The 144,179-nt window shown below is 38.9% G+C and overlaps 5 protein-coding genes, 4 long non-coding RNA genes and 1 other non-coding gene across 12 annotated transcripts; 5 read left to right on the forward strand and 5 right to left on the reverse strand.

Moving 5' to 3' along the window:
* Window positions 1-19,193: 19,193 nt before the first annotated feature.
* On the reverse strand, window positions 19,194-22,083 carry LOC113063016 (B2 bradykinin receptor-like). The gene is made up of 2 exons (XM_026233148.1): window positions 21,836-22,083; window positions 19,194-20,935 (listed from the first exon to the last, which is right to left on the reverse strand). The coding sequence occupies exon 2, from the start codon at window positions 20,926-20,928 to the stop codon at window positions 19,840-19,842; it is 1,089 nt and encodes a 362-aa protein (XP_026088933.1). The 5' UTR covers window positions 20,929-20,935; window positions 21,836-22,083; the 3' UTR covers window positions 19,194-19,839.
* Window positions 22,084-38,129: 16,046 nt separating this feature from the next.
* On the reverse strand, window positions 38,130-66,448 carry LOC113063018 (uncharacterized protein C14orf132-like). Its single transcript, XM_026233150.1, has 2 exons — window positions 66,158-66,448; window positions 38,130-41,194 (listed from the first exon to the last, which is right to left on the reverse strand). The coding sequence occupies exons 1-2, from the start codon at window positions 66,182-66,184 to the stop codon at window positions 40,964-40,966; spliced, it is 258 nt and encodes an 85-aa protein (XP_026088935.1). The 5' UTR covers window positions 66,185-66,448; the 3' UTR covers window positions 38,130-40,963.
* On the forward strand, window positions 54,408-56,224 carry LOC113063017 (uncharacterized). Its single transcript, XM_026233149.1, has 2 exons — window positions 54,408-55,875; window positions 55,928-56,224. The coding sequence occupies exons 1-2, from the start codon at window positions 54,718-54,720 to the stop codon at window positions 55,937-55,939; spliced, it is 1,170 nt and encodes a 389-aa protein (XP_026088934.1). The 5' UTR covers window positions 54,408-54,717; the 3' UTR covers window positions 55,940-56,224.
* Window positions 66,449-78,320: 11,872 nt separating the features above from the next.
* Window positions 78,321-80,731, reverse strand: LOC113062737 (uncharacterized). 2 transcript variants are annotated; one of them, XR_003278577.1, is made up of 3 exons: window positions 80,390-80,731; window positions 80,202-80,316; window positions 78,321-79,086 (listed from the first exon to the last, which is right to left on the reverse strand). It is a non-coding gene; the product is annotated as an uncharacterized LOC113062737 (long non-coding RNA). The 2 variants fall into 2 exon arrangements; XR_003278576.1 differs by having other exon boundaries at window positions 78,321-79,107.
* A 1,653-nt stretch (window positions 80,732-82,384) lies between these two features.
* Window positions 82,385-85,219, reverse strand: LOC113063019 (glutaredoxin-related protein 5, mitochondrial-like). Its single transcript, XM_026233151.1, has 2 exons — window positions 84,803-85,219; window positions 82,385-82,908 (listed from the first exon to the last, which is right to left on the reverse strand). Exons 1-2 carry the CDS (start codon window positions 85,092-85,094, stop codon window positions 82,736-82,738), a joined length of 465 nt encoding a protein of 154 aa, XP_026088936.1. The 5' UTR covers window positions 85,095-85,219; the 3' UTR covers window positions 82,385-82,735.
* Window positions 85,220-85,841: 622 nt separating this feature from the next.
* On the forward strand, window positions 85,842-86,098 carry LOC113063532 (small Cajal body-specific RNA 13). The gene has a single exon (XR_003278717.1).
* Window positions 86,099-98,795: 12,697 nt separating this feature from the next.
* LOC113063021 (uncharacterized) lies at window positions 98,796-101,131 on the forward strand. The gene is made up of 3 exons (XR_003278612.1): window positions 98,796-98,985; window positions 99,382-99,464; window positions 100,927-101,131. It is a non-coding gene; the product is annotated as an uncharacterized LOC113063021 (long non-coding RNA).
* A 4,509-nt stretch (window positions 101,132-105,640) lies between these two features.
* Window positions 105,641-107,723, forward strand: LOC113063022 (alpha-1-antitrypsin homolog). Its single transcript, XM_026233152.1, has 5 exons — window positions 105,641-105,795; window positions 105,961-106,641; window positions 106,753-107,023; window positions 107,158-107,305; window positions 107,411-107,723. Exons 2-5 carry the CDS (start codon window positions 105,969-105,971, stop codon window positions 107,597-107,599), a joined length of 1,281 nt encoding a protein of 426 aa, XP_026088937.1. The 5' UTR covers window positions 105,641-105,795; window positions 105,961-105,968; the 3' UTR covers window positions 107,600-107,723.
* Window positions 107,724-135,875: 28,152 nt separating this feature from the next.
* LOC113063023 (uncharacterized) lies at window positions 135,876-137,575 on the forward strand. The gene is made up of 4 exons (XR_003278613.1): window positions 135,876-135,935; window positions 136,772-136,872; window positions 137,004-137,157; window positions 137,392-137,575. It is a non-coding gene; the product is annotated as an uncharacterized LOC113063023 (long non-coding RNA).
* Window positions 137,576-137,585: 10 nt separating this feature from the next.
* On the reverse strand, window positions 137,586-139,019 carry LOC113063024 (uncharacterized). 2 transcript variants are annotated; one of them, XR_003278615.1, is made up of 3 exons: window positions 138,668-139,019; window positions 138,290-138,470; window positions 137,586-138,202 (listed from the first exon to the last, which is right to left on the reverse strand). It is a non-coding gene; the product is annotated as an uncharacterized LOC113063024 (long non-coding RNA). The 2 variants fall into 2 exon arrangements; XR_003278614.1 differs by having other exon boundaries at window positions 138,290-138,482; window positions 138,668-139,018.
* Between the last annotated feature and the right edge of the window lie 5,160 nt (window positions 139,020-144,179).

Raw genomic sequence — 144,179 nt, forward strand, 5'->3', positions numbered from 1 at the left:
ACAAATCACAACAGAACAGGTGGTAGAAAAAGATCAAAGTGAAACACAACACTTGAAATGAGATGAAAACAATAGAAACACAACGTGTTAGTGAGAATAAGGAGGCCTAAGCCTACTGCTAGGTTTTAAGATAGGGCCAACAGGTGAGTGGGCTATCTGGGTAGGAAACCTAGAAACATGGTGTGGCTTAAAGAAGCAAAAGGGTCAGAACACTTAAAATATATCCGGGGGAATATCTAATATTCTGTGGCTTATAATAAGCGGATAGGTTTTATCATTTTTGGTTCACCTGATTGAATTGAAGTCATTCAGGTGGGAACCAGTGGCTTGGTCAACCTCCCCGGTGCTCCCCAAACACTGAACCGCAGTGTCCCCGGTCCTCCGTTACTCTGGCGTGTCGCAGGAAAGCACGGCTTGTGACTTTTAGCACAACCTTTGGAGTGCCAAAATTGCTGATGTCTCTTGAGACAAGAGGGACCGAGTTTCACTCGCAGCCAGTATCGGTAACACCGGTCGGGCAGCCTTGCTCACTGGAAACCTGAGATGACTGTCCAATCACCAAGGGAGTTCTACAATCAAATACACAAAGGATGAACAAAGGAAACTTAAAGTTAATTAAGGTTTGGTTTGTTTAACATCAATTGAGTAACTATATGTAGAGAGGAAAGGTAACAGCTTTACCTAATCATGATAAAACAAAACAAAGGAATTTATGATAATAATGGTAATTATCAAAATAACCTAAGTCCAAAAGAGAGAAGAAAAATAATAACATCAAATTAAAAGACAGGAATGAAACAAGGGAGAAGGAGTAGCTGGTTTTCACCACAAGGGGGGAAAGTACTGCTTCTCTGTCTTTAACCTGCTGAGCAGAAAACTTAATTCAAATTAAAAATTCAAAACTGGTTTAAATCAAAATTTAAAATAAGCATGTAAGAATTAAAAGGAAAATCGGAATAATATCCTATAATAACCCATGATAGCTTGTAAGTTATCATTAATAATTATGAAATTAATCAAACAGGGTGAGATTAATTAAAAAGGGTAGAAGTGGGCATGCACTTCAAAACAGAATGGAAAAGACAGAGGTATGTTAGTCGATTTAACAGGAGACTGCCACTAGATGGCTTACCTTCTAAGTGGGTCAATCAGTGGTTGACCTGACACATCTAGATTTCCACTATTAACAATTACATTTTAATTCAAATCATGTTTGAACCAAACTCAAAGTAAATGTAAACAGTCAAAGGCAGGGAACATTCTTTTGTTTCCCTGTAATAATATTCGCACGAGCAAAGCTGTAAATGCAAATAATTATCGAGAATTTAGACATCCAATTCAAATATACATCACAGGGGATTATAAATTAGCAATCAGAGCGCATTATCTGAAATGGCCACAGGTTGACAGCTTTGCACTCATGCAAGCTGGAATCAGAAAGCAGGGTGTACCCTGAAATTTCTAACCCACACGTTCCCTCTAGTGTTTAGATAGAGGAATTACAATTTCAATAGGACTTAGAATTTATCTGATCGTTTGTCAGGCTGATTTTCTGCATCAAAAATCACAATTAACAAACCAAAGGTTTTAATCTCTGAGGTGCTATATTAACATAGGTTGAAGAAGGATCCGTTCACTTCCAAAACACAAATGTAACAAAAACAGGAATTTTCCAACTGTTGACTCCAATAAACATTTATCAAAATAGCACTTATGATTTAAATGTTTTAGGTTTAAATTTTAGACCAGGAGTTTTTATCGTTTATTTTTTTGAATATCATGTGGTTTACCATGAATTCAATAACGATATTTAATAAGAAGGCCTTTTTACTGAATCAGAGGAACATCGCTCATGTTCAGATTTACATGTTGCAACTAATAAAAGATTTCTTCATCTTTTAATTATTCATATTAAAATGTTCTCACTGTAAAAAGATTTTGGTCTTTCTTAACAGGATACTTTTAACATTATACTGCAGATTACTTTCATTAAAAATAACAGTGACTATACTGTTAAGTTTCTATGAGTACCTAGGTGCTACTGACCAGCTTTTTGCCTCAGTCAGTTAGGAGTGAGTTCGCGTCTTGCGACTTATCTCACAAGTAACGTTACATAATTTCATAGTGGACGTGCAGAAATTATTAAAAACCATATACACAGATTGATTGCTCACAAAACGAAGTTTGAAATAGCCGCGTTCCTCCACCAAAAAATATGTAACAACAATGAGTTTTACATAGTAATTAACTCAAATGATATATAGGGAATTTGAATAATTAATCAAGAATTTGATTAATATATATCTCAGATGACAGTTACATTTAATTTTATTGATTATGAAAAATAGCTCAATTGCCAATACCAATACTAATCACAGGGCACTGTAATTTACTCATTAATATGTCAATATTACATTCTTCATATCAATTATTGTGATATCTCTTACTGTAAATTATTGCAGATCAACCCGTGGTATGTCCAGCACACCACTATAGACCTATCAATTTTCAATAAAGTTATCACGCCTTATAATTCAAGGAAAAGTATTCTCTGGCCATGAAAATATTATCCTATCCTTATGATAAATTTAGTTTCTAAATTTAGAGCTTGTAGCTAAAGACCAAAACATTTCAGTGACTCGTAATGTGAGTGGGGTGGAGTCCAAATACAATCATTTTATATATGGGTTTTTAATAATTCAACTAGTAATACATCAAACTACAAATCACACAGAGTAAATATGCGTACGAAAATACAGACAATAAACATTTCATAGTCATAACGGAATCCAAATAAAAGAGAGAGAGAGAGAGAGAGAGAGAACGAGAGAGAGAGAGAGAGAGAGAGAAGTGTAGAAAGCGAGAGAGATCACAGAATGAGCTCAGGTATGAAAATCATAGTCAGTAACTTTTGGGAAGCCAACAACAAATCAGATCATAACAACACTTTAAAGCAGCATTTAAATCTCCATAGAGAAAGTGATACTTGCAAAAGGTGTCCCATGTGAGTGGCGTGAGATCGGCGTCGAGCTTGTGAGCTTTACGCACTGTTCCCGTTGAAACAGCCATGTGCCATGAAACGGAGGCCATGTGACGCGCGTGCACGCTGCGCTTGGCGTGAGCGTGGAGCACGTGGTCCTTTGTTCTGTCCTCGCGCGGTATTTGAAAGGTTCAACAAACATTGTTCCAGAGTTCGTCTTCCTTGCGTGGAGAGGCGAATAGTTTAATAAACTTAGTAAAGAAAAGAAAAGAAAACGAACGAAACGAAAGCTTCCAAAGGAGCCATTAAAATGGCTTTTCCTCTCAGCCCCTGTGCTGAGGGGGTTCGCGCTGGGAGCGCGGCCTATGGCCGCGCGGAAACAACGTTGGAGAGCAGCGTATCCGAGAACGGGGAAGAGGAAGAAGCAAAAAGAGAGGGGTGGACCTTGTTTGGTCAATTCTTATAGCTTGAAATAGTTCACGCCCATTTTCGAGGGAGCATCCAATGAATGTCCGCGATCTGAAGCGGAGGGAAAGTTCCTTTGTCTCGGTTGAGACAAACCCCTGATGATTTAGGGCCTGTCCGATTTCATCAGGAATATTAAAGCAACTTCATTATTCCAGATTAAATACATTTTTCATTACTTTGCTCTAGATAAATGGGTCTGTCAAAGCATGACGATTAGAACAAGACTAAACATAATAGGTATATGTGATCAAAACATGAAGTTACATTAAATATGTGTAATTCTACATCTGAAAGATTTGCTTAACACATGATAACACTGCAGATGTTGGGAAACATCTAAATGTACCAAAAGGGAATACGTAATACATTTATACAGCATAAAAACTAACAGGTAACAAATTCATTCCATAGAATGCATTGGGGAGAAGATTTGGCTTCTCTCCTCTCCAGTGTGGTCGTAAACTTTACGACCTGCAAAAGTGGGGGTTGCAGAGACATGGCTCTCTTTGAGGAAGTTAAAGTGAGGAAAGACATTTCCTAAAGTATAAGCTTGCAACTTATACTCTTCACATAACAAGGATTAACCATTTTATGCAATCCATAAACATAATTAAAATACATATTAATAATAAAATGAAAGTAAGGAACTTATACGAAAAGTTCCTTTGTCTCCAGTGTTGGAAGAATTTGGGTTGGGGGTTTTCGTTTCTTCTTTGAAGCTCGCATGGGCATCGTAAATAGTTTAAGTCCAGCCAGGCTGGCATTTAGTACCAACAGTCTGAATTTATAAAACAGAATTTAACCCATGAATCGCTGACCTGCATATCTGTTACAGTAACAACATTAAAAACATCAAACATTCAAGTCCCCTGAAGTAATATGATAGATTTGTGTGAGGAATAAACCAATATATAAACTGAAAATCTTTTTGTCTATGGCCAGGTTTGAGGACTCATGTCTGCATAAAAAAAGAAAGCCCAACCTGATCTCATGAGAAAACATGAAGGATTAGTTTGAGGAATTTCAACCAGCGTTTGTTTCAATATGTAAATGAACAGTGTTTATTCTTTCTCCACATTACTCAGAAATCCCTGTTCATTTGTCAACAAAAAAAGTGTCATTTTACATCATCCGGCAGACTTTTCACAGCTTTAGGGCTTTTTTTTAAACTAAAGATCTAACTTCCATATTTTTATATCCCCACCCAAAATTGGATTAACTTTGGCGAAACTGATTGCCCAAACCCCCTTATCTCCGTTTCAGCAGATTGTATGAAAACGTTTTAATAACATCATACAAGTTCATATTAATTTGAAACTAATTCAACAAAAATGTAAAATGATTACAAACTGCTTTGAAAGTTTCTTATAAAAGAAGTAAATTATAACAGAAGTTTAATTTGGGGGTAAACTATTCACATAATATATTGTATTCTTACTGTAATATCAAGAATCACACAAACTATCAGATATAAACTTTCCAAATGTAACAGGAAGCAGTCATGTGAATAACATATTCATTACAGGTTTAAATGTACTGTAAATAATATGCGCTATATTAATTTTATTTTATTTTATTTATTATAAATATTTTACATAACAGTTTTAATTCTAAAATTGGTATAACATTAAAGCCTTGTGTCTAAATAAATTATGTTATAAATTTGAAGTTGATATGAAAAGGAATTTAGGTTCCTGTGAGATTTTATTTAGGGCGTCATACGACACACAGCCACTGGGGGTCATCAAAACTATTTTGAATTTTGCATAATGATTTTTTCTCTAGATTTCTCTGTGAATTTTACTTCTATCTCAAAATAACCACCAAATATGAAATCCTGAGACTCGGACCTTTCCAATGATATGTTTGTTGCCAAGATTATAAAAAGTTTCGTTCTAGAAGACCGTAATGCATTATATTTTATGATACTTGGCCCTGCCCACTAAGGGGGAGGTTACCGCCATTAGATTTTAAAGTACCATTTCCATGGTAAAGCAATGTCCGATTTCAAGATGGTTTTCACAGGATGAATCTTGGGCTTCTAAGCTTTCAAATGATATATGATTCATGATGATAAAAATATTAAAACATTTCATAGAGAAAAAGACAATAACAAAAAAGAGTGCCAAGCGTCCCACAGGTGGGACGGTGACAGTTATGGGGTTAATGTAAACTCTCCCTTTAGGTAAGAGTTTAGATGTTGCTGTTGTTTTAAACACTTTCAATGTGTTACATCAACAAGTATGTAGATTCCCCACTGCTTCTACAGAGGAACATCCACGGTGTTGATTAGCCTTTTGGAAAACAGACTGTTTCATCAGCGCTTTTGTTGTCAACTTGTTTTTGATGCATTATTCCCATTACTGGAATACTAAGAGCCACTGACCCTGCGAGTGTTGTGAGGTTACGAGTTGTTCTCTCTTTCTGCTTGTTCTTTGCCAACTACATCCAGTGTCTTATGTTCCCAGCTGTCTCTGTCACTTAGGGGCTCCAAGAGTTCCTAAATGTGACTCACACTCTCTATCAGTAACAGTGAGACATATAAAAGCCAGGAATGAGAGCTGATTGGAAGAGTATTATTAACCTTGCATGAATCTAGATATGCAGTCCCTAGGGGAAGAATAAGAGTTCAGGGAACATCTACACCAAGCAGAGAGTGAAGAATGACAGGGAACAGAAACAGAAATCAAGCACACTGTTGCTCACTGTTTATCTTTGATCTCAGGGGAGGGGGTGATGGAGGCACTCATATTAAACATTTTACATTAGACAAATTATACAGTTTATCACTACTGATCCAACCTATATGCTGGAGTCTGGTTGGTTGGCAGTTATAGTAAATGTGAGCTGCGGACACATGAGTCAAACAAATTTCACAGTGAACTTCTGAACTGCTTCTTTTGTGATATAATTTTGCTATATTTTCGTGCAATGGAGAAATAATTCCTCAGTCCGAATTTCACTTCAATGTGAGCTGTGTTAGATATATATTGTTAGGGATGGTTTAAAACAAGAAGTTTATCCATTATAAACAGGCTCTAGCAGCACTGTGATGCACTGAGTCTCAGAAATGTTGACCACAATGTGTTATAATAGTATAATAACTAATAGGTATAAATGAGTTGTTATGAGTGAAACATCAGACAGAATCATTCCTCATAAATTACTTAAAACAAGAAGTCAGTGTTAATATCCAAATGTTTTACAGCAGTTGTAATTATCATAAAATGCCACCATTTGAATGGCATGCATAAGCAAGGTCACATGCAAAAAGTATTTTTGAGCACTAGGTGGTAGTATAAAAGCTGTAATATCAGGCTGAGTGTGATTACAGGAGAAAGGAAGGAATGACGTCAATGGCTCGACTGGAGTCAGACAGAGTAACTTACATCTCTTGTCTGATCCAAGACGATGGATGTAGCTTGCCGCTTTCTCAGGGCCAACTGCTGTTCTTTTACATGTAATTATCAATGAAGATTCGGGAGGAGCGCGTCAGATACTTAGCCTAATCATCACAGGTGGACCACAATCAAGTAATCAATCCCACAGTATAAATATCGCTGACTTACCTCTATCCATTGACGGTTTATCAGCATGCTGGTTCGCTTCGTCAGTCACCTTATCACAGACCCAATTTTCGTACCAACGAAGAGCGCTAAACAGGGGATTTATAAGACCTGCTGCTTTTGCCGGACCCGAGATCATTTCTACCCAGCCAAACACGGCCGTCGAGCAGCATTAAGCGTCATCGCGACAGCTGCTATCCTCGCCAAGCCACACATCGTGGCCAATAGACCGTGCAACTCCGAGCTCGTCTCGCTCGATATACGATCGTGCCGCCCGAGACCGAGCTCTCGTCGAGCGCTGGATTGCAGCAGAAAGAATCCAACCACGGCTCAGCCTTTCACCACGGCGTTCCGGCCGAGTGGCAGTTTGAGGCCGCTTCCTCTAGCGGCGCAGACTAATACATTTCCAGGCGAAGACGCTAAAAAACAGGTTCTTCTTTTTCTTCATTGGATCTTTACGGCAGTTTGCATTCAAAGTGTTGCATTTAAAAGCAGTTTTGCGGCTAAAGTTTTGTTAAACTACGTCTTGACGTAGTTCCGTCTTCTTCTAGTAGCGTTTTATGGCGGTTTTGGCAAACCAACGTAAAGGTGCATTACCGCCACCCGCTGATCCGGGGTGTTGATCCCGCATAGATTTGGACTACAGATACACCGTTCCGTCGGATGATGATGCCACTTTTTAACCACGAAGCCAAAGGCATTAGGATAGATTATTGTAATGCCTCGTTCTCAGGCCTTCCAGCTAAATCGTTGAGCAAGCTTCAGTATTCTGCCGCACGCTTGTACTTCTCCTCGCGAACACATTACACCGGTTCTTTCACAATTACACGGGCTTCCCGTAAACGTGAGAATTGATTTTAAAATTTCTATCTTAACATACTAGGCACTTCATGGGACTGCTCCTGAGTATCTTTGTGAACTCATCAGTCCTTATATTCCATCACGCTCTCTTCGCTCTCTCTTTCACTTCACCAGCCGTAATTTGAGCTAAAGACCATGGAGGAAAGAGCCTTTTCATATAAAGCCCCTAAGCTATGGAATGTACTTCTTCTACACGTTAGATATGCACCTATGTTGGGCGATTTTAAAAAGTTGATTAAGTCACATTTATCCAAGACTGTCTGTCTTTAATGAATTGTTGTATTGCTTTTGTTGTATTGTCTCTGGATAAAAGTGCCTGCTAAATGCTTAATTTAAAATTTTAATTTCCATGCAAGTCTTCTGGTAGGACCAAATCATTTAGGGACCTATTTTACCATTCACTGGCGTGATCACTCAAAATTAATCTAAAACGCATCTGCCCTCGTGTTTAGATGCAGGATAGCAAGCGTGAGTAAAATTACCATCGCCTTTTAAGGACCGTAATCCGAAAAAACCGGAAAGTAAATCTCTTTAGAAACCACTTGGAAGCGAATAGCACATAACTGCTGTTAACCCATTTGCTGCAAGCATCGCCAACGGCCCCAGTCTACGTTTCATTTTCACAGCACGTTAAACATCACTCTCTTACTTGATCTGGATAAACCGCGCATCAATTGAAGTCCAAAGACTTTGGCTTTTATATTTGACCAATATTTCGCTAAAACATAATTCCAGTGATTAATTTTCCATCATGTCAGGAAAACTATTCCTATTCCTGAACGGTAAACGTCAAAGTGTTAGCTCGTGGACAAATGTTGATCATGGATCTAGTCAGAAAGAATCATGAACAGAAACATCTTTATTTTGGGTATATAATTTCTGCCTCCATGCCAAAAATGGGGGGTGTCTGGTAAGGGGTTAACGTTACTGCTATAATCATGTCTTTCGGTACAACGCCTTACAAGACTAAAAAACATGCTCAATCGTTTCCAAAGGCCTCTGTTTCCACAGTCCATAATACAACGTGAAAACAGCGTTCCAAACGTATACGCTCGGGAGTCCGTCTAAAGAGCCCGGAGGCCAAATGAGAGGAAAGATGCTTTTCCAACAAGAACATAATAAGGTGGACAAGGCCTGAGGAATTGTCAAATCAGGCAACAAATTGCTAAGCTGGTAACACAGTAGGCTACCCATCCATTTTTAGCTTGCCCCATCAAATATTACTAACACTTTTTACTCTTCCCACAGCCAACATCTACAGCAGCCGAAGCAAGTAGCCTTTTATGTACCTCCTCACTGCCGCAGCGGTGTCTGCTCCCGCAGGAGCCTTTCCTTTATCTCCCCACTGCCGCTGCAGTGTCTGCTCCCGCAGGAGCCTTCCTGTATCTCCCCACTGCCGCTGCAGTGTCTGCTCCCGCAGGAGCCTTCCTGTATCTCCCCACTGCCGCAACAGTATCTGCTCCCGCAGGAGCCTTTCCCGTTCTCCCCACTGCCACAGCAGTGTCTGCTCCCGCAGGAGCCTTTCCTATACCTCCTCACTGCCGCGCAGTGTCTGCTCCCGCAGGAGCCTTCCTACACCTCCTCACTGCCGCGCAGTGTCTGCTCCCGCAGGAGCCTTTCCTATACCTCCTCACTGCCGCGCAGTGTCTGCTCCCGCAGGAGCCTTCCTACACCTCCTCACTGCCGCGCAGTGTCTGCTCCCGCAGGAGCCTTTCCCGTTCTCCCCACTGCCGTAGCAGCGTCTGCTCCTGCAGGAGCCTTTCCTACACCTAAATATATAAAAAAAAAAAAAAAAAAAAAAAAAAATACCACACATCACCTCCGCCTAAAGGCATGCCATGCATCCGAGGTTGCGGTGATAGCTTCATGTATCGACAATAGCCAAGACGATATTAGGCCCATTTTCCAACCAACGTTTTTTTTATAATAATCATTAGGTGGCCTACCTTAAATCGGCTATCAAACCGCTCCGTTATCCCATCTCAGCACTGCATTTCCCGCTCGCCCGTGCTCTCAAAGGATGATGTGAGCCCGTAGGTTTAAAAAAAAAAAAAAAAAAAAAAAAAAAAAAAAATTCACTGGACAAGCGAGATGACCGTAGTGCCGACTACATGAACTAGCAGTATTTAAATATAGTATTTATACTTAATACCAGCGTATCAGTACGTCTGAAAGTATATTTTTTGATTATTGGTGATTCCATAGGCTCTTTTCGTGCACCTGCATGGTCAAAATGGTAAATAGTAAGCTCAGACAGTATAAAGAATCTTTCTCTTACTCCACCCATGCACGATTACATCGTCGATATGTACCATCGATCTCACGTGCTGACAATGACCACATCGCCGATACATGGCACCTATTTGGGGTACACTGGCACAGGAAATCCAATTTATTTTTGCAAGCTTAATTTCGGATACTATGACTGCACCAAGATTTTTTCTGACTCATTATCGGAAGCAGCTCATTGGATTTGCTAAACAATTATTCAAGTAAGCCTCACAGCGTCTACCCTCGTAGACAAATAAATCATCTTTAGTATCGAACTCCCTGCCAGGCCCTGCAAGAGGGCTCCCGGTTGAACCAACCTTTGCCTTCTCCATTCAACTATCAGCAAAGCTTTCTCGTTTGACATCGCAAGTATTAAAATCCTGCCAGATGCTTTCCCACTTAAGCAATCTTGGACTTTCCATCCGACCACCAGCGAAGCTTACCCGATTAAAATAGGCCGATTAACCAAAAAAAAAAAAAAAAAAAAAAAAGACATTTACCTATCGAACACCAATGAGTACATTGCAGCCCAAACAAATTTTCCCTCCGATGGCAAGATGTACCCATCCAATACCGCAAGTTACGTTTCGCCAAACACTAACGGGCTCTTCGCAGATAAAACAATCTAAATTTTCCCTCCGATGGCTGGAGAGACTACCCATCTGGTGTCGCAAATTTTAATAAATATAATGAATAAAAATAAATATAGAAAATAAATAAATTAATAAATAAAAAGACACCGGATGCTGGCCATAGCCTCCCGACCAGATAACCTTACCTTTTTCAATCCTATGGCCGGCAAGGCTTCTCTCTTCGATGCCAAGAGCTTGAGCTCCCATCGGATGCTGACGAGAGCCTCCCGGCCAGACAACCTCACCTTTTCCATTCTGCGGCCAGCAAGGCTTACCCGTTCGTTGCCAGGAGCTCACACTCCATTCGGACGTAGGTGAAAGCCCCCGGCTACCTGCTTTGCCATTCTGTCTTACGTACGGAGAGGTTTACCCATCCAATGCACGGAGTCAGGGCTCCCATTGAATGTAGGTGAGAGCTTCCCGGCTAGACAACCTTACCTTTTCCGTCCTTTGGCCAGCGAGGCTTAACCGTTCTATCCGGGAGCTAAGCTCCTGTCGGACGAAGGTAAGAGCCTCCCGGCCGGACAACCTTTTCCGTCTTTCAGCCAGAGAGGTTTACCCGTTCGATTCCTGGAGCTAAGCTCCTATCGGACGTCGGTCCGAGCCTCCCGGCTAGACAACCTGACCTTTTCCACCCTCGGCCAGTGAGGCTTACCCGTCCGATGCGAGTGCTCCCATCGGACGCTGGCGACAGCCTCCTGGCCAGCCAACCACGACCTTACCGCGTGGTTTAGGTTACAAACCTACAAGCAAGCTGTTCAAATGCTGCAAGTACCAAACACACAATAAACTCTCCTTCCTTCCTATGGTCGCCAAGGCTAACCCGTCTCTTGCCGGGAGTAGCAAACTCCCTTAAAACGCCGACGACAGCCTAACGACCACACAAACTTACCTTTTCCATCCTACGGCCTGCGAGGCTCACCCAGTTTTGTCCCCGCCGGACGCTGGCAAGAGCCTCCTGGCCACCTATCGTTACCTTTTCTGTCCGCCATCCGGAGAGGCTTACCCGTTCGATGCGTGTGCTCCCTTCGGACGCCGGCGAGAGCCTCCCGGTTAGACAACCTTACCTTTTCCTTTTCTATGGTCAGCGAGGCTTACCCGTTCGATGTGTGTGCTCCCTTCGGACGCTGGCGAGAGCCTCCTGGACAGACTTGCTTTACGTTTCCACTCTACGGTCGGCGAGGCTTACCCGTTCGATGTGTGTGCTCCCTTCGGACGTCGGTAACAGTCTCTCGGCCATGCAACTTACCTTTCCATTTGACGGTAGGCGAGGCTTAACCGTCCGACGCTACGAGTCTCGTCCTCTCGCCAAATCCTGCAAAAAAAAAAAAAAAAAAAAAGCTACCCTCAGCTACTCTCACATCTTTTAACCCCGTCTGGCGAGGCTTACCCGTTCGATGTTCTGAGTTAGAGGCCCCATCGGATGCTGCGAGAGTCCTCCCAGTCGGGTTTTCCTTTCCAACCCTCCCCGTCTGCCGAGGCTTACCCGTCTGTCGCGTGTGCTCCCTTCAGACGTCTGGCGAGAGTCTCCCGGACGGGCCTATGCTTGCCAGCCGCAAGCGAGTCTCATCCATCCGATGCCGTGAGTCGGGATCTCCCTTCGGATGTTGCCAGAGTCCTCCTGGTCGGCTAGCCCAAAAGGCCAAAAAGCTCCAGTTGAGCATCGGCCCGAGCCCTACCGACCGGGCGCCAACAACCACGTAGTTCACTAGCTGCAGCCGGTAGGGCCTACTCTCCCAACTCCCATGTCGCTCCCTCCGGAGTACGTAGGCCCTTCCAGCCTGCCAACGAGATGACTTCTCAGAAACCAAATCAGCCCCCGCCAGTACTCTGCTTTTATGGGGGGGCATTCTTTAAACTGGCGGCTGTCCTCTTGTACATTTGCCTTTTTGGGGGGTACTCTAGTTTCGGGCAATTCCCGAGCTCGGAGCCCTTCCCCGGACAGCACGCCAAATACGCATACCATACCTCAGCTAATTATATGTAAGCGTGAACTAGTGAAATGTAATTATCAATGAAGATTCGGGAGGAGCGCGTCAGATACTTAGCCTAATCATCACAGGTGGACCACAATCAAGTAATCAATCCCACAGTATAAATATCGCTGACTTACCTCTATCCATTGACGGTTTATCAGCATCCCTCCTCCACCCCATCTCCTCACTTCAAGTTCACTTTACAATATACGGGGAAGGGGGGGTACCCTAGTTTCGGGCAATTCCCGAGCTCGGAGCCCTTCCCCGGACAGCACGCCAAATACGCATACCATACCTCAGCTAATTATATGTAAGCGTGAACTAGTGAATGAAAACACTCCCAAATTGGGTTACAATTGATTGGGCTCATGATGAATTTCAATGCAGTGTGTTTCCTCTAACAAATACAGTGGATACATATTAGTGAATGACTCAGTTTGACCAGTGACTGGAAAATAAAAGTGTTCTTGCATAAATTCAAGTAATACACCCTCAGCTAGAACTCTGTCCTCCCTTATCAGAATGTAATGAATGTATTTAATGAATGTATAGGTCTCATTAAAGATGTTTAGAAGTAATTTTGTCTTACCATTTCCCAGGTAAAATGAAATTTTGCCCATTAGAGGTCTTTTGTAAACAAATTGGTGTATTTAGCTTTATGATGTAATTTCAAGATGAGAGTGTATTGGCAAGTTTTGTTATTGCGTATGGTAATCTTGTTTTGTACTGATACAAAATGTAAAGTTTATATTATGTTCAGAATTTTCATGTTCATATTATAAAAGTACTTTGTATTCTCCAGATATATACACTACAGTTCAAAAGACTGGGGTCAGTCAGATTTTTTTAAAAAGGAATAGTTCACTTTTAGAATAAAAATTTACTCACCCTCCGTGACATATAAGAAGAAATTAGAGGTTCCTCTTCAGGAACTCGAGCTGCGTCGAAAAACACTATGGGGAACACCTTTTGCGTGAGTGACTCTGAATATTGTGTGCAATCTGTCCAATGGAACGGTGTGATGTCACAGGCGGGGTGATGTAGCGACCAGGAAGCTATAAAAGCACGTGCCGCACAGCTGGAATCAGCTTCAAATCTTTCAGCAAGCACTCTGTGTGTGCATGTCATTTTGTCTTGTCAGTCTTATTTATTAGTATTTTGTTGTTTTTCACTATTAGCTTTTTAGATTGTGTGTTCCTCCCTGCCTGCTTCATTTCGAACGGGGAAACACAGTCTGTGCATGGTCTGCCTGGGGTCGAAGCATGCTGAATCGGCTCTCGAGGGGGCAGACTGTCCGCAATGTGAAAGATTGTCAATGCGGGCACTTCGATCCCGGAGGATCCTTTTCGAGAAAGGAGCCTTCGCCAGCGTTCTCCACGGTGCTGGCCACGCTTCTGCCGAGGCAGAACGGCAGCTGCACTCGTGGAGTTCGCAGGTGGATCTGCTAGAGGGAATGGAGATGGGCGGGTCCCTATATTCGTCCTTATCTGCAAGATCATGCACACAATCCCTGGATTCAGAAGAAAACTCTTTCTTCCCCCTGGGGAGAGGGATTGACACTTCACCTCTCCTCTAAAGAGGAGGTTGATGTGGAGAGCGTCATTGGGGATTCGCTACCCCAATCTCAGGGTCTCAGATCTAATCTCACTCCTCAACGGCTCTCCATGGGAGATTCCGATCAGGACATATCTACTCTCACAGCCGCAGGGCATGATATTTCACCCTCGCCCAGAGTTTGGAAACTGTGGGTGTGACCCCTGAGGGGGTACAGCTCATAGCATCTGGTCTCTCAACCGAGGTTAAGACCATCCTCCAGTCCAGAGCTCCCTCAACGAGGACACTGTATGCCCTGACGTGGAAACTCTTCACCTCATGGTGCAGATTGACCCTGTTAACTGCCCAGTTGGTATAGTTCTGGAGTTTCTACAAGCTAGGTTCTCTGCAGGGTTAACCCACTACACCTTAAAAGTTTACGTGGCTGCAATTGCGGCCTACCCTTCGGTGGCCAGTCAGCGTTTTGTACTCCCTTTCGGGAGCCTGACCAGAAAAAAACTTAATTGTATGTGTCCAGTTCAAGTGCTGGACACATATGCCACTGAGCTGCCTTGTGGATAAAATCGGACCAATTGCTTGTGTGATATGGTCACCCCAAGAGGGGCTTTCCTGCATCTAAGCAGACCCTTAGTTGTTGGATAATCGAGGCTATAGACCTGACCTATGAGTCCTTTGGTCTCCCCTGGCTGATGGGAGTCAAGGCTCACTCTACACAGGGTATTACAGCCTCTAAGGCCTTCTTAGCAGGTGTGTCCATGCTGGACATCTGCAATGCTGCGGGGTGGTCCACGCCCTCCACCTTTGCAAGATTTTATGATCTAGATATGCGAGCCACTCCCAGCTCTTCTGTTCTCTCACCTTAGCTGTGCTATTCATACACACACTAGGTAGGAATTTGGAAGTCTGGCAGCATGGGCACCTCGTTCCCCATATCGTTTCGACGCAGCTCGAGTACCTGAAGAGGATGTAACTGTGGTTCCTCGAGGGAACGAGATGCTCCGTTGAAACGCTATGGGGAACAAGGTGCCCACGCCGCCAGACTTCATGTGTAATCTTGAGACGTTTTTGAGGAAAACATTCCAGGACTTTTCTCAGGATAATGGACTTCAATAGTGGCCAACAGGCTGGAGGTCCAAACTGCAGATTCAATGCAGCTTAAAGAGCTCTACACAATCCCGGCTGAGGAATCTTATCTAAGCCGAGGGTCTTATCTAGTGATATGATTGCTCATTTTCTTAAAAAAAAAAAAAAAAAAATTGTATATACTTTTTAACCACAAATGCTCGACTTCACACATTACATAATCACGTTGGAAATGTAACAGTAAAAACTGTGATATTATGAAATATTCTTACAATTAAAAATATCTTTTTCTATTTGAATATGTTATATAATGTAATTTGTTCCTGTGATGACAATGGAAGGTTTTTTATTTATTTATTTATTTATTTATTTATTATTATTATTATTATTATTACAATGTCACAGTGGATTTCAAAAGTTTTTACTGTAACAATGTGCGTTAACAGCATTCAAAGTTAATTACTTCCACGTATACTTCAATTTTAAATCCTAGATTTTCAATGTGACAGATCCGGCTTTAAAAATTTAAACAACCGAAATTTTCTCTAGAGATACTTTGATGCCATTTAAATCTAAGTTTATTGACATTAAACGATAAAACGTTTATGTTTTGCAGGAGAAAAGAAGTAGAAGTAGACATAGAATTTGTTGCCTAGCACTGACCTCTAGTGGTCAACAGCACACACCTCTCTTTCCAGTTTACAACCATTTAAATCAACAGAAATTGAATTATATATCATTCTCATATCAATTTAAGTTGCTTCTGTGGGTAGTTTGTCTTTTAATCTATTGATGCAATACAATTAGCATACAGACAAAAAAAGAGCAACGTTTAAACTTGATTACTGAAGCCTCCAGATGCCATTTACCCTTAGTGTAACATGGTTGAAAAGATATTATCAAGCCAACTGACCAAGCAACTACTCTGTCCTACGGGATTTCAGAGAGAGGACAAAGCTTTTGCCCTAACTGCTGAGAAAGTCTGGTTTCTGATTACCAATGCCTAACGCAGCTCAGTTTAGAATGAATAGTCATCTTTGTGTGTGTCATATACACACATATCATGTGGAAGAAAATCTGCTGGGTTTGTTTGGTGACCTTTTGGCTTGTTGACACTGCACAGATGGCTCTTTAGCATTGGGAAAATATCTTAAGATGAATTTGTCATCTAAAATTTTGTCTTGTGTCATTTTCAAAAGCTTTAAAAGTATCAGCTATCACAATGGAGTCAATCACCAGCTCTTTGCTCTCTCTCTAAGGTGGTTAAAGCAGAGGGACCATGTTGCCCTTTCGGCTTTGAAATCAGAGGGGAAATGCCCTTTACAATTACTCAGTGACCTTTATGTACTGGAGGCTAGATAGCTTTCATCACATTGACTATTGTAATCAATGTACACAACTCAAAGGTACAAACTCAACTGGACAATGTTGTAGACTCCCCAGTGGGTGTGACAGTAACACACAAATGCGAAAAATGTGTGCTTCTTGTAGTGTTCTTCAAGAAGTAAACTTTAACCAAACAGTCATGGGCATAAATTTAATCTGACAGTTGAGAGGGACAATAAACATCACATTTCTAAAGAACAATTTTTGAAGGGGACACAGAGATGCTTTGCCTTAAGGACAAATTGGCTTGATATGAGGACTTTTTGTACTTACTCAGTGTTTTGTTGCACTGAAAATCATCTTATGTCTGTTTTTCTTTTCTCTGTTATTTTATCTGGCCAACAACACAAAGTTGTTTAAATATGAGTTAGGTTGATAGGTTCACCAGATGGTCATATTATAATTATTCAATTATCTTGCATCCTCCACCTAGTATTTTAGGGCAACCCTCAGATGGGGTAGGTCCTGAATCCTCCAGGTAATTGCATTTCATATAAATTTAAACTATTATACTGTTTAATTTAATTAAATTAATTTAATTTAATTTAATTTAAACCGGTTGAACAGCTCTGGTGATCTTATCCAAAGTTAGTCAATTGTTTTGAGTGAATCCCAAACTGAAGCACAAGGTTTCCTTTTTGCTCATCTATCTGATTCAGCCAACATGTAAATCTCCAATCTCCCAAATTAATATATATGGTAGTCCAAAACTAATACATTTAATTTTCAGTTACTGTAATGAATTTAATTATTTCTGTAACATGTAAGTCTTTTTAAAAGTATGCTATAATGTGTACTTCACAAGTGTGTAACTAACACTCATGATAACTGCCTATGGGTGGTCAATGGGAGATTCATATGTTGAATGAATCAGATAGATGAGCAAAAAGGAAACCTTGTGCTTCAGTTTGGGATTCACTCTAAACAACTGACTCACTTCGGATAAGACCACCAGAGCTTCCCAAACTGGTTTTCTTCAGGATCTTATTTTTTTTTCACCATTTGAGCCAACACAGCACCACTAATGGAAATTTGTTGTAATTATGTTGTTGTAATTCATTAACCTAATACTACCCTACTGTGTCAGCTCATACTGCCATTATAAGACACAATCAAGATCAGACTCAATATCGAACCTTGCAGAAACAAGATATTTTATATCGTAATTTACTGAATATTTTTATACTCAGACGATACTCCAGGAATCCTTTATAGAACAGGAAACATGTCATACAATATAAATAAAATGACACCTAATTAACTAATTAAAAAATTATGAATTTCTAAGATAAGCATAACCAGAGGAAATCATTGTCTCTATTAGAGAAATGAATGGGGGGGGGGGGGTGGTGTCTTGTATTATATTTTTGGTTGTGCTTCTTGATGCTTATTTGCTTCCTCAATGCTCTTTCCTTCAAGACCTACAAATTGATCGAAGACCACCATCATGAAGGACATATTAATTTAGTAAACCTACTGTGAGGCAAGGAATGAGGAGAGAGAAAGCTTCCAGTGAAGACTGGAGTTGGGAAACACATGTATACTTCCTAGACTAATGTGTTCAATAATAATAGCACTTTATTTACAGCTCTGTTCCATGTGTAAATACTACTGTACTTATAGTAGTAATTATAGTAACTTGGTACTAGGTACTAACCCTGCACTACCCCTAAACCTTAACCCATGTACAGTAGTTACCTTATACTACCAGTACTTGCTTGGGTATGTACACTTTATGTACACTGTCAGTATATTTACTGTTAAAAAAAGTGTAACCAATAATTCTGTACACTACTGGCAAAAATAGAAATAACTTTTAATTTGCATCTTTGTTGTTTAAATCAACTGTAAATTGGTATATTTCAACAGCACATCTTGCTTTATTCTACATTTTTCACCAGCTACATACATACCTGTGCACAGTGAGGTATTTCAGCAGTGCAAAGTAATGGTTTATTGAATTTTTACATGATATATTACAGTATTTAATTGTATTATAATTTTTTTACAACACAATGTGTATATATATATATATATATATATATATATGTGTGTGTGTGTGTGTGTGTGTGTGTGTGTGTGTGTGTGTGTGTGTGTGTGTGTGTGTGTGTGTGTGTGTTATAAAACAGTGTTATAAGTTATATATATTATTATAAACAATATACATAACTGAAAAAAAAGAACAGACTAACTGTGTTTTGGAATCATTTTGAAATACTTTTTTTGGTTATTTAATTACTTTAGTGAAAATAAATTCAAGTCAAGTCACATTTATTTATATAGCACTTAAAAGAATACGGATTGTGTCAAAGCCACTGAACAACATTCATTAGGAAAACAGTATCTCAATAATGCAAAATGCCAGTTAAAGGCAGTTCATCATTGAATTCATTGATGTCATCTCTGTTCAGTTTAAATAGTGTCTGTGCATTTATTTGCAATCAAGTCAATGATATCGCTGTAGATAAAGTGACCCCAACTAAGCAAGCCAGAGGCGACAGCGGCAAGGAACCGAAACTCCATCGGTGACAGAATGGTGAAAAAAACCTTGGGAGAAACCAGGCTCAGTTTAGGGGGTCAGTTCTCCTTTGACCAGACAGAACCAGTAGTTCAATTCTAGACTGCAGCAAAGTCAGATTGTGCAGAAGAATCATCTGTTTCCTGTGGTCTTGTCCCGGTGGTCCTCTGAGACAAGGTCTTTATAATGTAAACAGTAACCGTAATACAATCAGTAATAAATACAAAACTATTTTTAAAACATTTTAGTGCAAAATCATCAGTAATCATTCACATGCCACACGAGCGAAAATATTCACCTCAGCTAAAACAAAAGGAGAAGGTGTGAGGAAAGGAAAACAGGATTGCACAATTGTAATCAAATGGGTATACTTTGTTTTGATGGTCAATTTTACACACTTGTTACTTTCTATCTTTGAAACTATATGTCAGCTCTGCTCTCATTAGAGTATTAGCAGGGTGTTAAGAAGTCTGTTGGGGGACCATCAAAATAAAGTGTTACCAATCAAACCCTCAACCTCAACCAGTCAAGCTTCTTTCCCTCTTCATAATGATCTACACATCATGTGAGGTTTGATGGGTGGATATACAGCTCCCAGTTCCACCGGTGTTATTCTGTTATCTTTAACACTGTTACTGCACTTGCTGATAACAGTAACATTTATGATCACCGAGGAGTTGCTCTTCCGTCTAGAATACAAGAGACCCTGAAAAACTCCTTGAGCTCTCTTCCTGAAGTGGCTCCCTACAATGACGTACAAGAAAGGGTTTATAGCGCTATTGCTATACCCTAAATAAGTAGCCAGCTGGTTGCCTATTTGCAATATGTCCTCCCAGAGACACCCAGAAAAGAGCTGAAAGTAGTGAAGAGTTTCTAGGAACCGGAACAACTGAAAGGGTGTCCAGCAGAGGAGAAACACGACGAGGACCGCCAGAACCAGCCGAGCGGCCTTCCTCTCCATTTGAACTCTCGGTTGAATCACCAGACCACGGTTTTTAAGCGCTTTGACCGTGTGAAAAGTACAAAGTGAAATAATTGGCATCGGAACCAGGAATCCAATCAAGTTTTTTGTTAGGTTCCATTGGAGCACCCAGGCTGGGTGAGGGTATTGTAGATAACAGGCATCCACCCCTATGAGTGGAAAGGAACCTACTCTTCGGAAGAGCAGAGTTGGGAGGCTAAACATGAATCCCACCACCCAAATCACCACACAGATACGCTTGGCCCATTTGGGGCTTCTGAGCTTACTGGGATTCATGGGTTTGGCCAAGGCGAGGTAGCGGTCCATGCTGACTAACACTAGGAAGAGTATGCTGCAGTAGTAGTTCATCGAAATGGCAGTGTTGATCACCTTGCAGAGCAGCTGACCAAAGTTCCACTGATAGCCATGGGCGATGGTGACCGTCCAGAAGGGCAAACACAGGACCATAATGAGGTCTGCAGCTGCCAGGTTGCCTAGATACACATCAGCTACGGTGCACGGCTTCCGCTGGAGGCAGAACACGCAGAGGACCAGAATGTTGCCCACCACTCCCAGGATGCTGATAAGAGCCAGGAACGGAGGCTGGAGAGACGACAGCCATATCCAGGCGACTGTGTCATTGCAGGGGAGGTTTGATGAATTTAGTTCCATTGGGACACTGTAAAATGTTCATTGATATTGTAGATTAGCATGCGATTTAAACTGATTTTAGACGTACACTGAAAAAAAAAATACTTCAGTCTTTTAAAGTATAGTTTACTTCAGTGTGTTGCTTGCTGTTTCTTTGTAATTAATAGTGAAATTCACTAGCAATTCAGAGTGAACATTATTTCTACATATTTTTTTTCCCCCAGTGAAGATCAAAAAGGCCAATAAAAATATACATGAGCAACTTGGTAAAAAAAAATAAAAAATAAACTTGATTTATAAGTATAAAATAAAGTGCAGGATTTACTTTGAAACCATTTTCACTTCAAATAAATTTTCATTTCTAATTCATTTCACAAATAGAAAGAAATAGCAATTGAATGCTTGACATTTTGAAATAGAAAGACTGATTTTATTGTAAAAGGTACAATAATCCTTATTTATTAATTCATTGATTCATTAATTGTATTATGTATTTATTGTAAATGTATTTATTCCAATCTTAAGCCTGTCCTTTCTTCCTAAATTGATGAAGTTTGACGTTTCCTTCATGTTTGGCAAGCAAAATCAACCGGACTGTGAAAGCAACTCAAAGAATGAATGGGAGTCATTTGTTGGAAGGGATCCATCTGGCGAAGCAAAACCTGGAAATTCCATGTTTGTAAAAGGCAGAATATTAACAAAATGTGTCGCGAAAAAGTTAATCTCAGTTTTGGATTCTGTTTTACACTTATGCACTTTGCAGATGTTTTTATCCCAAAAATAAAAGATTGAATAAAACCCAGAACTTTGGCCTTGCTAGCACCATGCTGTAATGTTCCAACAATTACTTTTATTGTTATTTAACATGTGCTGTTTGAAAATAACCATTATTATTAAAGTCACAATGACTTGTAAGAATCTCTCCTACCTTTCATGTTAAGTGGCAGCTCCAGATTATAGATCCAGATCTGTTTACTCCCGATGGGTTGTCTCGCTGAATCTTCTCCAACTAGACGCTGGTCAGATCAGACAGACTCTCTTATAAACGCATAATGAGGCTGTCGTCAGTGGATGCCTGGATCTGTTCTCATTTTCCGTTTGTCATGCTCTGGCTGTCTTTCGCCTGTGTAAAATACTTGCACTGTTACGAAGCGGATATGAAGATAAAGATTATGACTCAAGCGTGATGCTGGCTTTTTAACAAATCTTCAGCTCATGACACAGCAACTTTAGATAAGCCAAATATTCCAGAATGATTTCACAATATTCTGCCTTTTCTCAAATTACTTCTCGAATGCATCACTTTATAGACTGAATTTTTTTAATCAACATTTATGGAAATATTTGTAGTAAACCAAATAAACACACATGTTGAGTTGGCAACATTGTAAAAAAAAGTCTGAATGACACTTAATGAGTTGGCAAAGACAAGCATCATAGCAGCATACATGCGATTTCAGGTCTGACTGAGCAACTTGTATATCTGTGCTGCTTGTGCTGTAATTATTATTATTATTATTTATTATTTATTTCAGATTTGGTGAAAAGAACCCGTTTAAAACAATGATTTGTTCATGAACCAGACATCACTCCGGACCGTTTCCTGAGGCTCTGGATTAAAGGTTATAATGTTGAAAATAGTGTTTTGTTTTTTGCACAGACCAATTGTTTTACCGCATAGTTTTCTGGTACTTTCTAGTAGAGTTTGATAATAATAAAAATGATAAATAAAATATATAAATAAAATAACAACAACAGATATACTATATCTATGCTCAGCAAAATTGCAGAGTTACATTCTTCTTTCTACTTTTTATAAAAGCAGGTCATGCAGACAGTCTGTGCTGTAATCAGCACATCCAGCTCTCACCTGAGATGGATTGCTTAATTAAAGCTGGTGGCAACAACACTTTTGAGGGAGGCTCAGATGAGGTCATGGGTATGGGTGGTGGTGGGGGGGACAGGAAGCCATCGGTATGTTATCTGGATCCCTCATCAAGCCAGTTGCCACTGTTTGTTTCAAGCTCTTTATCTGAAATCATCACATTGTGCACTTGAAAGGAATTGCAGAAGAACAGGTGTTTCAGCTCTGTTTTGATTGTGAATGTCATTTAGACTCTTGATGAAAAGTCCCACTATCTCTCAAAAGCAAATAACATCACATCCAGGTCACCACCTGTTTAAACCTCCTTTAATCATCTGCTCTCTTGCAGATGGTACAGATCCTTAAGAACAAAGACCACAAGAGTAAAGGACAATTTCTTTCAGTTGCAATCCAGACTTTAAAATCAAAAATGCAATAATGCACTAAATTAATTAATGCTCTTTGTTGTGGTTATATGGTTATATATTTCAAACATCAGTCAGGAGAAGTGCTCTTAATTTGGTTGCATGCAAATCAAATGATAATAAATGCTCTCAATTAAATTTTCATTTAATCAATTTCAGAAATTAACATTTGATGATCCTGCTTCTGCTCAAGCACTGAAACATACAATGTTTGAGAATAGAGAAGAATACAGACAGAAATAGAAAAACCATGAGAGAGCAAAAGCCAAACTAAAACAGGCCGATTTCTTGCCATCAACAATCTAGGACTAGGTCAGGGGTAGGTAAATTCGGGTCTAGAGAGCCACAGTCCTGCAGTGTTCGGCTCCAACCTTGAAAAAAAAAAAAACCCTCACCTGCCTGTAGCCTGAAGACATCGATTTGGGGCTTGATTAGGGTTGAAGCTGAACTCTGCAGGACTGTGGCTCTCTAGGACCGATCTTGCCTACCCCCGGGACTAGGTCCTAACTATTACTGTAAATTATATATTTTTAACAATTTATATAGGAATGCAACAAGAGCAGATATAAATCATCCAGTTGTGTAAGTTTTCCTACTGCTTTAAACAATCTCTGGAGAGTTTCTGTGTAATGTCATGGGCGATTGCTTAATGTCTGGTATGTGGATAACACAGCTGGCGTCAGACAGTGAGAAACGGTGAACCTGAGTAACGAGGCCCACAGAAAGGCTGTTTTGCAAATCAATATTACTATGGTAATGTTATATATTATTATATAACAGCTAATTCCATGATAAATTTGACTGGCCTAATGATTTTGAAAGATAATTGTAAAACAGCACTGATATTCAGTTTCACTTCAGTTTCCTGGTTTGCAATTTTTGTATATTTGCTTGCTTCACTTACATAGGCAATGTAAGTTTTCAATTTACAGTCAAAAAATTGATAAAAAAATAAAAATAAACTAATCTTAGCAAATGTATTGGAGACTTGAACACTTTTAAATGAGATGTACACGTGCAGCTAAATAAATTAGAATGTCATGGAAAAGTTTATTTCAGTAATTCAACTAACAAATTGTGAAATTCAATGCACACAGACTGAAGTAGTTTAAGTATTTGGTTCTTTTAATTGTGATGACTTTGGCTCGCATTAAAAAAAAAAAAAAAAAAAAAAGTTTTGAATTACATTTGGAAACCAAGGTCCTAGAGTCTGGAGGAAGGGTGGAGAACCTCATAGTCCAAGTTGCTTGAAGTCCAGTGTTACGTTTCCACAGTCTGTGATGATTTGGGGTGCAATGTCATCTGCTGGTGTTGGTCTATTGTGTTTTTTAAAAACCAAAGTCAATTGGAGCACTTCATGCTTCCTTCTACTTACCAGCTTTTTGAAGATGCTGATTTAATTTTCCAGCAGGATTTGGCACCTGTCCACACTGCCAAAAGCACCAAAAGTTGGTTAAATGACAATGGTGTTGGTGTGCTTGACTGGCATCAAACTCACCAGACCTGAACCCCATTGAGAATCTATGGGCTACTGCTGAGAGGAAAGTGAGAAACAAGAGACCGAAAAATGCAGATGAGCTGAAGGCCACTGTCAAAGAAACCTGGACTTCCATACCACCTCAGCAGTGCCACAAACTGATCACCCCTGTTTGTTCTTGTGAGCTCAGGGTGTTTGTTTTTGTTTTTTACTTTTTCTTTTTCTTTTTTTTTTAATTGAATATGTGAAAATTCCTCATTACTGAGCTAAATCTTCCCCCAAGGCCCTTGACACAACCCTGAAAACAAAGTTACACACACAGACACATTCTCAACAATAATCCTCCTGGCTGTTTCAGTCTGAGCATTCTTTTTGTAGATACACAGACACACATCACTGACTCATGCACATAAAACATCAAAGGAACAAGAATGAATCCTCATGTTTTGTTGATATATATATATATATATATATATATATATATATATATATATATATATATATATATATATATATATATATGTGTGTAAGGAAGAAAAAAAATTCTGACTATTGCGATCAAAAACCAATATAAAACATAAAATAACACAGAGAATAGGAAATAACATTTGTTGTAAATAATACGCAAATGTTTTACAACCTCATCAACCAACATGAACACTAGGACTTAGGTCAGTGAATTAATATTTTATTATTATTATTATTAGTAGTAGTAGTAGTAGTAGTAGTAGTAGTTTTAACAAATGAATCACTTTTTTCTGTTATTAGTCGTAACTATTATTAAAATGTAGTCATGCATATATTTATATATTGAATCACAAAATGAATTAACAAATTTAGAAAATATGCTGTTTTCTATATATTTATATATCTGTCCAATGCTATTCTGCAATCTTTCTGAATTATTTATTTATTTTTATTCAGCAAAGTCACATCTCTTCATGTGATATGAATTCACAGCTGATAAAACAACAACAACAACAATAACAACTTAATATTCTTTAAGTAATCCACACGACTCGAGCCAATCTGTTATTTTTGTGAAGCAAACAATATGTTTATAATAATAATAATAATAATAATAATAATAATAATAATAATAATAATAATAATAATAATAATAATAATATGACATTAAGTCATTAAGTTCTTAAGTTGGGAAGTTGTGGCCTAATGGTTAGAGATTTGGACTCCCAATCGAAGGGTTGTGAGTTCGAGTCCTGGGCTGGCAGGAATTTTAGGTGTGGGGGAGTGCATGTACAGTTCTCTCTCCACCTTCAATACCACGACTTAGGTGCCCTTGAGCAAGGCACTGAACCCCCAACTGTTCCCCGGGCGCCGCAGCATAAATGGCTGCCTACTGCTCCGGGTGTGTGTTCACAGTGTGTGTGTGTGTGTGTGTGTTCACTGCTCTTTGTGTGTGCACTTCGGATGGGTTAAATGCAGAGCACAAATTCTGAGTATGGGTCACCATACTTGGCTGAATGTCATGTCAATTTCACTTTAAAAGTCCTTTCACATCAAAACCCAACATATTTGATTAAAGCTATTTTCGCCTGTAAATGGTGCTTGATCTGTGCATATTTCTCTCCTGATTCAGAAGAAATAACTTTTTTTTTAACTGGAGAAAGCAATGGACTGTTGCTTACAGCTGGAAGCAACAGCTGGAAGCAACAGTTTGATTTAAACACTTAAAGATGGGTCTGTTTATTACAAATATGCTGATTTTCACTTCAGTTGACTGGTGTGGATTATTGTGATGTTTTTATCATCTGTTTGGACTCTCATTCTGATGGCACCCACTCACTGCAGAGGATCCACTGGTGAGCAAGTGATGTAATGCAAAATTTCTCCAAACCTGTTCCCATGAAGAAACAAACTCATCTACATCTTGGATGGCCTGAGGATTAGCAGTATTTCATAAACTATTTCTCTAATTTCTCAGAGCCTTCTTTTCACAAGTTTTGTTTTCAGGGGTGTGAAGGCATATGTAAAGTGGTCACTGTTCTCACAGTGATGGCATGAGGCCAAAAAACAGATTCATCCAGAGTCCATTAGAGTTCCAAGAGGTGGGTGTCTTGACCCTTGAGACTCCACAGTCTCTTCTCCCAGCAGTTTGCTGGAAGGAGCATCTTGACCATCTTAAAGTTGAAGGAAATTAGATGCGGAAGAATTGCCATCTGAGTGTCTCTATGGTAACAGCCACACAGGAGACCAACTGCATGAGCGGCCCCACTTGTTTCCTGCCTCTCTGCAGCTGTGGACTAACGGATGTTGCTCTCGGTCAGCATCAAAGTGACGAGGCTTGTGTTGACGCATCCAAGGGTATACAACACCTTAAGGAAGTAGAGTGTTCCAGATGCGATATCTGACAGCGGCGTTTTGTCACGGAAGGTGCCGATGGACTCAGAAATGTTGTTTATGCAAAGTCCACATGCCTGCCAGAATTAAATTCTGGGGTGTGTTGATGGGAAAGAGTGTGCAATAAAAAAGTTATCCTGCAAACACAGACCATTAAAGTGTGTTTATGAGTTTAAAATTAGAACAGTTGCATAATTATTTCCATAAACTCTATTCTAGGTTAAAGTTCCAATAATAATACAGTTCCAGTAATATATTGTAGCCTTTTCCCATCTACATATTTTGGGAAGTTGACAGAAAATACTTATCCTTAAAGTACACACAGTTGAAGAAACTGACAAAAAAATTATAATTTATCACATACAATTCCCCATTCCATAAACAGTTAATTAAATAATATTAAATTAAAGGGAGACATTTTGGAATGTCATGCCAAATATTGGCTCATTTTGGATTTCATGAGAGCTACACATTCCAAAAAAGTTGGGACAGGTAGCAATAAGAGGCCGGAAAAGTTAAACTTACATATAAGGAACTACTGGAGGACCAATCTGCAACTTATTAGGTCAATTGGCAACATGATTGGATATAAAGAGAACCTCTCAGAAGTGGCAGTGTCTCTCAGAAGTCAAGATGGGCAGAGGATCACCAATTCCCCCAATGCTGCAGTGAAAAATAGTGGAGCAATATCAGAAAGGAGTTTCTCAGAGAAAAATTGCAAAGAGTTTGAAGTTATCATCATCTAGAGTGCATAATGTCATCCAAAGATTCAGAGAATCTGGAACAATCACTGTGCGTAAGGGTCAAGGTCGGAAAACCATACTGGATGCCCGTGATCTTCGTGCCCTTAGATGGCACTGCATCACATACAGGAATGCTACTGTAATGGAATTCATAACATGGGCTCAGGAATACTTCCAGAAAACATTGTTGGTGAACACAATCCACTGTGCCATTCGCCGCTGACGGCTTAAAACTCTATAGGTCAATAAAGAAGCCATATCTAAACATGATCCAGGTATTTTCTCAGTGCCATCAAAATTTGAAGTTCTTTTTGGAAAACTGGGATGCCATGTCATCCGGACTAAAGAGGACAAGGACAAACCAAGTTGTTATCAGCGCTCAGTTCAGAAGCCTGCATCTCTGATGGTATAGGGTTGCATGAGTATGTGTGGCATGAACAGCTTCTGGAAAATCTGGAACCTCTGGAAAGGCACCATCAATGCTGAAAGGTAAATCCAAGTTCTAGAACAACATCTGCTCCCATCCAGATGTCGTTTCTTTCAGGGAAGACCTTGCATTTTCCGACATGACAATGCCAGACCACATACTTCATCAATTACAACATCATGGCTCCGTAGAAGAAGGATTCAGGTGGGTACTGAAATGGCCAGCCTGCAGTCCAGATCTTTCACCCATAAAAAACATTTGGCGCATCATAAAGAGGGAGATGCGACAAAGAAGACCAAAGACAACTAGAGCAACTAGAAGTCTTTATTAGACAAGAATGGGACAACATTCCTATTCCTGAACTTGATGAACTTGTCTCTTCAGTCCCCAGATGTTTTGCAGACTGTTATAAAAAGAAGAGGGGGTGCCACACAGTGGTAAACATGGCCTTGTCCCAACTTTTTTGAGATGTGTTGATGCCATGAAATTTAAAATCAACTTATTTTTCCCTTAAAATGATACATATTTTTTTTTCTGTTTAAACATTTGATATGTCATCTATGTTGTATTCTGAATAAAAAATATTGAAATTTGAAATTTTCCACATCATTGCAGTCTGTTTTTATTCACAATTTGTCCCAACTTTTTTGGAATCGGGTTTGTACATATGCTAAATGTAAATATGTCAATGTAAATATATTTTTGATTATTTTCCATATTTTACTATGATGATTATATTAATATGGATAATTATGAAATCTATAGTGTTGAATGATTGATTGCTTTGTGGCTACCAGATTTCGTAATTTAATTTGTTTCTTGTTCCCATCGAATGTTACTGTGGATGAAACGTAAGTTATAATTTGAAAAGGGGCCCAAGCACATAGTTTATTTATTTATTTATTTACAAGTGTTAGCTACTATTTGACTGCCAGATAGTATGAACAGAAGTGTACATCTGTTCGTAAACTATTTTTAAAGGTCTTTGGTCAAATGTAATTTCTCCTTCAATTTGTAGCATCGTGTTGACCAGCTTGCTATAAACAATAAAACTAATGGTGTCAAACAGTCACTCTGTGTGTTTAGTGCTGTTTATAATCGCTCTTAAAAGTCATAGCGATAAATTAAACAGAAGACCCCCCCCCCACCTCCAGACTGCTTAATATAGCCCTAACAAAAGACTATTTTCATCTTAGATTCAGCATTGACAGTAATTTTCTCCAGATGTAGGCCTCATCCAGGAAACGGCCCAAACGTTACTTGGTTCCTGTAATCGTATATGACAAAAACAGAGACGAGTACTCAGCCAACATATCCTAATGAACAAACAGAAACCCACAGCCGCGTCCAATCAACTGCTTTTGCTCTCTTGCTAAATGAGTTTACCTGCCAGGTAATGTCAATGAGAAGTTGGGACCCATTCATCAACATGCAGCTGTTTTAAGATGTGTGGGATAATGGGAACCAGACTCCTCCAGTTCTCAGCTTTACAACCCGGCAACAGGCCATCAATCCCTCGCACATAGTATACGGGAGATTGATGGACCCGACACGCTGCAGGATCCACAGTCACAGGATTCATCAGAGAGAGCCTATCCAAGTCTGTCGCAAAGTAGATGGACGGCATCGGTGTGAATGCTCTTTCTCTGAAATCTTTCTGGTCATATAACACCCGAACATCAGCTGCAGGGTCGCTGCAAAACTGTTCGATTGCTGTCGCCATGGTGACGCTGCCATAGCAACAGAGTTTCTGCCGGTAATTTGCGAATAGTCTGCACAGAATTTGTGAGAGAGCTTCAGATGAGTGTTTTCCAAATGCACTCTCAACAAAACACAATCCCACATAAAGCTATTCATCTTAAAGGGACCAACGAATACTAATTCGGTTTCAGCGCAAACGTACATCCGCGAGATGGAAAGCTCAATATCGGGTTACCTTAGTCTGACCCCTGGCTTGGATGGAATATCTAATTTCATATCTCACAACATTGCAGGGATCGTCTTATGCCTGATTTGAAGTCGGGCAGTGAAGGGCTTTAAGGGAAAATCTGAAAATTCTTGAAACAGATATGGACAGATTGATGTAAATCATTAGTGAGTGACCTTCATTAAATTAGTGGTTGTAGTATTCTAAGCATTCAGCCTTCATGTAAGTGCCCTACATGTGTGTGACAACAGCCTGAGGCAGAGAAAAATGGGGCTTGCTGGCGGTGGAACATGGCATGTGTTACAAATCTCTGTTTGCTTGGAACAAACCATCAATAACAGTGAACAAATCAAGCACTGATGTGGAGGCTGAAAACAGTCATTTTTCACCTCCAACGAAAAGCATTCATGTGTATTAAGTATTAAGTATTAAGTTATCCATCAGTGATGTCACAAGAACTGACCTGTAAACAGGGATGAAATGGGACCTGTTCCAACCTGTCACAACCCAGTGCTTATAATTACTACATGGCTCTTCTGATTGGTCAGTCGTGACATTAAATGGGCAAATTTTTTGTTTATCACTAAACTGTCTGTCACAATTCACTTTTAAAAGGAAGATTACAATGATGCCATAGAAGAACAATTTTGGGTAAAGAACATAATCTAAAGAATCTTTTTTTTTTGTCTTCCCACTATAAAGAGTAATTAATAAAAATAAGTATTTCATAACAGTAGGCAGGTAATAAGTGGGATAATGTACAACAGCCATCTGGTCATTATTGTAAAGTCAGCCCCTTTAGGGTAACACATAACATGCCTTGATCACTCTGTCTGGTTTATTTTATGATAACTGTAACTATTATTCCTTATTTAATTTTAATTAACCTTAAATAATTTTATTTGTCTGCTGTGTTATCAGATTGATTTGTATTGCAAAAATGTACATTAGTCCACAACAAATGTCCTGGTGTTCCTTATTTCCAGTCCATACCTGCTGTAAACCTCACGGCGCTGTTATTTTAACTGTCAACCTTGTCAAAAGCATGCAGGGTTGTAGGCAGAAATGAATCCCCATGGAATTTAAAATGCTCTATGAGCATTACATTGTTCTAGTGCTCCATGCTTTTATATGCTCCCGCTTTTATGTTTTCAAGATTTACATTTATTATGCATTGCAGTTAATTTCAGAAAAGCCAAATGTTTTTAAACCTTTAAAGACTCTGAACACATTTTATATAGGCCTAGATGCAATTAAAGGGCAGATTTTTATATATTTTTGTTACTACGAAATAAGGTGTTATATAAGATGTTAAATAATAAGTTTCATTATAGAAGTTGCATTGCCCATTGAAAATAACTTGAAGAACATGAAGAATGTTAAAAAGAGAGACAAAGAGCGTGAGTAATAGCCATATTTGGGTTGGCTGAAATCAGAACTGAGTGTTTTGAGGGAGACACAGTGAGAGACGTGAGAGTTATGTTAAGTGTCGCTCTGAGCAGCACTGAGGCATCTGTAAAGCATGAGCTCTGAAACAGCAGATGTCTCTGCGGAGCCTGCCTCAGTCCGAGTCAACAAAGACCACACAGGCTCATAGAATATGTATCAGATCAAAGAGAACAGGTTGGATACTGGGATTTTTGTTCTTGTCAATTCAGTTCTAATTCCTGAGTAGCAGAAGGGTTTTTATTAGGATTAATGGACAAAATAGGCCTCATCATCACTTGGATCTGAGTGAATCAAGCTTTTATGATACTTCATTTGATTTTCCAGGCACTTCAACAAAAAGGAACTGGTTTTAAAATCTCAGGCAGCTAGTTGCTAGGTAGAAGTTTGTCTTTGACTTCATCATATTAAGAAAGACATCAGTAACCTAAAAACAACAAACATAAATAGATAAATACTACAGGTGCTGGTCATATAATTAGAATATAATCAAAAAGTTGATTTATTTCATTAATTCCATTCATAAAGTTAAACTTTTATATTCTATTCATTCATTACACACAGTCTGATATATTTCAACAAGGCCAACTAAAAAGTATAAAAATGAAAAGTATGAGCATGTACAGCACTCAATACTTAGTTGAGGCTCCTTTTGCCTGAATTAAGGCGGAGTTGATCAGTCTGTGGCACTGCTCAGGTGTTATGAGAGCCCAGGTTGCTCTGATAGTGGCCTTCAGCTCTTCTGCATTCTTGGGTCTGGCATATCGCATCTTCCTCTTTACAGTACCCCATTGTTAAGATCAGGCGAGTTTGCTGGCCAATTAAGAACAGGGATACCATGGTCCTTAAACCAGGTACTGGTAGCTTTGGCACTGTGTACAGGTGCCAAGTCCTGTTGGAAAATTAAATCTGCATCTCCATAAAGTTGGTCAGCAGCAGGAAGCATGACATGCTCTAAAACTTCCCGGTATATGGCTGTGTTGACCTTGGACCTCAGAAAACACAGTGGACCAACAACAGCAGATGACATGGCACCCCAAACCATCACTGACTGTGGAAACTTTACACTGGACCTCAAGCAGCGTGGATTGTGTGCCTCTCCTCTCTTCTTCCAGACTCTGGGACACTGATATCCAAAGGAAATACAAAATTTACTTTCATTAGAGCACATAACTTTGGACTACTCAGCAGCAGTCTAGTCCTTTTTGAAGCAAGATGCTTCTGATGCTGTCTGTTGTTCAAGAGTGAGTTGACACAAGGAACGTGACAGCTGAAACACATGTCTTGCATACGTCTGTGTGTAGTGATTCTTGAAGCACTGACTCCAGTTGCAGTCCACTCTTTGTGAATCTCCCCCACATTTTTGAATGGGTTTTGTTACACAATCCTCTCCAGGGTGCGGTTATCCCTATTGCTTGTACGCCTCTCTATTAATGTGCTTGGACACAGAACTCTGTGAACAGCCAGACTCCTTTACAATGACCTTTTGTGTCTTGTCCTCCTTGTGCAAGGTGTCAATAGTCGTCATTTGGACAACTGTCAATTCAGCAGTCTTCCCCATGATTGTGTAGTATACAGAACTAGACTGAGAGACCATTTAAAGGCTTGGTAGGTGTTTTGAGTTAATTAACTGATTAGAGTGTGGCACCAGGGATCTTCAATATCGAACCTTTTCACAATATTCTAATTTTCTTAGATATTGAATTTGGGATTTTCCTTAGTTGTCAGTTATAAACATCAAAATTAAAAGAAATAAACAATTGAAATATATCAGTCTGTGTGTAATGAATAAATATGATTAAAAGTTTAACTTTCTGAATGGAATCAGTGAAATAAATAAACTTTTTGATGATATTCTAATTATATGACCAGCACTATAAAAGATGTAAAATGCAATATATTTTTGAACAATGTCCAATGGCAAAGAGTGCTACTCAGGTGGGATATATATTGAAGATCCTCTATACAGTATATGGTCAATGGTTAAGTATAGTCCATTGAAAAATGCTGGATAACAATGGCACTGTGCAATATATATATATAAAGTTTATATCTATATCTAAAATGTGAAAAAAAGAAGGTGTTATGATTATAAAAGCTGGACATTTGGAGCACCAAAATGTACTTCAACATCTGCCTTGGCCAAACAAATTACCAGACTTGGATATTGTCGAATCACTGTGAACATGCAGTTTTGGAGAGTAATGTAAGAAGCCGATTCCCTGTTCAGCCATCTCTGAAGCAACTTTTAAAAACAACATTAAACTGGACACTTATCAGAAGTTGGAAGTTTTTTATTTTTATTTTTTTTTTACACAGATCTAATGTGTGCAAAAATATGCATATTAGTAAACAGCTTGTGATTTCCTCCATTAGCAGCAATAATGTGGTGTAAACATCTCCCATAGCCACTAATCAGTCTCTGACATCTGTTTTGGGGGATTTTTGCCCACTCTTCCATAACTATACATCAGAATTCATGGTTCCCTTTAACGATGTGTAGTGATCCAGGCAAAGAGGAGGAAATGCAGACAGTTCTTGACATTTAAACCACATTTAAAGGGTTAGTTCACCCAAAAATTTAAATCAGACCATAGATTACTCACCCTCAATGCATCCTATTTGTATATGACTTTCTTCTTTCAGATGAATCCAGTTGGAATTATATATAAAAATATATTTGATCTTTCATGTTGTTTAATTTCAGTCAAATGCACCCATTTGTGTGACCACGGGCATGCTGGTCTGAAAACGAGGTGTGTTCAGGTGCATTGCTGGCATGTTGCTATTTTGAGAGCAATAAAATACTGTCCCATTGACCAACAAAAACCTGGTCTAAAGTCTGGCATATATATATATATATATATATATATATATATATATATATATATATATATACACAGTGGGGATCGAAAGTTTGGGCACCCCTTGCAGAATCTGTGAAAATATGAGTAATTTTCAAAAAATAAGAGAGATCATACTAAATGCATGTTATTTTTTATTTAGTACTGTCCTGAGTAAGATATTGTACATAAAAGATATTAACATTTAGTCCACAAGACAAAAGAATTGCTGAAATTATTAAAATAACCCCACTCAAAAGTTTGGGAACCCTTGGTTCTTAGTACTGTGTTCTGTTACCTGATGATCCACGACTGTCTTTCTGTTTTGTGATGGTTGTGCATGAGTCCCTTGTTTGTTCTGAACAGTTAAACTGAGCAGCGCTCTTCAGAAAAATCTTTAAGGTCCTGCAGATTCTTCAGTTTTCCAGCATCTTTGCATATTTGAACCCTTTCCAGCAGTGACTGTATGATTTTGAGATACATCTTTTCAGACTGAGGACATTTGAAGGACTCAAACACAACTATTTAAAAAGATTCAAACATTCACTGATGCTCCAGAAGGAAACAAGATGCATTAAGAGCTGGGGGGTGAAAACTTTTGAAAACGATGAAGATGGCCAAATTTTTCTTATTTTGTTGAAATATAATTGTTTTCCATTTAGTTCTGCCCTTCGTAAGCAACAGAAGATACTTGTATGTTTCCCAGTCATTGCATGTTATCAGAATTATGCACACGAGCAGATCCGTTCCCTCACTAGAGAAGCATTAGCACCCCTCAACATACTGTGATGCCGTCTCCCGGCACTACGAGACAAAACCAATAAAACCCATTACAAACAAAGTATTTGTTGCATTCAGTGGGGACATAATTACTGATTATAATGATTTATACTGTGTTTTCACGCGTTGCATATCACACCGCATAAACATAAAACCATGTCTGCATTTGTCATCTGAGAAACGACAAAAAAACAATTGCTACTATACAGTGCTCAAAACTTGCGTTTTAATTATAAGTGGCAAATCCTTTAAATATAAGTTATGCACTTACAAGCTGTGAGTCAGAAGCGTCAGACAGTCCTTGCAAAGTTGCAACTGCTTCACTTGAGTAGCCTTTGATCACAGACCCATACAAGGCTAGGCTGCAGGTTCAGGAAACAATCCTCCATAAAATGCATCACACAGCGTCACACACTCAAGGCTTGAGCAAGGAATGGCCGGAGGGTTAGAGATTGGCGCGGCCATCAGATTCGACACAGGACACATGTGATGACCAGCACGGATCAGCTCTAGAAATGACTAAGCAGATATCATCCTCTTTGGAAAGGCCAAACAAAGTAATTTTGCTTTCACAATGAAACACACATCTCCACAACATGACGGCAACAACAATTATGCAGCGAGAATAAAAGTTACGCCTATTTGGGTGGTGTTATGCAAATCTTCCCATACAGTGACATAGACATGTGGGGGTGAGTTTAAATGAGGCATTTAAGGAGGTCATGGACAATTCTTAACTTTTATAGTTATACTCTTTGGATTTGAGACTTTACTCTTTACAACTCTACAGATTGTCTTTATGCACCAAGAGCTTGTAACACTCCCAAGAGAAAGGAACATTTTAAATTACATCATATGACCCCTTTAAAGGGAATGGGAGATTAGACTCTGATTGGTTTATGGAAATTTTTAATTGATTGGACCAGGGTAACATAGAGTTGACATCAGTGCCCATTTCAGAAAAATATTTTACAATAGCCTACATGAGATAAAAACATAAGGATGCAAATTCTGTGTTATTTTTGTGATCGGAACGACTGTCACAATCATCAGCTGGAGTGCCCATGAACTCCAGTAGAGGGCACTGCACTCAGGACTCTTGTTTTTGGTGTCCATTCCCAGTTCCAACTCCATTTCCAATAAACCCGTGCTTAGAGCTAATCACCACCAGGTGTTCCCCATTACCACTCCCCTATACTGTGTTTGTACTCACAATCATTGCGAAGTCTTGTTTAGCCCCGTCTAGCGTTTCCCTAGTGTTTGTTCTTTCCGTGTCTGATTCTCTGCCGCCTGCCCCGACCTCTTGTATCATGGCCACCATTCCAGAGTCTCATCATGACATGGTCATCCAGAGACTCGTCTCATCCTGTCTGTTTCAAGGATTCAGAGACCTTCGGATTCATTTGCAGAAATTATTATAGAATGGTATAAACAGGCAGTAATCAACCGACAGCATCAAGTGTGTAAAGGAATATCCAGAATCAATAACAGTAGCAGGCAAATGTCGGGGCAGGCGGCAGAGAATCAAAGGCAGTATACACAATCCAAAATCAGACAAGGAAAGAACAAACGCTGGGGAGCCCACTGGGGCAGAGCAGGCAGAACTGGAGACCACTGGGGCAGCGCAGGCGGAACTGGAGCCCACCAAGGTGGAGCGGAGGACCCCCCCCCCACCCCCACCCCTCCCCACAGCTGAGCAGACGAGACAGAACCACACCAGGGCAGAGTAGAGGACCACCACATCCAAGCAGCTGGCCCAGAAGCCCACCAAGGTGGAGCAGAGGACCACCACAGTGGTGTCGATGGCACAGGAGAGTAAGTCTGGTCAGCTAGGACTGAAACAAAGAACATAAACAGGTTAATGGCGGCCTCCATGGCCGTGATGAGGTGGTTAGAGAGTTCCCAAATGGCCTCCATAGCCGTGACAGGGCCGGCAGAGAGTTCACAGATGGTCTCCATAGCCATGACAGGGAAGGACGATAGTTCCTCCTGCTCCGCTCCGGTGGCCTCCAGTTCCAACTGCTCCACCCTGGCTTCCTGCTCTGTCGGCGCTGCCTCAGTCCCTGGCCAACCCACTTCCAAGTGGACCTGGCCCTCCATCAGTCCCCCTGTTCCACCTCCACTCCACCTCCCACCTGAACTTTGGACTGCTCTTAGTTAGGAGTGTCTGGAAGCCACTCCTTAAGGAAGGGGATATGTCACAATCATCAGCTGGAGTGCCCGTGAACTCCAGTAGAGGGCACTCCACTCAGGACTCTTGCTTTTGGAGTCAACAACGACTTTGTATATATGATGGCCAGTTTTTCCTTATTAATATACAATACTAATTCCATTCTTCACAGCGATAATTCAGAGTGACTTTGGGTTAAAATAGGAGATTTGAGTATCTGTAATTTTATTTGAAAAGACTGAGGAAATACTCACTTTTCATTAAATGACCTACTTAACTTTTCTCTGAAACAATGTTTCAAATAATTTACAAATTTATTTTAACCGCAAAATTTACAATGGTTAAAGTTGGGTTTAACATTTGAAACATTTGAAACAGTGTAGGCTAATCTGTTTAGAACTGCATTAACAACTGCATAAACAAAAAAAAAATATGTTTACTTTTATGAAGATACTCAAGACTGGACATACTGTGTATATACACTAAACTGATTAACCATAATTTCCATGTGTTCCAGATGTTTATATAAAACACCCTTTTTCAATAGTTAATATTTTATGATATTAAGTATTTCAGTGAGGCTTCTGAAGGATTTTCAAACTCAAAGCAAGTTTCAGGGATTTGTGGTACAGTAGTAGGCTATCTATATTGATAAGAAGAAAATCAGGTTATAAAGGGACAAGGTTTTGCTTTGTTCAGCATCACCGTCAGAAAAAGACAAGCATATTTGTTATCATAAGTGTATGACAGTCACACAGCTGGTGTTCAACGAGTCGTTTAATTCAACAGTAGTTTTTCAATACAAAAAGAAACAGGTTGCAGTGCAAGTGAAGCAGAATTGAGCTGAACACACCAGTGTTCATTTTCTACAATAGATTTTAGGCTTCTATAAATACCTCTCAACAACAACAGACAGCACTTTGACTAAGAATCTTAATATCAACATTGTTTGCTGAGCAGAAAATAGTTTGTTACTTCACAGCACACTTCTAAATGAAGGTTTACTGTGGTTTGAAGATTGTGATTTGAGCTAGTCTAAATAACAGATGTTCCTCTATTAGGAACTGCAATGGTACCAGCAAAATGCAGCTTATTTACTTAATCGAAAAGAGACTTTGAAAGACATTTCAATAGTATTTCTAATTAGAGTGTATTATAAACCAAAATTAACAATCAGCTCTTCATCAAACTTCATAGTGGCAGTTAAGAGTTTATCTGATAAGTATTTTTTACATACCGACATGAGACCTCCCAGTCCATAAATCATAGTCAATGATAAAGTGAAGGCCATTTTCCAGTTCAGCATATATTCAACTCCATTTCCTAGTGCAATCCACTGCAGAAAAGATGATTGATGATCATCTCGGCTTGGTCCCAGTGCATTTCATCCCACAGAACCATAGCTAAAACTGGTTCATTATACCAGTCAGCCTAATTAAGGTCTGAAGTCCACTGATCAGATCAACAGAGTGACCGTCACAGTCTGAAAACTTTCTGGTCAATATCGATTTAATTAGTAATTGTCCTTCAAGTTTTGCAGTGAAAAGTATTGGTTTGTAAAATTAATCTGGTATGAAATTACTTCTAAACCTTCTTGTTTTTAGTTGGTCAAACACCTTAAAGGACACCTGTCGACTTATAGAAGTCTTGTAAAACATTTGACAGTTTCATGATAAGAATTAAAACAGAACTGATTTAGTTCTTAAAATAATAAAATAAAAGGTGTTTCTGCTGTTCACTACTGAAAAGACCAGCATTATCATATGAAGGGACGCCAGTTTGAATTTTAGAGAAATTTAGCGCTACATCACTTGCTCACCAATGGATCCTCAGCAGTGAATGGGTGCCGTCAGAATGAGAGTTCAAACAGCTGATAACAACATCATCATCAAGTCATAAGTCCAAAGTAATGGATAAATTGCTTAAACATATTTGTTTGGAACAGTTTCAATTCATTTTTTTTTTTTTTGCTTGCTTGAGCTGTGCATATTACTCTCCTGATTCAGACGAGATGATTTTCCTGGAGAAAGCAACATTAGGAACCAAATTTTAGCTGGAAGCAACATTTTGAAGATGAAAATATTTTAATTATTAAAACATTTCTCAGAAACAAGATGTTAGTTGATGCACTGGACTGATGTGGATTACTTGTGGATAATTGTGATGTTTTATCAGCTGTTTGAACTCTCATTCTGACGGCACCCATTCACCACAGAGGATCCACTGGTAAGCATGTGATGTGATGTAAATTTCTAAAATCTGTTCTGATGAATTAATAAACTCATCTACATTTTGGATGGCCTGAGGGCGATTAGATTTTCAGCCAAATTACATTTTTGGGAGAACTTGGATTAACCTTGTCATCTAGTTTCTTTAGAAAGATCATGTTGGTTACCTTGCCAGACCAGCACTAACCTGCATAAGCAAACCTGGAGTGGTTAATTTAATTGGTTTATTTTAAGTAAAACTCTTGGTCTAGTCATATGTTTCATTGGTGTATTAAGGCTTTGAAACACTCCAAAAAAAGACAATTGAAAAGAAGAAGTAAAGACACAAATCTCTTCATACGTGTGTTTGTTTGGACAGTTGCTGTGTGCCAGCAGGCAGTAAAGATGTTTGCAGGTGTGTGATGTGGGAAGTCGTAGCCACTTTCTCCCAGACAGCATGAGACAGTCGCCATAGCAACCCCACCTTTTATGCTGAGCTCATTAAAAGCAAGGCTTTGACCTCTTCTAAATACAAGCTGGACCTGTCACCCTCAACTAAGGGAAAGAAATGATTTATTGGTATAAAACCATTCACTGGTGTGCAGGTTTTAATTAAAATCATTGTGTGGTGTATTTCTTAAATGTTAAACTGAACCTTTTCCTGAACTAAAGTGGTGGTTTTACCATGCAAAGAATTAAGAGAAGAGATTGTCTCCAAATGGTCATATGCTCGGGTGAAATAAAAAAACAAAAATAAACAAAAACAAACAACAACAACAAATAAATAAATAAATCAAACAATGAGTATAAATGCCCCATGAGTAAGTGCTTTCATCGCTTGTCATCTCTGATTCTGACCAAGGTTAAAATTCTTTAATAATAATAATAATAAAGTTTAATTTCCTGTTCTGGGCACTTCCTGTATTTACATTATTTTATGGTTACCTTTCCAAAATGGGTTTGGGATTCATTTCAACTTTCTAATCGCTGCTTTAAAAAGGTTGCTGGATGACTTTCAGAGAGTAGTGTTTGCCCTCTAGACATTTAAAGCGTAATAACAACATTTGTCATCACATACTAAAAGCAAAAACGTACAAATTATTTGGCAGAAGTCTGGCAGTATTAGTCATTCAGAGAAAAAAATAAATAATAATAATAATGAAATATGCCATTTTCCCTCACGTTACACTTGTTTAGCTATAAACAATCTAGTTAAAAAGTTTTCAACATGAAACTTACAATGAATCAAAAATCATTTCTGGAACCAAACAAATAAACAACAAAAAAAAGTGTAGATTTTATTTTTTTTTTCAGACACTGTTCGTCTGATGAGGGGCCCTCAAAGCCGAATATGTCTCCGAAGTTCAGCTGGTTTCGTTCCAGAGGTCAGAACGTGAAGGCGTAGACGACGCCCACCACTATGATGTTCCCGATGGTGGCGGTGATGGCGATCCACAGCCAGATGGCGTCCCGGGACATGGGCTGCTGCTCCTCCTGTTGGTTGTGAGCTGCCAGAGCGGCGGCGTGGACGCTAGCAGAGGAGTTGAAGAGAGAGTGATCCGTGCTGTAGTCATCGTGAGGCGAAGAGTCCATGAAGACTCCTGTCATCACGGGGATCTGATGATGGAGAAGAGAAGAGGTCAGACGGATGATCATGCAACCGAATGATTCCCTCTTCTACATCAGTAACACTCTGATGTGCATCCTGGTCTGGTTTTATAGACATCTGACAAGAGTCTCACTGAAATCACTGCTGGGCACAATTACAGCTCGAGATACAAGCAAGAAGTGCACTTAGACCGCTTTATCCTTAGACTGCACTCTTAATAATAAAAGATCCAAATGGGGTTCTCACAGCGATGCCATTGAAGAACCATCGACCGTGCAATGGACCTATACATTCTGTTTTGATTTATTGATTTATTTCCATTTAGATTTATTGCAAATAATAATATTACATTAATATGACACGCACACACACACAAACACAATACTTAGTAATATGACACCAAAAGTTTTACTTTTAATTGAATGTATATTTTGTTCAGAAAAAGGTCCTCAAATGGGTACAGTAAGTGCACTGACTTGCATTACTGATGTAGATGATAAACTATTATATAACTGAAAATATACTACTGATAAAGTATACATATTAAATGATTTGTAGGCTGCTTTGACTTCTGTCAAATTAATAAAAGTAGGTGCATTTTCTAAAGAAATGAAGAAAAAAAAGATCACGCTTTCAGTTATTGTTTATAATTTAATTTATTTGCCGTGGTGTCTAACTACCGAATGTAACTAAAACTCTTCATAAATCTACATAATTAGTTTTTATTAGTTTAATTTGAATACTTTTTATACTGAAAACTTTCAAATCAAAAGCAGGTTTATTATTTTTTTATTTTATTATATATTTTTTTACAGGTAAAATATGATTCATTAATTTACTTTCACTATTCACTGTTAATTTATTCCCTGTCTACTACTACAACTACTACTATGTCTACGGCTATGACTACTTTCATTATTATCATTATTATTATTATTATTAATAAATTGCTTGACAAGTGACAATGTAACTTGAAATCTTTCAAAAGCAAGAAATATACCAAATTATCTCCCTATGGCTATAAAAGCATCCCTGTGGCTTTCTATTTCTTTGTATGGAAGATTTGAGCCATAAACCTTGTTTTAAAAAACTGTTTTATATTTCCCACCTGTGTTAATAAATCAAACTGGACTATTCACTGAAAATTATTCAAAGTAAAAAAAAATAAAAATAAAAAATAAAAAAACTTTGTCCTTGGCCCTAAAAAAATTGTCCTTTTTAGTAGTTCACAAAGTAGAGCAGTCTTTGGATAACCTTCACAACAAAGTGTCTAACGGATTGCATGTTGACGATTAAAGTGAGAACATACACGGGGGTGAATAACAATTCTGGCTGTTTCCAGAGACGTGTCTGATCTGTTTCAGGGCTGATGAAAACCTGCATGGGCCAGTAAAGAGTCTGACAGCCTCCACTGAGTCGAGATGAAAAGGCTCTCGCCACCAGGGTAAAAATATCACAAAGAACCCAGTGATGGCCAATTCATCTCCTCTCTATTCAGTCTGACATGCACACCTGTCTATGCTGTGGTTTGAGGTGTTACAACCTTACAAGCTGCAAACTTCACACATACAAAGACAGATCCTTGTTCTGTTTCACTATAGAAACTACTGACAGAAGAGAACAAGGAAGGATTGAGGCAGAGACTCTGGGAATAAAGAAGGATGACAAACTTAACTGTGAATGAGTGGCTACCAGTGACCCGTCCTGAGTGTATATATATTTACATGCTGTATATATAGTGACATTTCAGTCATGACTGGACACTTTTTAATCTGTACATTACATATACAAACCATTTTCAGGAAGCACAAACTGCTCTTGTAAAAAAAAAAAAAAAAATACTTTTACTGAAGTATGTTTTAGAAGAAAACAACAAGCAGGACATAATTCTACTTAAATATTTCACATTTAAAGGTACAGTACAACCAAAAATAAAAATGTACTCATCCTCAAAGTAAGGCCATCCAAGTTGTAGATGAGTTTGTTTCCTCATCCGAACAGATTTGAAGAAATGTAGTATTACATCACTTGCTCACCAATGGATCCTCTGTAGTGAATGGGTGCCGTCAAAATGAGACTCCAAACAGTTGATAAAAACGTCAAAATAATTCATAAGTAATCCACACCTTAACTTTAAACCCTTCCTTCTATAGCCAATTGAATCTTAATGATGAATTTGTTTCTTACAAATGTTACTTTTCAAGATATTAGTTGATGTGAAGTGTGGATCACTTGTGGATCATTTGTGATGTTTTTATCAGTTGTTTGGACTCTTATTCTGATGGCACCCATTCACCACAGATGATCCACTGGTAAGCAAGGGATGTACTGCTAAATTTCTATTGATTTCTGTTGCTAAAAATCTGTTCTGATGAAGAAACAAACTCATCTACATTTTGGATGGTTTGAGGGTGAGTAAATGTTCTTTTCTGGTTGTTTCATTTTTGGTTGATCTGTTGTCCCTTTAATTCACTGTGTTACTTGCCATTACTTGTGAAGTTTACTAGCAATTTCTAAGTTTCTAAGTTAGTTGTTGTTTGTTTTCTGTGCCATACTACCACAAAAATGTGTAACATTCTATATGACAATTTATTTTACATTTGAATACATATTTATATTGAATAAACAATCAATAACTATGTATGTCATGCTGCTCTGCATTTTTTATATAAGCAATGTTTTCCATTTTGCTAAAGGCAACAGCATACTTGAACAGCTGAATTATGGCAAACTGCCAAGCTTACATAAAGACCAAGGAAGCAGAGCAGAATGCTAGTTTTTTTTTTTTTTTTCATATGACTTAAAATCAGAACTATTTTGAGATGTTAAGTTGATTTATGACTCAGAGGTCAGTGATTGGCTGATCAGTGAAGTCTGTGTAAAACAGGCAACGGAGCAGCAATCGATACAGCACTGCACCTGCTGCTCCTCTTCACGGAGAGAACAACTCCATAAATCTTTAAAGAGAAAAAACCTTCTCCCATCCTTTTGAAACATAAAACAGACATATAAATAACAGAACTATTCAATAAATCAGCACAAAACCTTTTCCACCTCAACCCCAATGTTATAAATTTCACACTCTTAGAAAAGGACATTGTCTGAGTGCAGATTTTTCTCAACAGTCCTCTTTGCAACACAGGCTGATATTTAAGTGTTGATCCAGCTAGTGTGTTCAATCAGAGAAGCTTTATCTGATTTGTGAACAAACGGTTCTTTTGATTTTAATTGTTTCAATGAATCAATTGATCCAGTGCACAACAGCCTGAATGTTTCGCTAATGAATCAGACTGATTCATCTCACAAATCTTACTTAAATCTTTTACAATCTTAAAAGACTGTCAGTGAATAAGAACTTACGTTTGTCACACGATTTGCTTTAGTCGATTGAAAAGACTTGGAATACAGTGCACAAAAATTTGTGTTTTTTTTTTTTTCACCATTTCTTGAAAGCTGCATTGAACTGCATTGTATTTTTTATTTTTTTTTATATTCGGAACAATTCTCCTTCACAATGACTAAGAAATACAATTTTACAAAAGTAATATATGAATTGGACACAATATATCATGAATCAAACACTGATCCCTATTAACTCTAAACCAAAGGGAGCACTCCACTGTCAAATGAAGCTGTTCTTCTGCATTTTTCCCTCTTAAATCAATCACATTCAAAGGTTCTCAATATTCTCATGACCTCGTTCTCGTCTAACGGTTTTTAACTTTTAATGACAGTCATGGATTTTACATCTTAAAAAATAAAATAAAAAATAAAAATAAATAGAAATTGTTATGTGAATATCAACCTTTAAGACTTTTATACAATGCAACTGTCACATGAACTCAGTATCTGTTCATTGCAAAGGCAATGGTTGAAATGAGTTGCCTGGAGCTTAATACCATTCAGAGAGCTGCATTAACTCTTAATGATTCCCATGCTTCCTGATGCCTCTCCTCTGAGCTCAATATGAAGGATTCAAAGGACAACTGCTAAGAGCCCAAAGGCTCACAGTAGCAAATAGACACTATGGGACACCTAATAAAAATGAAATAACGAATGCAAACAAATGCACACATACTTAAACAGTAAAATATCTGTAGCTGCCCAAGCTTTCTTATGCAATCTCCTTAGTCACATGGACCAAAAATAAACCACTACTATCCTGTCCTGATATTTTCAATCTCTGCCAAGTTTCTCCAACCTAAACATTCCAATCAGCTCTCTTACTTTTTGTAGGAGAACAAGAACGTAGAGGGAGAGCTTAATGTGTCAGTGTTAGAAAAAAATTAATTAAATAAATAAAAAAAATTCTACTTTGCATGTTGGTGAATTTCCGATGTAAAATCAATAAAAAAATATATTAAAAAAGACATAGCCGTGTGAGTAACTAATATTTATCATAAGCATTGCCTTCATCAAACAAACAAATGAATGACCAGCTTGGACTATTACAAATAATATTACAAAATGTTAACATTAAAATATTCTGAATATTCGGAATATACATAATTTAGAACAAAATAAAAATCAATAATCATCAAAAATAGAATATGTGTATGATTTACTATTTGCTTCTATTTTACATTATTTACATAATTATATTGTCAAAATGTATTTATTCAGATTGTTTAGAATCAGCAAAAATCCGTTCAATGTAAAAAAGTTACATGGTCACTGTGTATTTACACATTCACACATTTTGTACAATTACAGTAATGACCTGTTACTGTAACGGTCTCGGTTTCCTGGACTTTTAGTTTGAATTTACTTCCTTTGTCATGCGTTTAGCCTCTGTTTTCTGTGGATTTCTTTTCTTCTTTTTTCTTTGTCCTCAATAATTTTAATAGCTGCAAATAGGAGTTTATTCGTTCTTATTAAACTTAAATCATCCAAATGGAAGAATAGCCATTAGCTTGTTACTGGCCAATGGGGATCCAAATAAACAAACAAATAAAATGGATGGAAATTTCATTTGCAATTAATATATAACGCTTATTCAGTCCTTAATATGTTGGCAAGATGTATTTCTGGACCATATCTTCATGGAGACTTCATATTACGATAGCTGTATGTGTGTGTGTATGCATGCCTTCTTAAAAATTTTCCTCATCATCGTTTGTCATTGTTCACTGCCTGAAGGACAATTTAAAACTTGGCTTACCACACTCTCCCTTAATTGTGTAACACATCTATTTCAAATTTCTAGATTATTCTCAATTTTTGAATAATGTTAGATATGATAATACCAACGCATACACACCACGCTATACCGATAGAGGTTTATTGTACCGAGAACGGACCATTGTCAGTGTGATGAAGCTTCGATCTTCCAGATGCGTGTTATCGCTGTGCTCCTTGTACAGCAGGCCTCACAGCTATTTTTGCCCTCCTTCCATTCACATGTCACAACTTTAAGACAAAATCCTCTTTTGCTCTTCATAGCCGCACAGCTCTTTGTTCTTGATTCCAGTTTTGGAAAATCTCCTTCAGCAACTTCTTTATGAATCTCTGCTTTATTATTAGTTAAGGTAGTTCACTGGCACTTTGGCCTTCAAGGCACCCACAAATTAAAGAAAGGGGGAGAGAATAGTGAATCCTAGTCTAGAAGGAGGATATAGGGTTCAGGAAAACATTTGACTTTATAAACCTCTAGACCCACAGGACAATAGCCGATTTATTTATGAATTTTTTTTTTTATGTGTGGTAGTTTTGAATTCACTCACTGTGGTAATATATATCTTCTGCAGTGCTTTTGCCTGCCAGTCACTATCCAGTTGAATTGCAAACTGCTGGCAGTGTGAGATTTGATTAAGAGTGGCAATCCATCACTACCGATGACTGATTGCCATAGTGATTTATTCTTTCAAATAAACTTTGAATGAAAGTTCAGAATGATGAAGCACCTTTCTGGATGTTTCCTTTAAGCTTATGATTGGATACATAAGATATCCTCTACCAAAGGCATGACATGTGCATCTGCTGTCAATTAAACTTTAGAAATGATATACAAACCCCTGACAGAAACTTAGTGCAACTGTCTGTGAAACTCCTTTGTGTTCCGGTGATTTACAGCGATAGATGGCACTTAGCTTTATTGAAGCATTGTTGTTGTAGTTATTTGCTAAGACAAAACTGTTAGAACATTTTGACAAACTAACATAAAACTAATTTACTTTAAACAAATCATGTGTCTGTAACCAACCCTTAAAACCGAGGTTTTTTATTGTACTTTTTTTGTACAAATTATTTTCCAATGTATCCAGTTTTTACATATTCTGTTTAATATTATTCAGTGAACTGATCATTTAAAGTAATTGCAACTACCAAAAACATAACATTTATATAATATAACTACACTACTAGTATTTCCGAATTATAAAATAAACTAATATTCCTTAATTGAACAAATTCTAATAGTGAAAAAGAAGCACAATTTCATTCTATTTTCTCTGTTTGTACATGCTCAACACTGCTACTTTAGTTATTGTAAAAAAATAATAAAAAAACACTTTTATCTAGTTAGTTATTTGGATAGTATACGTTTATCAACTACAAACCAACATTTGGCCCCAAACTATACATTATAGCTTATGGTAATTTTGCAGTATTTATTATTAATCATTCTGTCGCAGATTTTTTTAATGTTAAATTGATTTGAATAAATTTGTAATACATTTGAATGTTTGTCTACTTAATTGTCATGTTCATTTAATGTTTATCAACAGAAAATAAAACGTTTAAATATATTTAGACACATATCTAGCATGGCTAGTTTTATTATTTCACATATACTTAACTTTTTAAGAGTTAAGTAAGTTCAGGAAAAGGAAAGTGTGGGTATTGATTTAACATTTTAATTCTGTCTTTATGACAAAGACTGCTGCCTTTCCCACTCTATTACTCTTGTGTCTCGTCCTATAAATCATACAGAAAGACAGACTCTAATTTAGCCTTATGCTACTGTAGTGGCATATGCTAAAAACTGTTTTACATTATGTGGCAAGACACAACACAGGCCTCATCTATCCAAGCCAAGGGCTGCACTCTCTTATTAAAGCTCTTCTTCCACAGAATAACAATTACTCTTCATATTACAGAGAGAGGATCGCAAAAAAACAAAACAAAAAACAAAACCCTTTACCAATTTCTAGAAGACCTAGTGTTGGTTTGGACTGATCTCATATTTAGCTAATAGGTTATTTAGACATTATGTCATTTTTGTGGCATGAAATGCTGTTGGAAGGCAGGAAGTGATTTTTCTATGCTAAATATTTATGTTTTGCGCTGTTTATTGAGGCTCAAATCAGTCAAACCCGAGAAACCACAAGGAGCTTTTATCGCATATGGAAATTCCCCCCACTTATTGTTCATAAGTGGGGGGAAGGCAATAAACTGAGTGAAAAACTTAGGGAAAAGTGGCTTGTAAACCTGCGTCTGCCGAGTCGGATAATGCTTGTTTGTGAAAATGGTTAATATCTACGATTAACAACTCTCATGAATTCAGCAACACAACGATTGATTATGATGCAAAATTGTGAGTTTGCGATAAATTGAAGTGCGTGACAGCTTTCTATTGATTATATGGAAGCTTTATTTGGTTGCTTTCTATGCTATAATCAGTTCAGAATTTGAATAAAAGTTTTGTTTTGCATGCTGCTAACAGGACCAGGAGACACATACCCTGTAACTTATATGGAGCAAAGTTTCAGGAGTGACTTCTATCCTGCATCCCTCATATAAATGCGAAATAGATTGTTTGCAATCAGGTTTAGTTGCTTAGCGTACATCCACCGTCTCAATGGTAGGCAGGTATTTTAATTGAGATGAAAAATTGCTCCTCTTCATAACATTAGGATCACATCCAGCATGTGTTGTGGATTTCTGTGTATACCTTTCTCTTATAATAGTGTCTAAACCAGTACAGTTGGGACTCTCATCCATCCTGCTTTTCACTTCTATCAAAATTTCGCGCTTCAGAATCACGTGATTGCAAACAAGCTATTCTACTATGTAAATGAATGCTCTGAATCTTAATGTAACATTTAATAGAAAAGACATTCTGCAGAGATGTTAATATATTCCAGTTGACAATACTCATATCTATTATAATAATCCACTTGAGATTGAGAATAGAGTTGTTGAAGAGGAAATGAAGTGTGACCACTTGACTTTCTGTTAACTTGAGCATCACAATTAAATTAGGAAACTAAACAAGATCAAAAACAGAAAAAATAACCTCAGTCATTCAGCCGTGCTGAGATAACATGAATTGATGTTGACTAATGAGTTTCTGCATGCTAAAAATGACATATTTTCAGAGGCCTCTGTGTCGCGAAAAGATAAAGGCATTTGCCACAAGTATCTCCTAGACACTGCATGAAGATAGAAAATGAGAAAAGCAAAGCTAAAGGTACCACTAAAAAGCTAAGTGATATTTATTAGAAAGATTAAATTAGCAAAGACCATCCAAATCTTATTTAGCATAACCAACGTGTGTTTGGAATATTTAATCTTTTGACCTCACATAAAAATGTGATGTATCCCAAATACTTCCTGTTGAAAACATGAGATTCCTCCAGCTCGAATTCAAATGCATTCATAACTGTGACAGCTTACATAAGGGTATTACCTCATGTAGGAATGCTGCTCACGAAACTCAAGATGGGAGAAAAATACCTTATGTGAGCCATCAGCTTGTGCCTTTGAGAGAAGGAATCCTCTGAATAGAGCAAATGAATTAGTGTGCAGTGAACTACACAGCATTATCTACATTGAAGTGCCATTTCCATTCATAGCAGGGATGAACAAGCTTCCGGCCCCCATCCCACTCCCTTCATCATGCTTATGGGCACACTTTTGCCCATGGCATCACTGTCCTCAGTTAGCAGGGAATGCCACTCGGGTCCCTGAGGAGGAGGTTCCAGATTGGTGATGTGGCATTTGTTCAGCTGGCTGAAACGCTAAGAACTTCCCCTTCAGCAGGTTGTGAACTTGTTTTGGTTCGCAATTTTAGTTGTCACAGACTGCACTTTTTAAATAACCTGAATTTACCTTAATTAAAAGATTATCACTGTCTTCTGTAGTAATTTCGCCTAAACAGTAAAACTACTACTGCTTTAATGTAATTCTGCAAATGTCCAGCAGAGTTTAGCTTCAACCAGCGCCAACAGACTTGCCTTTTTTTTCTAGTGAATCTGAAGACCTTCAATAGCTGGTCCAGGTGTTTAATTGGGGTCGATGTGAAACTCAACAGGGCAGGGAGTGTTTACACAACAGCATTTCAAACAAAAAAACAGAAGATATATCATCCATTTTGGCTGTTATTTTACATGACACGTGTTTTGGGGGCCTGACAATGCAAATGTTTGAAAATGGGTTACACAGATTTTGAAAGCAATATTGTTATCATCTCTGTGTGAACTATGAAAACACAAATTTGAGAAAATTGTGAAGTCATCTGCATGGGTAATTGCCTATGTGTGCAGGTGCATAGAGTTGCCAACTACTGGCCTGGCATGAATAATACAGTATTTTTAGTAGTTTTCATGAATCTGCATGACATCTTTGCCGTTTGTAAGTGAAACTTATATATATGCAAAGGAAAAACCCTTCTTTTTTAAGTACAAATGTTGTTGTGCAAATGTACCCTCAATGGCCTCCAGGAACAGGTTTGGACACCATGCTATAGACTATGAAAACAACAGTTCCCTTTCAAGAGTACTTCGAACTGCGTCCTCTAGGGGTTGTTATGGGGAAACACCTCATTGTGGCCTGCGTCTGAAGCATACATTAAAAAAAAACAACAACAACATGTTGGCCGGCGACAGCTCATGACGTCACTACCGGTGCGACTGTAGTTATCATATTCTTTGTCTTCACTGACTGTTTTCTTTGAAGCATACATCATTTAGGAGTGCATGTTTCTCACCAGAGGCTTTGCTCTGATACCTGCAGTTCACACAGCTCACATGCTGTGGTCGTGTGTGGTGAAGAGCAAGCTCTCGAGGGATTTGGATGCGCTCTGCTGTGCTCATTGTGATACATTCACGCAACTACTAAGGGGTATGTGAGTGTTTCACCATTTACCCAAGTTTGTAGACAGTGTTTGCGTGAGTGCATTCTTGCATGAATACTGATGCATTCGTGGCAGCAATTTTATTCACGCTTGATTTATTAGGTAATCTAGCAGTTGGGCGGAGCGTGTTTAAGCTCCCATCCCATGCAAGCTGTGCGTTGCATGGTGGTGAGAACATGGAAAGGACCTGACAGGAAATTTCTCCCTATTAGTAATTTCCTTTTGTTTATATAGGAAATGTATAGCGTGGACCTCTCTGCAGTGTTTGACAGATGGTTTATATAATGTTCTTCTCAGACAACCACATAATGCTACACTCCAGCTTAAAAAAGAATTCGTCCAGCGTCCACAGATTCCAGCAAACTAGTTAAGCCAACGTCAAGGGAATGCTTGAGCATGGTTATGAAAAGATGCTACTTGTTGAAGAGAAGCTGGCCTGCTATGTCTCCATGGGGGAGGCAAACTTCCTCCTTGCCATCTAAGCACTTTACTTCTCACTTAAATGACAGGGCATACCCAGCAGCAGCATGTCAGGCTGTTGCTTCATTGCACACAATGGCGGTGCTTCAGGCGTATCAGGCTGATCTGCTGAAAGACCTGGTTATAGGCAGGGGCCTTTAGGTACAGTAGCTAAGTTGTGCCGCACCACAGATCCTGCTCTCTGTGGTACTATTCGGGCTACCTCTGCTATGGCAGGTCAATGGCGGCTATGGTGGTAATGAAGAGTCATCTGTGGGTGAACCTGGCATATGTTGGGAAGAAAGAGAGCAGCTTTCTTCTCGATGCTCCGGTGTCACCTTTCAAACTTTTCAAAGCTCTGTTTAGACAGTGGTTGAGAAATTTAGGGAGGCGATGGGACGCTCAGTGGCCTTCTCTTACTCCGTTCCGTGAAGGTCCAGGTCTGAGCCCATACAAACCCAGGATACCTGGCTCATCTTAATTTGAGGATCAGAAATGGGCACAGAAGGCTGGTGTCAGGGCTTGCACTCCTCCACCGCCTGCAGGTAGGCGTAGGAGAAATCGCAGGTCAAAGGGAGGTAGGCAAGATAAGAGATGTGATCCATACAACGCGTTAGTGTTTTCATCTAGATTAGAGTGATACTTGAATATCTACTCATTTTACTCAGGGGGTTAACATCTGCTTTTATCTTCCCCTTCCTAATTCCCCTGTAACCACCATCTCTCCTGACCGAGGTTAGGCAGGAACTTTCTGCATCAGTCTCCTATGCTGGTTGCTGTGTGTATTCTATATGCAGGTTTCTTTGCAGTGTTTTCCGAGACCTGTGTGTTTCTGTTCTTTTCTAGGGTAGGTCCTCAGTGAGCACCCCCCCTCTGCTGGATTCAGAAACCGGATGCTCGACTTGCAGTGATTACCTTACTTGTTGATGCACAGTAAGACTTTCTAAAATCCTATATGGTAAGGGTTACGCGTTGATAGCCTGCTTCCCTTTCTCTGACTTGGCTTAAACTGGATTCCTCGCTCCCGGGCTGTTCTCTTGGTAATATTTAGCCGTTCTCCCATTTATCAAAGGGTTGCCTATGAGCATACCACTCATTTTCTGAATTCGGGGTTCTCCTCTCACATAAGAGTTAACATCTCTGTTTTCACAGAGCACCTGTAACCAGCAGCATCAGGTGAACTTGGCCCTTCATTTGCCTCCCTCATGCGCTGATTTTTTTGGCTAAGTGCAGTACACTTACTTTTTGATTTCTAATGATCATGCTGTAGGTTGAGCCCCTCTCTCGTTTGAGAGCTGGGTGTGTTGCTCCCTCTGCTAGGTATTTTATTGCTAACCAATCCACCAATGCACAATTTTCATCTACAGGCTGCTCTTTCTGAGTGCCACGAGAGACCCTTAGAATGGTATCGCTAAAATACATGTTAGGGTAAGTGTGCATGAGTAGTCTTTGTACATTATTTCTAAAACCCACACTGTGGTAAGTTTGCACGCTAGTACGTTGTGGTCTTTCTGAAACCCTGTATGGTGAGGGCTATGCGCAGCAGCTTTGTGCCTTTTCTTGGGTTGGTTAAAGCCCCGGTTCCACCTTGAGCAGCACTCATCCTATGTTCCCTATAGATACTTACTTTAACAGGTTGTTGCTACTGGGGATCTGTTGAAGCAGTTCCTTCAGCAAGCTCAAGGAGAGCAAGGAGTAGCCACTGTGTGACAGGCCAAGACTTGGCATGATGCTAGGCTCTTGGTCATATCCCCTCAAAGGAATTTATTCCTGATTCCAAGACTTGAGCTCTACCCCAGGGCCAAGGAGTATGGGACTTACAGGTACATTTTTGGGGTATGTAGCCTAGGCCTTTGGTAAGTGATAATGTCACAGACAGCCATCTAATGTCCCAGGAGCAACTCTCTTAAAGCTTTGGTTATTCTGGTATCCACTCCACTCAGCATGGTGGCATGGCTATACCATTCCCTATAGTGACCCCTAGAGGACACAGTTCGAAATTCCCGTGAAAGGAACGTCTCAGGTTACTTAAAACCCCTTTACGTGCAAACATCGCTGACGGCCCCAGTTTATTATTGTTTCACTTTCACAGCACATTAAACATCACTGTCTTACTTCATCTGGACAAACTATGCATCAATTGAAAGTTTAAAGACTCTAGCTTCGATATTTGACCATGTTTTTGATAAAACATTGTTGCAGTGACAGATATTTAGTGATTTATGTCAGGAGTGCAAAATAATAAATCCGTATTATGCCACATTTTGAATAGAAATTCACCACTCACTTATATTCAGTCACGTCAAAAGCGGTTTATTTGTGTTCACATAGACTCACTGAACAGCGTCAATAAGGATTTATAGACCAAAGATGCATATCTGCGGAGATATATGGATATATTTACTGATGTTTACTTCATATTTCTTCAGACAGAATCGTCATTTCTATTCATTTTCCAAGGATTTACGCGATCAGATGATAAACAGCCTCTCCCAGCGATCTGTGTATGTGTTTGCTGTGCCGGCAGCTCGTGCTGTGAGGCTCAGACTCTGATTCAGACTCCGGTCTGAGTGAACGCTGGCGTGTGTATCGGCCGCTGCTCTCCGGCATTTTTAGACTTTTTTAAAAGTTTTAAAAAGTTTTTTTTTTTTTTTTTTTTTTTTTTTTTTTTTTTTTTTTCCTGCAAATTTTTAAACTATTTTAACGAATTTAAAAGGATTTGAAAAAGGACTGTCCTCACAGGTTTGGAGACTAAACTCACATCCGTTCTGTTTATTCTGCTGTTTCCTGCGAAAGACGCGAAACAGGCTTATCTCAACTGGTTCTTGTCGTCTGTTCATGGTTTGGAAACTATGCAACTGACTTCTCTGCCGTTCTTGTCAAGATCTTCACGAAAGGACGCACACCAGGGTGATACCACCTGATTCCTGTGTTTTGTTCGTCCATGGTAGGATTGAATGTCCACTATTAACTCTGGATTGCGAGCGGAAAATGTAAATGTTATCCCTTTTGTTTTTCTTGATGTGTTTGACTCTCCCTGCTGATCATCGTCAATTTCAATCAGATTTTCTCTGTCTGCCTGCATACTCAGACCATTGTTTTATCTTCGATATGGCTTTATACTATTCATCATCCGACTTGCTACGTTTAAAATCCTCGTACCGCCTGCCAGTCGGAGTTTATAATCAATGTGCTGCCCTGGGAATTACGCGTCGACCACGGTATGTGCATCGTGGATCACGTCGCTGTTTTCAGATGGCTTCTTCTGACAGTCATGTTCCAGTCATCTGGTCTTCTCGTCGTCATCAACTGAATGATCTAAATGATGTAAAACGCGGTGTTAATGTAAACAATCTTAGCGTGTTAAAATACACTGCCAGTGTCCCGTTGGAAAAGACTGAAATCACCTCCATAAAAATGGGTCTCTTAAATGCACGATCTATATCTAACAAGGCCTTTATTTTGAATGATTTTATGATGTCATGTTCGCTTGACTTTTTCTTTATTACTGAGACTTGGTTGAATCCTGGTGATCAGATGGCTTTGGGTGAGTTGACACCACCAGGCTGTGACTCTTTGAACTCTCCTCGGACCGCAGGACGAGGAGGTGGGGTTGCCACTGTTTTCCGTAACACTTTTAAATGCAGACTACTATCCACACAAATCTATTCGAGTTTCGAGGTACAGCTACTAAAGATTGATACTCTGGATTCTTTTTTCTGTGCTTTGGTATATAGACCGCCCAAATGGAATAAGGATTTCATTCAGCAATTTTCTGATTTTCTCTCTGGTTTGATGTCTCGCTGTGATAAACTTTTGGTCCTTGGGGATTTTAATGTCCATTTATGCTGCCCATCAATGCCATTGGTTAATGAATTTCTTTCTCTTATTGAGACTTTTAATTTAACACAACATGTTTTTGGTTCTACTCATATGAAAGGTCACACATTAGATCTTGTGTTATCATTTGGTATTTCAGTATCAAATCTGGAGGTTTCAGATGTAGGTATTTCTGACCATTATTCAGTGGTATTCGATGCTGTTTGTTCTTATATCTATCCAATCTCTTCTCAGCCTTTACATTATGCTAGGTCCATCAATTCTACAACTGCAAACCTTTTTTCAGAATTTTATTTATCTCATGTTACAGACAAAATCGATGGAGAGGACATTGAGGTGCAGGTTGAGGTTTTTACTAAGTCTTGCACTTTTGCTTTAGATTGTGTTGCCCCTCTTAAACTAAAGAAACACAAGGGAATCTCTCAACCTTGGCTAAATAATGTAACACGCACTTTTAGAAAAGAATGTAGAAAAGCTGAACGCAAGTGGAAGAGAGATAAACTTCAAATTTCATCTGAAATGTTAAAAAATTCTTTGGCTAACTATCAGAAAGTAGTAAAGGAGGAAAAAATGAAATTTTTCTCTAAGGTAATTTCAGATAATGCAAACCGGCCAAAAGTACTGTTTAACACAATTGATTCCATTTTAAACCCCCCAAGGAATGTCATGATAGATGCCACACAAGAAACTTGTGAAGAATTTTTATTGTTTTTTACTCAAAAAATTGAGAAGATCAGAAGTGAAATTGTACCTTTACAATCCTGTTCATCAATTAATCCTGCGCTGTCTAATATTTTTTCAAACTTTGAACCGGTTTCCTCAGCGCAGTTAGCAGATATTGTCTGTAAAATGAACGGAGGTAGTTGCAGACTGGATGTTCTACCTACTCATCTTTTTAAAGATGTTTTCTCTACTGTGAGTTCTAGCCTAACAGCTATAATTAACAGCTCTTTGATGAGTGGAGTAGTACCTAAAAGTTTCAAACATGCAATTCTTCATCCCTTGTTAAAAAAACCTAATTTGGATCATACAGTCCATAACAACTTTAGGCCAATTTCTAAATTGCCTTTTATTTCCAAGATTTTAGAGAAAGTGGTCTATTCGCAGCTATATTCATATCTGAATACTTATGATATTTTAGATACATTCCAGTCGGGCTTTAGGACCTGTCATAGCACAGAATCTGCACTGCTCAAGGTCACTAATGATATTTTATTATCGTTGGACTCCGGATCACATGTTGTTCTGGTTTTATTGGATCTGAGTGCTGCCTTCGATACGATAGACCATGAAATTCTTCTCAATCGGCTGGAGTGTTGGGTTGGTGTCCAGGGTATAGCTCTACAGTGGTTTGCATCATATTTAAGAGACAGGACAGTTGCTGTGAATTTGGGAGACTTCTCTTCCACATTGGCCCCTTTAGTTTGTGGTGTCCCTCAGGGGTCGATTTTGGGACCGTTGCTGTTTTCTCTTTACATGCTTCCTCTAAGCGCTATTTTTCGGAAGTATAGTATTTCATATCACTGTTATGCAGACGATCTCCAGTTTTACCTTCCTGTGAGCTTAGATAAAACCTGTTCACTGAACAAAGCACAGGAATGTTACAGTGACATTAAACTCTGGCTATCTAGCAACTTTCTCCAATTAAATGAGAGTAAAACTGAGGTTTTGATTGTAGGCTCTCCCGTCTCACCTGCCTTTCCTGATCATTTAGGATCCTTATCCCTAAAGACTGCGAATCATGTAAAGAGTTTAGGGGTTATTATGGACTCATCACTTAACTTTAAGAAACAGATTGGTGCCGTTGTTAAAGGTAGCTTTTTTAACCTGAGATCAATTGCTAAAGTAAAGCATTTTTTATCCAGTAAGGATTTGGAAATTGTGGTTCACTCCTTTATCACATCTAAGCTTGACTATTGTAATTCTCTATATATTGGTCTTCCCCAGACTTTGCTTGCCCGCTTGCAGTTAGTGCAGAATGCAGCAGCAAGGCTGTTAATGGGGGTGAGAAAGAGAGACCATATTACTCCTGTACTACAATCCTTACATTGGCTTCCGGTCAAATTCAGGATTGATTTTAAAATTCTCTTGTTTGTCTACAAGGCGCTGTCAGGCCTTGCACCCCAGTACATCAGTGATCTTATTGTTCCTTACTCTCCTTCTAGAGTCCTTAGGTCTACCGATCAACGGCTTTTAAAGGTCCCTCGTTGTAGTCTAAAATCAAAAGGAGATCGAGCTTTTTCTGTAGTAGGTCCCAAACTCTGGAATAGTCTCCCATTCCATGTGAGGTCAGCTCCATCGGTAACAACTTTTAAGTCCTATTTAAAAACGTATTTGTTTTCTTTAGCTTTTGAATAAGTATGTTTATTTTATTGTATGATTTTAATTTTATTAATTTTGTAAAGCACTTTGGGGCAGCGTCTGTTGTTTAAAAATGTGCTATATAAATAAAGTTGCTTGCTTGCTTGCTTGCTTGCTGATTGGGCCATCCCAAAAGTCAATCTGAGAGTGTAATATCTGGACACCGCCCCATCGTGTCACATGCTTCCTGCACACTTCCTGGTAGTTATCTGGCCAAAACAACACTGAAACACCTCTGTACACACAAAATATCCGAACAATAAACCCGCGATTACGATAGTAAAGCTTGGTATGAGAATTTCTTGAGATCTGGGGCGTTTTTATAAAAAAAATCGAAAATGTACATCGGAAATGCTAACTTGTGCAGCGATGAAAAAGGCTACAAATAACATATTTTTACAACAGTAAACGACCAAATTCCACCCCTGATCGCTAAAGGAAGTTATTATAAACACTCGATCGGGGTTTAAAGTGAGTTTTTAGTAAAAGTGTACTAATAATTTCATAAATTGTCAGATGTAGCTTGATGCTAACGTTAGCACCAATGCTACTAATAGCAGGTGCTTTTCTTCTTCATGATGCATTTTTGTCTCAATAATTCACGTAAGGTCGTAAGAAAATGTTTTGTTGTATTTTAATAGTAAGACTTTTGATAAATAAGGGCTAAATGCAAACAGAGACTGAAGTGAGATTGCTGCTTTGTGTCTTTGTAAAGCCTGAAAAACCACAATCAAGGCTAATAAAGGTGGAATAAAAACAAAAGAATAATGATAAAAGAATAATGCGGATAATGTGTCATACCTGGCGGAGGTGTGAAAGACTCGTTTGGTGAGAACAATGGAATAACAGATAGGGATTAATCGGGCAGTTTTCACAGCCAAACAAACACAAAATACACAGGAGAGTTTACATGTGAGATCTCACAGAGATGACAAGGGCCATAAATCAATCTGATTAGCCTGCTCTAAAAACACACATGACATGGCCTTAGAAAATATTTCAAAAAATTCACCGTTTTACAGATTTGATTATGAAATTTTTTATGAAGGTTTGGAAGACTTGTGGCCTTAGCTACACTGTGTTTTCAAACTCATTTCCTACATCAACATTTTTTTAAATACATTTAAAACATATGTTTTTTATATTTTTATTTTTGTTTTTATGTTTGAGCTTATATATCTCTATTATCATAACAGTCTGAGTGATTCTGATTCCTTAACAGTAAACTTTAAAGTGTCAGCTTTGTGAACAAAGGTTGATTATGTATCTAGTCAGAAAGAATCATGAGCAGAAACCTTTTTATTTTGGGTATGTAATTTCGGTCTCCATGCCAAAAAAGGGGGGTTACTAGTAAGGGGTTAAATGACCATGGTTCCCTGAGTAGGGATCGAGACACTGTGTCCTCTAGTTTTCTTGCCATGCTTCGGACAAAGGCTCAGACGAAGAAGTGGATGATGTTTTCTCTCTGCGCCTATTTATACTATAATCGCACCAGTAGTGATGTCATTAGCTGTCACCGGCCAACATGTTGTTGGTGTTTTTTGAATGTATGCTTCCAACTCAGGAAAACATAGTTACATAAGTAACCAGAGACATTAAGTTTGGTTAAATTGGAAATACAACAACAAATATGGCCACTGTTTTACAACTGTTTCATTCTGCGAAATATTACAAATTATATTTTTCTAATAAGTATTTTTTTCTACCTTTCCAGAAAAACTAAACATATATATATATATATATATATATATATATATATATATATATATATATATATATATATATATATTCTTATTATTTTTGTTACAGCTTTTGTTCACCTTTTTTTGCTATATGGTAGTTTGCCCATTTGAATTTGCAGTTTTGGCAGGTTTCACATAACTGCAGTTAAGAGAAAGAATTCAAAAGAGCAAGTGAACCAATTCACTTAAACAATAGGTGATATATTGAGCATGAGAACTAACACACAAAAAATATCCATCAATGTCAAAGATGCTTTTAAAAATGCAAATGCAATGATTAACGAGATGGCTGAATATAACAAAAGGTGTCAAGAGCCAGGTAAAAAAATCTAAAGCATTTATTATTGCTGTAGAGTATTGCTAGTACAGAGTTGTCCCAAAGGAGAACTGCCCACAAACCTTTAGTGTACATTAGGGATTCACGCACTGTCAGAGTCTACAGTTAGACCCAAGGCTAGACCTCAGCAAAGCCATCACGCAAATGGGTAAAGAGTCAAAAAGCAGCCACGAGTCAGTGGGGAAATAAAATAAGCCAATATGCACGTGTTGAGGTTCAAAGACTGAATAAGAGGTGCACAGGCACAATGATGTTTTTTTCCACACTCGCAACACTGGAATGGATTCAGAAGCCACTGAATGCTGAGTGTATACAATAACATAAAAAAAATTACACTCTGTCACAGTCCGTAAAAAAAAAAAAAATCAGGATGTTGCACAGGAGTGTTTTTGCAGGCAGATCGGGGCGATTTCTTCAATAGTCCAAAACAGGGCGACACACCACCAAAGTGCAAAAGGGTGGGATTTTGCTTTATCAAATTCAACCACAGCTGTCACTGTCCTAGACAGTTTGTTCCGCCTCTGGATATATAGTCAAATCAGCGTCAGTCATGTTCTGTGTAGTACTTTCCAAACCCCACCCCCACACCATTTTTTTTCTTCGAACAGCAGAGTCAGAGAATGTCTTACTATAGGGAGATGAAAGGGTCTGTATTACTTACTATTGGAGAAAGCGTAATGGTCAACTTGAATCACGTGTGCCTTAATAACCAACCACATTACAGCCTTTACATCGTTCACTGTGGGAACCTTTTCATAGTACCAGAACTAACTGTGAAACTACCAAAAGCCAGAACTGGGTATGGTTTTAGTACCAGACTGCCTTTTTCAAGAACCAAATAAGCTCCTACTACGGAGCACGGTCTAACCAGCACAACTGGTAATGTCCGTGACGTAAGTATACATTGATTGGACAGACCTGTTCAAAAACACCCTCACCCGCCATGATTTAAAACGCTGTGTAAACATACTTTAAACACTGAGTCAACTTATTCTGCAGGTATGATAAACAGCGATAATTGTTGGAGATTTCTTCTTTCCATTCTTTCAATCAATTTAAGCTTTAGGTCGACATTCCATTTAAATTATTGTGAAACCTGTGAGACGCAACAAAAAACCCAGCTCCAATCACAGTGTCCTCCATCCTCTTGTTGTTAACGTTGTCCTTTGTTAACGTTGTCGAATACTACGCACAAATGACATCACTGTCAACCTGCTTGTACACACTGTTGGTGCGAATACAACCCTTTAATGGTACTGGGATATAGTTCACACAAAATCGACCCAGTTCTTTAGTGCTGTAACGAATTTCGCGTTTGGTAAATGCGATTCGCGTAAATCGCATTTACCATGTTTACTATGGTAAAGTTTATGGCTAGCTTGTATAGTCTTTTGCATCACTTATAAATATTTCTGCCTTGTATGGTGATTATAATCCACATCAGATCAAGTTATTTCAAACACTCGCTGCTGACTGAAAGTGAGTTTTGAGCTCAACTTATTTAAAAAGTCTTTAATGCTGGTGTTACAGCTGTTAGATTTATGAAATGATCCATGGCGCTGACGCTCTCCAGACGCAGCAAAACTTTGTTCATAACCACTCCTCTAGCCCCAGCTGGCCCACTTTGGCCCAAGGTTTTTGTAGGGTCAAAAAACCCAGGCATCTGGCCCAGAGGAAGCACCGACGAGGCACTCTGGACCTCTGGTCTCCTGTCCCACGTTCCGCCAAACCAGAAGCGTTAGCATTAGCCATTACACTTTTTTTGGCTAAAGGCTGCAGGCTTGCCTTGTAGTGGTTTTGGAAGGGTATGCAATGCAACCTATGTGTTCTGGTAGGGCTAGGACTTAAGTGCTTTCGTCATTATATAACCTTAACTTGTGCAGTGATTGGTGGGAACAAACATACCTCTGTTAAATATCTTTAAGCTGAAGTCAACTTTGTGGCCTGAATAAAGCAAACCAGTATCTTACTTTACCAGTAAAGTTGTGATGCTTGATGATTGTAATGGAGGTAAAGACAATTACAATGACATACAGGAATTGTACATTATTATAGACACTCGCAGGTCCACTAAAATTAGCGTGCAAATAAACAGACTGTGTATGTTCATTCTCTAATAGATTTTTTTTTTTTTTTTTTTTTTTTTGCAAAAGCACATTTCAGTATGTTTGCATATAATTATGTGCTTTGCTCTGTTTAATAATTTTTAATGGACCTGTGTATATCTATATACAAACAGGTTAAGGTGACTGGTATAGTGATCTGTTGGCATCTCTGTGTGGTCCTTTTTGATACTGCAGCTCGACTTGTAGTTATAGAGAATGCTCTGAACAAATGTGCCATTTATGTTTTTCTCACCATTTTTGCTGTTGCACTGTATACATAAATTGTGAATTATTAAAATACATTTTTTTAATTTATCTTAAATTATTGCAGAAAAGAAAGTTTTGTGAGAATTGTCCTCAAAATTAACTTGGTAAAACAATTATCTCTATTTAAAATGTTTAAAGTCTTTATATTTTTCATTTTGTTATACTAGGATAAATCATATTGAGATGCCTGCTAAAATTGTTGCTCAGGGCACTCTATCTAGAAAATTTTCCACTAACATCACTGAGGCAAATGGTGTATTTATTGTATTTCCAGATTAGCTGACCTTTGATAACCAGCCAAACTTTTACTGTGTTTAAGTATTCTAGTCATCTTATGAGTTTAGCATGCCCCACTTGGTCAATGCCATCCACAGAGGACAGGAGGGAGGATCCCAGAATGTGAACTCGACTGGTGAGCGACACCTTCCACGACTTCGATATCTCATCATTCACCTCAGGGAAAAAGGGACCAGGCATCTGGGGGGTGTCTGTTCAGCCACACTCTAACTGGATGAACCATTTGTCCAGACGGCTTCTGGCCATTCGGCAGGAGGTGCCCACTCTATAACAAGCTCATCAACCACCTTGGAGTATATGATGGAGGTCATCATACTGCCGTGAGGTGCAGTGTAATCCAACAGGCTTTGGACCATTCTTCCTTCACAGACGTTGCCACCAAAATGGCATCATCCTCAGAGCACTCCATAACATCAAAGGACACCACATCTTGTGTCTCAGGAGAGGGGCAAAGAACAGTGATCATGAAGCACACTGGAAGGGGACCTGTTGCAAGGGGGTGAGAAGCATGTGGGCACTTATCCGACTCAAGCTTGTAATCTTACCCTGACAGATCCACATCAGAAGCTCGCGGCACTTTCCTCCTTGGCTCGAAAGAGGCTGCAATGGAAGAGCACGGCAGGTCTAGTTGGGTGAGTTCCCAACTTGGATGATAGCCACATGGAGCCTGAGAGTCCGGAGGCTCATATCTCCGCAGTAGGGGAGTTGGACCACCTAAGTGCCACCTCTTCGTGGGCGTGACCCAGGCAGAAGACACACGACTCATGGCCAATAGAAGTTTCGATTGGCTCTGCACAGGAGAAGTTCCAGTGGGGTTCCACTCGTGCAGTGGATTCTACAATGTTGAAATTGGTCGGGTTCATGTCTTTTGGTCATGGTTCACATGTCTACTGAACCGAAAGACCCGTATGAAAATTTCCGGTACAAGTATGTGCGCTGTTAGACCCCACATAGGAGATTCAACATGCGATTGAGTTCAATAGTACCATGATAAGCATTAAGCATTAAGCATAATTAAGTTTTGACAACAATAGCGTATACAGTCTATTCCATTTGACAGCTATGGACACAGGTGGACAACACATGTGCTCTTGAAAGCTGACTAACATTTGCTCTATTTCTCTCCAGAAGTTATGACCAAAAAAAAAAAAAAAAAAAAATATATATATATATATATATATATATATATATATATATATTTGAAACTAGTTAAAAAATATCAATATACTAGTTCAAATTAAATGTTGATTTTCTCAAATAGTTTGCTGTTGTTCCATCGGCTCCATTTCTTTTTTACCTGTGAAACATTGGGTTCTTTGTAATTATTTGAGAAATTTGCATTAATAATAGTAAATCCATGATGCCTTAAAATGCTACTTCTAAAGCATTCGTGAAAGCCTGTTTTGAACATTTAATTCAATTAATTTTCTATCAGTTCATTCATTATCAGTACTATAAGTAGTTGCATAACTTTTTTGTAACACCACTGATATCATTTAGCTCGTTCCCAAAAAATAGGGTCACCGTTCCACACCATTTGAGCAAAATGGAGCAAATCAATTAAATCCTGAGAGACGAGGCTATATGAGATTAATGAGGGAAGTTGGACAATTAATAGAAATCTCGCCAGCAATCAGGGCCGTGGTGAGAAACCACTGCCATCTTTTAGCATCTGTCAAAACACATAAAGCCAAAGATTCATTTGCATCAAGGGCACAAATGAGGGATGAAACCGAACTAAAAAATATTTTAGCCTTGAACTGCCACTTATTATGAGTTGGCTCAACTCTACAACTCTCCACTGAGAGTCACAAGCATATAGAAACTAAGAACTCAGTCCAGTTTGCCTGTTTTGAAATAGATCAGACTTGGCATCAGAAATCAGTCAAACCAAAACGTACCTATTGGACCAGACTTTATGAGGGTAATGTCTATTCTAAGGGAGCAACACTGTTCTGGCAGGCAAATTTGAACCCTGGCTTGGCTCTAAGTTAGTTCAGCCATTAATATTAAAGCTTCTGCCTCCTGGCTGTCAGGAGAAATGACACTGAGAGAAGACAACACTAATGGAGAGATCACTCTTTGATGGCCTGTAACCTATCTCTGTCTGGCCTTGGATCAAATCCATATGCAGCACAATCTAGTCTGTGATACAAACCTAAAGTTATTTTTATAGCTCATCCAGTAAGAGGGGAAGGTTGTTTAGTTTCACCCCTGGCGGATGTTGCAATGATGTTGTTCACTTCGCTTTGCTACATCCATTTAAATGGCTCTGTCAGTGCAATTTTCTGATGTCGCTCCAAGCGGAACTTGTCTTGTTCGTCTGCCTACAAGAAAATCCCCATCCGAAACATTTTGGCTTATAAAAGAGCAATTTTTTATCGAACTCCAGGAAGTTGTTGCTATAGGTTGGAATTAAGATTTTCCTTTTCAGTAAGTTTCTTCTTCTGCAGAGCTGAAACAATTTATACTTTAGATTTTATTTGTATTTTTTTTTTCTCCGCCAAGAGAAACACGAGGAAATGAACATTACTATAACGCCTGAGCACTGCTGTTCTCTCGCATTAGCCCTTCCACCAATAATTGCTCTACAGCTCATTACAAAGGCTGCAGTTGCTCCTATCATTTCTTAATCTTTATTACTCTCTGAATCATGCACGCTGCATACACATTCCAACGGTCTAATAAATGCAATAATTTGTGATTATATTTAAGACTATCAGAACTGCATATAAATTTGTGTAGGGCGTATTTGATTGCAGTGAATTGAGACAGGTTGAAAGTGTGTGGATGAAGTAATAAACAAAGTATCTTTTGTACGTTATAATTACATATACGTAATTACTAGTCAATATTTTTTGGGGAATTTTTTATCCAAAAAGCTATATATATATATATATATATATATATATATATATATATATAAGTGTGTGTGTGTGTGTGTGTGTGTGTGTGTATATATATATATATATATATATATATATATATATATATATATATCAATTTGTTCATTATTTTTTAGGGTGACTAAGAAGACTGTCTTTGGCATTTGGCTTATCATGAACTCCACAGGTTTGTTAAAAAATGGTGATATACAGTATGTTCCCCAGCATGATTTGAGAAAGTGCCATGCAACCTTTTGCACAAAGCAGCTTGTGCACAAATGTAGCCTATACACACGTATTTGATTAGTGACATAAAATTGTGCAGAATGTGCATCCTAAAATCCTAAAACTTATTATTTTTATTTATTTGTATGTAGCCTATAAGCAGGATTTTGATTCCAGTATTCTGAATGTCGTCTGTATAGTTTTGGACCCCACGGTTTATATACAGTACTAGTATCTAAATTAGTTTTGCTGAAATTATTAAACTGGGATTTGTACATTCTGACTTCAACAAACAGTTCCACGTGAAGTTCAGAACGACTCTATCACTTCATGCACATCTGTATCTATAGCTCGAGACAAAAGCGGGAAATGTCTTACCTGCGCGGCCATAAACGACAGATCCATGATGATTTGTTTATCAGAACAATATCTAAAGCTCCAGGATGGTCGGGTAAGCTAGCTTTCCGTGTTGTCTCTGTCCACCGGGGTAACCTATTTACATCTAAATGACATCGTGTTCAGCTCCAGCCTCCAGATACATGAATCCTCAACATCTGATGTGCGTCTGCGATCATTTAGAGACGGATCAACAGCGAGACGAGAATGAGACAGACCCGAGGAGACGAAACAAGAGCAGAGAGAAAGAGAGAGAGGGGGAGAGTGCTTGTCTTATTCATATTCATTTATTTCGGTGACGTCTCGAAACCATTAGACAAGCTTTTGTAGATGCGCCACATTTATAAGCTCGTAATATTTAGTAAAAATCGCTCTTTTGAAGTCAGCTATGTCAGATTTATTGACACCACAAATATGTTATATATATAGAGAAAGAGAGAAAAAAACACACATAAAAAATTCATGATAATTTGTTTTTATTTTTGGATTTGCTGGAGATTTATACATTCCAAATCAACGTAGACGTTGTTGTTGTTGTTTTTTTTTTTTTTTTTTTTTTTTTTTTTTTGCATATCACTGAAACACATTATCTAGCATCAAGTGGCTAAACGAAACAGTTAACAATATGATCATAGTTTGAGATAAAGGAAAAGATGCTTGGAGAAGGGTAAACGTTGGCTTGCTGTCCATGATGGAGTGCTCAGGAACGAGACTTGAATAATATGAAGCCAAATGCACTAAAACCTTTTATAATTAATAAGGGAGCCAGAATGTGACAAATATTTAATGATTCCGGATTCATTATGTTACGAACAACAGGCTGCCATGAAACAAAATGTCGAAACCTGCAAAAGGTTTGCAAATAATCAGCAAGGGGCGAGATATTGCTGCTGTTATGAGTTATTAATCTGGCATCAATGTCAGCTGATGTTGGCACCTTCTAACTACTGCAGAACATGGAGTTATTGAACACACACATACTTGAGATCATCTGCCACCGTGCTCAGTTTCTGCTTCTCTTAGACCTTCACTGACAGTAAACAAAGGCAATATGGATTCAAGCTCAGAATACATCTATCTTTTTTGTAAACAAATCCTTTCTCAACTATAATCTCAATCCAACCTCTGTTAGAAGGTTGATATGTCACATGAATAAACAGCTCCTGATTCAAGATTCTAGTCGCAAACACTTTTGACAAGCTGATGGTGTGCAATACTTGAGACATGTATCCACAAACTGTTAATGGAAGATTATTATTGAACTGCCACACTCACTCTTTTGTGCAAGGCATGGCAGTAATCTGAATTGCAAATGCAAGAGGTAATCACCATTCTAGTCTGTGAGCACCAAATTTCCACTCTCCTGGCAGGTTAATGAGGTTTAGAGGACAGAATCACTGTACTTTTGATGAACCTTCACACATTTGACCACAGAGTTCAGGATGAGGTTAGCATTATTACCTTTCAACAATGCATTGATGTGTGATGAATAAACAAACATTAGATGTGCTTACTTGTGAAAAAGAAATGTGCTTGTTGAATAGTGTACTTCAAATCTTAAAAAAAAAGAAACTGTTTTAAAGAAACTGTGCTTGCATATAATGTAAATGGCTACTGTAAACTGTTTGGTTACCTCCGTTATAAACATTCCTCATGCTGAAGTACATCATTTTCATAGTAAGCACTTTTTTTAAGTATGCTAAAGTTTACTTTCAAGGGCTGTCCTCCCATTGAATGCATAATTTAACTTAATGGTTCCACATTTGTTATCAGACTGGGTTGTATGCTCAAATGTCTGAAAATCTGTCAAAATTAATTTCACCATTCATCCTTATTTAATACAAAAACGCCATTAGATGCCAACATCATTTTCTCTATTATGACAATGAATATTGATGGATGTTGGATCCTTGAGAGGAATTTTTGTTTAGCGCTACAGTAGAGATGGAGAATGTTTATCAAAGCAGACAGCTGTTGAACTCCCAGACAAACTCTGTCAGAACAACATGCTTGAAAAAAAAAAAAAAAAAAAAACTAAAGACAAAGATGAATCCACTTGCAAACCAGTTACATAATCCACCCTGAAGTCCAACTGCAGAAGAGGAGAGGTAGACGTATCTTTTCAGAGGAATAAATTCTTGAGCTGAAACATCTGAGCTGAGAGTCGGCGGCGCTGTGACGCCCACAGCAACTGTCCTCAGAATAACAGTTCACAGCGTATCAGTTATTCATGTATAAACCGGAAATCCCTTAAGCTATCAATAAAGGTTAGGCCACAATTTCTGGTTACATGTTTGTCTCATAGCAACAGACCTCCAAGAATGAAGTTTAAAGAAACCATTCTGCTCATTAGTGCTGACTGAGTGGGTGGGTAGATCGAAAACCACTGCAGGCCTGGAAAGTGAACACATTTATATTATATTATATTATATTATATTATATTATATTATATTATATTATATTATATTTAAAATACAAACTATTAGAAACCATTAAGAAAAGAAACAAATTATGTTGACTGCATCTTGTTTCTTGATAATGCTATCCAGTGTTTTCAATATCTATACTATTCACTCTCCAGTCATTTGTTGGTGTGACTGTGGTATAGGTCATATAGTTCTTAATGTGTATGATGACTATTAAGTGTGGAAATAATGCACAATGGCATGAGTGCTTATGAACAAATTCTGAATCCTGAGGCTATAGGAATAGCTGCTACCTTGTTTTGCACCTGTGTTCGAATAAATTTTATACACACTTGCATATAAATGTGATAGTTCTGTATGCACGGACTGGCTGTTAGATTCATTCTGATTTATGTCTTATATTATATGATTCCAAATTTACTTTTATATTACCCACAGCCCTGTTTTGTAAAGTGTAATCACTTCCACTGACAGTACTGGTAAAACCTCTTGACAGCCCGTATAACAAAATAAAATGATGCTGAGCAGATGATGCATAGTTAGGATGGTGGTGATGAGTTCTTGATCGACTCTAAACTCTTGAATATATACACATCATCCCTCTATTGTTTGTAAATGCTGCATCTCCATGACCCGATTTTAAACCGTCTTCAACTGGTTTATCACTTATTAATGGGAAAAGTGATGCAATGTGATTTTATTTCTCCCTGTTGTGACTTTGCTTCTCATAAACGCAAAACTTTTATCCAAAGCAACTTAAGGCCGATTAGCACTGCAGAGACAGATGACAGTCACCAGAATACCATTCGTCGATTCAATTAAAAGACTTTATATTGCACAGTGCGACAATGTGACTTTAAATCTAGCAGTTAGTGCACTATTAAGTGCAGCTTAATATCTCAATATTAGTTTAGGTCTTATTTTAACTACATCACATTTAGCTAAAAAAATAAATAAAATAAATAAATAAGGAGTGCTCTATGAGCCAAAATAAAACAATGAAACTAAGAAATAAACCTGACACAAAAAGCCCAGACACACAATACACATGCCCTCTGACCTTTTACTTATACTTTTCACCATAATATTTCATTTACATTACATTTACTATATATTTGCCTTTTGAGACACAATGATAGTCTACAGCAGATAAACTAATAAGATAGGATGATTCAACCTACTTTTTATGATCCTCCAACCCGATCTAGCGGCAATTCGTACATTTTTCACAAGGTGGCTTATTCATACGAATTCGTACGACCACAGTCGTACAAATTCATACGATTGTTGCCAAATCGTATGTATTTTAGGAGTTGCACAATTCGTATGAATTTGTACGAATGACCACCACCTAACCCCGCCCCTAAACCTAACCGGCACTGGGGTTTAGACAAATCGTATAAAATCGTACGAGTGAGGTAGTACAAATTCGTACGAATAAGCCACCTCGTAAAATACGTACGAATTGGCCGTGAGATAGCGTTGGATCCTCTGTGCATTTTCATGCATTTTCATGCATTACTGTGATATTGTGTGAGCATTAGAATTAAGCATGCTTTTAAAGCCACTTTTACTTAGAATTTATTGATCCCAGTAAGTGGAACCAAACATTTATTGTTGTTGTTCTATAATATAGAAAATTGTTATTTCTATATTATATTATATTATATTATATTATATTGTTCATAAATAAATGAATCAAATTAGTTTACATTTGTTGTATGTTCATTTGAAGGCCTTTATCTGCATGAAGGTTTTGCACAGATCTCTACAATTAAACTGCACACTATTGCATACAGTAGAGAACAAAAATAACCTTGAGGGGGTTTTAAAGATGTCTCAGATTTGTCTCTGTCACTGTGAGTAAGAAATAATCAGTATTTGACGGTTCCCATTTTAATGAGGACTTTAATGAGGAAGCATCCAGCACTTCACCTCACCGCAGCTGTGGCCTTTTATATCCATCGCCACGGCTTCAGCAAGCCAAATTACAAATCACTATAGCTAGAAGAAAGAAAACACGTCCCCAACTTAAACACACCTTAGAAAAAGTTATTTAATAAGGTTCAGGTTTACATCTGTAAGTATCAAGAACAAAATAACCCGTTTAAGAAAATTTGCAGCTTTTCTCAATAACGGAGAGCTTCAGATGGTAAATGCTCCTGCCACAGTGTATTATACTTAAATGGCTAATCACACAATGACTTGACCTTTAATGTTTCCTCTCAGTAGATACATGCAGATTTGAGTTTCCACGTGCGATTCAGTTGAATTTTGAGCAACTTAAGATATTCTGGGACGTACCATATGATCCATTATCCACAATTAGCTCTAACCATCAGGATTGATTCTCATTCTAAACCAAATTAATTAATGCAAATCAGCCATTTATTGAAATCTGAACTACATTAAGCGGTTTAAATAGTTAAACTAAATTTATAGAGTACTTATTACCCTTGTGTAAGATATTTATGTGTCAAGCTTTGCCTTCTGCGATGGTGGGAAGAATGGAGGTCAGTATGACCTGAGTCTGTCATAATATGGTCAAGTCCCTAAGGATAGTGAGACTTATTGAAGCTATAAACGCTAAATGTTAAAAGGCCTAGAAAACTGTCAACAGCAAATAACCACTAATTTGCTCCATATGCTGTGGGAAAACCTTGTCAACAAAATCTGCTGTGAAGCAACAAAATTTACGTGAAGAGGGCCAACAACTTACTTTTATCCATTAGAAAGCAGCATGTACCTGAATTATAGGAAATTATGTTGTTGTTTTTTTCTTCACAGAGAGGCTATGATTCAAAATGTAATAATAAATAAATAGATTTGCTAGCTGATATAAATGGGACCATTTGATTTGAGATGTACAGTATCCACTTTATTTTGCAGAGTTTAATAAAGCATGTAAGCTGCTATTGGTAAATGAGTGAGAAAAAAACAATCCACAAACTATTTGCAATTCAAACCAGTGTGTTCATGATAAATTTAAACAATATGATAACAAATTTGCAATATCAAGCAGCATAACTGACTGTTTTTGTACAGGAATAATAAGTGGAATCGAAAGACACCGGAAGTCTCACACATTTAAATTATAAATGCACACGCCCTCTCTTATGTTAAAAATAAGGTTGATCCCCATAATGCAAACTGAATTTTACAAGTTTGCTTCACAAAATTAAGAACAAAGGTTCAATGCATTAACTAGCATAAACTAATGGAAGTTTATCAATATTAGAAATAAGGTACTATGTGGTAAAATTAAATATGAAGTAAAATGCAGTGCTCTCTTTGCTACAGTAAGTCAAAGTTGTCACTGTGTCATTGTGTCAAAGTCATTGTGTTTCGGGGATCCAAAAAAGAAAGGCCTTAAAAGAGGCTTTTATTTATTTATTTATTTATTTACTTTTGTAAATTTGCTTTAAAACCAAATAAGTTATTGGCAGTTGTTCTTTCTCTCAAGGACAATATTTTCTCTGGATTACATGAAGCCTCTTCTTTCTCAAGTCCTCAAACGTTTTTAAAAACTAAAAGTCTCCAAATTGACAACTTAACACGCCATACAATTCCAAAGTCACATTAGAAGCTTTTAAGTTTAAAACTGAAGTGTGTTTTGCATCACTATTGGCAAATGTATAGCTGCATACACTGTGAACAGTGCCGTTGTCTGCCCTTGTCGGCCTGATCAGGATACTTCAATGATGTGCCGTGAAAAAAATACACACTTAACCTTCAAGTCACTGTGCCAAAGATCAAAACTACAGACTTTTATACCTTTCTTTTATATCCCTTTCATTACCATACACCAAAATGCACAGATACACACAATGTTGGCTGCTAATTGCATGCTATCATCTAGTCAAGATGTGATTTATAACTTGGCCTACAGATGAATCCTAATGCCAAAATCTCTTTTCCCAACAGATGGAGTCTACGTTGAGGACAGCACCAGGGAAGTAGGACAGGACAGGACAGGACAGGGGACAGAGCAGAGCTGTTGTGCACATTGTGGTAATTTGTGTGTGTGTGTGTGCGTGTCTGTGTGTTGGTGTGGGGGGGGGGGCGCATTTGACTTTGAGTGTTCATTTATTCTGTGCTGTAAAAATGAAAATGTGTATTTTTTTTTACATGGAAATGATCGCTGGAGTGGAAAATGTTGAGAATAATGAACACTATTCAGATACAGGGCCCTTCAGGGCTGGAGTTTTCGGTCCTAATTGAAAAAGATGAATACAGAATTCAGCACGTTCATAATGTGTGAAGAATTTGAATCAATAGTGTCTGGAGAATACTGTTTACTTTAAAGCACAAAATGTGACTGTTTAATATTATCCTTAGAATGAGATTGTCCAATTTTGTATTCAAAATGATATGTTAAAGAATGTTCAGGCACCTGCACAATCAAAGTGGATGGCGACCAAGGCTGTCATTTTGAATATGTTCTAATTTGATGTGTTGGAACTACATCGCAATGAAATGCATAATTCAAAATACAAGTAAAATATTTGTGAAATAAAATGTCATTAATATTATCCATAATTAAATAGTTTAAAGAATGTGCAAGCCTTGTATCCTGTTGATCCAGGAATGTGTTGTACTTGGTGAACTCAGCCTCTTCTGTGTCTCTCCATATCACTGTATGCTGCGTATGCTCTTCTGTGTCCGCCGCGCCACAATGATGTGATGTTTCTTCTTGTATTTATGCTTTGATTTTGAAAGAAAACAGCTCATCCTTGTGGCGCAGCTGACACAGAAGAGAGTACATAGTTTAAGTGATGTGGAGAGACACAGAGGAGACTGTTAAAAAGGAATTGTTGAATAAAGTTGTTATTTTTGTTTTGTTTGCGTACAAAGAGTATTCTTGTCACTTCATAATGTTACGGTTGAACCACTGATGGCAAATGGGACTATTCTGACGATGCTTTACTTACTTTTCTGGACCTTGACAGAGTAACTTACTTTGCAGTCTATGGGACAGTCTCAAGCCTCCCGGTTTTCATCCAAAATATCTTAAATTGTTCTTTGAAGATTAAGCTTTTACGGCTTTGGAATGACATGGGGGTCAAGTGATTACAGTTTTTCTCAGTCGCTTTGGTACATTTCTCGTACAAATAGCAAGACACCATGGAGTACCTGCAAAAGCCAGTCTCTTGCTCAAAATCCTTACTTCATCTCTCAAAAACAAATATCTGTGTCAATGAACATGTCAGTGCCATCAGAATGACAAGTCCTTGTGTCATACAGTAGTTTACGGACTGTCAAATTGCTTAGTCATGTTGTCAATATAACAGTGTACTCTGGAGGGATGTTCTGATGTAAACTATGGAAACATTTTGGATGACAGTTAATGTATTGAACAGTATGCCATATATCCATTTCAAAAGTACATATTTATACATTACTGTATGTGGATAGAATTCCCAGTTACACTTTTACTAGTGGTCTGATCAAATAAGAAATAAATAAATAAATAAATAAACCTTCACAATGCCTTTCTGATATAGAAAAGGAAAAAGAAATATGGGCACAAAGATGTTATCATTGGTTTATCTACATTCTCTTCATTAGTTCACTTGCAACCATTCACTTGCACAGTTCATTATGTATAAAATACAAACAATAATAACAACAACAACAAAAAACATTGCTTGACAGTTTATGACAACTAGATGAACCATTTTGAATTTAATTACTTATACGATGAACTAAAGACTAGATGTTTTGAGGGATAACTATTGCACAGAAAACGTTATAATGCATGTACTGTAGGAAACTGCAGATAAATGTACATAATCAATTGCATGAATGTACAAAAGCGACTTGTTCAAAAGAATGATAATCTGGTTTTATGATGTGTATAAATGACTAGATGATGTGGAGGTTGTACAAGTAGTTTTGAGAATGTCATTTCTGATTTGAGAAAAACTGTAATGACAATTTATTTGTATTTTTTTGGGGTGGAGTGTACCTTTAACACCTTGAGTAATCAGTGAAGTACAGACAATATGGCAATATTAAAGCATTCTCTCAGTGGAAGGCTAAACAGGCTTTGATGGATGACTCCCCACTATTAATCAGCACCTTCCATTTGATCTCCGTCACTGGGTAGGTATTGAGCTGAATAGCTTTCGGGTAATAACTCATTACATGTGCATTGGCTCAAGTTAGATCTGCCTTAATATGGTTATGTATCACTAGCTTCCCCAGCCGATATATTAATATTAACTTTGAGGTTTAAAAAAAAAAAAAAGACAGTGTATACCTTAGTTTTTAACATGGGAGTAAGCTGTTTTCCATCAATGTGCAATTCTATTATCCACCTTAATGAAATGACAAATAATATCAAAGTGTAATAAACAGTAAAACTTTATAGTAGTGTGTTTATAATTAAGAAAATACATTACAATAATATTGTAAAAGAAAATACCAGTTTGCAGTTACAAGCAACATAACTAATGCTATTTTCAGAAAGCTATTTGGATTCTTTTAGTTTCTTCATTCTTTCTGCGTAACACATGTATGCCTTTTGGGATTTATAGGTCAACTGATGGCAGGTGACCACACTGTAAACAAACAAAACAACAACAACAACAACAACAAAACACTACACATACAGTATGGATGCAGCTATAAAAAAGATAGTCACTTGCATTAGTCACTAAAATGCATAATGTTTTGTTCACATGTGGTTTCATTACACACACAAAACACTAAAAATAAACATTTCTTTCAGCATGATAAGAATTTATTTAAAGTATAATTAGATTTTTTTTTTTTTTTGCCTATAAATTTATGCATTTGCCAGAAATTTTTATCCATAGCGACTTACAGTGCTTTCAGACTAAAAAAATGTTTACCTAATGTGTTCCCTGCGAATTGAACCCACAACCTTTTGCGCTGCTAACACAATGCTCTACCACTGAGCCACAGGAACATAAAAACACACAACCAGTTCCCTTTCAAGGGAACTTTGAACTGCGTCCTCTAGGGGCCGCTATGGGGAACACCTCGTCGTGACCCGTGTCTGAAGCATACATTGACAAAACACCAACTTGTTGCCCGGCTACAGCCTCTGACGTCACTACCGGCGCGGCTATAAACAGGCACCGGGAGAACACGTCATTCTCTTCTTCGTCTTCACTGACTGACTGTTTGAAGAGTGTGAGCAATTTTTTTCAATGAAAAAAGCTCCGCTCTCATTCATCTCTCTTCCGAAAAAAAAAAGGCAGTCATCTACTTCCCGCGGTTCAGGACCTTGCGCTGCTGAGGCACGGAGGAGAATGAGCTCGTGAGAATTTTTTAAAGAGGGATTTTCCCTTTCACACTCGTAATGGCGGCGGACGAGAGAGAGCCTCGGGAGGATGATGTTATAGTATCTTTAACACTATCTGATACTGAGGTTAGTGCTCTGCTGGGTTTTTGCATTAGAGTATATCTGCCGACATCGAGGTGATGCGCGAAAGCGGCTATGAGGGGATGCCCCCTGTAGAAAGAGCTAAAAAATGTATTTCTGCGGGGGAGACATCCTATCTTAAGCTCCCTCCTTGCCATCTAAGCCCCTTCAGAAATTCATCTGGCTTAGATGGCAAGGCATACGCAGCAGCAGGTCAGGCTGTGGCTTTCTTACACACAATGGTGGTGCTTCAAACATATCAGGCTGATTTGCTAAGAGACCTGGATGGAGGCAAGGGCCTTTCTTCTGATCAGGTAGCTGCGCCGCACCACGGACCTCTCTCCATGCTACCAAGGAGGCCGCCTCCACCATTGGCGGGACTAGGGCAGCAGAGAGACGTCTGTGGATGAACCTGGCAGACACCGGGAAGAAAGAAAAGGCTTTCTTCTCGATACTCAGGTTTCGCCTTCTGAATTTAGGGTATTTCCGTTGAGACGGTGATTGAGAAGTTCATGGAGACGAAGGCGTGCTCTGCTGCTTTCAGATTCTTCGTTCCATGAAGGTCCAAGTCCGAGCCCGAACAACATAGGGGTCCTGGCCTGTCTCTATCTGAGGATCAAAGACAGGCACAGAAGGCTAGTGTCGCAACTCGTGGGTCACGTGTAGGTAAGCAGAACCTAAGGGATGTGATCCAGGGAGTGATACCGAGGAATCTACTCATTCCCTTTAGGGATTTTTTTTTTATACTTCTGCTTTTATCCTCCCCTTCCTAATCCCCCTGTAACCACCAGCTCTCCACCTGATCAAGGTTAGGTGGAAACTTCTTGCATAACAGTCTCCTATACTGGACCTATAATATTTTTTGTTGGTTTTATGTTCATAGCAACCAACTGACTGATGGTCCGGACTAAAACGAGGTGCCCCTTGAACGGTTTTAGTAAACACTCGCCAGCACCAGCCATCCGGCTTCATGTTCCAGTATTTTTGGCGGCTGACATCACAGGTTTCTGCGGGAGCCTTCTTGATCATCAGGCCTGGCACAGCGCTGCTGGGAATTTCATGGATGTCCGGCCAGGTCACCCTGAGGGGGTGAGTGCGGGATGAGTGCAGCACATTTGCTTGTGAGACAAAGCACATTTCCCATTTACAGTTAAATGAAATTTCATTTCATTAAATGTCACTGTCATAATTAGGCTACATACAGTAGCTGTACATGTGTATTTATTGCTACCATAAAGCAACCCGTCCTTTTCATGGAATTTTGTACCTGCTCACCAAACCTACAAACTCCCAATACAGACTTCTGGATAAAGAAACAGAAGCCATTTCTCAAGACAATATACTGTATAGTCAAGGCCAATTACTGGGCTGTGCTCATTATACATGTAGGCTTACTTTTGTATGAATTATCTCTTCATTTATGGAATAGCATTTTTCTTCTTCAAGTAGCCAGTTTGTTCCCCAAAAGTAATGGCAAATTAATGGGACTGTTAAGCAATTGGATTTGTTAAGAGGAATCAGAACCATAATTATTTAAATTCCCATGTCTAGTTGGCAACCCTGTTAAATGAGTACTTAATTATATAACAGCCATGCATATTAATCCAGATTATCATGTCATTGTTTTGCCTTTGTATTTTTGCAGTACAGTACAACACATAAGCCTAATGCTGTTTAAATAAAGTAATATGCCATGTCATTGTACAGTAACATCTGTAACATCACACATAATCACAAATGTTGATAAAATGATAATGATAAAGGCAGTTTTTGTTCTCTCTCTCCCACTCATTTTCTTTTTCTTCCTTCACCACCTCCTTCTCTCTCTGTTTGTGTTTCTCAGACTGTTGAAGGCTTGTCACCAGGCCTCTGTGTTTCCATCATTCAGCTCCTGGGCTTGATGCATCACAATGATAAGAGAGCAGTAGGGATACTTTAATGCAAAGATGGTGTCACATCCCTTTTAATTAACCCATTTGCACTGATACCCAGCTTCCTGACTCTCGAAGGGGAGGAACTTAATAGGAAACCCCTTCTCTCCTATTCTGTATATTTGAGATAACAGTTGCTCAGTGAAACATCAAGAAAGATTTACAGATTTTTAATCTTACTTTACCAATCACACAACCTCTGATAATGTAAACAATCTTGTACATTATTTGGAGTGGAGGTGGGTGGAATCAAAAAAAAAAAAAAAAAAAAAAAAATTGAAATCTGATTGAACCATACATCTGTGATTATAATATTAACTCACAGAACTTCTTTTTTAATTCTTCTGCTTTTATATGTAAATAAACAATGTCTGTTTACAAAAGTCTACTTATAATAGTTCATCGTTGTGCGAACTATCCCTTTAAATGAATTCAGTGAATATGGAGTCATAAAAGTGCATGTTTGTTTAATTTAGGATAAAAAGAGTAAAACGCCATAGTATTTCCCGAACAGACATGCACTGTTAAAAATATTTCATTTTTAATGCTTTTCAAAATTCTGTTTGTCTCTGTGGAAGTAAAGGAGATTGTACAAAGTACAACTGCAGTAAATGGACAATAAATTCAGTGAGCTTCACAAGTGATCAGTAAATAATAACCATTAAACTCCTTCACAACAATTTAGATTCTTTAGATACTACGGAAATAGGAAAACAGTCTTTTTACCTGAAACAACAGAGAAAACCTGCCTAACTGGGATGATCATTTACTTGTCTTAAAAGAGCTTAGGTTAGATGTCATATTGAATTTAACAGTAAGGTCCTATGTAACCAGCTCACTGAACAATCAGTTTGTGGTACAGCACTATCCATTAAACACGCTTTATTTGTATCCCACACAGCCTCCAAAAATAAAATATTGTACCAAACCAGACTAGGGTCTATCATATTTCATCCACATAATATAATATTCAACAGTCTTGTGTCAGATAGAGGTATAGATGTAGACAAAATAATGACAAGTAGGTTGAGGATGGTCCCAACAATTCCCAGAAAGGATGGACTCTTCCCTGCTCTCCCTCTTCTGTGGTCTTGGGGATTGATGGATGATCACATAGTTCAGCATTTTGGCCTGATGGGTCAGTGTCTTTCTGAAGCCAGTCTGCATGAGAATGACAGATCCCTTTTACACCGAGAGGAGAAGAAATGATGAAAGAGTGCTTTCATAAATTATGCCATAACAAAAGAACAATTTAGGACATCCCGAGTGCAATAGTTATAGACCTATTATGTCATGAAATCTTGTTTAAATTATGTCCTAAAATGAATGTATACTAGTTATACTAATGTATAACATTTGCATTCTCTGAATATTTGGTACTGTCATCTTGGTGAGACCCTATGTTAGCAAAAGGGGCACATAACAACTATTTCAACCGATCCAATAGTTTGTTAAATAAGTAAACAGCAATTCATACAAACAATGACATTGAATGCCCCTCTTCTATGATGAATATTAAGACCAATATACAGGACGTCCCAGCTAATAAGGGATGGTTGGCAACCACACAATGTACTTAATTCACATTATGTGCACGTCTTTGGATTGTGGGGGAGACTGAAAAGAACAATGGAGGAACCCACACCTGGACTCAAACTTCTTGGTGTGAGATAACTTTGTGCCAAACTACTGAAGAACCTTTTCAAGGAGGACAGTTCTATGAAAAGTGCTGCAAGACAAACTTTCAAAGGTTCATCTAATAACACCATAATAAGAAAAATATGTGATATGTATCTGAAGTTCCTTGAGCACAAAGATAAAAAAATAAAATAAATAATAATAATTCCTTAAAAGGGTTCCTCAAAAATAAAGGTTCTTTATTGGCAGCTATGGTTCCATTTAACATCGATGGAAGCTTTCCATTGCACAAAAGGTTAATTATAGTGGGAAAAGGTTCTTCGCATTATTAAAATGCCTTTTACACTAAGAAAAATGGTTATTTTAAGAACCGAAAGATTCTTTGATGTCAAAATTGCATTGCTGGCAAAATTCCCTTTTGAAACCCTTTATTAAAAAAAAAAAAAATATATATATATATTTTTTTTTCTTGGACATTAAATTGCAGTACACTAAAACAGTACATCTCTTGTTTACAAGGCCTGATTCTGCATAAACACTTCAATGTAAGGTAGACTGCTGACCTCTAGTGTCTAGTTCAACCAATTTGAGCTCAACTGCTTTAACTTTCTATGGTCATGTTCATGAGAGGTTCTTACCTGACACAGCATCTGGAAAAGTTCCTCAACTTAAATCACCTTATCTGGGAAAGACTGTGGGAAATTCTGTCTTACCATGTCCCAGGACTCCAAGGTTTGGTCTTCCCTAGCCCACCTACAGACAAAGGCTTATTTAAATCCATCTCCACACAGTATGTGTTGACTATGGCTATAACAGAGATGCTTACACCATTTCTTTCCCATCTTCGATTTCTTCCAGAAAATCATCTTCCAAAAATCAGATGAGCAGAGTCAACTGTGTGCCAGGTCTTCGAGCTAGGTCTTCGGTCTTGGACGTTCTGGCACCAGTGTTTATATTAACACCATGGACATTTGGAGTTTTTCCATTCCTGAGTGTTCTTGAAGATGTAGCTCTGACAGCTGCTGTGGTAACTTCTTCCTGCTCGCGTCTCAGCTGTCTACATCAAACCTACAGCAGAGGTTTCAGACACTCTTCAGGCACGGGCACTGATGACCTGATTCTGTTGGCAAACCAAATTCACCTGGAGAATATAGTGGCATTCACTGCTTCTTTATATAAGAAAACCTGGTGTTGCCTAGCAACCAGCTTAAAGGGAAGCAAAGGAGTTCTGGGATATGAAGGCTTTTGAGAGGACGGTGAATGCAGGAAGATTGTTGCAGCTAGTAAATCAGGCATGTTTTACTGATATATATATATATATATATATATATATATATATATATATATATAGTCTAAAACATTTCTACATTTCAATCTATTAAATCGTAACAAATATATTACAAATGTAATATAGATATAAAAACTGAATACACCACCTCTATGATGACTATATTTAACATTTTGATACTGGGGCATAATGTAATACAAATATCTGGTAATTTTATTTTACAGTGAGTGAGTGAGTGAGTGAGTGAGAGAGAGAGAGATATCCTTGATCCTGTAAAGGTCTCTAGCTTACCCTCATAACTTAAGTGTCAAGGCCAACAAGTCTCTAAAAATTGCATTTATTTTTACCTTTTTATGACAAGGAAAATTAGTTTATCGTGTGGTGCAACTCTCCGGAATAAATGTAATATGCAAAAATTAATCATTCATATTTTTCCCCCTTGAAGCTCCATTTATAAATTTCTCTTGGTTTTCAAAAACCAAATGAAACCAACATGAATGTATAATTAAAATAATAATAGTATCAATTGAAATACAATTGTTTACAATTTAAATACATTGAATTAAAATAATAAAACTAAATTCTTACTTAAATTCTTTGGATTCATTGACACTCACCAGTAATCTGTCGTTAATGACAGAGGTTTTGCTATTCTGTAATTCCCCTTAATGAAACAAAAATATATTGCAGTATATTGGAAAATATCATGTAATATATTAGGCATATTTTCTTATATTTATTTTTTCCAATATATTGCAATATATTGAAAGCGCCAATCATTTGTATATTCTGCAATATATTATATATGTATCCTCAATATATTATTAAATGTATTCAAATATATAAAATATTAGAAAATAAAAAGGGAAAATTACATATTACAATATATTTTAAGAAATATATTGGTAAATATATTTTCCTTTCATAAGGGTAATGAACATTTCAGAATTTCAAGATAATAGTCTGTAAAATCCTATTGCATCCTCTAGTGTACACATGTGAAATTACAATTAGCATTTTTTTTTTTACACAAAATTTAGTATTGCATATTATGCCTGAATGTGTATGTGTGTTTGTGTGCATAAATACAAACACCCATTATTTAACACCTGTTTCTTGATTAATGCCCTTATCAGACTCCAAATTTCGCAATGACACTGCTTTTAAAGATCTAGGGTTAGGAGTTGAAATACAAAACCTTTGAAACAATAAGATGAATCTCTTCACACTTCACATAGGTATAAAGTAGGAGCTGTTCATGTATTTTATCTCAGAAAACTGCATTTGCAAACCTCTTAAAAAATGCCCCACCATTAAGGTTAAATCGATACTGTTGCTCCACACGATTAAAACATCTTACACGAGTTACTGGCACACAAGTGTTGAGAATTACCCTCTCTCTCTTTCTCTGGAGGGACAAATTCGAATCATGTCTTTAGACAAGAAATAACACCTGACAAATATACCGTACATCTGAATCAAGAAGCATGTTCTTTGTAATAACATCAGATACACAGAATTCATACAGTAATCTTGTGACACACCCAGCAGCTTTAGTTTCAAACAAAGGGTGCTTTAAAATATTTTATTGACAGAAAAAAAAAAAATACATTGAATACTATAGTTGAAAATACAACATTTTAAATATGCAGTGGTCTAACATTCGAGTATCTGAAATAAAGATAATCATACTGCAATAGAAAATACAATTATTGTGTATAATACAGTAATTTATGTCAAGTGTTGTTACAGTGATTTTTCTGAATTCGGGAGGTTTGACATCAGTTCCTTCAGTAATCTGAAGAGAGTTTGGACTCGGCATGTAATGTCAAACATTTGGGAGGTTTACGTCAACGAACAATCATCCCAAAGCTGACTAGACTCCTACTTGGACTCTTTTTCTTGATCCAGGAGAGCGGATTTGATTCCCAGCTTCTGAAGTTCCTCCACCAGATCTCCGCTCTGATGCATCTGAAGAAGAATATCGCAGCCGCCTACAAACTCCCCGTTGAAGAACACTTGTGGAATCGTCGGCCAGTTGGACAAAGTCTTTATTCCTTTTAGGGAAAATTAAAGTCACATGTCAGTGGTGTTATTTAACATGACTGTTTCCTTCTCTTTTTAATTCCACTTAAGCACGTCAGAGTCTAGGCTATACTGTTTGGAAACTAACCTCAGTCATGCAGGGTTAACACCTCTTTCTTTCTGCTGCACAGGACTGATAAAGGCAATCAGAGCCGGCAGGACTGGACAGCTGGTGCCGTTAACCTACTACTGCTGTTCTGACCAAACTAACACATTTCAAAGTCACACTGAGTCTCACTCTACGTATAGAAACTGTGGAAGGCCATATCTGCTACAGTTAAGTTAAAAATCAGTAAATCAGAAACATCTCATAGTAACGAGAACATCTTTAATAATAATAATGAGAAACATTCTCATAAACTTAGTTTCTCAATTGTAACAATTCAATTGTAGGTCAATATTATGAGGAAAAAATATCAAGAGAAACTGTCAATTTATTGCCTTATTGATATCTTGCAATAATGGGAAACTTGCTTATTATAATGACTTTACATCTCAAAAATCAGAAACTTACTCATAATAACGGTTTCAAATTATTGTTAAATTATCGTTCAGTCATTACTATGATAAAACTTGTAATAATAACAAAACAGTATTACAATTAATAACTCAAAATTCTATGTTTCATTTTCTCATAACAATTACTAAAGGATATTATTTCTCGCAATATTATTATTTACAATTTGCATATTATAGCAAAAATTTACATATTATTATTAAAAAAACTCTTTATTCCTTATAAAGAGAAAGTTTCTGATTATCTATTTAGTCACCTTTATGAGATATTAATGAGAAACTAAGCTGTCCTTTTACAAAAGTATAGTTACAATGAGAAACATTGTGTGTGTGTGTGTGTGTGTGTGTGTGTACTGTATACACACACACACACACACACACACACACAGGTGTGGAGAAAGTTACTTTTAAAAGTAATGCATTACAATATTGCCTTACTCCATAAAAAAGTAAGTATTTAGATTACTTATTTACTTTTTATGGAAAGTAATGCCTTATGTTACTTTTACATTACTTTTTAAATCTGGATAGGGCTTGCTTTTTTGTTTTTAAAATAACATTTTTTGCCAAATTTAAAAGCCCTTTCACGCCAAAAGTAAAATGAATACACCTCTGGCTGAAGGGCAAGTAAATTTACATCCGTATAGTAGAATGCAGAAGAAGAAATTAAAACACACCTCAGCAATAATAATAATAATAATAATAATAATAATAATAACAATAATAATAATAATAATAATAATAAGACATGTTTGTCTAGAGTATTTTTTCTTCTTTGTATGGTTGAACTAGATCATCGAAGGTCAGAAGCAAAGACATTGGTTTATAGAAAGGGATTAAATGCATACAAGATATTTGTGTTGTTTTACATTTAATCATGGCCGGCTTACATCATATTCTGAATTGCATTATTTTTTATTGATTTTGAGGAATACTGAATCCGTGTTTATATTTTATTGTTTTGTGAGTGAGATGAATTAATGGATATTAATATTTATTTTAGAACTACAGTAACCGATTTCTACCAACATGGGGACAGGAGAGCTGTCAATCAATAAATAGTAACTTGCTACTTATTTTAAAAAGTTACTTGAAAAAGGTAATCTGATTACGTAACTAGCATTAATGTAATGCATTACCCCCAACAGTGTGTGTGTGTGTGTGTATATACAACTTTTAACTCATAATTGTTAGTTTTGCCGTTTTTTTTTCTTTTTCCTATAGGTTACAACATTATGAGAATTATGACAAAGGTTATCGTCATTATGAGATACTGTCATTCAAACCAGTATACAACTCCAGTTGGGTAAAAACTCAAAACCCTTCATGACACCATCACCAGGCACTGACCTTCTCTGATATCCTGATCATCCAGCACGTTATAAGCAGCATATCTGTCGACCCCGTGCATTCTCAGGATCTGGACGACGGCGTTGCTGAAGCCGCACATGGGCTGCGCAGGGGTCCCTTTAATGAAGACCACCACTTTGTCCTTCTTCACCATCTCCTCCAGGGTCTTCTGGGCCGCTGAAGAGGAGCACATGAGGCGAGCCCTACCAGACAGCAGCTCTACGTTATTCTGCGCGGTTCTGTACGCGCCCGATCGAAGACACCGTGCTGCCATTATCATAATGCTGTTCATAGTGCAAGTCTGAAAGGTTTGGTAGAGATTAAAACAGGTTTAAATACGTTTGACACTTCTCTTAACAAGCGCCACACAGCCCGCCGAAGTAACTCTCTGGACACAAGTTCCGCCCCTTCGAGTATAAACACTGAAGGATGGAAACTATTGGGTCTCGTTTTTGTCCTCCTCTCTGATTGGTTAAATACTCAGTCAGTCATGATTCTTACACCAGTTACTGTTTATATTGATCTCTAGCAGAGTAGAATATTTTATAAAATGTGTTACATTTATCGCCACTGTAATATAGAAACGTTTGTTGCTTTTTTTTTAAAGATGTAACAAAGAGTACAGAAAAACTCTTTGGAAGTAATTAGTGAAGGTTTTTTCTTCCGGTACATGCTCCTCCGACTCATTTCCGCGAATCGGTTCTTTCACACATTTTATTTCTAAAGATCCGGTTCAAATAAAAGACTCAGTGATTCCTCCTTTTTTTTTAAGTTCATCATGTTTCATTGAGTCAGCTCATTAAATACATTATATTTAGCATTTCCAACATTAGTAAAAAAATTAAACTAGGATTTAGTCCGATTCGTGGACGAATCATTTAGACCGTTTTATTGAAACGGTTCAACTGAATCCGTTTTTGAATCAAGACGAATGATTCATTCCCGAAACTCTGTTTCAGTGAATGTTTGGATTGGTGAAATCCTTGTGTATTTTGTTAGAATTTGTAAGAGGTAAGGCACGTTTAACTACCCGATAATAACAGCGCAGTCTCGAAGCAGTGGCTGGAGACTCAATGAGGCTGCACAGATAAAACCGAAGGAGCAAAAGTCGTGACTTCTCTAGACCTTGAAGTATTACGTGCGATATTCTTTCAACAAGTCATGACCTGTTTCCACGGAGGTGATGGTTTGTTATGTACCGTTACCAATCTCAAAACAGGCAGAGTAAAGCAGTGGCAGTCAGATGTTGTCTGGCAGGAGAAGTGCTCCTTTCAGATACTTTGAATTGCCATAATTAAACTGTGTGTTTTAAACTGAGAAAAGAACGGGGAAACCCCATCTCTGGTCAGTTCAGACTAACATGTTTTCTCTCTCTATTCGTCCCTCCTCACCCCTATCTGTAGTTTTTTCCGGATTCAGTTGGAAGCTTGACTCCACCGTTGCTCACCAGGAGCTCAATAGTGTGTGTGCCTGTGTTACTCTTGACTGATTGCACAATAGAGAGCTTAACTGGAAGATACCATCACTGAATCATCAATAAACTGACTTTAGCTGGAAAAACGACTCTTTGTTATTGTCCTCTTGCATTTTTGACAAACTATTTTCCTGTTTGACACTGTAAAGCTGCTTTGACACAATCAGTGATGTATATATTGCTAATCAAATAAAGGTGACTTGACTTGATACAGGATTCAGACATTTCTGAGGTATCTACATTTAGCCAATGCATTTAATTTAGTTACCAGGGGAAAGTGTGTTACTTAAGTAAAACCAGAACATGGTTATCATCATTGTGGTTTATTATTAGGCTGTGTTTTGCAAAAGAAGTGACTTTGTACAAAAGGTACTGCAGGACTCACGACCAGACAAGAGTGAATTATATATATATATATATATATATATATATATATATATATATATATATATATATATATATATATATATTATCATTTCATGTAAAGGAAAAGTAATAGAAATGTAAAGTGTGAATGTAGAAACTTCTGTAGAAACAGAAGACAAACGTCCTCATTTATTTAACTCTACATGTCTCTTAAAATGAAAGTGAACATGCTTATATATTCTCACCTGCGCTAAACCTGTTATATTGTTCTGAAATGACAGCATGTTACTTACACACTGTAATGTCAGGTAAAGCACACATTGTGTAATGGTGATGAAAGAGATGCATTGTTCTTGTGAGTGATTGATTTTGTGAGTTACTCTGGGCTAAATCATTTTCCCATTCCAAGATTAAACAGGTCACAGGAAGCCTCGAGAAGTTCCCATCCACCTTCAGTCTGCTGTCATTACCTTGTGGCAGAGGCTATTCAGGTCGTAGTTCTCCAGCATCACCTGGAGAGGACATTTTTGATATCAAAAGGCAAAAGGTCATCTCAAAATTTCAAGTACTGCAGTACAGCCATAAAGACTCTGCTTAGCTGGGCACAGAAAAGCATGGCAAAGTAAGTGAATTCAATTTACTGAGCCACAATAAATCAAAATTCAAAAATTTACGTAATGAACTTACATTAATGTAGTTTTTAACCTTTTTTTGTCTGTGGAAGACAAAATTAGACAGTTTACAGAATGTCCTGATTGCTCTTTTACATGAAATTTCAATTGGAGACTTAAGCTTCAAAAAGATGCAAAAGCACAACAAAAGTGTCATAGAAGTGATTGATATGACTCGTGTTTGATATTTTTACAAAGCTACACTGTAAAAAAAAATATATATATACAGTACACCTTCTCATTCAAAGAGTTTTCTTTATTTTCATGACTATGACCTGAACCCAGTCGAGATGGTTTAGGGGTGAGCTGGACCGCAGACAGAAGGCAAAAGGGCCAACAAGTGCTAAGCATCTCTCGGGGAACTCCTTCAAGGCTGTTAGAAGACCATTTCAGGTGACTACCTCTTGAAGCTCATCAAGAGAAAGCCAAGAGTGTGCAAAGCAGTAATCAAAGCAAAAGAAGAACCTAGAATATGACATATTTTCAGTTGTTTCACACTTTTTTGTTATGTCTATTATTCCATATATAATTCCACGTGTTCATTCAACTAAACATTTTGTTGTCACTGTCTCAACTAGTTTGGAAGTTGACTGTAATAGAGTATTTGCCCACTTAACTTAAAAAAACAAGTGAATCCACTTAATAACAATATCACTTATTACTAGATCTTATTGTGAAGACTGTTGCTGACAATCGTTTGCTTACAATCGTTAGCAATCTTGGTGACTTTCAATTCACAATTTTTGGAAATATACTCAATCTACAAATTTGGTAAGTAAATATTTGTATTTATTGATTTAATATGTGTAAAATTACGTATTGTTGTCTAAGAAGAGTATGTATATACACACTGAACAAAGTTATATATGCAACACTTTTGTTTTTGCCCCCTTTTTTCATGAGCTGAACTCAAAGATCTAAGACTTTTTCTATGTACACAAAAGGCCTATTTCTGTCAATTTTTTTTTCACAAATATGTTTAAATATGTGTTAGTGAGCACTTCTCCTTTGCCGAAATAATCCATCCACCTCACAGGTGTGGCATATCAAGATGCTGATTAGACAGCATGATTATTGCACAGGTGTGCCTTAGGCTGGCCACAATAAAAGGCCACTCTAAGGGTCCTTTCACATCTCTAGTTTGATTCATTTGGTCCGAACCAAGGGCAAACAATTAGACATTGTACAATGTCCTTTGGCCTATACCACGATAGTAGCTGAACAAATTCAGAGTTACGATTTGACAAAACCAAACCTCTCCAATCAGGTTTTGTTGGAACCATGATGCTGTTCATCAACTTTCATCAACTCAGGCTTTGATCCTTTGAATTTGTGGAGCATGTGCACATGAATGTGTGACATCACTGGCAAGCACACACAGGGTTGCCAGATTGCACAAATTAAAACACTGGACAGAAAGCGTATCCTTAAAGGAGAAAAGCTCTGTTTTGGGGCTTAAAGCTCTTAAAAAAAAGCTTAGAAGAGCAAGGATAATTTTTTATATAATCCGATTGGATTTGTTTAAAAGAAGAAAGTCATACACACATATGATGGCATGAGGGTGAGTAAAACATGCATTTTTGGGTTAACTAACCCTTTACTCTGGAACATGCAGTGCAACCGACTATTATTTAAAAGGAATACCTCTTTATACCAATATATTTTCAGATCATTATTAAAATAGTGGGATTAGAAAGTTAATATATATATGTTGCACTGGTTTGTCACATTTTATGAAATTCAGAAATCATGTAGAATACCAGTAAAGAAAATAACATGCAACATTTTCCCCCTGTCCGGGGGTGTATTTTCCTCTTATTTCTTTGTGTTCAGCAGAACAAATATATATGTATGTGTATATATATTAAGTGATGGGCCTTTATCGGCGTTAACGTGCTGCGTTAACGTGAGACTCTTATCAGGCGATAAAAAAAAATATATATATCACCGTTAATCTATTCTCATAGTTGGGGTGAGAGCTGGGTCTATACTAAGCAAGCTATGATGACTTTCACCTTGATATTTTATATAACTGACTCTAAAGAAAACTGGTATAACTAGACCAGTTGGGGTTGCCAGTGGGGGGACTAGTTCACCACAGATGTCCGGTAAGAGACATAAAGATGCAGGTTAAGTCTTTGATGCATTTATTTTCTTCACAACAATTCACAAATGTTGCAGACATAACATTGGTGTTTCCATCTGGGTGTGGTCTTTAACAAAAGATATAACAACAAATTAGTATAAACAAATCAATAAAGTAGGTAAATTCATACAAAGAAGGTAGCAATATACACTTAAATGAACAACCTACATAAGAATGTGTGATGACAACCAGTAATTGCATTTAAAATACCTTAAACAATGAATATCAACTAAAATTCAGAAGGGTCAAAGCTATCAAAAGCTGAAGTACATAAATAAACTTACTTGGTTCATCTAACATACGCACACAACGCCAACACTTGAGAAAGCCTCGAGTACATTTGCTTTCACCTACTCATGCAGGCTATTACTACCAAACACTAATCATTGCCACCTGCTGGAAATTGGCGGAGCATAGGGTCTTTACGTTGCTGCTACATCACATTCAAACACTGGCTGATCACCAGAAAAACTTAAAAATAAAAGCTTGTTTACAGCGGGCCTTTTTAACAGCCACCCCCAGATTTCTAAAGAATGTGGAAATCTGTACATTATAAAAAGGCAAGTCAATTTCAATCTGGTATCGCAGGTAGCTGTACAACCTTTGCCACAGGTCGCACATAAGACTTGTCCTTAACTTTCACTTCAAAAGTCCTGATTCTATTGTCAAACCCCGGGAATACTTGAGAGATCTGACCAATGGGCCATAGGGCCCTGGGAAATTGAGGGTCCACAATCATAACAGTAGTTCCCACCTTGATATCGGGTGACTCTCGCTGCGAGTCTGAAGACCAGGCAAATAGAACTTGATAAACCGCTTCCAAAAGTGATCTGCTATAATTTGGCTATGGCGCCAACGACGTCGACTCAACAGTTCACTTTGGGGGTACATCACTTGAGGAAGGGACGAATCAGGCCGCCCCATAAGAAGCGAATTAGGAGTAATAGGATCTGGATCAGAGGCATTGGATGATGTATAACCCAGGGGTTTAGAATTTAGAATCCCTTCAATCTCGATGAGCACAGTTTGAAGGGTTTCCTCTGGTATTGGTTGAGTTCCCAGAGTGACCTGTAGAGCCTGTTTCAGGGAACGAATTTCCCTTTCCCAACACCCACCGAAATGTGGGGCATGAGGCGGGTTGAATCGAAAGATAATTTGCTGACTGGCAAGTTGTTCCTGAAGCTCCGGAACTAGTTCAGCATATGTCTGATGCAACTCCCTTTCCCCTCCTTTAAAATTAGTACCTTGATCACATAAAACCTCAAAAGGTTTCCCACGTCTGGCTATAAATCGTCTGAGGGCCATCAGGAAGGAGTCAGTGTCAATTCTTGGGAGAAGATCAATATACACAGCATGTGTAGTCATGCACTTGAATAGAATACCCCAGCGCTTCTCACTTTTACGTCCAATCTTTATGGAATATGGCCCGAAACAGTCAATGCCAGTCGAATAGAAGGCAGGTTTAAATAGACGTAGTCTGGCAGGAAGTAGGTCTGCCATCCTGGGTATCTGTGGGGTTTTGTGAAACTTCTGACACACTGGACAATCTTTGCGCTGATAACGTTGAATTGCTTCCCTACCCTGAAGAATACAGTATTTCCTACGCATCTCCGCCAGTATTCTCTCAGGACCTGGGTGGAATAGCTTCGTGTCATATTCCTTAATGAGAAGGGTAGTGACTGGATGCCGGGGATCAAGGATAATAGGATGCATCGACTCGGGCTCAATCTCTTCACAGCGGTGAAGACGACCTCCTATCCTTAGGAGTTTGCTTGGAGTGTCAAGTTCGGGGGCGAGGCAAAGCAGTCGACTGTTGGTCTGTAGTGGTTTCCCTGCCGTAAGCTGTGCCATCTCAGAAGGAAAGCTTTCCCCTTGAGCTTGCTGAAGGATAGCCATTTCAGCCTGTTGAAAGTCCTCAGCTGATACATTGATCCCATATTCCCCAAGAGATTCTACTGTTGCAGTCAATAAATCTTGGAAGGTCAGAAATTGGCTTGGATCAGGGATAGACAAACGAAGTACAGTATTAGTCAGACCACAGAATGTAGAGTTTCTCAATTCATCACCAGTTATGGAACAGGATGGCGGTGGAACCGGCCACTGATCAGATGGGAGTTGAAGGTATGTTGGTCCCGTATTCCAACGGCTTTGTGGTCCAAGTTCTGCCAGCCTTTTACCTCGAGTGATGTCATCAGCAGGGTTACTTTCTGAATGCACATAGCGCCATTCCCAGCAGCTGGTAAGGTCCTGAATCTCTGTTATTTATGTACCAACGAAAACCTTGAATTGGCAGGATTCAGATTTAATCCAGGTCAAAATTGTGGTGGAATCAGACCAAAGAAAAACTTGATGAATGGGCAAAGTCAATTCATTTTGCAGGACCTTTGCTAACTGGGCCCCTGTCAGGGCTGCACATAGCTCTAAACGAGGTATTGACAGACGTTTCTTAGGAGCCACTCTTGATCTGGCCACTATGAAGGTGATCTCCACTTCTCCCTTTTGATCTACTGTTCGAAGATAGGCAACAGATCCATAGGCACTCTCGGATGCGTCACAAAAGATATGGATCTCACGCTGGCTTGAAACATCATCCTTTGGTGCACTGCAATAGCATCTGGGTAAGACTTTCTTTTGTAGACCACAGAGCTCTCATGCCCATCTGTTCCACTCATTGACTAAGTTCTCAGGTAGTTTAGGATCATCCCAGTCCCTCTTCTTTTCCCATAATCGCTGTACTATTACCTTTGCTCGTGTGGTATATGGGATAATGTAGCCGAGAGGATCATATTGGCTAGCAAGCACTTTATAGATGTTGCGCATGGTAACCTCTTGGCACTCTACAGCACGGAGCTTATAGGACAAGGTATCAGTTTCACAGTTCCACTGAAGTCCAAGCACTGATTCATGGTTGATGGCATTACCCTTTGCAATACATTGCTCAGCACTGTCAGATCTGGATGCCACTGGTAGATGACTAATGGTTGAGGGTGTATTGCTGGCCCATTGCCTGAGTTTGAATCCTCACCCTGCTAAAACACTTTGCAGCTGGTCTACCATGAGCCTTGCTTCATCTACGGAAGGACATCCAGTTGCCAGAGTCTTTCAACTTGTTCATGCAACATAGCAGAGGGTGACCAACTTGTTGTGAACAGACACTGTTGCTCTCTAAGAAGATGCTTTAATGCTTGAACTGGTCCTTGCATTGTCCATCCAAGGAGAGTTCTAATTGCAGCAGGACCCCCTGGTGGACCTAAGCGAACTGGCTCAACTGGGGTAATTAAATGAGGGCAGTCAGATCCGATGAGCAAAACTGGATGAGCAGCTTTAATTTCTTGGAGGGGAAGTCCTTTAAGATGACGGTACCTTTTCCGTAAAGCCTTGACAGGATAACAGTGCACTCCAAGCCCCAACTCCGCTGCAGTGAATGCTCCATTGATCCGATACATCTTGTTTGGCTGGCAGGCTGGTGAAATGTTAAAGGAAACAGCCGCCCCATGCAGGACCTTTAATTCTTGTCTGACAGTACGCAGGGGCAAGTCCTCTGGCTTACCTTCCAGTTTCACCCGGGTTGCTGCAGTATTTAACAAGATGGTTCTTTCGGAGCCATCATCCAGAATGGCATAAGAGGTCATCGATCGATCTCCATTTCTTAGAATCACTTTACATATCTTCAACAGTACCTTACGACTTCCTGGGGGCTTGTCAATGAATAACACCTCATTTGCAGCCTCCCCCAAGACAGGGCTAGTAGATGGATCTTCTCCTTCCACTACTTTCTCCTTGTTCCATATATTAACATCATGAAGAACAAGCAAGTGACGACCATTGCATGTTTTGCAGCGCATTTTAAGGTTACACTCTGATGATCTATGGCCCCGTCCACAGCACCAGCATCGATTGTGCCCCTTAATCCAATTCTGCCTCTGAGACTTGGAAAGTTGAGAGAAATTTACACAGTTATTCAAAGTGTGTTTGTTGTTATCACAATAAGGGCAGTAAGATTTCCTCATGGTGATCTTAGCAGTGACAGCTGAGGAATGTGGTGGTGATGAAGGGTATTTCTCTGTGCTAAGCAGAACCTCTGTGCCCTTGTTGAATGATGTCAACCTCCTTGACCTATCCCTGGGCAAACTGGTTGAGTATCCTCTGCCCGAACGGCTTACATACCTTGTGGAATCTTCTTGCACTTGGATTTCATATTCGAACCACTCTGCTAAGTTAAGGAGGGTTGGAATCTTCACATCTAATGGATAAATAAATCTTCTGAAACTGCTACGCAGATCATGTGGCAACTTACTCAGAAGTCTGGAGACATGCGAGCCACATCTTAATTCCATCATGCCAGGCTTACCTAGTTGTTTCAGCATTCCCACCAAGGATCTCACCCTCAGAGCATACATTCGAAAAGTTTTAATATCTCCAGTGCTGATGCTGGGCCCATCCATCAATTCCACTATGCGCTGTAATGCTAACTGATGTGGCTGGCCATACTGTTTATTGAGAGCATCCATAGTGTTGGTATAAGGATGACGTGAACTACTGTAAGATTCAGCAATTAACTGAGCCTCTTCAACCTTGAGATGTTCTAGCAGGATATGAAATTTAAAGCGTTCTATAGCATCAGCTGGTAGAATGTTTTCTAAAGCAATCTTAAGCCGTGTAAACTCTCTGGGGTTTGGGTAAATCAGGTCAGGAATTGTAGGAGTAGGGCCACAATATACTCTTTCCTGGTCAGTAGTTGGACTCAGAGAGTGGTGGTGCCGTCTCTTGCTCCTAGAAGACAAGCTGTGCCATCTGGAAGAAGATTGTGGAGATCCAGAGCGAACATAACTTCTTACATTCTCGGCTTGAGTTCCTCCACTCTTTCTCCGACAAATTTGTCTAACAATTGCTGGACTGATATTAACATTCTTCTTCCTGGATGAGCTCAGGGACAGATTTCTCATGCCCTCAACAGAAGAGGACAAACTTTCTTGACTGCTAGAACCCCCATAGCTCTCCACACTTTCTGCTGAACTACTATCTTGCGATGCATTGTAAGAGGCTTGGGCATTGTTTGAATTTGCTACAGGTTCAGCTACTCTTGGCTGTCTTGGGGCTGGAACTGGTTTAGGGCGGTCTTGGGCTTCGGACTGACAAGGTACAGAAAAGGTAGACAATGCCTGAGGAGGCTGTGACTGATTCTGCCAACTTAACAATTGTTTCACCTCCGCTTGTAGCTGAGACATCTGAGATGTAAACTTGGCGTTGGCCTGCTTAAGATCATCTCTTTCCTCCTTCAGCTGCTGAGCTGTAGTAATCAGGCCACTTTGTTGTCTCCTTAAATCAGCATTTTCTTCTCTCAAGGTTTCAACCTGCTGATCCCATCGATCTGCTACATACCACTGTTGAGGACTGTGATAGTCACTGTGATGTGCTGCTACATGTGGGGTGTCCATCCTGACATCCTCCTCAGGTGACACAGCACAGGGGGTTTCATGGGAATAGCTAGGTGGTGATAAGGATCTTTGTAGATTGTAGCCAGTCAAGTCATAATCCTGCAAGTGCGCAGGCAGAGATGATTGTCTCCTGGGCCGCTCAACAGGAACATCATCTGATGGATGCATCTCCATAACTGTGGAAAACTCTACCTCCGGCTCGAAGGACCATAAAGAAAACTGGTATAACTAGACCAGTTGGGGTTGCCAGTGGGGGGACTAGTTCACCACAGATGTCCGGTAAGAGACATAAAGATGCAGGTTAAGTCTTTGATGCATTTATTTTCTTCACAACAATTCACAAATGTTGAAGACATTACATTGGTGTTTCCATCTGGGTGTGGTCTTTAACAAAAGATATAACAACAAATTAGTATAAACAAATCAATAAAGTAGGTAAATTCATACAAAGAAGGTAGCAATATACACTACATTAGAATGTGTGATGACAACCAGTAATTGCATTTAAAGTACCTTAAACAATGAATATCAACTAAAATTCAGAAGGGTCACAGCTATCAAAAGCTGAAGTACATAAATAAACTTACTTGGTTCATCTAACATACGCACACAACACCAACACTTGAGAAAGCCTCGAGTACATTTGCTTTCACCTACTCGTGCAGGCTATTTCTACCAAACACTAACACTTGTTTACAGCGGGCCTTTTTAACAGACTCGCTGAGGACAGCCTAAATAGATGCTCAGGACAGTTGACGGGCCACTGCTGTGCATCGTCACGAAAGCTTATCTTTTTCACGTCTTTTTAAGCCGTACCGCTTGTCGATTTAAACATTAAAGCATCCAAACACAAGACGCGAAAAGGCTGGTCACTCGCGCTGTGTTCGGTGGGGAGAGAGAGAGCCGCTTATCACGGACAGCGACACTGAACCGAGCTCTCTTCCGCGAAGTTCACCTCGAAGTTCCTCCTGCACCCGAACGAACAAATGCAAATCGCAGTTTGAACAAACAAAAAGATGTGAAAGAGCCCAATTCAGTACTAGCGGTATTCTGGTGTTCAGGACTCACGTAAAGAAAGGCATCTCAAAACACTTGAATATTGAATATGTCAAAATATACACCTTGGAAATTATGCTCGAAAAAACTGTCAGTTATTTCTTAAGTGAAAGTAAACAGTTAAGGAAAAAATGAGATGTGTATTATATTGGATGCGTTCATCGTCTCTTAAAGTGACCGCGCCTAATTTAGCTACTGGCTGCTGTAATGTTAATCCAAGAAAATGAAAATCACTCAGTGCTCTTGACTGAATTACTAAATTTTAAAAGAAAACCAAAAATTATTCAGACACCAGATATATTTTTAATATATATATATATATATATATATATATATATATATATATATATATATATATATATATATATATATATATATAGCAAAACTGTAATAATGTGAGAAATGTTGAAGGTGTCTGAATAAATGTAGGTTTGATTGTATATTTCATTTTTACATTGAAGACTATCCAGTGCTATTTTACATTTAATTATTTGGTTTCTGTACCTTGACACCTACAAACTTGAAAAAAAAAAACGTAAACATTGTGCAAATAGCACAAATAAATACAAATGAACCAACATACAAATTAAACAATTTCAAACAGGGCCCACTGGTACAACCTTCACCAGGGCCCCGCTGACCCTAGCTACGGCCCTGATCACGCCTGTTTCACACATACAGCTACAGCCCTGCTCACGCCTGTTTCACACATACTCCGTCTGCAGTGTGTATGCAGTCCGTTTGCGTTACGTATGTTCTAATGCACCATCTAGCTTGATAAACCCCTTCGCAAAGACTTACTGTTTGTCAGTTTTATTTGGGTAACACATATTCTGAATGCCGTCGGCAGAACTGAATGAGCCATTTTAATCTAGATTAATCTAGATTCATTTCAAGATCACAGTGAGATTAATCTAGATTAAAAAAAATCTTATATATATATATATATATATATACGTTTTTAAAAGTATAATACAGGAAGTTATTTTGAATGTTTGTAACATTTTTCTAAATATCTTCTACTTGAGGGTGAATGAAAATCTTAATTTATTGGTAGCTGTCCGTTTAACAAAACAAACACCTTTAATACAACTTTAAATGTAAAAACACATGAGCGGGCCCAGAATTTTACTGCAGAACATATAGTGCATATAGGAACATATTCCTTCCCAAGGAATAACCAACATTGCTCTCATTGGACATCCTTTCATCACTGACATCTCCCACATCCCCAAGGTTTTTGGACTACTAATGGGACATCCACCGCCTCAAGCGCATGAAATACACCATTGAGGCTCTGCAAAAACTTGTGAAGAACAGCTGCTCCCACCATGTGCTCGGCACAGCGGCAGGAATTGTAGGTGAAGGGGAGTGAATGTACATTGCTCTCTCCACCCTCAACACAACGACCGAGGTGTCCTTGAGCAAGGTACCGAACCCGCAACTGCACCCTGGGAGCCGCAACATAAATGGTTGTCCACTGCTCCGGGTGTGTGTTCGCGGTGTACGTGTGTTCACGGTGTGTGTGTGTGTGCACTTTGGATGGGTTAAATGCAGGGCACCAATTCCGAGTATTGGTCACCATACTTAGCTATAAACAGCATGCTCTTTCATAAAAAGTGGTTTGTTTTTTATGAACTTTAGATTATTTTGAGCCTTTCGCTACATTTTAGAATGCACATTAAAGTTTTATGACTTGGAATATGCATGTTATCATGAAAACAAATGTTGTTTCACGTCTCACTTTCCTATACAGTAATGTACACATTTTCTTTCAAATTGACAAGTGCTTTTGCTTTCCTTTTTCTGTTTTGTTATTTTATGACCACTAAATAGCATTATGATGGGGGAGAGTTTGGAAACTTTCAAGATCTTTCTGAAGTTGACACTTATGTGTGGTCATGTTGCACTATGAAATTTAGAATCTGACTTTTATTATACAGAAGTACAGTTCACTCATTTTTTGTTATTAAATGTGATTGTTTTTGCCTTATACTGTAATATCTTGGCTTCTCATTTTGACCAATTACTTGCACTATGGTTGGGGGAGTGCATGTAAAGGGTCGATATGCATTGTTTAACCTTTTGATTTTCATATTGTGGTATGGAATAAATAATAATCCCTGTGGTTTTGATCTGAGGAATTGAAGTGTTGGTTCAGATCTTTAAGTGTGTTTATTATTATTATTATTTTTATTTTTTTTATTGTCAGCATATTGCTTGTTCAATTTAAATGTGAATGAATGTGTTGCCTCTATCATTAAATAAATAAAATATATATATATATTAAAAAAAATCACCGTTGACACAACATGATTTAAATTGACTGGAAATAATAGTCCAAGTCAATTTAAACAAAATTGTTAGCTGAACTAATTCCACTCTAATGGGAAGTTGTTTCAACAAGAAATGCGTTGTCAAGATAACTTAAAAATTTTTGGCAGCAGGTAACAAATTATTTTTAGTTGACTCCTCAAATAATGTTTTACAGTGTAAATGAAGATCATGAAAAGTGAGTTGAACTCAGGAACAGAATCAGTATAATCTCTCATGTAAGGTGGATGTCTTAGTTGGATGTTGAGATGTTCAGTAAATATAACACATTTTGGTCTGTTAGCTATCAGAAACCTTTGCATGGGCCACTTTTATGATATTTGTATAGTATTATTATTATTATTATTATTATTATTATTATTATTATTATTTATTTATTTATTTTTTGTCTCTGTTCAATTTAATTTCATGGAAAACAAAAATTGACTTCCACAGAAGGAACAAACTGTTTTAGGGTAATCTCTGAATTCCATGATTCATTTCGCCTTTTACTTTACCTTCAGATATGGGGAAGAAATTCATGATTTTGGTAAAAGCTGTAGGACTGGATTGGCATTTCTTGGCTCTGGTTAAATTCTTCTGCCCTCAGTTTGTGAACATGGGGAAAGCTTTGTCTTCTGAGCCCAGACTAAATATGGAGACAGCCTACACAGCAGCAAATGAGTGGCTGGGGATTCCTCCACTGCTGGATCCAGATGGTAACACACAAACAAACCATTCACTTTCTTTGAAGAATAGATTTGTATTGTTTGTGCCTTCTAGGGGAATGCACTTAATTGCTGTATGACCTGCTTTCACACTTCAGAAATAAACATGTAATGAAAACACATGAGCTATAGTTCTGCAGTACAATTCTGGGCCCGCTTATTTCTTTATTTCTGAAGACATTTACCAGTCATATTTCCTGAGAATCTGATGGCAAATTGTTGTGTTGCTTTTAAGCTTTGTAACCGTGATAGCAAAAAAAAAAGCAGAATTGACTTAGGCTGGAATTCATAATCGAGTGACACTGGACCCCAGCTATAACATTAAGCATTTATGAATGATAATGTGAAGTTTTGTTTATTTTTTTATTATTTATTTTTGTACACTAGATCTTGCAGTGCATTAACCAGATGAGCAGTCTGTCATCACTTATGTAGCCCGGTTTCTTGAATGTTGTCCAGGCCATAATGAGGTGGGGATATATTTATTTCTTGAAAATGAACAAACACACACACACGCACAGATAATTTCAAAAGGACAGTGTATCAACAGATTCCTGTCTAGGCACACCAAATTTCATTGAAAGATGAGGCAGAGGTGGACTGATTCAGTTAGGTGCGTGTTTTATTTAATATCTCTGCTGAAGCTTTGAGAGGACTTCATAACTCTTCTGAGACCAGCCAAGATGAACAAACCTACTATACTGGTGACCAAGAGCTCAGCTCAGAGTCAGAGTCTGCCTGTCCTTCAGACAACCCTGTGAGTTTAGCTGCTCGGTCTGAACATTTCCTCACCATGAAGAGTTCCAGCTGGTCAAATGGGCAATCCCTGTCAGAATCCACTTGGGGGCAGTGTTGTGACTCTTTAGCATGGAAGAAAGGCTCGATGGGAAGCCTGGAGGACATTGGTAACTTTTCAGAGGTTTCAAAACATGCTGTTTATGTTATGTAAGTGCTGGGATCAGATGAAGAGGACAGATATAACTACATATAACTAGATATAACTACTAACTATGGTCTTAAGTGCTGAAACATGAAAATAAACTACAGTCAAATGTCGGCCTTGAATTAAATACAATTATGGATGCAAAGGGAATAGAGTTTGCCAGTGATTTTTTTGTGAGACAAAGAGGCAGTTAAAGCACACAAATGTATTGATTAGGTCAGGTGATGATAAAAGTGCAGACATCCATGTGTCCCAAAGGGACTGTGCATTAGAACTCTCACATGCTTCTGACTCTTTGCCGATGAAACAGTCTGGTAAATATATAGCTGTATTATCTAGTGATGAACATTTGGACTTGGGCTGTTCATTTAAAACGAAGGACAGCATTTACTCAGATGCACTGAATCTGACTCACATTGATGGTGTTGATGATGCATTTGTGCCACCAGATATTAATTGTCTAGATAAGGATCAAATCGGAGAGGACCTTTTCCCCTGTGCAATGTAGGATGGTCTATCAGATAATGACTGATATGAGCAAAACAGTGTTTTGAATCGAAGAGTTTTAGATAGAATAACTGGAGAGCCGACAGTTTCACATACAAAGAGGTATGGATTATATACTACATACATATACTACATACAGTTATTTCATTGTTTAGTTGAAAGTAGTTTTGAAACAAGCTATGGTCATTGGAAATGCATGCCTGTACCTTTTGCAAAGCTCCAAAAAATGTAAATTCATTACACATTCAGTTTCCATGTGTAATGAACATTAGGGGCAGTAAAACAGCAAGGATTTAAAGGCAGAGCTACTTAACATTGTACTTTTAGGATTTAAAACCAAATTATAATCATGGGTGCAGAGTTTTGATTAATAAAGACTTATATTTGTGCAGTTCCTTACACAATGCTTTGATATTAATTATTGCATAATATGTAAAGTACTACATTTTAATAGTTAAATGATTGCTTCTTGTGTGTTTTAGGAAGGGGGGTCTGGACCTTACTAGTTAACCTAAAGAGGTGAAAGAGCTACACGTGCTTCTGTTCCTCTGGATGATCGCCAACTGCATCCTTATGTGTCCTCACTTGGATTTTCTCAGTCTATTAAACTCTAAATAGCAATATATTACAAATTTAATTACAATATTGTATAAAGTACTATATTGTGGGTCCACACACAAAACTCCATCTCAGCCCTTATCAGTCATTTAACAAAAAATCCCACTGAATTAGAGATGCTAACTCAACCACCCCCCCCCCCCCAAAAAAAAAAAAAAAAAAAAAAAAAAATATATATATATATATATATATATATATATATATATATATATATATATATATATATATATATATATATATATATATGTATATATATGAATAATAATAAATATAGCTGCAAGCAGTAATTAGGGGCCAAGCACTACAGAAGCAAAGCCTCAGACCAACTGCAGGAATGAGTAATTAAAACCATTTTAAGATTATTTTAGACATAATGGCTGAAAAAAAATAAATAAATACAACATCTAGTAGCATAATTTATTGTCAAATGTGGTGTGCTCTGTGTGACTTGACAATGACACACAGAAAGTTTGGTGTCAATTTGCCAAAGCATTGCAGAGATACAGCCTCAAGTGTCATTTTGGCATCATGCCTCAAATTCGTTGCTGTGGTATGCGAAAACGGTTTTGTCTATTGACACAAAATCCAGAACTTTGTGTCAGCAAGGTCTGACGATTCCATGACTTGATTTTGGTCAAAATCGGACCAATGGTCTAGAAGGAGTTCGAAAAGTATGTTTTCAATATAAATCAAAATGGCGGACAGGAAGTTTGGCTGACTATAGCAACATTGGTATCCCTGTTCTCACCATGGCCCAAGGAATCTATTAATACCAGTCTCATTACAATAGGCAAAATTCACAGAAAGCTATTAGCATTTATATGAAATCACATTATAACTTTTAACCACAAGGTGGCACTGTTTCAAACCATTTTGAGTACTGTCAGGTCATGGTCTGGATGATACATACAAAGTTTCTTAATAGTACACCAATGCATTCATAAAATATAGCATTTTATATCATAATGTTCTTATAGTCAATGGCAATTTCATGTTATGTTCAATTATAGCACCGCCAAGAGGCACAATCCCACAGTGTGCCCATACATGTTTGTGTCAAATTTTGTGAAAATATCTCATTTTCTTTTGGAGTTATAGACAGTTTTATATATGAGAACAGAAAAAAGGCTGATTGCCGAATTTATTTGCATTCATTTGCCACTTACTATAAAAATTTTGACCCATACCAAGTTTTGTGACTATGTCAGTGTGTTCATAAAAAATAGCATTTTACTGCATAAACCAAAATGGCTGATGCCCAGAATGGCTGACATGGGAAAGTCTGGTGTCATTCGACTCGGCATGATGTACCCAATCTGAAGACATCAGTTTTGTGATTTTTTGGTCAAACCATTCAGAAGTTCTAGGCAAAAATATGCATTTTTCATATGTCCTGACCAGTAGGTGGCACTGTGCCGAAACACTGCAGGTAGTCTCAGGTCATACATGATATAACACACACAAGTTTGGTCTTAATACGCCAAACCGTTGCAGAGATATAGCCTCACATGCATTTTTGCATGCTTTTCGTCAAATTTGTTTGCATGTTATTCGAGAACGGTTTTACAAATTAACTTGAATTCCATAAATTTTTCCCAACATGGTCTGAAGATGATCTGTTTCAATTTTCATAAAATTCAGCGCAACGGCCTAGGACGAGTTCAAAAAAGGTGAATTGTGGGGTTCATTCGACTCAGCATGAGCCAACAAATTTTATTTTTCTGGCTTATGGTTCTAAAGTTATTAGCATAAACATGAGTACAAATACAGACAAGTGGTGGCGCTAGAGATTTTGAGTTAGATTTTTGAGTTAGTTTTTAGTTGGGACTGTCCTCTATTAGTGTGCCAAATTTCATAACTTTCCCACAATTGGTTCTATGGGCTGCCATAGATTTTCGGTGGCAGAAGAAGAAGAAAAAGAATGTCAATGGATAAAATAGATGCCATGGTGCTTGGCCCCTAATAATATTTATTGAGCTCCCCGTCTGCCTAAATAGGCATCTGCCTTCTAAGGTAGTAATATCCTAAAATATGGAATTGGAATATAACCGACAGATTAAACATCTATAGAAAAAGCAGCTATGCACAGCACAAACAGCTCTCCACTGTCAAGTGATTCCAACAGAGTTAGCATGTTGCTAAGCTAAATACAAAATGTGCAGCTTTCTTCTACATAGCACACATATTGAGCAGTCATTAATTATTTTATCAATGAGATATGTTTTCATCAATGATTTTTTGGCACTGAATTAATTGTATTAAAAATCAGCATTTCTCTTTGTCCATCCAGATGGAGGATGGAGAGTTTTTATTATTATTATAATTATTATTATTATTATAATTATTTTACATTAAGGTCATAGCAATTGTTTCTGGGATTATCTTTCAATATCAGAATCACATACGTACATGCACATGATAACTTATTACTTTAATGTGAGACACTTTTTCTTTTCTTTACCTTTTCTTATTTTGATCCAGAAACAGTAAAATTTTGGCAAACATTTGCCATAACATTGAGATTAAAGAGAGACTATCCGAGCAATCAGACAGTGTGTGTGGATCTGGGGGCGATAGAACAAGCCAAACTGTTCAAATATGTACGACTAAGCATGGACTGGGTGAGATTTGAGCTCTCTCGACAGCAAAGCCAACAATTTCTGAGAATGTGTTTGTTTGCTGTCAAGGTCAGGGCCACTAATCAATGTCAGTCTCTTTCAACATTTCCCTTGGAAAACGATCCGAAGAGGAGTTTGGACAGTTACGTATACCCTTAGCTGTGGTTTCTGTGCAGCAGTGAGCTATAAAGAGATTACAACTAGTATTATTTTGCTGGTGCATACATGCAACTTCCTGACCATCTAAAACCTACAGAAGACTCTTACAAAACAAGCCTCGCTCATTATTATCTTAAGGGTGATGTTGATTGCAAGTGCAGTTGTGAACCAGGAACCTCCCAGAAAGCTGGAGGCACCACAAAGGGTCAGTTAGAGGGCAGGCCGAGCTACTTAACATTGTATTGCAACCTAGGCTCATTGGAAATATGTCCCAGTGGCAACATTTCAATAAAAAAATAAAATATAATAAATAATATATATATTGGTCTATTTCTAGGCCATTTATAAAATAAGAAAATTGATTACATTACAACTTTTTTTTCAGCTGAAGCACAAGATTCTCTTTGGACCATTCACAATCAGGTTACAAGCATCAGGAGTTCACTTCCATCCGACTTGGGTGACAGAGACATCTGCATTGTACAGTAAAGTTTGACAGATGTTGACTAGAAAAACAGTTAGTGACATACAGTGGTTACACGTCACAGAAGTCTTGAAAACAAGAAAAACAAGACTGAAAAAGACCTCATACGGCCTTTGTAAATTCCACTGCCTTAAAAGTGATACATATAAAATACTAGCAAATCCATAAATTCTCAATGAGTGTGTTATGCTGATAATATAAGTAAGAAAGAAAGAAAGAAAGAAAGAAAGAAAGAAAGAAAGAAAGAAAGAAAGAAAGACTTTCTACAACCAGTGGTGTCAGATATTTAGACCCCACTGTATATTTCAATCTAATCCAGTACAGAAGGAGCTGTCTTAAGTCAGACATTCTGTTTGTGGCCAATTGCAGCTCTGTAAACAACAAGCTCAAGAAGCTTCATTTTGAATTCAACTGTTGTAAACATGCCAATAAAATGGAGAGAAGGTGACATTGTGCATTGTCTAAAACATTGATTTCCCTTCTCCCTTTGACAGTTTTGCAGAAATCCGACTCCCATAGATTGATTGGAAAAACAAAACAAAAAAAAAAAAAAAAAAAAAAAAACAACATATACTTTAGAGTATACTTGCTTGATAAGTATGTTGTTCACCATATGTTCTCCAGGTAAGCCAGCTGTACATATCCGTCGAAGGAGAATGATCGGTGTTGTCTCATGTGAGGGCATTCATTTTAAGCACCCTTCTCTAACAGTACAGTATATCATATGTTGAGTGATGGTGTCTCTCACATAGAGTGGATGAAACCCGATTTAAAAGAAGGGGGAAATCCAATGTTATCTTTGAGATTTTTTATTGAATATGATGAAGTTAGAGGTTTTGAAGGCAAAAATTATTCATACTACAAAAAGAGTTTCCAACACAGCAACATTTTGTTATTTACATTAAACAATGTAAAAAAAGAAAAAAGGTAAGACTTCTTATTTTTGATCATCATCATCAGGAAGAAAGAAAGAAAGAAAGAAAGAAAGAAAGAAAGAAAGAAAGAAAGAAAGAAAGAAAGAAAGAAAGAAAGAAAGAAAGAAAGAAAGAAAAAGATACTACAGTATCTTAAGATGTGAAGACCTTTTTGATCAACCGTTTGAGTAGACAGTCATATCAATAAAATGGTGATTGACAAGTTTCTTTTTATTTTTAAATCTAAATCCCATCAACCAGCACACATGCACACACACACACACACACACACACACACACACGCACACACACACACACACACACACACACACACACACACACACACAGACATGATTTAGGTATTGGAAACCTGTGACACTGAAGTCCAAAACTTGGTTGCATCACTGAATGTAGAGCAACAGCTAATCACTAGCGATTATGTTCACAGAACGGGGGTGGAAACGGGTAAATATTTAAAGATTTACTCAACTGATATCTGAAGGACTATAAATTGACTCCATTCCATCCGAGCAGTCTCCCGTCAAGAGGACTTTGATGGTAAGTGACAGTAATTGTTTCTCCAGAAGTGCCGTGATTGAACTGAATTACTGTAGAACCAGAAATAGTGAAATTGCTACTGTGTGTAATGCAAAAGCTAAGATTTGTGTCACACATTTCGAGATCCGTTTGTGAAACTCTGTACCCTCTGGTCATAAAACACAGGTGAAAAAATGTGGGGAAAGATTTATTACAGTGTGTTCGCTGCCCTGCTGGTAGCAATGGCCTGGGCTGCACCCCACGATGACCATGACCACGACGGCCACACAGCTGATCACTACCACCATCTCCACCACGGGAAGGATGAAGCCCACCCACACCATGATGGGGAGCATGGCTGCTCTCTGCTTGCTCAACACAACGCTGACTTCGCCTTCTCCCTCTACAAGAAACTTGCATTACATCCTGATGCCGAGGGCAAGAATATTTTCTTCTCCCCAGTCAGTATCTCAATGGCTTTGAGCATGCTTGCTGTAGGTGCCAAGGGCAGCACGCTTTCACAGATATACAGCAGTTTGGGTTACAGTGAGTTGCAGGCTTCACAGGTCAATGAGGGTTATGAACACTTGATTCACATGCTGGGCCACAGTCAGGAAGCAATGCAGCTGGAGACAGGCGCTGGTGTGGCCGTCAGAGAAGACTTCAAAGTGGTTGACCAGTTCCTGAAGGACGTTCAGCACTACTATAAGAGCGAAGCCTTCAAGGTTGACTTCTCCAAGCCTGAAATTGCTGCAGAAGAGATTAACAAGTTCATCGCCAAGAAAACCCATGACAAAATAACCAACATGGTGAAGGACCTGGACGCCGATACGGTGATGATGCTGATCAACTATATGTACTTTAGAGGTAAAAAAAAAAAAAAAACACCTTATATTTCATTTAATGATGTTCATGAAATGAATCTTGGTTTGATGTTGGTCGATGCTGACCTGAAGTTCTCGCAATTTGTCCTGATAGGGAAGTGGGATAAACCATTTGATGCACAACTGACCCACAAAGCTGACTTCAAAGTGGACAAGGACACCACCGTGCAAGTTGATATGATGAAAAGAACCGGTCGCTATGAAATCTATCAAGACCCTGTCAACCAAACTACGGTTATGATGGTGCCCTACAAAGGCAATACCTCCATGATGATTGTTCTTCCTGAGGAAGAGAAGATGAAGGAGGTTGAAGAATCCATCAGCAGACACCATCTTAAGAGCTGGCATGATAAACTCTTCAGAAGGTAGTACCGGTGACGCCTTGTTAAATTAAATGAAAACTATTTAAATCCATGTATTGGTTGACCTCTGACCACCTTGAAAATGACCCATACAACATAGTATCTGTCATACAACATTTGACTTTTCTGCCCTGCAGCTCTGTTGACCTGTTTATGCCCAAGTTCTCAATCACTGCAACTTCCGAACTGAAAGGCATTCTGCAGGACATGGGAGTGACTGATGCATTCAGTGACGCAGCAGATCTTTCTGGGATGACAGAAGAGGTCAAAGTCAAGGTGTCACGGGTACGTGTACTTGTTAACTTGTGTAGCACCACTGATGGTTGCTAGACCTTAAGATTCAGAAAAAACTCTACTAAGTGATGTTAACCTTTTGGGCCCAATCTCCAGGTTGTCCATAAGGCAGTCCTCAGCGTGGATGAGAAGGGCACAGAGGCAGCGGCTGCAACCACAATAGAAATCATGCCTATGTCCCTGCCAGACTCTGTGATACTCAACCGACCTTTCTTGGTACTGATTGTAGAGGACACCACCAAGAGCATCCTCTTCATGGGCAAGATCACCAATCCAACAGTGTGAGGTCCAACTCCAAAAAGAACTTGCTGGCACTCTGCATAAGGCTGCTAATCATTATGTAGATCTCCTCATTGTAAACTGCAATAAAATGGTTTGATTGAACTCTTATAGCAAGAGTTTGAGTGTATCAGTGGTGGTAGTGACTTCTGTAACGCTTTCTGTTGTTGTCTCAGTGCTACTCCTCAGTAGTTATGCAAATTAATGACAGACATTTTGGTTTGCAAAACTGATCTTTTCCTGAAAGGCTTCATCTAGTCCCTGGAACACAGTTGAGAGATACTGGACTTCACATAATGCTCAGAAGGCAGTATGTCGTGATTGGGGTCTAGAACCCTAAGTAAACTATAGAAAGAATGATGCAAAATCCTAAAATTTTATTTCTAGTTTTTGGTTCCCAGATTTTCAAAGTGGTCTCAAACATTGGACTCAACATTGGACTCAACACTCAACATTGGAGTTCAAATGCATTGAGATAAAACAACACCATATAAATATATATGATTTTTGAATCTCAAACCTTAAAAAAAAAAAAAAAAATTTAATTCATAAATAGATATAATAATCCACATTTTTAAACTTCACAAAAAAATAAAAACCAGAAGGCTGGCAGCAATTTATGTTTGTCTCCAAATAAGCTACTCTAAGGGTTTTGGGTTGCACAACAGAGGAAAGGATGATATAACCTCTGGTTCATTCCCCTCTCTGGCCTTTAACCTTATGATAGAGCCACTGCTCCAGGATAGTGTGCTCAATCAATAACACGTCCTCCATAAATCCCACACATCAGGCTGAGGCACGTGTGTTTCTTCTAAGATATCAAAAGTGCAAATAAATGAACATGAAAATAAAATGAAACCCTTCATGAGATATGCATTCAGGAAATAGATGACATCAGGATGATTCCCATTCCAAGATAACACTGGCAAATGCTCTGGATCATATGGCAGTTTCTCACATGTTTCTGCTCAATCCTGATATCATCATGTGCTTGTGACTTCTTTCAAGGGCAGAATCATGACTGGTAGGTGTGAATAAGGCTTTTTTTCTGTTCAGCAGAAAATAAGACACTTTGAAGAATGTGGGTAATCAAACAGTTGATGGCCCCCATTGACTTCTATAGTAAAGGGGAAAATAATACTATGGAACATGGGCCATCAACTTTTCAGTTTTCCACATTCTTCAAAATATCTGTTTTTGTGAGTACAGTGAAGACGCAGGCCCGGAGGCCCAACTTTACACTCAGACATGCACGCTCAGAGCAGCACTTCCAGAACTATCGTTTTTTTTTTTTTTTTCAGACAGTGCCTCCTGCTGTTTGGATGAACATTTGTTTTGTAGCGTAACATGATAATATGTCCTCTTGGAATTATATCTGACAATTTTGTCAAAATTGAGTTATTCCCATATTATTATTCTGTGACAACGGAATTTTACAGATTGCTCTTATTTTCTGTGTTATTATACCATTCTGGGATACTTAATATGTTTTCTAGCAAAATAAAGAAAACTTTAAAGTAGAAAAGTTTAAATAAAATGTATAACATATAATACAATTATTATTTGTAACATATTTTAGAACTATGTAGGTCTACTGTACATATCACTGTATTAACTACTATTTTTTCATACTAATATTACCTCTACTTTCACTATTAGTAGTAGTAGTATGTGTAAGAAAAATAATATTGCATGTTCTTTTTCTATTGTAGACTACTTTACAAATGTCAAAGTGCTACCACAGACAATAACAGTAACACAATAACAGTGTAAAAATTATAAATGATTACAAATAAGATATTTGGATAAAACATGGCCTTAAGTTTATTTTCATCAAAATATCAAGTAATCTGCGTAGAATTGACAATATGAGCTCTGTTTTCACGCCCCTGGACTCATCAGGTTGTGTTTACCCTCCATGTGTTCCATGTCCCATGTTAATTGTTTCATTCCTAGCACCTGTGTTGTCCCAATCATCCTGTTTTTATAAGCCTTGTCCTTTCATTTTTGTTTTTTTCGATTCTACCAGTTCCATACGTGTGTCTTCCTTCTGTTCTCCCTGTTGGATTTATTCCTGTTTTGGATTAATAAAGACTATTTTGATTATCCTCGGCTCCGTGTTCCTTTCGACACAGTAGCGTGACAGAAGACCCCAGTTTATTCCATTTGTCTACCCTCCATTTGTTTTCCAGATTTCCTCAGTCTTTTATTTCTGTTGTGTGCCCTTATGGATCCCTTCCTTCGCCCAAATTTATCTTCCTCCTGCTGGAGCAGGGGGGAAATTAGCTCGAGGGTCATACCAGTTTCTGGCTGTGGCTAGGGTGACCACCTGCTAATAAACTCCCAATGGGGGACAAGGGGTATGTTTCTGAGGGACAATGTGGGACACCTTGCGCGGTGGTGCCCCCACCCCATGGGCAGACTCACTGATAGTGGTTTACCCATTTCTAGCACACATGGTACATGGTATATTAATAATGCCCTATTCCCCTAAACATGTGTAATTGCTGATGTATGCTCATGACAGAATTGACAGATGCACTTCCCCTTACAATTTACTTTAGCTATTTTATTTATTTTTCATTACAATTTATTCACTTTAAATAAATTATAATATAAAATTATAGGATTAAAATGAATTGTAGTTGCTCAACACCACAGGAACAGTTAAAAAAAAAGTCTAACATCACAACTCAAGGGAAGGGAATTCACTCATTCACTAATCCCTATATAGTGTATGGCAGTTGAGTTCACTATATCAGGAAGGAGTGAACAAATAAATAAGTGAACGGATTCGGACAGTGACGTATAGCCTACACTGCGCGTGAGACTTGGAGCTGTTGCAAAAACATTGCCATGATTACTTTTATATTACATGTACCTAATTTTAGAAAAGAATACTAATAGCAATAATACTCAAAATGACTTTATATTGCAGTTATACATACCACCCGCATCAGCTTTGTGGTTTCTTCGATGGTATATAATAAATAAATAAAATGTTTAATGTTTTTATTTTCATAATCATTAAATGCTATTAAGATAACTTACCGAGAACAAAAATAAGCACATAAACGTTAATAATTATGTATTTATTACTTTTAGTATCTTGACACTTGCTAAAGCAGCATTTTGAGCTCAGATAAGATGGTTGTTGAGCGTCCTCAGACCACCGTTAATTTTATATCGGAATACACTACCTGTTATTAACGGAAAAATGTAAATTATCCACCAAATTATAATCATTTTTGTAAGTTAACAACGATGCCACCTCAGTAAATTAGTCAAATATTAAACTGAGTTATTGCCTACATAACATATTTTTATATAAACAATGTAAGAAAAATGTTAAAACAGAAATAATAAAGATATAAACTTCATCTCTAATTCAAACTCGCTCGCTCCCGCTCTCACACTAGCGTGCTGAACTGTCAAGAAATGTTCGTTTGGCTGCCTGGGGATCGAGGATCTAGAACGACCAACTTTTTTTGAGCAAGCATTGATTTATGGAGCCAGAAGAGTCTCAATAAAGATAAATGCACACACTACATTCACATATGAACACACAGGATTCATAGATGCACACACATGATTCATAAATACACACACAAGATGCACAAATACACACACAATTCAGAAATGCAAACAACATTTACAAATGCACTCAAGATTCACAAATGCACAGGACAAGATTCACAAATGCACAGGACAAGATTCAGAAATGTATTTCTGATGCACACACACATATATCTTGATTCACAAACTGCTTGCGATCTGTGAATTTCACTGCATTTGTGTGTGAATTTTGAGGCCCCCCCTGACTTGGCTCAACACACAAATGCTTTTTTTTAAACAGGGAATGATCAGCAACCAATCAGATATCTCCCTTCTTTTAGCCAATCACAAGAATGCACCCCATGTGGGGGATTGTTTACTTATAAGCCAATCACATGAACGTGTTCACACAGCAATTGTATTAAATTGTATGAAAATACAGATGTTTAGATTACAATTCAGGTTTATTTTTTATTATTTTTTACTAAATATAAATTTAAAAATGTCTCAATACATATAGCCCAGTGACTGCAGAAAAAAAGTTAACCATGGATTCATAAATTTGCAATAGGCAATTATTTCATTTTATTGAAATATTTCAATGAAAGTAAAAAAAAAAATGTTTAAACCTTTTTGAATATTTAAATATATCTAACTATTCTTTTGGATGCAATATAGAAGTCACTTTAATTATAATATTCAGTCCCTACATGAAGAGAGAGTCAGTGGTCCGCTGCGAGAGGAAAGTGGCTCTCTGGCTGAGAAAAGTGGGTCTGCGGCTGTCGTTCGCTTAGGAAAGTGAGTTGATCGCTGCGTGAGGAAAGTGAATCGTTCACTCAACTTCGCTGCTTGAGGAAAGTGAATCGTTCGCTGAGGAAAGTGAGTCGCTCGCTGGGTGAGGAAAGTGAGTCGTTCGCTGCGTGACTCGTGAGGAAAGTGAATCGTTCGCTGAGGAAAGTGAGTCGTTCGCTGCGTGACTCGTGAGGAAAGTGAGTCGCTCGCTGGGTGAGGAAAGTGAGTCGTTCGCTGCGCAAAGTGGGTCGCTGGCTGCGCAAAGTGAGTCGCCGGCTGTGTGAGGTAAGTGAGTCGTTCGCTGCGTGAGGAAAGTGAGTCGTTCGCTGATTGGCTTATAAGTAAACAATCCCCCACGTGGGGTGCATTCTTGTGATTTGCTAAAACAAGGGAGATATCTGATTGGTTGCAGATCATTCCCTGTTTAAAAAAAGGCATTTGTGTGTCAAGCCAAGTCAAGGGAGTCTCAAAATTCACACACAAATGCAGTGAAGTACACAGACCGCAAGCAGTTTGTATATCAAGATATATGTGTGTGTGCATCAGAAATACATTTCTGAATCTTGTCCTGTGCATTTGTGAATCTTGAGTGCATTTGTAAATGTTGTTTGCATTTCTAAATTGTGTGTGTATTTCTGAATTTTGTGTGCATTTCTGAATTTTGTATGCATTTGTGAATCTTCTGTGCTTTTAAAATTTTGTGTGTGCATTTGTGAATTTTGTGTGCATTTGTGTATCCTGTGTGTGTATTTATGAATTATGTGTGTGCATGTATGAATCCTATGTGTGCATATGTGACTGTAGTGTGTGCATTTATCTTTATTGAGACTCTTCTGGCTCCATATTGATTATGCGTGTCTCATTTTGTGGGACGCATGAATTGGGCTTCAAACGCTGTGCGCGCACGTGCTACGTGGGACGGGTAGTCACCCTAGCTGTGGCCCATCTCACCACCTATCTGGATGACACACTCTTCACGTTCTATGACGCCAGCCTCAACACCGCGTGCAAAGTGCCATCATCTGAAGATGGCCCTCGAGGGGTATTCGCCGCAATTGTGGAGTGGACACTGGCGAAAAATGGAGCTTGTCCCCTTGGATCCACCACTCAGTGTGCACAATAAAATATGGGGGCAACAACATCGTGTTTCATGTGAATTAAATGAATGCCAGACTAATATGGAGTTGGCTTGGAGAAGTGGACTGCTGTCATGAAAGTGTGTTCACCTCCGGTCAGTTTCATACTGCAAAACCTTTTTTTAACCTCACTTCACTCACAGAAGAATGTTTAAAAGAAATGGTTAAAAGCAAGTGGTTTGGGCAGGACAAAATAAAACAGTGTTGATCATCAAAAACTAGCCCAAGATGTTAGGGTTGCTGGGAGAAAAAGGGACCCAAGAGCAGATTCGCAGTTTGCCAAAATTTATTGAACAAAAACAGGCAATAGTCCAAAACAAAGACAGTAGTCCAAAACAAAGGCAATAATCCAAAACAAACGCTGACAATCAGCAACCCGGGAAGGACTCCAAAAACTGGACTGTGTACGGGACTGGGTACACCAAAAAGACAAAAAACAAGATTAAATGAACAAACAGGGCATGACAACTAGGCACAACTTGAGCACAATAGTTTTAAGGACAGTAGTGAAACGGATGGTAGCCAAGACACACTGACAGAGAAGCACAGAAAGAGAGAAGCATAAGTATAGAAGAAAATCAATGTGAAATTGAGAGACAGGTGTGTGTGTGTGAGCTGGAACACTAATTAGGATGAGGTGCAGCTGTGAAGACAGAGTGAGTGGAATTAACCACTTTAGACATAACACAACAGAAGTCCTGATGATCAAACCAGTGTCCTGACAGGACCCCCCGCCCCAGGAATGCCACCAGGCTTTCCAGGGTGAGGGGCAGATCGATGGTAATCCTCAATAAGAGAGCGGTCCAGAATGTCCCGAGTCGGGACCCAACATCTCTCCTCTGGACCGTACCCCTCCCAATCAACCAGGTACTGGTATCCCCTGCCCCGCCGCCTGGAATCAAGAATCCTCCTAACGGTAAAAGCGGGAGCACCCTCAACTATCAAGGGAGGAGGGGGTAGGGGTTTAGGGGAAGATGATGAAGAGAGAGAACGAATAAAAGGCTTGACACAAGACACGTGAAACACTGGATGCACTCGACGAAGAGGATGCGGAAGCCGAAGCCGAACCGCCACCGGACTGAGCACCTTAACAATGGGGTATGGCCCAATGAACCGCGGTGCCAACTTCTTGGAGGGCACCTTAAGAGGCAGGTTCTTGGTGGAGAGCCATACCTTTTGCCCACAGATGTATCTGGGTGCCTCAGCCCGACGACGATCCGCCAATCTCTTGGTGCGTTCCCTAGTTCTCAGAAGCGCTTCCCTGGCCCTCCTCCAGGTTCGCCGGCATCGACTGATAAATGCCTGAACTGAGGGAACCGCAGCTTCGGAACTCTGTGAAGGAAACAGAGGGGGTTGATATCCGAGACAGCAAAAGAAAGGAGACAATCCAGTAGACGACACCGGCAATGTATTGTGCGCATACTCAACCCACGTAAGCTGCTGGCACCAGGACGAGGGATTATGTGAAGCCAGACAACGAAGGGTCCTCCCAAGGTCCTGGTTCGCACGCTCGGTCTGGCCATTGGTCTGTGGGTGGAATCCTGACGACAGGCTAGTGGTAGCACCAATCTGTCGACAGAACTCCCTCCAGAAGTGGGAGACGAACTGGGGTCCCCGGTCAGAAACCACGTCCTCCGGAAGACCATGGATCCGAAAGACGTGGTCCACGACCGCCCGAGCAGTCTCCCTGGCAGAAGGAAGTTTAGGGAGAGGGATAAAGTGAACCGCCTTAGAAAAGCGGTCCACTACAGTGAGAACAACCGTATTGCCACTGGACTCTGGTAAACCACACACAAAGTCCAGCGCAATATGAGACCAGGGACGAGATGGGACAGGAAGAGGTTGGAGCAAACCAACGGGTACAGAACTAGAGGACTTGTTTTGGGCACAGACCGAGCAGGCGACCACAAAATCACGAACCTCCCCCCCCATGCCTGGCCACCAAAAACGCTGACGAATGGCAGCCAACGTTCTCCTCACTCCTGGGTGACAGACCAGTTTGGAGGCGTGACCCCACTCCAGAACCTCTGGCCGAACCAACTCCGGAACAAACAGCCGACCCACCGGGCCCCCCTCTGGCACCTCTGCCTCCGACTGAGCCAGCCTGACATGCTCCTCGATGCCCCAGGTGACGGACCCCACCACACAACCAGGTGAAATAATGGTGTCTGGTGGAGTTGCATCCTCCGGGGCAGTGAATTGACGGGAGAGCGCATCAGGCTTAATGTTTTTGGAGCCTGGTCGGTAAGACAGGGTAAAATTAAAGCGACCAAAGAAGAGTGCCCAGCGAGCCTGCCTGGAATTTAGTCGTTTGGCAGTTTGGATATATTCCAAGTTCCGATGGTCGGTCCAGACCAGAAACGGCTCCGCCGAGCCCTCCAACCAGTGGCGCCACTCCCCCAAAGCTAGCCGTACAGCCAGCAACTCCCGGTTGCCGATGTCGTAGTTCCGTTCTGTGGGGGACAATCGGTGTGAAAAATAAGCGCAAGGATGTATTTTATTGTCAAGAGGGGATCGTTGAGATAAAACCGCTCCAACACCTACCTCTGACGCATCAACCTCCACAATAAACTGCCGGGAAGGGTCCGGAGTTATTAAAATAGGTGCGGATGAAAACCGCCTCTTAAGTTCATCAAAGGCTGCCTGAGCAGCTAAGGACCAGCAAAACGGTTTCTTTGTGGAGGTTAATGCTGTCAGAGGAGCCGCCACCTGGCCGAAATTACGGATAAACCGCCTGTAGAAATTAGCAAATCCAATAAAACTTTGCAGAGATTTACGGTTGCCAGGGGTGGGCCAGTCAGAGACGGCCTTTACCTTCGTAGGGTCCATGCAGATCCCCTCCACCGAGATGATGTGGCCCAAGAACGGAACTGACTGGTTGTGGAAGGAACACTTCTCCACCTTAGCAAACAGTTGGTTCTCTAGCAACCGCTGCAGCACTCGTCTGACGTGCTGAATGTGTACCTGGAGTGAACGAGAAAAAATTAGGATGTCATCCAGATACACAAAGACAAATTTGTTGATCATGTCTCTCAGCACGTCATTGACGAGCGCCTGGAAGACGGCTGGGGCATTAGTCAAACCGAAGGGAAGGACCCTGTACTCAAAATGCCCTGTGGGTGTATTAAAAGCCGTCTTCCATTCATCCCCCTCCCTGATCCGAACCAAATGATAGGCATTGCGAAGGTCCAACTTCGTGAAGTACCTTGCCCCCTGCAGGATCTCAAAGGCTGATGACATCAAAGGTAGGGGATACCTATTCTTAATGGTGATGTCATTCAGCCCCCGATAATCAATGCAAGGACGCAAGGAACCATCCTTCTTCTTCACGAAGAAGAACCCCGCCCCCGCCGGAGAAGAGGAGGGACGAATAACACCGGCCGCCAGAGACTCAGACAGATACCGCTCCATGGCCGCCCTTTCAGGACCGGACAAGGAGAACAATCGCCCCCTAGGAGGAGAAGTGCCAGGGAGAAGATTGATGGCACAATCATAGGGACGGTGTGGAGGGAGAGATGCGGCCCGGGAATGACTGAAAACCGCCCGCAAATCATGGTAGACCTCAGGAACACTGGAGAGATCAATCGGCTCCTCCTGCAACACAGGAAAAGAAGAGACAGAAGACAAGGCAGACACAAGACAATGGGCATGACAATAGGGACTCCATGATAGGATGGTGCTTTCAGACCAATTAATGTGTGGATTGTGAGTGGTTAACCAGGAATGGCCTAAGACCACCGGAGTGAGGGGTGAGCGAGTGACAAAGAATACTATTTCCTCTCTATGATTACCAGATGTGATTAATTGTAATGGAACTGTGGCCTGAGAAATGGTGGTAAGTTCGCGACCATCTAAAGCATGAGCAGTGAGGACAGGAGAGAGAGATTGAAAAGAAATGCCCTTCTTCAAAGCCCAAGAAAAATCTATAAAATTCCCCTCAGCTCCTGAATCGATGAGAGCAGAGAGTTGATGAACTGCACCTTCATAAGTGACTGAGACAGGAATCATAGAGCGCGAACCAGTAGACGGGGTGGTGGAAGTAGCGCTCGCCAGAACCCCCTTTCTTACTAGCGAGCGTTGGCTTTTGCCGGACAGGAAGAAGCAAAATGTCCATGACGGCCACAGTAGAGGCATAATCCTTTGGAAAGACGTTTCTGTTTCTCCTCTGCAGATAACCGGTACCTGCCCAACTGCATAGGTTCCGGAGCAGATAAGGGAACGGGAGTATCGGACCCCGAAAAGGCAGACACAGGGTTTACAAAAGGCAAGAATGTAGAAGCCCGAGCTCTCCGACGAAGATCCCGTCGATTATCCAAACGGATAGCCAGGTCAACAAGTTCATCTAGATGTTCAGGAAGATCGTGAGCATACATCTCATCCCTTATCTCATCCTCCAGGCCTTCCGTGAACCTGGCTGCCAGTGCTGCATCATTCCACTTACTGGACGCAGCCAGAGTGCGAAACTCGATAGCGAAGTCCGCCACCGAACGCCTCCCCTGATGAAGTGCTGCCAACAGCCGCGATGCCTCTTTACCGAGTGCTGAGCGGTCAAATATCTTGACAAATTCCGCTTTGAAGCTGGCGAACTCCATACAACATGCTGCCTTAGCAGCCCATACAGCAGTGGCCCATTCCCGAGCCCGACCGGTAAGAAGGGAGATGACAAATGCCACCTTGGCTGAATCTGAGGCATAAGTGAGGGGTTGCAGAGAGAAAATCACCTCACATTGTATAATAAATGATCGACATTCCGTAGGCTCACCGGAGTAATTGGGAGGATTGTTGATGCGTGGTTCAGGGGTGACTGAAGAACGTCCGGTGGCTGTTGACAGTAGGTTACGTTCAGTCTCCATCCGGCGAATGGTTTCAGTTAGCTCAGAGACTTGACTGGCTAAAGTGTCCATGGCATGATGAGCTGCCGCCAGCTTTCCCTGATGCTGTCCGAGCAGCACACCCTGCGCTTCCAAAGCTGAGCGAAACTGCGATTGATCTGCTGGATCCATCCTGGTCAGTGTGTACTGTTAGGGTTGCTGGGAGAAAAAGGGACCCAAGAGCAGATTCGCAGTTTGCCAAAATTTATTGAACAAAAACAGGCAATAGTCCAAAACAAAGACAGTAGTCCAAAACAAAGGCAATAATCCAAAACAAACGCTGACAATCAGCAACCCGGGAAGGACTCCAAAAACTGGACTGTGTACGGGACTGGGTACACCAAAAAGACAAAAAACAAGATTAAATGAACAAACAGGGCATGACAACTAGGCACAACTTGAGCACAATAGTTTTAAGGACAGTAGTGAAACGGATGGTAGCCAAGACACACTGACAGAGAAGCACAGAAAGAGAGAAGCATAAGTATAGAAGAAAATCAATGTGAAATTGAGAGACAGGTGTGTGTGTGTGAGCTGGAACACTAATTAGGATGAGGTGCAGCTGTGAAGACAGAGTGAGTGGAATTAACCACTTTAGACATAACACAACAGAAGTCCTGATGATCAAACCAGTGTCCTGACACAAGAAGAAAATGCACCACTGTCAGTTGAATCCAAGATTGAAGTCTCACCATCAAAAAGATTCATATTGGTCTACGAGCCTAATATATCATATTATATATATATATACCTACATGCTGTAACAGATATGCAGGTCATCGATTCATGGGTTCAATTCAAGCCACAAATGAAACCCTGTTTGTACTAAACGCCTGGCCTGGCGCCAGCCTTGCTGGACTTAAATTATTTTACGATACCCATGCGAGCCTCAAAGGAAACCTGAAAACCCCCCCCCCCAAATTCCTTAACACACACACACACAAAGAAACTTTCTCAAAGTTACTTTTTTTTTTTTTGTAAGTCCTTATTAATATGTATTTTGAATGTTTGTGTATTGCATAAAAATGGTTAATCCTGGGTAAATGGTTAAAGTGCTGACTTATAAGTGGAAATGCGTGATTTAATCCTTATACTTTCTCAAAGAGTCATGTTTCTGCAACCCCCACTCCTGACCAGGTCGTAAAGCTTTATGACCCCTGGGCAACAGAACAGGAAATCTAAGCCTTAGGAAAGAATGGTCAAATGTAGTCTAAATGTGTATATATATAGTATTGTTTCCTTTTTGTACATTAGATGTTTCCCATATAAATTGGGACTATCTGCAATTTATTATCGTGTGTAAATCTTTAAATGTTTAATTCTACATTTGAATGTAACTTCGTGTTTCTATCAGTTATATATATATATATATATATATATTGTTTGGTGTTTTTCAAATCGTCATGCTTTGACAGACCCACTTATCTAAAGTAAAGTAATGAAAAATGTATTATTCTGGAATTACGAACGTGCTAGAATATCCCTGATGAAATCGGACAAGTCCTAAATCATTAGGGTGGGTTGTTCCCAGAGACAAAGGAACTTTCCCGCCGCTTCAGATCGCGGATGTTCATTGGGTGGTTCACGCGAAAAAAGGCGTGAACATCTCAATCTATAAGAGTCGACCGAACAAGGTCCGCCTCTCTCTTCTTTCTCTTCTTCCCGTTCTCCGTTCTCGGACACGTCGAGGCCACGCTCAGTTCTCCTCCCCCCTCAGCACACGGACTGAGGAGAGGAAAGCCATTTTCATGGCTCATTTGGAAACTTTCATTTTCGTTGTTTTCTTTTCTTTTCTTTACTAAGTTTATTCAACTATTCGCCTCTCCACGCAAGGAAGACGAATTCTGGAACAATGTTTGTTGAACCTTTCAAATACCGCGCGAAGATGAACGAACACCTCTTTGCAACAAAGGAACACGTGACTCCACGCTCACGCCAAGATCCAGCGCAGCTTGCACGCGCGTCACACGGCCTCCGGCCCACGCGCGCAGTTTTCAAAGGACCACTTGACATCACACGTGCGTCGCCGGTACCACGCTCACCCACTGGGCCATGCAAGTATCGTTTTCTATGGAGATTTAAATGCTGCTTTAAAGTGTTGCTATTATTTGATTCGTTGTTGGTTCCACTAAGGTTTACTGACTGATTTTCATACCTGAGCTCATTCTGTGATCTCTCTCGCTTTCTCCACTTCTCTCTCTCTCTCTCTCTCTCTCTCTCTCTCTCTTTTATTTGGATTCCGTTATGTCTTGTAAATGTTTATTGTCTGTATTTTCGTACGCATATTTACTCTGTGTGATTTGTAGTTTGATGTATTACTAGTTGAATTATTAAAAACCCATATATAAAATGATTGGCTTGGACTCCACCCCACTCACATTACGAGTCACTGAAATGTTTTGGTCTTTAGCTACAAGCTCTAAATTTAGAAACTAAATTTATCATAAGGATAGGATAATATTTTCATGGCCAGAGAATACTTTTCCTTGAATTATAAGGCGTGATAACTTTATTGAAAATTGATAGGTCTACAGTGGTGTGCTGGACATACCACGGTTTGATCTGCAGTAATTCACAGTAAGAGATATCACAATAATTGATATGAAGAATGTAATATTGACATATTAATGAGTAAGTTACAGTGCCCTGTGATTATTTATTGTTATAGGCAATTGAGATATTTTTCATAATCAAATTTAATGTAACTGTCATCTGAGATATATATTAATCAAATTCCTGATTAATTATTCAAATTCCCTATATATCATTTGAGTTAATTACTACGTAAAACTCATTGTTGTTACATTTTTATGGTGGAGGAACGCGGGCATTTCAAACTTCGTTTTGTGAGCAATCAATCTGTGTATATGGTTTTTAATAATTTCTGCACGTGCGCTATGAAATTATGTAACGTTACTTGTGAGATGAGTCGCAAGACGCGAACTCACTCCTAACTGACTAAAGCTGGTCAGTAAGCACCTAGGTATTTATAGAAACTTAACAGTATAGTCACTGTTAATTTTAATGAAAGTAATCTGCAGTATAATGTTAAAAGTATCCTGTTAAGAAAGACCAAAATCTTTTTACAGTGAAAACATTTTAATATGAATAATTAAAAGATAAAGAAATCTTTTAATAGTTGCAACATGTAAATCTGAACCTGAGCGATGTTCCTCTGATTCAGTTAAAAAGGCCTTATTAAATATCGTTATTGAATTCGTGGTAAACCACATGATATTCAAAAAAATAAACGATAAAAACTCCTGGTCTAAAATTGGCTTAGCTACCCGATTTTTAAACCTAAAACATTTAGATCATAAGTGCTATTTTGATAAATGTTTATTGGAGGCAACAGTTGGAAAATTCCTGTTTTTATTACAGTTGTGTTTTGGAAGTGAACGGATCCTTCTTCAACCTATGTTAATATAGCACCTCAGAGATTAAAACCTTTGGTTTGTTACTTGTGATTTTTGATGCAGAAAATCAGCCTGACAAACGATCAGATAATTTCTAAGTCATATTGAAATTGTAATTCCTCTATCTAAACACCAGAGGGAAGGCGTGGGTTAGAAATTTCAGGGTACGCCCTGCTTTCTGATTCCAGCTCGCATGAGTGCAAAGCTGCCATCCTGTGGCCATTTCAGATAATGCGCTCTGATTGCTAATTTATAATCCCTTGTGATGTATTTGAATTAGATGTCTAAATTCTCGTTAAGTATTTGCATTTACAGCTTTGCTCGTGCAAATATTATTACAGGGAAACAAAAGAATGTTCCCTGCCTTTGACTGTTTACATTTACTTTGAGTTTGGTTCAAACATGATTTGAATTAAAATGTAATTGTTAATAGTGGAAATCTAGATGTGTCAGGTCAACCACTGATTGACCCACTTAGAAGGTAAGCCATCTAGTGGCAGTCTCCTGTTAAATCGACTAACAGACCTCTGTCTTTTCCTTTCTGTTTTGAAACTGCATGTCTACTTTTACCCCTTTTGATTAATCTCACCCTGTTTGATTAATTTCATGATCATTAATGATAACTTACAAGCTATCAATGGTTATTATAGGATATTATTCAGATTTTCCTTTTAATTCTTACATGCTTATTTTAAATTTTGATTTAAACCAGTTTTGAATTTTTAATTTGAATTAAGTTTTCTGCTCAGCAGGTTAAAGACAGAGAAGCAGTACTTTCCCCCCCTTGTGGTGAAAACCAGCTACTCCTTCTCCCTTGTTTCATTACTGTCTTTTAATTTGATGTTTATTATTTTGCTTCTCTCTTTTGACTTAGGTTATTTTGATAATTACCATTATTATCATAAATTCCTTTGTTTTGTTTTATCATGATTAGGTAAAGCTGTTACCTTTCCTCTCTACATATAGTTACTCAATTGATGTTAAACAAACCAAACCTTAATTAACTTTAAGTTTCCTTTGTTCATCCTTTGTGTATTTGATTGTAGAACTCCCTTGGTGATTGGACAGTCATCTCAGGTTTCCAGTGAGCAAGGCTGCCCGATCGGTGTTACCGATACTGGCTGCGAGTGAAACTCGGTCCCTCTTGTCTCAAGAGACATCAGCAATTTTGGCACTCCAAAGGTTGTGCTAAAAGTCACAAGCCGTGCTGTCCTGCGACACGCCAGAGTAACGGAGGACCGGGGACACTGCGGTTCAGTGTTTGGGGAGCACCGGGGAGGTTGACCAAGCCACTGGTTCCCACCTGAATGACTTCAATTCAACCAGGTGAACCACAAGTGATAAAACCTATCCACTTATTATAAGCCACAGAATATTAGATATTCCCCCGGATATATTTTAAGTGTTCTGACCCTTTTGCTTCTTTAAGCCACACCATATTTCTAGGTTTCCTACCCAGATAGCCCACTCACCTGTTGGCCCTATCTTAAAACCTAGCAGTAGGCTTAGGCCTCCTTATTCTCACTAACACGTTGTGTTTCTATTGTTTTCATCTCATTTCAAGTGTTGTGTTTCACTTTGATCTTTTTCTACCATCTGTTCTGTTGTGATTTGTTTCTTTCATTTCACATAGAGACAGTAACCTGGGAGCCACCAACGAAGTTAAATAGTAGAGCGACCACCAGCAGCCGGTGTCATCACATGACCCGCTAGGCTACTGCCTGTCAAATCTCCATTTCAGGTCCTTCGTTGACCCAAGTTAATTGGCTACTTAACTGTCTGACTGTTTGCATCAGTCAGCCCCAAAATTCTCATAAACGGCACAGCCCGTATGAATATAGCTCGTTAAACGTAGAACGAACTTGCATTGGTCTTTTTGTGTGTGTGTGCTGTGCTTCTCTCGCCGACAGAGAATCAGGATGTTCCAGGCATCCAGTCCAGCAGTCCACGGGGACAACCTCTCGACATGGTTGAAAGCAGTGACGACCCCCTTCCTGCCCAAGGACGCCAGTAACCTGCAGCACCCAGAGCAACTAGACACCGAGCTAGATGAACTGATGGCACGCGATCCAAACCAAAGCGACTACTACAGAGAACTCGCCAGGATCTTCGGAAGCCTAGTTCACATTCTCGTCGCCCAGGCACGGCTCAGTGAACGGAGCAACATCGCGGAGGAGGCCTGGAAGGACCAGGCCCCAACCCAGAGTCATCTTGATCAGCTCCTCCTCGAGACCCAGAACCAGCGCGAGAAAGAGGACGACACAGATCCAGAGCTACAGAAAGGAGTTGAAAGACTTCACAATGCCCTGCAAGATCTTCGCCTCGACACGGATCAAAGAGAACAGCTGGAGAGAGAAGCCAGAAAAGACCTCACCAAAAAACTCCAGCAAGGTGACGCTCTCCTAAAAAGAGCAGAGACTGAATTGAAAGAAAAAGACTATAAAACCTGGGCCTGCAAAACACACTTGCAAGCGGCCCAAGCTAAATTCAACAAGCTTACTCTGCAGAGAGACAAGCTCCAAGATGAACTTGACACTGTTCACACAGAACTGAGACAATCTCACAGATTACAGAGTGGCTGGATCGGAGAAACGCACACCACAAAATTTCTCCCGGGCCGCCACTCCAACCCTTTCAGCCAAGAACCCAGAGCTGGAAAAGGAGATGTAAGCTCACTTCTAAGGAAATCACCAGCCAGCTTACAAGAACATCTGTCAACAACGGAGGGAAGAGAACCCTTCCAGAGAACGCATGTCACCAAACCCTGCACTGCTCACAGAGAACTTCACAAGCTAGCCAGAAGCATCTCTACATTCAATCCAGATCCTGCAGGAGGACATGATGTTCATGCTTCTTTACAAGCAATTGACTTTCATTTGCAAACTGTCGCCAACGTGACAGATGTGAACACATTGTACCTGTTAAAAATCACGTCCAGCCGTGATGTGCATTGCTTTCTGGATCGTCAACCAGAGACTGTCAAAGCGTACTACCAGCAACTGCTACAGACTTTGATTCTTGAATTCTCTGATCCAAACTCAGATCATGAGCTCCTTATTGCTATGGACCTCAAACAGGGCCGATTTGAAAACCCACAGACTTTCTGTAGTCAGCTACGAAACACCTACTTCGGAGCATGCAACGAACCAGGTATGGAACAGGATTTCAACTTAAAAACTCTGTTCCTCCTAAACCTACATGCCAGTTGGAGTTTTCATCTCAGAGTCCCAGCGTGTCCCCGTAACAGGACTACACAAGAGTTACGGAACTTAGCCCACAAAGCTTGCACCAAGCAAAAGACTATTTGTGAAAAGACTGTGAAATACCCCAAAGTCTCTGTCTCTGAGCACTGCTTGGAGTTAACCCTAGATGGCGCCCTACAACACCACAGTCACAGACATTTTTACAGAGAGTCAATACCATTCCAAGCCAGCAGAGGGCAACACAGTGCAGCCACGTCTGAGACAGCAGAGATCCTGAGGGTGCTGAAAGTGCTTCTTCACATGAAAACTCACAAGGAAGATGAGCCAAGCACCCAGAACACTGCCTGTCATCTACAGACCACAGAGCTAACTGGTACAGCTAACTGAACGAGACAGCACAGGTCCTCACACCAGGTACCACAAACACAAGGTACCAGAAAATGCGGTTTTGACTACCTGCCTTCGCAGCGAGCTACACAAGACCGGTCCTCATCACCCACCGATCGTCCCACCTGCCCTAATGCCAACATTCCTGGGCAGCCCTGTCAAAAAGGGGGTGGGTCAAAAAGGAGTCAACAGGGAAGACCTGATCGACACAGGATTAAACCTGACGGTGATCTCATCTTACCTTTTCAAAAGACTCCAATTTGAAGCTAAGAGACAAGATCGAACTCTTACACCTCAAACTTATGAACTGAATGTACAGGTGTACAGACAGGATGACATCCAGTTTGAACAGGTTGTTTCCATTCACCTGACATTCGTTCCGATGAGTCTAATACATCCCATGTATGTCCCACCAATGAACACTCATACATTGCTCATCGACAAAGACCTGCTAGAACACTTTGACCCTTTTCTGAACTTCAAACAGCTAAAAGACTTTGCTCAAGTGCGAGAACCTCTTTCTCTCCAGCCACACAGGTTGCTAGAGCCAGACTGTCAGGTCGCAGAGGTCACGGGAACTCCCACAGAGCCAGACGGTCAGGTCACAGAGGTCACGGGAACCCCAGCAGCCAGCCATGAGTACAACGCCCTAACAACAGGCCCAAGTTCAAGCCTCTGTACCTTAGTCAACAAACAGGGTACGGTGGTACCAGCTTACACCAAAGGGGTCGCTGTTCGGCTCAACCTGCAAGGTGGTCAAACCTTACACCACACGCTGGGTTTCTCCCAATCCTCACCTGAATGTGTGGAACTCGGACTCACACTTGCAAACAAGCATGTCAAACACCAACACCTGTTCCAGCAATGTGATAACATCACAAAAACACACAATGTGATCGTGTACTGGAAGAAGGTAAAAGGACACTCAAAGTTACCAAGTCTAGACGAGGACTTTAAAGATCACACTGACACCCTTGCCAAAACTGGCACACTAAACAACATTCTGTGGTCACTCCCAACCCACCCACCCACATTCAAGGTTGAAGTGATTACACACAGCACAAGAACTTTACTAGCTAAACTGCCTACCTCAGAATCGCTTACGCAGGCTCCGTTGTCTACACAGACCAACATAGCGGACATGCGGGCTTCTGAAACCTTGATAATGACTTTGTTTTACCACCTCTCAGACCCCTCCATCCACCCTGGCAACCAGTCTACAGTCACTGACAACAAAAGCCCCAGACCACTGCATGATACACAAACCATGCTGCGTGCACAGAACAATATTGTGGGTTGTGCACCGTCTGACATCACAATGCCAGGGCGTGTAATGCCACGGAGCAAAAGGGGGATACTGCCAATATATTTCCATGACGCAGCATGTGCTGCACCACGCAGCACCAGAGCCACTGACAAAACACTGAAGCAAGCGTCATGCCAGCAGCAAGATGTGGCAAAACATGGGCGAGGGCGAGCTAAACCCAGTCACCGCCCACAAAGCAAAGAGACTGTCCTGTCCAACCAAAGACAGGCCTTGTTTGTTTCTTTCTCCCCTTTCTCTCTCTCTCTCCCTATTATCTGTACCAGGATGATGCTGCGGTTTGCCGTGCCGTGCTGTCAGCCAAAGAGAGGACAGCTGCCACCGAGAAAACCGCTGAGACTCCTGACTACCGATGACAGGGCACACTACCCCAGCACTGTAACCGAATACAGCTGTACAAGGTTCCGATGGAGAGAGGACTCCCTCACTCACACTGAGGCCGATGTCAAACACCTGTTCAGCCAATATGAGAAAGTGACAGTTACACAAATGGAGTTAGGTGGACACCACCACCGCTCCGAACAGCTCCCGGGAGCTTTGCTTAGAGCCGCTGCTGCTGCCGCCAGAATGTTTAACATTGTTATGTCCAGTGTCAATGCAGCGAACCAGACTGTAAACTCCTTGAAACCACTGTTTACTGTCTTCCAGAAGAACTTTACCCAGACTCAGCTGTTTACAGCATTAACAACAGCCATGCTGTGGGAGGTTAGCTCCTCCAATGACAGCCTAACCACGAGTAAAACCCCACCGTACATGATATCTTTAAGCCTTGTGTTAACTGTGCTGTCTTACGCCATCACCATGCCAGCTGACCTGCTACAAATACACCTGGCCAACTCTCTGGATAGCGCCTTCCTACGGCACGTAAACCCCAAACAGAGAGAAGTGAACGTGCTCCTGAACCAACTCATCAGCGAGTCAAGCCAAGTCTACAGACCTAAAGACATTGTCAGTGTCAGGATGTGGAAGGGCAACACCCACACCAAAACACACATTCCAAATGTGGTGGCCTACCACGAAAGCGACACACAGCTGTACCTGGCCCCAAACATGCACATGTGTACTTTAACCAAAAACATTCATTATCTCTGCCTTAGCAAACCCTTCCTCAGACACATCTCTGAAGGAATCTGCGAGCTGCAACCCTGGGTCAGCGATACGCGCTGCCCTGCTGAAGCCAAGCCTCGTACACAAGTCACAGAAACGCAAGCAGAGATTGTGGGTAACAGATGGCTCGTCAACGCTCCTGTGCGCTCAGCTATGCTGACCTACGACCAGCATGACACCGCCACCCGTGCCAACCTGCTGGACCAAGTACTGAAAGGTACTACCCAACACATTGACATTACTCCTGTCGATACAGCCCTCCAAGCACTGTCTCGACAGCCCATTCTGAACCAGTCATCTGCGGTCCTAGCCTGGACTGCTGCCGACACTGCACGGTGCATCTCCACCGTCATTGGTCCCACCCTGACTCTTGGCGTGACCTTCATCCTATACAGGATACTCAACGAGATGCAAACCTCTACAGCCAAACTCACGACAACTGTGGCTGGAGGTCTCCGATGGAATCCCCGGAAAAGGGACGCAAAGTCAAAGACAATACCGAACCTCACCAAGCTGAATCCTCAGCTTCAGGAACCACCTGTCATCATGACCCACCTGCTGCATGACCATCACGATTCACCTGTCATCGGCCCATCCTGATGATTGCCGTCCGATGATGTCCACACAGGGACTTCATCTGACGTAAAGGGGGAGGTGTAACAGATATGCAGGTCATCGATTCATGGGTTCAATTCAAGCCACAAATGAAACCCTGTTTGTACTAAACGCCTGGCCTGGCGCCAGCCTGGCTGGACTTAAATTATTTTACGATACCCATGCGAGCCTCAAAGGAAACCTGAAACCCCCCCCCCAAATTCCTTAACACACACACACACAAAGAAACTTTCTCAAAGTTACTTTTTTTTTTTTTGTAAGTCCTTATTAATATGTATTTTGAATGTTTGTGTATTGCATAAAAATGGTTAATCCTGGGTAAATAGTTAAAGTTCTGACTTATAAGTGGAAATGCGTGATTTAATCCTTATACTTTCTCAAAGAGTCATGTTTCTGCAACCCCCACTCCTGACCAGGTCGTAAAGCTTTATGAACCCTGGGCAACAGAACAGGAAATCTAAGCCTTAGGAAAGAATGGTCAAATGTAGTCTAAATGTGTATATATATAGTATTGTTTCCTTTTTGTACATTAGATGTTTCCCATATAAATTGGGACTATCTGCAATTTATTATCGTGTGTAAATCTTTAAATGTTTAATTCTACATTTGAATGTAACTTCGTGTTTCTATCAGTTATATATATATATATATATATATATATATTGTTTGGTGTTTTTCAAATCGTCATGCTTTGACAGACCCACTTATCTTAAGTAAAGTAATGAAAAATGTATTATTCTGGAATTACGAACGTGCTAGAATATCCCTGATGAAATCGGACAAGTCCTAAATCATTAGGGTGGGTTGTTCCCAGAGACAAAGGAACTTTCCCGCCGCTTCAGATCGCGGATGTTCATTGGGTGGTTCACGCGAAAAAAGGCGTGAACATCTCAATCTATAAGAGTCGACCGAACAAGGTCCGCCTCTCTCTTCTTTCTCTTCTTCCCGTTCTCCGTTCTCGGACACGTCGCTCCGCGCGGCCTCGGGCCGCGCTCAGTTCTCCTCCCCCCTCAGCACACGGACTGAGGAGAGGAAAGCCATTTTCATGGCTCATTTGGAAACTTTCATTTTCGTTGTTTTCTTTTCTTTTCTTTACTAAGTTTATTCAACTATTCGCCTCTCCACGCAAGGAAGACGAATTCTGGAACAATGTTTGTTGAACCTTTCAAATACCGCGCGAAGATGAACGAACACCTCTTTGCAACAAAGGAACACGTGACTCCACGCTCACGCCAAGATCCAGCGCAGCTTGCACGCGCGTCACACGGCCTCCGGCCCACGCGCGCAGTTTTCAAAGGACCACGTGACATCACACGTGCGTCGCCGGTACCACGCTCACCCACTGGGCCATGCAAGTATCGTTTTCTATGGAGATTTAAATGCTGCTTTAAAGTGTTGCTATTATTTGATTCGTTGTTGGTTCCACTAAGGTTTACTGACTGATTTTCATACCTGAGCTCATTCTGTGATCTCTCTCGCTTTCTCCACTTCTCTCTCTCTCTCTCTCTCTCGCTCTCTCTCTCTCTCTCTCTCTCTTTTATTTGGATTCCGTTATGTCTTGTAAATGTTTATTGTCTGTATTTTCGTACGCATATTTACTCTGTGTGATTTGTAGTTTGATGTATTACTAGTTGAATTATTAAAAACCCATATATAAAATGATTGGCTTGGACTCCACCCCACTCACATTACGAGTCACTGAAATGTTTTGGTCTTTAGCTACAAGCTCTAAATTTAGAAACTAAATTTATCATAAGGATAGGATAATATTTTCATGGCCAGAGAATACTTTTCCTTGAATTATAAGGCGTGATAACTTTATTGAAAATTGATAGGTCTACAGTGGTGTGCTGGACATACCATGGTTTGATCTGCAGTAATTCACAGTAAGAGATATCACAATAATTGATATGAAGAATGTAATATTGACATATTAATGAGTAAGTTACAGTGCCCTGTGATTATTTATTGTTATAGGCAATTGAGATATTTTTCATAATCAAATTTAATGTAACTGTCATCTGAGATATATATTAATCAAATTCCTGATTAATTATTCAAATTCCCTATATATCATTTGAGTTAATTACTACGTAAAACTCATTGTTGTTACAATGCCATAATGGATAGTCATCAAATATATCAGAATTAGGCTATTTGCTCACACACGAAGAGCTCTGTTTCATCTCAGAGTTGCGTTCTTGTCTTTGCGCTTGCCAAATTCTGCTGTGTAAATAGCAAATCCGTCATAGCACGAGCGCTACTGGCTCTTAAAGGGAATGGAAGATGAGACTCTGATTGGTTTATTGCACGTTACACCCAAAAAACACCCACTACTCATTAAGAAAATAGGGACAACCTGTTTAGACCATGCACCTGGGCGCGCTAACCATTCTTCCGTAGTTAAAATAGAAAAAAGTGGATTTGGACACACCCTGAGTGCACCTGCACCGTGCACTTTACACTTTGCATTTAGATTGTTAAAATAGGGCCCATGGTGTCATATGACAAAGGGGCATATCTTTCAATGAAGAATTCAGGCTACAGCAATGGAGAATAAACAAAAACAAAAACAAACCTTGTTCATGTCATTGTCAACAGTTTATTTTCATTCCTGTAGGGCAAGGACACATACATTGAATACTTTTATGTTGTCCCTGTATGGAAAAGAACTCCTCACAACATTGTTACTGGGTTACCGGTGAGTGTATGTACTATATTTACTGTGTGGGAGGTAAAAACAAAATTAAAGGACATAACAGTCCTGATCGATTCTAAGAAGATGCAGACATATAAAAAACCTGTTAGTCTTTCCAGCATGGACGAATGCAAATGGACCAGAACACTTTGTTGTCTGTGTAACAAAATATTTAAATGTCTAGTGAATATATTGATTGTTATTGCAATATGTGTGTTTCTAAAATCAAACACCTAAATATCTTGGAAGAAACAATAAGGTACGCTACTTTCCTAAAGCCGTTTCTTGCACTTCTGTCTATGTTCATCAAGCCTTTTTTATACATGGTGTTCTCGAGTTGAGGTGAGCTGTCATTGTCAATATTACTGCCAATATGTTTTGTCTTACCAAGTTGATCATGGGACATGAACTGAAAAGACTGGATATGATTTTCCGGTGAGAAATCAACTTAAAGGGGTCATATGATCCTGCCAAAAAAAATAATATTATTTTGCATATTTGGTATAATGCAATGTGATTATGCAGAATAACTCTGGATATTGGTTTATTTCTCGTCAGAGGCATTGTAAGGCACGTTTATAAACCGAATAACCTAAGTAATTTGTGGATTAGTGCTTACTGAAGATGCGAACCATTTCAAATGAGTTCGATTTGGTTAACTGGTTTGACCAGTTCACTAAGAAGATCCAGTTAAATAGAAAGATTTGTTTTGCAAACCGGACATCAAATTTTTTTTCACATTGCTTTGTGTTGCTTATCGCGCTTTGTAAACATAAAACCATGTCTGCATTTGTGATCTGAGAAACAACAAACAAGCCTACACTGCTCAAAACTCTCGTTTGCATCATCATTGGCAAATTATTAAAATTAATACTACGGGCCATTGAATGATTGAGTCTGATTGCCTGACGAACGTTCTGAGGTGTGCAATTATTTTCTGGTAAATGCACGGCGAACATCCTTCAAGGCGGCTCTCCTGACCGCATTACAGTAACATATCACTTCACACAGTAAAGATGTGATAACTGAAATTAAAAAAAACAACAAAAAAAAACAACAACAACATGACATGATTTTATACTAACTTCAGTAACTTCATTAATAACTGCATTAGAATGCTATAAACGGCTCATGCTGCCATGATGATTTAAGTACAAAACCTGGACAAATTCCTTTAAATATATATCATCTGATCGATGTCTTGAGGTGTGGTAACGTAGTATAAGCGGAATAATCGCTTCGCTTCATGGACGCATTACCTCCTAGGGTGTGCATTATTTTTCTAATAATCCAATGGCCAGTCATCAATTATTCCTTACATAAATAATGTACTTACAGGCTATGAGTGAGAAGTGCCAGACTCGTTCTTGCAGCGTTTGAACTGCCCAGCCTTATAGAAACAGCCATTGCGCCACAGATGCATTGCAGGCTACTGGTTCAGGAAACAGTCCTCTTCCTCCATAAAATGTGCAGCACACATCTGAATATTTGGGTTGGACTGTTCTGGAACAGTGTTGAAATACAACTTAACCCTTATGCGTTGTTGGGGACGTTTTCGTCCACTAGGGGGTAAAGTTGAGTCTTATTTTGGCCACAACGTTCTCTGTGTTTGAGCTAATAGAATGATTTTTGGTGAAAAAAATCTTATTTTTACCCATATTTTGGGAAAATGCTTTGAAAATTTCCAAAAACTCAATGGTACACTCTGGGCAAATTCACTACCCTTTGGATATGTTCGGGATGAAAACATCCACTAAATTAAACTGCTGTAAAAATGTATCAGATAAATATTTTTTTACATTTTTTTTTATTTTTTGCATAAATCTATTAAAGCTCCAGTATGCGAATAACAATAACAAAGGCGAAGACGTGTTGTTTATGTGCTCAAACCAATCGTTCTAAAATAAAATTTGAACGAACATTTGAAACTAATGACTAAATATATTTTTAACAACACACATCCGATTGTATTTAATTGTACTGCCATAATCTCGGTCACCACACGTGATAAAAATCCTTACCTTACTTCAAAGAGCAATATAACTTTGTTTATAAGTGCTATTATTGACAGTTGCATGTGTTGCAGGGAAACACAGATACATCCTCACTGGAATTATCAAATCCAGATGAGACCTGGACCATCTTTACTGTAACTATTACGTTACTTGTACAATAACAAAATAAATAATTGATTTGCTTACCTGTCTATCAATACACTCGCGAGAGCAGAGTCTCTGTCAAGTCCAAGATTTCCGCGCAGCTCTCTCCATCTCGTAAACGCCTGGCCGATATTTATCCTAGTTTTATTCCTCCGTTTGTCACACAGTCTGCATGTATCGGAATATGGACGTTTACGTTTTACTGGCACCTCAATACTCGCAAAAGAGTAATCGTGATCCATAACAACGACAACCAAACCATACGCGCGGCTATAACATAACCACCACTTCCGCATTTGACCATGTGATATTCTTGTGTGGTGGAACATCACATGGTCTACACTGAAAAAAAAAGTATAGAGCGGACATTGCGTCACTGAGAGGCGATATTTCTTTTCCGGGACGGCCAGTTATTTAAAATCGGAATTTCTCTGAAATAGAAAATCTTTGGAGACTTTTGAGATATTGTAAGTACACAACTGGAGGAAATATATCACACTGTGCAAGTTATTTTTGGAAATGTTATTACAAAATTCGTCCATATTGGAGCTTTAATCAACCTCAGTTTAATTACCAAGTTCATAAATGATTTAAAAAAAAAAAAAAAAAATGACAAAATTACATGTTTTCAATATAAAAAGTGATTGTGGACAGGATAACTTTTATCACAGTTTTGGGCATGTCAAAGCTTAGTAACAAGAATGGCTATGATGCATTGTTAGCTTTTGTGCAGCATTAGATTTAAATTTTTACTCCCTCATTTGTTGTTGGTGGCTGTTTTTGCCCCATTGACTTCCATTATAATGACATTTTTTGATTGCAAAGCCATGACACCATATAATCATGCATTGTTGATTGTTTGTGGTTTGCAATCTATCAGCAATTGAATTTAGGTTAGGTAGTTTTATTTAATCAGGTTGGATAATCTTCGAAACAGCAGGTAGCACTGTCTGAAAAAAAAAAAAAAAAAAAAAAACCCAGATAGTTCTGGCAGTGCTGGTCTGATCATACAGGTCTGACCGGGCCTACAGCTTCTTAATGTTGTTTTTTTGTATTCAGCAAAAGAAAGAAATCCATACAGGTTTGGAACAACTTGAGAGAAAATTTTTATTAAAAAAAACAAAAAAACAACAACAACACCTGGGGTATTTCTTCATAAATCGTCTGTTTTGTTCATTTTAAAAGTTGACGTGGCAAAAATGATAACATTCGCTCATAAAAAGAAAAAAATATACATTTAATATCTCATCTAATATATTAAGACATATATGATGTGGCCTTGAAAATGTTCTGCACAGAAGGAATGTCTGCTTCATTTTGTGCACAACTTGCTTGCTGGACTATGAACATTGCTTTATTTGGTGTCCTTGTGTGCAGGAACTGACAACAAACACCTCTGCCTGCATAACTTCAGAGACAACACACACTACTGATATCTGTTTAACTGCATCTAAAACTCCATTACTCTGTCTAGCCAAGACCTTTAGCCATTATCATGCTTCACTCACCCATTAAAAGCTGCTTAAATTAAACAGCAGTGCTCATCGATCAGATTTTTTTCATTCACAAGGTGGCACTGTGGATTCTCTGTCCGAATATTAAGAGAAAGGCTGTGAGTGAGCGTGAGAGAGAGAAAATGAGTGAACACCCTGGTCTCCCAGCACAGCAGATGCTAATTTTCTTTCAGTTGGCTATTGAGCGCCAAGAAAAGCAGCCAAGCCTCCCAAATTCACTGGCCATTTAACACTACTAATGACTTTCATGCTCAGTAAGGCCCAACACAACTGTGGCATTCACTTCGAGACAGACCCTTTCCACTAAATCTACGAAATGGGACATGAGTTTAGAGACAAGGCAGGTGAACGCTCGATGCTGGCAGATCTATGGATAGGCAAGGGCCGTGGCCCTGGGGTGGATGGTAGCAGAGTTAATTGAAACTAAATGGATTCTGTGGGCATGCTATGAATTACCAGCAGGCAGAGTCACAGACGGTGATAGAGGTGATGATAGACATCATGGCCACAACAGGACACCAGCAAACACACCAAACAAATGAAGCCCAGAATAATTTTATTAATGACATGTAGCTACATCAACGAGAAACGCTTCTAAACAATAACACATGTCCTGATTACTGGTGGCGACTTGCTACTTTATTCAGTCCATGCATTTCTCATTTTGTAAAGGTGACATGTGAGTATGATTTGAAACAGATGAGGCATGTGTTTAGGAGCCAATAAATTATATTGCAATTGCAATACAAATTGTATTTCAAGCTACTAATAATATATATTAAGCTTTAATAATAGTTATTATTTATAATATATGTTATCAAAGGTTATGGTCTCCTTTCATTATAATGCATTCAAGAGATAACAACATGACATTTTAAATAAACATTATTGCTCCCTGCCTACCTACCTAAATAAATAAATACATAAATAAATACAATTAAAAAATATCAAGTGATTTTATGTGAAAATAATAGATATGTAATGTTTGTATATAGATATACAATAGATATGTAATAGATATGTATGTAATGTAACTTATGAACTGTATTAGGAGTGTAGAATTTGTCAGAGTTTAAACTTTTCTATCGAGTCAAAATAGGGCCATATATATCTGCAAAATAAAACAATGTTTTGCAAACAAAAAATATGTTTTGCAAAAAAAAATATATGTTTTGCAAATAAAAATAGAGTATTGAGAAAAAAATTGCTTTTTTGCAAGTAAAAAAAAATGATTGCAAAAGAAAAGTTTACCACTGAGAGACAAAAAAAAGTTTAGCAAAGTAAAACTTCAGCAGCAATGACTTTGCAACACATTCCCCTTTGCGCTGCTCCTTTAAATCCGCGTTTCAGTCATCCGTGCCTCTGCGGTGCAAGCTTTCCTTTGCGCTTCTTTTTTCTTTGCGCCTCGCTTTGTGTCACTGATTTGACGTGGGGGAGGGGTCAAGAGGTTGAGGTGTGTACAAGGGAGGAAGGCGTGTCCTTCTCGTTACGTCATCAGCGCGAGCCCCAGACCGAGTGGATCGATCGAAATGGAGGAACAGAGACATGTGGGTGATGGATCACAGGTATGTGTTATTGATCGCTTTCTTCAAGTTCGCTAGATAGACCGATAACTATATGTAACTATGTGTATCAACGTGTTTGCTCAAGTTAAGTAAGATCAATTAATGCGGGTTGCGTCGGCGGCTGTACATTTCTCTCAATATGCACACCGTTCAGGTTGTTTTATAATAAATAAATAATAATTATTATTCTCCACGCCCTAGTTGTATTATGGACTATAAACGATGCCAAAGGTGTCTCTCAAAACATACTGTAAACAAAAAACAAATACAAAACAAATGCCTTGTATGTGTAAACATAATTTGAAATAAACCTCTTTTTGATTCCGAACAAGTTTATTTATATACAGTAGGTCACATCCCTATAGACTATGTTTAAAAGCTGTGATGTTTATATGACACATTGTTAATGCACTTATTCTAGATCAGTTGTGTGAAACTCAATTCCTGGAGGGCCACAGCTCTGCAGAGTTTAGCTCAAACCAGCTCCAACCCACACCTGTTTGGAGGTTTCTAGTAATCCTGAAGATCTTGATTAGCTGAATCAGATTTGTTTGATTGGGGCTAAACTGTGCAGAGCTGTGGCCCTCCAGGAACTGAGTTTAAAACCCCTGATCCAGATAATCCTATATGATGTTGTGATGACATATTTAACAGAGAGAATATTCTGATGTCTGTACAGCTGCACAGAATTTAATAGGTCTTCTGACCCAAAGCCTTGGTCAGATTCAGTCAGCTCAGGGTCAGCAGCAGCAGCCACAACAACGACAGCAGACTCCTGCCTCAAATTCATAAAACCTTTATTTCTACGCACAGTTTACATATTTATGTGTTTTCAGGTGGAGGAAGAAGAAACTGATCTCTCTGCATGGTATGATCAAATTATTAACTGTGGTTTTACTGGGGCCGTTAAACCTGAGAACAAAGAGGCCATAATAAGGTCAGAAAAAGTCTTCTAACTTCTTTACATTTGAAACCTTGCAAACGGTTTTAATTTTGCTGCCTACCAGATATACTGATTAGCCACAACACTGTCTATATTATGCAATAATTTTCTGGTTCTTTTTCCAGATCAATTGTGCTTCAAGCAACTCTACGTTTGGTCCCTTTGTTGAAGCAAATCTGAAAAGGTCTTGAAGTGTACAATTTTGTGGACATCCTGGAAAACCATTCAGGACTTTGCCACCAGTTCTTTGTCCCTGATGTGGTGGATGATGATGATAAGGTATCAGTAACTGGAAAAAAAAAAAAAAAAAAAGCCTATATCTTGTATTTCACTTTAGGAATGTTATAGATAGGAAAATTATTATTTGCCAAGTTAAAGAATAATTGTCAAACAGTTGTACCTTACAAAAAAATAAAAGTAGAAAATGGTAATAAAGTAGCTTTGGATAAAAGCCAAATGCATGTGCATATTATGTACCTGAAAATGGATGGTTGTTTATTTTTTTTCCCACAGGCTGATGCAGACTTCATCATGCAGAACATTCTTCCGAAAATGTCGGAGAAGGGATCAGTACAAGAGACTTATGAAACAGCTATAATCAACTTTCTGCAAGACTTTCTCCAAGAAATTGAAAGCTGTGTTATGTATGAACTGACAGAGTTGATTTAGTATAAATATTGTAAAAAAAAAAAAAAAAAAACTACAAATTAATGTTAAAATGTAATTGATTTAATTCAGACAATACCAACCCCAACCAAGCCATTCAATTTGACAACGGTTTAAACAGAATTTAAAATGATACTAAAGGTATGGAATTGTACATGTTCAGGAAAAAAACCTTTTATACATTGGTAAATGTTCTTATGGTTTTGAAATTTACTGTGTATGTGTAGAGAACACAACGTGTTACATATTGTAAAATTTTATATCTTAATGAATGTGTTAAGAGAACACCAGTTGTTATACTAGCCATTTTCTGCTTTAAATATAGCCAATACAGAAAATAAAACAAGCATGCAATGTCAACTTAAGTTTGTTTTTTATTGACTTGGATGTTAATTTGCTTGTAAATGGATCATTTGGTCACTAGTCATTTCAATGACTGATTTAGTGTCAATTAAGAATGAAGCAGCACAAAATTTAAAACTTTAAAATAATGGTCTCTTCCATAGTTTTGAGAGTGTGAGGTTGGGTTAAAAAAGTTTGAATTTGGGCCTTAAGTTCTTAAGTTAAGGGGCATTCGACTGGAGGAACTACAATTCCTGTCCACGGCTGGTCAGAGATACTGTCTGTGTCCCAGTCAAGAGTCGTCGTCTTGTGCAATCTGTTAAAAGTTGGTAATAGTTTATGGACATTGGGGCAATATCTTGCATGAAAACATTACATTAAAAGACACAAATTCTTAAAATACCTCAGATAGGACAGGAGGAGTGACAGGGTTTTGCAGGAGTCCAATTTCCCACAACTGGTCTGGGCTTAGATTACTCTCTGTGTGGAGAGGATGGTTATTCCACCCACTAGTAAAGGAGTCAAGGCTGGCTTGGAGACGAGGTAGGAACACAAACTGACAACAAAAGAGGTGCAAAAAGCCTCTACAGCCCCACCTCAATCAAATAAAAGAGATTATGATGTTCAGTGAAAGCTCTCCACACATAATAGCCTATGTGTTACTCAAATAATTTTACTTCAAAACCCCGTTAAATACCACCCTCTGGCCGGTCTGAAGTATCTGTTATTAATAATATAGGAGTCTAATAATAATAACAAGAAAGCGATCAATAACACATACCTGTGATCCATCACCCACATGTCTCTGTTCCTCCATTTCGATCGATCCACTCGGTCTGGGGCTCGCGCTGATGACGTAACGAGAAGGACACGCCTTCCTCCCTTGTACACACCTCAACCTCTTGACCCCTCCCCCACGTCAAATCAGTGACACAAAGCGAGGCGCAAAGAAAAAATGAAGCGCAAAGGAAAGCTTGCACCGCAGAGGCACGGATGACTGAAACGCGGATTTAAAGGAGCAGCGCAAAGGGGAATGTGTTGCAAAGTCATTGCATAGACAGTAAAAGAAATGGACACAGCGACCCCATTGGAACTCAATTGAGACAAATGAAGCCCAGTTTTAGCTTTTTTTAGCACTTCCGTTTCTGACGCGCAGACTCAAACGAAGCTTGACGACGTGAGCAACCTGTCTGCCAGATGTAAATCTTCTAGTAGCTGTGCGTGCAAACTGCCATCGTTAATCTTGCAGAGACGGCGAGCTTGAGCGGGGAGTTCTTTGAAGTGAGTGAGCAGGAGTAAGTATTCTGATTAATTATTTTGTATAGTATTTTAAAATGTAACGCCAATACGCCATATTAAGTTAATTGCCTGCGAGCTTCTCCTCCTGTCTGTACGGTAATGCGACAGAGAGCCGAGTGGTTATGATGCAATCGTTAGCCTATTTTTACAAAAACTGTTTATACGGGGCCATAATGTAACATAGAAGGTAATGGAGCCCTTTATACATTGTCGTGTATCTTTAGAAATAAATAATGGACAAACAGAGTCTTTAAACGCCTCAGATGTAAAGTTATTTGCTGTCAAAGTGAGGCCAAAATGAATGGGAGTCAATGGGAATGCTAACGCAAGTGAAGTTCTGCTAAAAGATGGCAGCCCCCACCCGACTTCAACTTCCGGTCGAGTTCCTTGCCCCTTGAGTCATTGCTGTTGAAGTTTTACTTTGCTAAACTTTATTTTTTCTCTTGTGGTAAACTTTTCTTTTACAATTATTTTTTTTTACTTGCAAAAAAGCATTTTTTTTCCTCAATACTCTATTTTTATTTGCAAAACATATTTTATTTTTGCAAAACATATTTTTTTGCAAAACATATTTTTTTGTTTGCAAAACATTGTTTTATTTTGCAGATATATATGGCCCTATTTTGACTCCATACTTTTCACCTCTGATTACATGGTTATTTTAAATGACTGATCGGTATTATTAATGATTTAGATTTTTTATCACCATATCATGATCGTTTCTGAATGTTCATGTGTCACTGAAGACTGGAGTAATGGCTGCTAACAATTCAGTGTTAAATGAATAAATTGCATTTTAAAATATAGTGAAATATAATTATTGAATCTCATTTGAATTGTGATGATATTTCACAATAATGCTGTTATATTGTATTTTCATTAAATAAATGCAGCTTTGTTGAGCATAAGATATCTTACTTAAAATCTTAATTATTAATTTGAATGGGAGAGTAAATAGTGGTGAATATGCAGTTAAATTATGTAGTTTTATTTGAAATTACTGTTTATATAATTATAATTTAAATACAATTCTTAAATACAATTCAAAAATATTTTATTAAAATTATTTACATTTAATATATATTACTGGCTATACATGTATGTATATATTTCCTTAAAATTCTGAAGATTACACCATAAAATAATTATAATGTATAAATGTGTATACAAATTAAATGAATGTTGAATTAATGTAATAAATGTTAAACATTTACTTATAGATGTGTTTAGTACACAAATGTTCGTGGGCAAAAAGGGTACTCTTTTTGTGGAATGACTCTATTGCATCTTGAAAAAAAATATGGCATTAATTCAATTTCAGCTTAAATGATATACCAAATATAACAGATCCTGGATACAGGACTGATCCAGAACAGAGCCTGAAGCAACATTTGTGCTTCTGCATCTCATTCAGGGTGTGATTCACTTAACATGCACGACAGAGGTACACACTGACATCAGATCATCTTGAATCTGATAAGCAGAAAACAGAATTTATTTATTTATTTAATTCTTTTTGCAGTGGGCTTACTGAATGATGAGCATCTTCATTAGTTATGAGCTCATGTTGCATTACATTCATTTTTTTTTATGTGTGGATAAATGTTAATCAAAAAAAAAAAAATGTGCCATTAAAAAAATTCTCAAGTTTTATGCAGATTTTAAGATTGCTTAAAATTCATTCTTTATATATATATATATATATATATATATATATATATATATATATATATATATATATATATATATATATACTGCTCCCCTCTTCTGTCCGGGGCGCGAGGGGCGGCGGCTACCTCTAGCGTCCGCATCACTCTCGTTGGCTGCGGCCCTGACAGGGGATGGACGGCCCGGCATTCTGGCCCGTCGGCCGTGTAAACGGGTGCTTTTCCCATCCAGATCGCGGGTCCGGCAGCTCATGTCTCCAGTGGTGCGGGAGTCCCTTATGACTATGAAAATTGTAGAGTCACACTGAAGGCATCAAGGGCTATTTGACCAAGAAGGAGAGTGATGGGGTGCTGCACCAGATGACCTGGCCTCCACAGTCACCGGACCTGAACCCAGTCGAGATGGTTTAGGGGTGAGCTGGACCGCAGACAGAAGGCAAAAGGGCCAACAAGTGCTAAGCATCTCTCGGGGAACTCCTTCAAGACTGTTGGAAGACCATTTCAGGTGACTACCTCTTGAAGCTCATCAAGAGAAAGCCAAGAGTGTGCAAAGCAGTAATCAAAGCAAAAGGTGGCTACTTTGAAGAACCTACAATATGACACATTTTCAGTTGTTTCACACTTTTTTGTTATGTATATAATTCCATATATAATTCCACATGTGTTAATTCATAGTTTTGATGCCTTCAGTGTGAATCTACAATTTTCATAGTCATGAAAATAAAGAAAACTCTTTGAATAAGAAGGGGTGTCCAAACTTTTGGTCTGTACTATATATATATATATATATATATATATATATATATATATATATATATACACATGTAAATAGATTTTATTAATCCCCTTAGAGGAGGGAATTCATTTTCATTTTACTCAAATTAATGCAAAATTAAATTGTTTGCAGTTGCCCAATTTTCTGTTTATAACACTATGCAGCTTGTTAGCCTGAAAGATCCAGGTTTTATAAAAGCACATCTGTATTTTTCAGGTAATCCATGCAGCAGCTACTTCACTGACCTTGCAAGAGAGGTTGTAAACAGATCAAAAGTTATTGTCTTCTGTAAAGTTGTTTATAATAAAATACATTTTTGTAAGCACTTACTTTACCATGAAGGGGGTACAATAATATTTCTCAAGTGTGACAGCTACATCATTTGAACAGATAATCCTATTAAACCTGTCGATTTCTGCAATCGTGGTTTGCGTTCCATGGAGTGGTAAAAACAGAGGAGCGTTCAAGCTCAAGCATATTTTTTTGCTGTATAACTTTGTTATATACTATAATTTGTAGCAACACCACCCCCTTTACCTTTTGTATGTGGCTTGTAAGGGAAACAGGTCAATTTAGCTCAAAGGGAATCATTTAAGATTTTAAAGGGAATTTGAACAGAATCACTGTTTCACGGCTGTTCACGGAGACGCGCCTGCGGTTCAGTGAACGAGCCGTTTAACATCAAATCTGCGCTGGATACTAATATCCAAACTATAGTGAAAACACTATCAATTAGCACAGTAACAAGATCGGCAGTTTAAGACATTAACTTGTAAGCACAAAACACAAGATACTTCTCTTTTCAATATGAATAAGGCTTTATTAGATAAATCTAAGACATATAAACTAATCTAACACATAAACGCACGCACACACACATTCACACAAGTTGTAGGAAGGTCGAAAGTTAAGGAAAGATGAGTTTAAGAGAATGGAAATATGGAATCCCAAGTTTACAGCAATACGTTAAATTGCATAGACATGAACAACCATCAATCACGTAATTAGCGCTCGCATTGAGTTCCTCAATGTGACTAAAATTATACTAGATACACCAGCACAACAAATATCTGGGGATACGTTGCCTTCTTTTGCTGTGAAAGGGACTCCCGTTGAAAGGGGTATCCCGGTGTCGCTGATTGGCTGGAAGTTCAGTAGTGAAGTGACGTCTTGGGAAGCCCGTGGTTGTTGGGCGTTGACTGAAAGTGCAGAGTCCTGTGCGCTGGTTGAAGTTGAACGGGCATCCGAGGTCAGGCGTCGGAGACTCGACGTTACAAAACTTAACTCAGAACACGAAACTCAAACGGAAAAGAAAAGAAATAAAGTTTGACGAGACTAGGTTGTGTTCCTTCTCATTGTGGCATAAGTAGCAGCAGGCAGGCACGCTGGAACCGCGCTCAAAGAACAATAGATGCTTATAGCTAAAGCTAGGTAGCAAAGCTACAAGCTAAAAGCTAAGAGCAGGCATGACTGATAGCACGAGCAAGGCTGGAACTAAAAGCAGACTAAAAGCCTGCATGACTGATAGCACAAGCAATGCTAGACTAAAAGCCGACATGGCTAATAGCAGCAGCTAGACTAGAACTAAAAGCAAAAATTTAATCGTATCCAAAGTATTTAAACTTTCCTGTTGGCCACCCCTCAAATGTTGCCTTGACCAATCAGATATGTTCTTGGGGTGGGTATCATAAATCATTTGTTTATCTTACCAAGCATGTGGTTCTTGCCTCACAGGGTCTAATTTTGGACATGATTCCTATAACATGATTATGATATATTTTACAAATAAATGATTGTCAGGACAATATCAAGCAAGAAAATGCGATTATTTCAATACTAGACATGACTAGGTATCCTATAGTTATCAAAAGACATACACAATAAGTGATTATACATGATAGTCAAATGTGTGGGTTACACGTAAATGAATATGGAGTTAAGCAATGGAATGATTCATTCATAAGTCTTTTTTGAGTTCATTCTGGTCCATATATAATGTATAAAAAGGGTTTCTTTGCCATTCTCTGGCAAAGGACTTTTCTGTGAAGACAAAGGTTTAAAGCCCTTCCCCCTTAGGAATTTCAGTCTGGTTCTTCTGGGTGGGGGGAAGTCAATGCAAGTATTTAACTTGATCTCCTGGGTTTACATGTGATGTCCAGCGTTGCATTTCAATCACGAACAATAAATTTGACAATCTCTTCTTCTAATTAAAATTGTTAATAATTGTTCTATTGGTGTTAATGTTGAAAGCTGTTGTGTGAACAAGTTGGTTGGTTGGTTATCTTGCTTGGTTCTTGTGGCACTAGAACTGATTTATGACTTCCTGAGGAATTCAGCTCATGTTTCAATGCACACAGCTCTGATAGACTCTTTGATTTGTCTGATTTGACTCATTTCTGCTACAGGCTTATGTTTAAAACAGTAATATTGGGGGGTATACTCATTTTAAAAAAATGAAAGAATTGGCACTGTTTAACAAATTGATTGAATGATTGATCCAATGACTTATTCATGAAGACAACGATATGCTTCATTCCTGAATGAATCAGCAT

This window comes from Carassius auratus, chromosome 45 (assembly GCF_003368295.1).
Source record: "Carassius auratus strain Wakin chromosome 45, ASM336829v1, whole genome shotgun sequence".
Classification (NCBI taxonomy): domain Eukaryota; kingdom Metazoa; phylum Chordata; class Actinopteri; order Cypriniformes; family Cyprinidae; genus Carassius; species Carassius auratus.

Excerpts from the sequence above, each read along its gene's own strand:
- LOC113063022 (XM_026233152.1), top strand. The coding sequence starts at position 105,969 with ATGTGGGGAAAGATTTATTACAGTGTGTTCGCTGCCCTGCTGGTAGCA. Across the intron at positions 106,642-106,752 it reads CAACTATATGTACTTTAGAG|GGAAGTGGGATAAACCATTT; the intron begins GTAAAAAAAAAA and ends TTGTCCTGATAG. Across the intron at positions 107,306-107,410 it reads TCAAAGTCAAGGTGTCACGG|GTTGTCCATAAGGCAGTCCT; the intron begins GTACGTGTACTT and ends CCCAATCTCCAG.
- LOC113063017 (XM_026233149.1), top strand. The coding sequence starts at position 54,718 with ATGTTATCCCTTTTGTTTTTCTTGATGTGTTTGACTCTCCCTGCTGAT.
- LOC113063016 (XM_026233148.1), bottom strand. The coding sequence starts at position 20,928 with ATGGAACTAAATTCATCAAACCTCCCCTGCAATGACACAGTCGCCTGG.
- LOC113063018 (XM_026233150.1), bottom strand. The coding sequence starts at position 66,184 with ATGGATCTGTCGTTTATGGCCGCGCAG. Across the intron at positions 41,195-66,157 it reads TGTCGTTTATGGCCGCGCAG|ATCCCCGTGATGACAGGAGT; the intron begins GTAAGACATTTC and ends CTCCATCATCAG.
- LOC113063019 (XM_026233151.1), bottom strand. The coding sequence starts at position 85,094 with ATGAACAGCATTATGATAATGGCAGCACGGTGTCTTCGATCGGGCGCG. Across the intron at positions 82,909-84,802 it reads TGATCAGGATATCAGAGAAG|GAATAAAGACTTTGTCCAAC; the intron begins GTCAGTGCCTGG and ends TTTCCCTAAAAG.